This window comes from Diabrotica undecimpunctata, chromosome 7, assembly GCF_040954645.1.
Source record: "Diabrotica undecimpunctata isolate CICGRU chromosome 7, icDiaUnde3, whole genome shotgun sequence".
Classification (NCBI taxonomy): domain Eukaryota; kingdom Metazoa; phylum Arthropoda; class Insecta; order Coleoptera; family Chrysomelidae; genus Diabrotica; species Diabrotica undecimpunctata.
In genome coordinates this window covers 79,304,405-79,426,300 of record NC_092809.1, presented here as the reverse complement: position 1 = coordinate 79,426,300, position 121,896 = coordinate 79,304,405, and the positions used below count along the sequence as shown (strand labels likewise).

General features: G+C 32.7%; 1 protein-coding gene across 1 annotated transcript; it reads left to right on the top strand.

Moving 5' to 3' along the window:
• The first annotated feature begins 300 nt into the window (after positions 1-300).
• On the top strand, positions 301-111,974 carry LOC140445519 (ATP-binding cassette sub-family C member 4-like). The gene is made up of 18 exons (XM_072537600.1): positions 301-490; positions 16,889-17,134; positions 65,978-66,182; positions 68,826-69,051; positions 69,319-69,591; positions 70,611-70,939; positions 71,101-71,556; positions 75,130-75,318; positions 78,902-79,101; positions 79,890-80,361; positions 87,221-87,371; positions 87,468-87,574; positions 92,258-92,381; positions 92,466-92,642; positions 95,522-95,649; positions 97,818-98,063; positions 99,533-99,693; positions 109,835-111,974. Exons 1-18 carry the CDS (start codon positions 417-419, stop codon positions 110,091-110,093), a joined length of 4,023 nt encoding a protein of 1,340 aa, XP_072393701.1. The 5' UTR covers positions 301-416; the 3' UTR covers positions 110,094-111,974.
• The last annotated feature ends 9,922 nt before the right edge of the window (positions 111,975-121,896 follow it).

Sequence of the window (121,896 nt, the reverse complement as noted above, 5' to 3'; positions counted from 1 at the left end):
TCTCTCTATATATATATATATATATATATATATATATATATATATATATTTTTTTAATTTCTTATCTACAAAGCTCCTTTTTAGCAATTTTTAAAATTCAGACCTATTGCTTGTAATGCCCTATAGAAGTTTCATTTGTGCTATGTTAATTAAGTGTTTGACGATAAATTTCGACAAGTAAACAATCTAAACCTCCCAAACTGGCCTATTACAGAAATCCTCCTATTTATATTAATGTCTTTTGCCTTAATATCATTAGTTAAAATATTTTAATGTATATCTATCTGTTTGTTTAATTTTTTTATAATTAACATAATTATCATTGGTAAAGGAAGCTTTGTCATTGCTATTGGGAGCAGTTTAGTTTTCAGTTAGTGGTGAGGTTTAGTTATGATTGTGTAGATGTTAGTGACAATATGGATATAGGGTACAAGTTGAAGGCGGAAAATCCCAAACAAAATGCGAATATATTTTCAAAGCTATTTTTCGGGTATGTATTTTATTACTAAGTTATTATATCTAATATTTTTTAAGCGCAAAAATAAATGAAGGAAAGTTAAGTTAAAGCCAAAATTGTTATTAACCGTTTTAAATTATGTAATTTTGGCAGGATTTACACTTGATTTTTCGATTAAAACAAAAAGGAGACGGCAATATTTGCCACTTAGATAGATATTGTATACAGATGGACACAGATCTACACAGTATTGTATAAAGAAGATATTGAAATAAAGCTTTTTTAAGAATTAAATTATTACTATGACGATAGTCAACATTTGAAACGAATTTATATGATAAAAGAAAAGGTAGAATTAAAAGAGATTGATGAATCAATGATGGTTGACACAGCGCAAATTACGAAAGATGAAATAAACTACGCAATAATCTTGCCTGGGTTGGCAAACTTTTGCATACACGTGCGGATGTGAAAATTTTACTTCGAATAAGGACATACTGTTCCCGGATAGTTATCCATTTACATCAGCATTATGCCGTAAAATTTAATACTTTTAAGTATTTATTCTACAATTTAAACTCAAAAACTGTTTGATTTAGCGGTTAGTAGCGCAAGTACTCCAAAGTTTTACTAAAAATGAACTGATAGGTCTTAAAGCATTCTGTAATTTATTATAATTCATTTGGATTTGTCATTTAATATTTTAATGAAATATTATATCACTTACAATAGAAGTTTTTACTTCGATGTTCAACTTTTTTAAACATATTTTAAGCTAAAACTGGGGTTAATTCCCAATAAAAATGTTTAATTCTATATAGAGAGTTGTGATACAGTATTAAACCAAGTAAACATCTTTATACGGAAAAACACGATTTCTATGAAACTTTGCTTGCTAGTATAATAATACACAATGCATTTGATGCCATATTTGTTACTACTTTGCTTCCGGGTTCATCGGAAATACCTTTAACTTATTTATTTAAATTGAGCACCCTACATATATATGCATATTTTAAAAGAACTTGCTATTCCTAATATATACATACTAAGTTTGGTAGAAAAACTTTGTTAAAAACAAATAAATAAATAAACAGGGAAATAAATCACTTAACAATTAAAGAATAGGTACATGTTTTTAATAAGACTAATAAGAATAATAATTAAAAAAAAATGAATTCAAATGTTAAAAATACTGGCAATTCACATCCTGACAATGTATAAGCCTATTAAGAAACTCGTAAGTCACTCTTTCCAAAACTTAGTCCACACGTATTAGTTCACATTCATTAAATATAATCCTTAAGCCGGGATATTCTTCTTCGTCCTGGAGCCCTTTTTCTCTTAATTTATTCTTGCAAAATGCATTGAAGTAGCTCATATCTGCCTTGATTTCTTATCATATATGCTTACGGCCCTTCACAATGTTGACAAAATCGGCGGTTGTGTTCGTCCTCCGTAGTACTTCTTTATTGGTGACTTTGTCTGTTCATGGTATCTTCAGAATCCTTCTGAACCATAGCTCAAAAACCTGCAGTTTTGATAGTGTCCGGCTTCAATCTTCACGTTTTTACTCCGTACAGAAGCACTGAGTACACGTAACATTTAAGGAGCCTTATTTTTGCTTCTAGGATGAGGTCATGGCTCTTAAACACAGAGCTCATAGTCAAAAATGCACTTTTTGCCTTTTCGATGCGATATTTAATCTCTTGGGTATTGTCCCACGACTTATTGATTATATTTCCCAAGTTGTTGTACTGTGAGACACGTTCAATTCTCATTTGGTTCACATACAGATTTGCTCCAGCTATGTTTTCCTCGCTGATGATCATTAGCTTGGTTTTGCTGGTGTTTATATCCAGCCCATATAATCTGCTTGTTTCCGTTATTTTGTGCATTAAGTTTTGCAGCCCTTCTATGATATTGGAAAACACTATTGTATCATCTGCATACCGCAGGTTATTGAGCTTGACTCCATTTATTGAGATGCCTTCATTTATATCTTTTAGAGCCTTTTCAAAAATATGCTCCGAGTACAAATTGAATATCAGTAATGAAATTATGCACCCCTGTCTCACTCCCTTTAAGATTTTGACCTGATCTGTATATTCTCCATCTATTCGGAGCAGCGCTGATTGATTCCAATACAGGTTAGCTATTATTTTTACATATCTTCTGTCAATCCCTGTCCTCTTCAGGACTTACATCATTTGTTTATGCCTGACTCTATCCAAAGCCTTCTTGTGGTCAATCAAGCATGCAAAAACATCACAGCTGACATCTCTACATTTTTTAAGCAATACCTGCACGCTAAATAAAACTTCCTTCGTACCAACGGCATTAACAAATAGGAACTGATTGGGCGCAATTTGTTCCTCGCATTTCCGGTAAATTCTTTTGTGGATCGCTCTTCTTCTTTTTCTTTCTTGTATATAGGCTTTTAGGCCTGTTTCTTCTTCAATATTAGCCTCCTAAACTGTTTAAATTATCCCACCATCTTTTTCATGATCTGCCAATACTTCGTCTATTTGGTGACTTATCTCATGCTATTCGTACTATCCTATCCTCTGCCATTCTACTAATGTGTTCGTTCCACTCCGGTTTTTGTTTAATCATCATCCATTTATGTCTTCTATATTGCATGCTCTTCTTACGTTTTCGCTTCTCTCCCTATCCACCAGACTTTTCCCTGATATTTGTCGGAGTATTTTCATCTTCTTTGTTTCTAGTAGTCTTCTCGTTTTAGATGTGTCAGGTCTTGTCTCCACCGTGTATAGGTCTAATTGCTGCTTTATAGATTCTTGTTTTTGTGCCGTCTTTTGTTTGTGGATGACTTTTCTAAACAGCTTCAGCAGATGACTCATTAGGCTTATGGTACTATAGTCTTCACAAACTTTTGCTCCTGGTTTTTTGGGGCAATGGTACGAACGCAATGGATTTGAGCCACTCTACTGGTATTTTTCCTGCCTTATATATTTCATTAAATATTTCAGTTATTTTTAATCACAAGAGCCCACCATTGAAGAAAATTTAGGGTCCGAAATCATACCAGAAGAAATAACGGCAGGCGTCAGACAAATGAAGGATGCAAAGGACTTGATGAAATTCCTGCAGAACTGCTGAAGCTATTAGTTAACTGTTCAATTTCAACAAAAAGTGGTCGCTTCTGAAAACATTATATTAGCTGCAAAATGTTTGTCATCATTACAAATATTCATCAGTGCCTCGCAACTATATACGTCGGTCAAAATCATTATCCTACAATTCTTGAACCATTTGTATCGTATATGGATCACACTTTTCACTTTTCCATATTTTTCTTATAGAGCGTTGACTTATACCATGGTTTAGTGTCAAATTTGTTGGGAAAGTTTGAGGATATTCCTCTAAAATCAATTACAATGTTTTGTCTAATAACTTCGAGGCATTTTGCGGTCTTCTAGTTTTTGATAAATTTTTGACAATCCTAGATGCATTAAAACATTGCAATGATTTAGTAACCGTTGAACGTGAACGTAAACGTAAAACGTTACAAACTTCTTCATGAGTTCTAACAGGATTGCCATAATCTATCATCATTATTATTTAAATATGATATTATTTACTGAATGAACTATTTTTTACCTATTACTTTTTTCTGTGAATTGGTTTGGCAATGGTTACATCTACTAGATGGTATCGTTTATTTTTTAATAGTTTGGTTTGTTACAAAAAAGAAATATCTTAAGATATAAGTTTACGTTTTTATTATAACTAGACTAGTTATTATTTTCTTTGTCTGTTTTTTTTAGTAAAAAGTTTCTATGTGGGGTCATGTCAATAATTTTTCCCGTTACCGAAATGTCTTGCCTAAGCGTCTCCCCCAGGTCTTTTCTGGTCTACTCCTACAGAAATCTGCAAATCAGCAATTCTCTATATCTCATTTTGGCATCAAGGAAATGTAACCTTGCAGTTTCACTGTTATCTGATCCAAAACTAATGAACATAAATAGGGACTAAACATCGAGACTTGGTGCAATCCTACTTAATCATGAAATTTATCAGTCTCTCCGACGCCTGTCCTAACACCAGTTGTAACTCACTCATACATGTATCTCACAATCTTTACATATTCTCATACACTTCTTTCTTATTGAGTGTCCACCACATATTCTCTCGAGCAACTCTATCAGTTAAGGTTTCATTTCCTTACAGCGTAACCATTTGATTTCTGCCTCTTGGCCACAAAAAGAACTCATGATAAGCTCTAACGAAATAAAACCTTTTCCATCCATAAAAGTAGATATTTAAAATATTTACCGACAGACGCTTGAGCGACATCTACTAACAAGAATATGAATCGGAAATCGAATTAAGGATTTGCTCCAAATCTGTGTTTTCTAACCGTTGCAAAACAAACAGACGACGAATGCACCGAAAATACACTGGCATGGAGATTTAAAATTTTTGTCCATGTCATACCAATTTATCTAGGTATAAATCCCTTTGTGAAAACGATTTCCTAATACTCCATACTAGAGTAAAGTGTAAAATAAAATAGATAGTTTGGCCAAATCCTGAATTCGATTTCAGATTCATATTCTCATATATGATGCTCTAGCGTCTGCCGGTAAATATTTTAAATATTTATTTTTATGGACGAAAAAGGTTTTACTTCGTTAGAGCTTACCATGAGTTCACTCTGAGGAAGCCAAGAGGCAACCTTAATTGTTTATTTTATTATAGTATTTTATTATTTTGATCTCGGATATATCTAATCTGAATAAAATCTTTTGCATTCTTTGCGCTATGTTTAAGTATTTTATATATTATCGTTGTTTCTCCTTCCCTGGTATCAAGTTGATCGTATAGATTTGTATACGGTTCTGCTTTAGCTTTTGCTATTGCTACTTTCGCTTCCCTTTTGGCGACCATATAATTTTCTCACTAGACTGGTAAATAAAATAATAGTCTTATACATTGTTAAGATGTGGATTGCAAGCATTTTCAATATGTCAATTATTTTTTTTAATTATTATTCTGATTGGTATTAATAAATATATTCACCTATTCTTTAATTGTAAAGTGATTTATTTCTCTTTAAACAACTTTTTTCTTCTAACCTTAGTATCTGTTAATTAGGAATAACAACTTATTTTAACATCTGTTAAAATACACAGAATGAATACATTTTTAATAAACTATGATTTATTTATCCCGCGGTAAACACTAAAAACACGATATAATATTATACATAAAGATAAATTAGTTTAGTCAAATACTATTAATTTATTCTCTGAAGTAGGGGCCATTACTTTGTATACTAACCTGTAGAACGTTATTCCTGAAATTTTTTTATTAACATTGCTTCTGCTACTGCAACTACGTTGAGAATAAGAAACCATTATTATGCACTATCACAATATATTATTACAGTTTCTATAAAAGTATTATAAAACTAAAAATATTCGAAAAACAACAAACATAAATAAACAGATACGATCTATCAAAAGTGTCAAAACAATCTTAACAATATGGCCGAAGTGAGGTCGTTTTTAGTCACGTGATGCCCTCTCCATAGATTCTAACTCGATGCATACAAAGCATTTATTTGTTTTAAATTTAATTATTTGGCCTCTTATTTTATCACAACTATGCATTATTAATATTAATAATTAGTTATTTTTTTAAGAGGATGGTACTAAAACTGCGGTTAAGCTTTTATCATATAATAAATAATGATATTATAAATTTTGTTTTCCTGCCGCACCTTCCCGATTTTTATCGTGCCATATTCGATAAAAAGAAACCTTTTATTGTCAGTCCCAGAATAAATAGAATACCTTCCCTAATTTACCGTCTTAATGTGAAACCTTGACTAGAAAGTTTTATAAAGTTCACATTGCTCGATAACAGCAAAGTATTGATTATTATGCCAAACATTTTTTTTATTTCGTCAACTTTAGCATTATTAAACTACTATGGTTTTCCCAATATTTTTTTCTTAGACGATAACGCCCTAATACTGGACCTAACACAGCTAACCTGTTAATATATCTCATTTTTATTTTGTTTATACTAATGAAAACATCGATTTAGCAAACTACATGGTCCTTATTTTTGCTACTGAAAATGTTTGTAATATAATAATATCATAGGTATTTTTAAAGTTCTCCGTTTCAACAGACCAGATAAAAGCCATTCTTATTTCCTTATTATGTTGGCTTTTACGTTGAAAAACACATTTATATGCTTTCTTATCAGTTATGAGTTACTGAATTTTGTTCCAACATATGAAATGGTAGGAGTTTAATAAAGACTCAGTCTAATACTAGTCTGAGTTCAATAAAGACTTTGATACTATAAATCATGCTGTTTAAAAGACGTCCAGAACACATATTTGAGATGAACCCAGTAACAAAAGGTGAAAGAGAAAATGTAAGGTGGCCGAAAATAAAATATAACATATTACATGCCGCAAAAAAGGAGTTAGGAAAATTAATATGAATGCAATAAAAATATCAAACCTAGGGTTTGCCACCGATATAAGAGGTCTAACTTGTGATATAAGAAAAACATACCTACAATGCAAGAAATTACATTAATTCTATGGTAATAAATTATAAATATAAAATATTGGACATGTTTTACCTGAGACAAGTTTTAAGAATACTAAAAGGTAGGAAAAAACGCATTAGTAAATACAAAACCTTAAATAAAATAGAAATAGAAAAATAAACCAAGTATATTAAAGAACCCTACAAGGGAGATACTATTATACCTGAAAAAGTAGAAATAGAAAATAAAGATGAATCAAACATAAAAATGGAAATAGAAATCACAAAACAGGAATAACGTAGATTATGTAGATTAAAAAAACAGAAGAGACCCAGAACTCAATGGCATACCGAATGAACTCTTAAAGTAAGAAGAAGAAACGTATGTCGAAAACATAAAGGAGCTTTTTCAGGAAATAATACTCGGCTAGAGAGAAAAATAAATGATATAATATATGTAGATTAAAAAATAAAAAAGCTCCGGGCCTTGTGAAATACTGAATGAACTCTTAAAGTATGGAGGCGAAACGTTGGTCGAAAACATATGGAAGCTTTTTTAGGAAATAATATATAGCCAGTGTATATCAGACCAAGGACGAATATACCAATATTAATACACAAGAGAGGAAATAGGAAAGATCCCATCAATTAGCGTACCATTAACTTGCTGAGTACAACTCTCAAACTTTTAACAAGAATACTTGCCAATAAAATAAATAACGATTTTTAATTTATTAATGGACAAAATAATAGAAAAAACTAAAGGTACAGGACAAGGATATCAGATGAAATAAAAGTCATCTGCTATATAGACGACGCAATTTTCATCTCCGATAATGAGAATAACATACAGCGCTTAACACAGACATTGGCCAGAACTACATAATAAAGATATTAACAGCTAAGATCAAATCTGTAATAGTGGCAAGGGAAACCAGACTATGCAAAATAGTAATTTTATGTATGTCCGGCTTATACCGTCCTGCGTCTTTCGGTTCCCAGTCTCCATTTACGTCTATCGGTCTAGTCCCCTGGATCAAATCGTCTTTAATCTCTTAAAATTAAATAATGTATCAAAATTCAATAAAATCCTCTTTTGAGTCTGTTAATCCGGTAATCCCTGGGTAATAAAATGAATCTGGTCGAGGTGTCAATAAAGAATTTATCATTTCCAATATCTAACAACTGCTTCGAAAACATAATTGCACTTTGATCTTGTCGCAAAAACACTGGCATATTTATTGTCGATTGAAGCATCTTTACATGCCGCCACAAAAAGGATGATTTTAGGCATGCGTTTAGTTCGTCCGTAGTAGTTAATTATAGTTTATTTTTATGAACGAGAGAGTAATTAGCATAATTTTAACTGGTAGCTTCGACCACTCCATGGGCGTGCTCAAGATTAATTGAAAAATTACTTTGAATAATTGTAAAAAATAAATGAATTATTTCAGTGTTATAAAGTGTTATGTGTATGTAAACAAAAGTGACCTCTTTTATCACACACTATATTAGAACTGACTGGCCTACATTAAAAAGGGTTTTAAAAAATTCACATTTTTTTTTATTTTTAAAAATTACAAAAGAGAAAAAGAGTTTTTAAAACCGTCTAAGGTATGTTAAATAGATGAATAAAAATATTAATATAAAACTTACAGCTACTTGTTACAAATCCAAATCAGATTCAGAAGATGAACTTTCAGAACCAAGATTTATAATAACTGGCTCGATCATTTTATCAGTAATATTGTCCAGCTTCCACATTTTTTCCTCTTCTTTAATAGTGTGATTTACTGCCTTTTCCCAGTTTTCAGGTTTTACATTATTTACGGCCTCCAAAAACAACTGTTTAACATCATGAATTTTAAAAGTGGTATTTTTTCTTGAAACTTCACTCTTTATCTGTGCCCATACCAGTTCAATCGGGTTTAATTCACAATTATATGGTGGGGATCTAAGTACTGTCATTCCACGATTTTTGGCAATTTCATCAATTTCGTATTTTTTAAATTTTTCTTTATGAAGGGCACACAATGAATAAAGTTCCTTTCTTATAGATCCGGGATGGTACGTAATATTTTTTGAACTCAGCCAATTCTGCAAGTCTTTTTTTAACCACTTGGTTGTGGGCAGTCCTTCTATAAGTCTGGAGTGATAACTTGCATTATCCATTACTATTACACAGTTCTTAGGAAGAAGATCTATCATTTGTTCGAACCATTCTTGAAAGACATCAGCGTTCATGTCTTCATGGTAGTCACCGGTACGAGTTAATAAACCACCTTCAACAAAACCGTCTGAACTGCCAATGTATACTATTATCAGCCTGCGTTCCTTTCCTGATGGTGGGTTTAAACCAGTAGATAAGTTATTTACAAAAGCGTGCCTTTGACTTGTAACAGTTTCATCCTGCCAAAATTTATTTGGTGTATGACCCTCGTTGATCCATGTTTCATCAAGATAAAATATTTTTCTTTTTTGGTTTCTCATTTCCTTTATGGTTCTTAGAAAATGTCTTCTCCATATGACAATATCGCTTCTTTCTAATAAAATAGACTTTCTGGGATTCTTTTTCCAGCGGAAGCCTATTTCTTTTAAAAGTTTCCATAACGTACTTCGACTCATTTCTGGGTAATCCTTATCATCTCGAACTGAGACAAGAACTTTATCCAATGTTGGAATTTCTTGTCTAAAGAAGAATTCATACACTTTCCGTCGAAGTCCTTCTTTAAAATGATATTCTATTTGAAATTTTGGTTTTCCTGGAGCATTACGTGGCATTTGAAAACTACCACATTTCTCTTCTTTAATAACTCTGTAAATCGTAGATTTCCCAACACCAAGTGTATTGCTAACTAACTCAACGGTCTCATCAACACTTTCACATAAACGTTTGTCTGTAAATGATTTAAAACAATTAAATATTAATGTTTTTTCATTAACTGTTAGAGGACCAATTTTTCGGCGTTTACACGGCACTTCCAAATTTTCCATAACACTAGTATACACAATAAACTGCACCTTGCAACTGAAGTACCTACTTTTAGTGAACTGTTAAGAATTTTGAATACGCCACTTGGACCTTCCTATATACAAAATGGAAAAACCCACTATCACATTTTCTGTGGAATAAGTTTAGAAGGTAATTATCTAGTCAATTACTGTCGTAGATTCCTGGAATTAAAGAATTAAATGTTTGATTGTTGAAACCATTACTTCGTGGAATGCACTCATTTCAGATAAAATAAAACGTTTTATTTTATCTAAAGAATTAAACTTTATTTTGCAAATAGGCAAAGAATTAAACTTTATTTTGCAAATAGATAAAATAAAACGTTTTATTTTATCTAAAGAATTAAACTTTATTTTGCAAATAGGTAGGTACTTATTAAACTTTTATTGGTTATATATAACCAATAAAATAAACATCTTACATTTCTTGCAAATTCATTAGTACCTGTTAACCTCCATCACTGCGACACTGGCAACCTTATTTAGGGATTAGTAACCCTCACAACTATTGTATTCTATTCTGCTCCAACCTTTATAGCTGGTGGTCATACTCAATTTAAAATTGTTTTCCTATACAGATTGAACGAATTTAAAACGGAACATACGAAATCAATGTATTTCGGCTCAACTCCGCTCTAGGTGGTTGGCCAACAAAAGGTTGTCAAATAATTATATTATAAAAATCCACTACTTCAGCGGGCTACTGGATTCGGAACTCATTCAAGAACAAGTCAAAACTCCACCCAAATAGGTTGCCTAGCATCTCTGAAAAAACTAGACTTAAAAAGCAGTTATTATGCTGTCAATCCACTTATCGCTTCCTTATAGTCCAAGAGATAGGGCCGAATTTATAATGTTAACTATTAAATATTTTTGGTATAACAAATAGTAATTTTACTTATTTTTTATTACAATAAAAAGGTTTTTAAATTTACATTGCATAAATAATGATTGTTCAGATATAAGAAAAATTTGATTTATTATTACATTATTAATCAAATACAAAATATATTATTTCTATTTATCCATAGGTAAAATTCAATTTGTAGAATTCCTTTAACATTTTATAAATAATTATTAATAAAAATCAATTTAATAGTGGAATTATCAATTTTTTAAGTTGTGAAATTTACTTTGTAGGTATTTTCAATATTTTTTTGACGTGACAACGTCTTAAATTAGGTTGTGGCTCGGAGTCATTCATGAAAAAGTGTAACGCCCGCTCACGTCTGTTACAGTGAGTCACCGAACGAGAGAGAGGCCCGCCGGACCGGCGAATGCCTTGCGTCTCTCTCCCACTCAAACATGATCGGTCCGCTGCGCGCGCAGCACTAGAGAATTAGGCGCGTTGAATCGGTGCGTGCTTGTGTCTCTGTCTTTCTCGAGCGTTCTTGGCGTTCAAGACACATTACAGCAGAAACACTTCCTTTCATTTCATATTTCTCCTATCATCGTCCTATCCTCAACAAAATCACTCAAATAGAAATTAGTTAAGTTTAAGTTTACATGTACAATGTTTTAGTAAACAAAATATATTTCTATAGTTAAAATTTGTGCAATTCTTATTTTCATTCAATTCCTTGTTCCTATTGTGCAATTTAATAATATTCATATCAATAAATATTCTACCGAGAAAAAGACGTTGTCACGTAAAATCTTCGCTCGTAAAACCGACTTTACAGGCAACCGATTTTTTTTTAACTTTCAAATTGATTGAATTTTTTTTCATTAGTTAATTATAATTTTACAAATTCTGTTTGGACATTAATTTTGCATCATTATTATTTTAAAATATTAAAATAATAATGATGCGCGTTCATTTAGATCAGTAATTCTAGACGCATGCGCTAAATGTAATAAGTATCAAGATGCTTTTATTCAACTTCGATTTGACTGACTTCGATTGTAATGAAGTTTTTGAAACCTTAGTCACTTATATGGAACAGGACTGACGAGAACAATTCCAAAAAGAAAAGTAAACGGTGTCAGATTTTTACTATTTAACCGGCAGTATAAGTTGCATGATGTGAACGAGCCTTAAAAAAAAACTAAAAAATTTCGATGCTTCAAGCTTACCACCATGTCAAGATGAATTACACCAACATCTACTGCGAGCTCATTATATTTCAAATATTTGGACAAATGCTCATAAAAAAGTACTAACAGAATTGATTGTTGAAGAACATGGTTGGAAATTTGAAGATGAAACATATAAATTCAAATGGTTTAGTGGACCTCAGATGCCAGAATCAGTTCGAGAAGTAGTGATTGAAAATGAAGCAGATAATGAATGTGATATTATTGAAAGTGAAAGTGACGAAGATGATGAATGTGATAACATCAATGAGAGTGAGAAAAATGACGAAGTTTTTCTAAATTTTTTTTTCTTATCGGAAAAATCGTTTGAAAATTTTTGGAAAAAAATCATGGTATAACTTACAGAAAATTGAAAGGATTCTACAAATTAGATTTTACCTCAAAAAATTACGAAAATTTTCATTCACGGAAATTTTTTTGGAAAATTTTGAGGAAAACTCTACTTGACGCTTCTCAGAATAGTAACAGCAGTGAGCATACAAATTTTCAAATCAATCGGTATAAAAATATCATAATAAAATCAGTTTGAAAATTGTTACCGAGACCTAAAATGCGCAGGCAAGTGGTACATTTGACCCCGTTTTGTGGCTCTCTGTACCAACCCAGCTGTCCGCCCTTTTGGATTTAGAGTTTTTAGGGGCTAAATAATAAGCCATGAAAATGGCGGACATATTACTTATCGTTAATTTTTCCCCAAAAAATTGCAACTTCACCCCTGTCCGCCACCCCTTATGTATCCACTCTCGCGTCCGCCCTTTGGGATTTCGTCTATTTATACCAAGATCTTACTCTGGGCAAATTTTCAGCCATATTATCGATCGTTAATTTTTCCGAAAAAAATTTCAACTTCATCCCTGTATAGCCACCCCCTGTACCACGAGGGCCGTCCGCCTGTAAGGCAAAGTCTTAACCCAGTTACAATGAATATATTCCAATAGAGAAATGTCATATTACTGATCAGTTCAAAATTTCGGCTCTATCTCTCCGACTATTAGGCAAACTCCTCTTTCCTTTAAAGGAGACAGATAGTTGAACGATATTTTATACAATGTCTATCACCGGGTATGTATTTATTTTTGTCCAAGTTTTATATTGGTCCACTATTTCAAATGCAGTTCAAACAGACATATATTAAATTGTATGTTCCGTTTTAAATTGGTTCAATCTGTATACTTCTGTAAACTTGTTGACAAATATCTGTTTTTCATTGAGTCACCCGTATCAACAGTTTAGGGATTTGCATACATAATTTATTGTTTTATTACTCTCTCATACATAAAAATACACTATAGGGAATAATTATTAAAAAAAGTAACAGTGTAAAAATAGTATTATGGCTACACCAAAAATGTTTTTGTACATTCATCCCAAACGATTAATTTGCATACCTGTAACATCTTCGCCATTGCTCTATTTTTGGTTCAATAATTTGTATGTTTACTGGTAACTTCAAGGCAAAATTTGCAATTCATCCGCCTTCCAATAAAGTTGCAGATATTCCAGCTGAAGTCAAAGCTAAGGCTACTGCGATCTGATCCTTGCCAATAACAATAAAGCTAGTAATCTTTTTTCTGTCCATCCCTGAGCATCAAGGAAGTAAATTCCACCAGATCTAATATTCACAGCTTCTATTGAAGTATCGTACGCAATCCTTTGTTGTCGATTCAATTGTTGAGAATTTGTATAAACTATTTCGACAAATGTTTTGGTGTTTGTAACTGTTTTTCTCATTCATAATGTCACAAGGAAACGAATAACATTTATTTACTGTCAAATAAATAATGCGTCATAAAATAAAAAAATTAAATAGAAGACAGACCAATTAACAGACTAAACAATTGAATTAGCACTCTGCGGGTCTGTTAATATCTGTCTGTCAAATTTAAGATTTGATTTTATTATAATTTACTGTGTTCTATTTTATTCCATTTTATTTTATTTTATTTTATTCTATTCTATTTTATTCTATTTTATTCTATTTTATTCTATTTTATTCTATTTTATTCTATTTTATTCTATTTTATTCTATTTTATTCTATTATATTCTATTTTATTCTATTTTATTCTATTTTATTCTATTTTATTCTATTTTATTCTATTTTATTCTATTTTATTTTGATTTTATTATAGTTTATTCTTTTTTATTCTATTTGATTCCATGATTCCATTTTATCTAGATGTTCTATGTTATTTAATTTTAATAAATTTTATTTAATTTTATTGTATTTTATTGTTTTCTATTCTATTTCTATTATTACTTCTATTCGAAATACTTATGAATATTATGAGTATAACGAAAAACAATAATCATGAATATTTATTAATTATTGAGATTATGAATATTACTGAAAACAATATTCATTAAGTAAAACACAACATACAACAAATTTGATTAAACATCTATATAAATGTAAGGAAAGTCAGACGTCTTTTTTCTTTCTACACGTAATTTGACTGGTTACGTCAAAATAAGGGATCTTTAAACAAAAATTCTCTGATTTATACTTAATTTGAATACAGGAGGCGTTTATTTTATTAAAGATCACTACATAAAGGACGCACAACTGCGCATGCTTATATGTCAAAATAAAGGTGCTTTTGTTAACGCATGGTATAATAAAACACGTCTTCAATAACTCTCTAATTATTTTGTTAATCATAGCTTCCTCTGTTAGTCATTCTTCTTCTTTGAGTGCCTCTCCTATCGGAGATTGGATATAATTAGGGCGATTCTTATTTTATTTACTGCTGTTTTGAATAATTCGTTAGTGGTACAGCCAAAACACTCTCTTAAATTTCTCATCCAGGACATTGCATTATATTTTGTAAGAATGTGTACTTTTGTCCTCTCATCAGGTGGCCAAAGTATTCAAGTTTTTTCTTTTTTATATTCAGTATAACTTCTGGATCGTTATTTATTCTGCGTTTTACCTCTTCATTTGTATTTTTTTTTATTTGCGCAATAAATTTGTAATTTATTTTATTGCGCCATACTGTGACTGTTAGTCATAGTATGTCGCAATCTATTAGTTATATTGCGATTAAAAATGAGAGAAAAACTGTCCTCCGTACCAATTTTTGAAGATTATCTTTTATACAAACCTTCTCCTGATAATAATAGGCACAACAAAAAATAAATATCTAATTTGGTGCAGTCGTTCTGAAGTGATGCTCGTACAAAAATTTCGGCAATTTATTTTTAATAATACAGATAAATTATAAAAAATTTAGCTTCACATCTTTCTAGATTACGTATGATTTGTCGTCTTATTAAGAATTTCTATTATTTTTCTTTGACTATTTCACTAGACTATTTTTAATTGATAAAACGTCATAGCAACGCCACGTTTCCTATTGACAAAACTCTTTCTTGCCCGTGATTTCTCAGCGACAAAATTATGACAGATCTGTCACGAAGGTGTCTGGTAATTCTATTGTTATCAGTTTGACAAACGTCATTGAGGCGTAATCAATTTTGGACAGATATAATGAAGCCAGACGAAAAATCAAGATTTGGATGCCAGTCAGGTGAAGAAATCAAAAAATTGGTTTCGGAAAATGTCCGATTGAACACGTAGAGGTCCAGAAGCTCTATTTGGACCTAATGTCTAAAAAAACATAAAATCCATTCTCATCGATCTGCAGATGTGTCAGCCTTGTTTAAGCAAGGTGTTTCTAAACAGGAGTTAATTAAATTAACGGGTCACTCAAATGCAAATTCTCTTTAACCATATCTGCAGCTGGATCCCAGTCACCACCAGAAGTTGATCGAAAATCTCAGAACAACAAATGAAGCTGGACTTGTTCTTGTTTCCAAATGCTACAGGTCAATAATATACAAAATCATGCTTTGGTAAAAAAGAATGGGCAAACTACTATAGCTTATAAGAATTTAATATTGCTAAGAAATAAATAAAGATTATGTTTCGTTGATATGGTGCATTAATTGTCTTGTGAAATAGTCTAGTCGAATATCATTCAAGAGAAAATTATTTACTGGTAAAATTTTCTTCTGGTTTTATTCAAGTTTGTTGCCTTTTGGCAATTGTCGCTTATGAAATTTTGACAAAATCACTGGACTGACAAAATTTAACTCTCGAAAATTGCCAGGCAATAAACTTTCATACCAGTCGAAAATATTGCCGGCAAAATTTTCTCTCTTATGATATTATATATGAGTAAATCCATGCTTCATTAAAAAAACAAAATCCCTCGGATATAATACACTTTTTAGAAACCGTTTTTTATTTCTTAATTCGCAGATAAAATTTTGTAGAATAGCATAATTACCTAAAAAAAAAGAATAATATACTGTATTAAATATGTTAGGTTTAAACTACAAACAACATTTATTTTATTTTTTAATATCGAAGTCTTTTGAGTAGTCAACAAAACACAAGTAGATTTTAATTCTCGGGATTATTATATTATTTGACGAATATTAAGTATATTTTCTCTTATATATTCTTGCTAGAACAAATTTGCACTGTTTTTGTGAGATATGTGACATGATTATCGATTCTAGGCATTCTCTCATTAATAATGGCAATGGAAACTATGATACGTGCTGGCCTGCTTTTGGGTTTTTTTTGTACATATGAAATAAAAGTGAACTTTTTCATTGCCATTTTATAAAACAAAAAAAAAGTTTTCTTCCTCTGGTTTTCTCATCTTGAGCTTTTCTTCGCCCCTCAATTTGAGATTTCAAGGTTTTATTGTTTTTTTATACCATAACTATAACGACTTTTTGATATTAGGTACTATAATTTATCATTTTGTTTTACAGGTGGATGATACCACTAATAAGGAGAGGGAATAAACAGAATTTAGAAATAAATGACTTATACAAAACTTTAAAGAAAGATCAATCAAAAAAATTAACAGATGCTTTAGAAAAAAATTGGGAAAAACAGGTTGAGAAAGCAAAGAAAAAGGGTGGAAAACCAAGTATACTGATGGCTATATCGAGGACATTCGCTTTTGAATTTATGATGTACGGAATACTCTGGGCTATTCAAAATGTAGTTCTAATGTAAGTAGACTTTCAATTTTATAACATTTTTTAAAAAAAGTTGATTGTTGTGTCTGGGAGTGGACAACTGTAGCTAGTTTTTATATACTGCTTAAACTACTGGTATAATATATACAGGGTGAGTTTTATATATGGAACGCGATCGATATATTACGTCATTTATTCTCTTTTTTATTTCATACGGACCTTCCTATTGTTTTTACAGTTTAGGAGACAAGCCTCGACGATATGGATGGATTATGGATTATAAGATCACCTACTTCAAAGCTTTTATTCTTGCATCGAGAATCATATTGATCTTTCATTCTATCACTGGCTAACTGGATGTGTTGTCGGTCAAGTTTGTGAATGTTGTTCATTCTTAACTTCAGGTTGTAGACATATTCTTCGCTTGCAACATGTTCTTCGAAAGGTCTGCAGCTAAACTGTAGGTCGCAGGGTAAACGAACTTCACGACTTAACATCCGGAATAGGCTATTAGGAATAAATGAATGAGCTGGTACCAATTTCTTTGATGTTCTGATACAACTTTGGACAGGTGTTTACCCATCGTTCGATTCATCCTTTCGACCATTCCATCTGATTGAGGATGCAGTGGTGTCGTTCTGATCTTATTGACACCGATCAATTTACAAACGTTTTGAAAGAGGGTTGATTCAGAGTTTCGCCCTTTGTCGGAGTGGATCTCCAAGGGAACACCAAATCGACTGAAGAAGTCTTTAACAAGTATCTTTTCAACGGTAGCAACTTCTTGATTTGGTATCGCATAGGCCTCAGTCCATTTCGTAAAATAATCCATGGCTACGAGGATATATTTAATTCCATCATCCGTTTCTGGAAATGGACCTGCAATGCCGATTGCTACACTTTCCATAGGACTACCAACATTGTACTGTTTTATGGGTGCCCTCTTTTTACCAACAGGACTATTACTGTTGCACACAGTTCACATTTCCGGCACCATCTTCTTACATTATCTTTACAGTTCACCCAATAGAACCGTTCTCAAACTTTTGCAGAGTCTTCGTAATACCAAAGTGTCCACCTGATGCACCATCATACAGCTGACGCAATACTTCTGACACCTTACTTTTAGGTACAGTCAACTGAAGCTGAAATCCTGTATCATCATCGTTCTCAAAGATCATCGTTTAGTACTAGGCAATTCTATTGGCTCCAGTATGACTTGACTTATAGACTACATGCACTAATGTCTTGCCAAGTAGGTCTCTCACTTTGATGCATCCAATTAAATACTCAATGGCTTCGTGAAGTTTGACTAGCTGTTTCATGTTCCAATGCAATAGCGAGCGCTTCATCTAGAACTTTTGGTCTTGCTAGTCGAAAAGCTTTCTGTAATTCAATGTCTTTCAACCTATTGACGAATATATCTACAGCAATTTCTCCCAAAATGTTGTCTGGTGCTTCTGGATAAGCTAACCGCACTATAAGAGCAACATCTGCTTCAAACTCTTACAAATGTTTACTTGCTCGTTGAATTCTACTTCTTAGTTATGCTTTGTAGACTTGTTGTATTTGGGCATCTCCGTAACATTTATTTAGTAGAGTGAACAGGGTCTGGTAACATTTTTCTTGACCCTTAGGAATCCATCTTAGGATATCCGCAGCATCGCCTCGTAAAACAACAGTCACGGACATAGCCTTTTCTTGTTCTGTAAAATAATTGGCCGTCGCAATAGCTTCAAATTGTCTAAGTTATATGGACCAAGAAGACTTCCCATCAAATGGTGGCAATTTGAATCTCATATGATGTGTCGCTTTGTCTGTTGGTGATTCTTCTTTTACTACAGGATCTCATGATCATCATCATGCAACCTCTTCTGTCCACTGCTGGACATAGGTCTCTCCCATTTTTCGCCACTCTTCACGGTTCTGTGCTTCTTGTTGCCATTTCTTGCGTGTTGGTGGTCGTCCTCTGCTGCGTTTGTCTTCTCTTGGGCGCCAGTCAATTAGTTTTCTGGTCCATCTTGTGTCTTTCAGTCTCGTTATGTGACCTGCCCAATTCCATTTCAGCTTGGCTATACGTTCGACGACATCACTGATACCTGTTCTTTTCCTTAAGTCTTGATTCCTTATTTTGTCTTTTTTTGTCACGCCGAGAATTGATCTTTCCATGCGCCTTTGTGCCACTCGCATTTTTAGTGCTGTTGTTTTTGTGAGCGTGAGGGTTTCTGCTCTGTATGTCATAATAGGAAGAACGCATTGGTCAAATGTCTTCCGTTTCATAGCTATCGGGATGTTGCTCTTAAAGATGTCTCTTAGTGAACCATACGCATGCAGAACCCATACAGGATCTAAAACTACTATATTAACTGGTAGTAGCACCTTCGTATTGGTTATCATGCTCTCTAACTGTATAATCTTCGCTTCTATATATATATATATATATATATATATATATATATATATATATATATATATATATATATATATATATATATATATATTGTGACGATTGGGGTTTATAGAAAATAATTTATAAGTTATATACTACATAATATTAGATATAAAAAAGTATTTGATTATTTTAAATAAGTTATATACTAGAGAATTTTATAAAAATTATTTATGTGAGGGCAATTTTAAGAAATTAGCATATAATAATTGTAAAAAGTTGTATTTTAGTAATTATAATGTGGTAGATACATTTAAGTGAGCCATGTGACTAGGCAACCAACTATACAAACTCTGTCTCCAAGTTGACATTTTAGGAAATAATTGGGAATATAAAGTGGGGTTATAATAATATATTGTTTGAATTGTGTATTTTATTAAATTAGAGTGTTAGTTACTAATTTGAATGTTTATTCTGATCTGAAAAGCCTAAATGTCAACAAAATTATCAATGGAACATTAACGAATTCTCCAGAGTGCAGAGTGTGACCATTGTTTACAGTCGAACATTCTCGATATAATGATTATGGCGGTGGATCGAACAGATATTTTTTTCGAGAACATCTATATAGAAGTGATAGAACAAATTGGAACATGATCTCTTACCAGATGGTTCTGGAATATCCAAAAGGATATAAATACCCGTGATTTGGATTGAAGATGGAAGTTTTTAGTCAGAAGTCAAGCAGTTTATTATGAAAGTTAGTAGATTAGTTAGTGAAGTCAATTGTTCACAGTTTTAGTAAGTCAGTCAAGCAGTTTAATAAGAAATATGAAAGTTAGTTGGAGATAGTCCAATTGTTTAATATAGTGAGTTAAATGAAGATGAAAAATTATGGATATATTTAATGCACATTTATAATTATACACAAATAATTATTGAAGATTATAAAAGTATATTAGAAGAATATTGGATGGACATTGGAAGGAATTAAAATTATATTATGATTGGAGATTAGTATAAATCAACTTATAATAATTGGATATTGGTATATTGAAAAGAAGAATAAATATAAATGGTGTTTGCTGGTTTGCTTGGTGGTGTAGAAATGCTGGTGAAGAAAACTATATCTTAAAATTGGTAGAAGCTGATAATTGGAAAAAGTAATTTCACAAAAAACAAGGATAACTGAAGTACGAAGACATTCAGTGGTGATTAGAATCTATATAGTAGAAAACAGTTCATTTGGGCATTCAGTGAAAGAAAGGTACAAAATTTTGTTAATATAATTTAGTTAGTGTCATAACAATTTCAATTTTGAAGATAGTTTGTTTAAATTTAACATTGTCTATAGAATTTAATTAGTTTTATAAGAATATCAATTTAAAAATAGTTTATTTTAAATTTACATTGGATAGGTTAGATATATATGTGTGTTTCATAATAGTTATAATAAAGATAATTTAAAAAAGTACTTACAAACTAATTCTTTGAGAACCGCGATAAAAACCCTATATTATTAAAAATACTCATTGCTCATCATTCAAACAAAAAACACATCATAACAATTTGGCACCCAACGCGGTGGCTCTCTATTTAAAAGAATTAGTTTGGGAAGATAAGTGCTCTCATATAATTAAATTAATTATCAGTAGAAAGGAAAAATTATAGAATTTATTTTAATTATATTTGAACAAGTAAAGTCTCAAAATGTCTCAAGGAAAGAAAGGTACAAGAAGCAAAAAGAATGAAGAAGATGTGGAAGTAGAAACACAACCTATACAAGAGGAGAGTTTAGTTCAAGTTCCACAAGATACTGCAGAAATGAATCCAGAAAGAGAGGAAAATGTCAATATGGCAGCTTTGATGTCATTAATGATGCAGATGAACAAGACAATAGAAGAGAATTCAAAAGAAATCAAAGAAGACATGAAAAAAATGGAACAGAAATTGGAAGAGAATTATAGAAAATTAGAAAAGAAAATAGAAGATAATAATAATAAAATTGTAAAACAAATGGATAAAAAATTTGAAGCTGCAGAAAAAAAAGTTGCAAATGAAATAAAAAGTATACGGAATGACTACAAGAAAAGGATAGACAATGAGAGGACAGAAGTAAAGAGGATTATTCAAGATAATAAAATAGATATAGAACAGAAAATAGAGTTACAGAAATGTAACTTAGAAGTAAAAATTAACGAAGACAGGAGAAACACAGAAGAAAAATTAGACGATATACAACAAAATATCCAAATAAATTGTAATCAAATAAGAAATGTGGAACAGAGAATAGATGATATTTCACAAATGAGAGACATAGGGAGACCTTACTTAAATTTAACAAATGAGACTGGGATTAAATTCTCTGGTAATATAAAAAATTTGCATCCTAGAGTATACATAAATAGTTTAAAACATAAATTAAGATTTGTGAATAATATTAATGATATTAAAGATTATATTAGAATGACATTAAATGACAATGCAGCAACTTGGTTTGCTAGTATTGAAAATGATTTAGATAATTTTCAAACATTTGAAAATAAATTTTTAAGTTATTATTGGGGTGAATTAGAGCAAGCCAAGTTTAGAGAAATTCTATATTTTGGAAAGTATAATCAAAATTTAAAATCAAATATGGTAGATTATGCATTGAAATTGATAACAGTTGCAAAATATTTAGAACCACCACTTAGAGAGGATGAAACAGTCTTAAATGTATCTAGACATTTTGATGCTGATGTTGTGCAAACCGTAACTGTACAAAATATTCAAACAATAGATAGTTTTATTAATTTTATTCAAAGAATACAAAGAGGCAATATGACAAGTAATAATAACAACAGAAAAAACAATAATAACTTTCAATATAATAAAAATGATAATCAACAATATAGACAATCATATAATAGATATAGTAATAATTTACAAAATTTTAATAATAATAACAGTAATTATAATAGACAACATTTTAATAACAGTACTAATAATAATAGACAAGATTTTAACAATAGAAGAAATACAGAGCGACCTAACTATAACAGACAGGTAAATTGTGTTCGAAGGAATAGAAGCTGCGAAGACAGGGAACAAAATAGTACAAGGCAGGAAAATGTGAGTAGAAGTCATAGTAGGGAAAGACATAGGACATCAGATCCAAGTGGTCAGATACAATCTGACAATTCTAATAATCAAAATTTTGTGCAGTAAACTTTCTGAATTACAAGTTAGGCCATTGCTATTATGAAAAACCTTCTGAATTTATTTCTTTAGATGAAGATAAAATTATTGAATCTATTAATTTAATTTATATAAATGCTTTGGCCAAAAATAAAATGATTAAAATTATGATAGATACTGGTTCAGAAAGTACTTTAGTCTCGGAGAATTTTATTTTTAATACATTAAAACTATCAGATATAATAAAGATTCCAAAAATTAAAATTATTGGTGCAAATAATAAGAAGTTGGGTGAAATTGATAAACTAGCCAATTTTAAAATTAATATTCTTAATAAAGAAATTAATATGCAAGGATTTATTGTCAAGGATTTATGTGTTGATATATTAATGGGAAATGATGAATTGGAAAAGAAGAAAGTAAAGATAGATTTTGAAGAAAAAATGGTAACTTTGGAAGGGCAAATAATTAAATTTATGCAGAAAGATGAGGTGGAAGAAGGAATAAGAGTTGATAGGATATTATTAAAAGAAAATAGTGATGTTTATGAAGAAGAAATGTATTTTGATGATAGGGATATGTCCCAAAAGAATGTAAAGAATAATTATTGTAGTGAATATTTAAGGAATGGAAATTTTAAGCAGATGGATGCCTACGAGGCGGAGTGCGTAAAATTGGAAGCAAGGAATAATGAGTACATAATGAAGAATAATGTTATTTGTAAAGAAGAAGATATGATGAAAGTTTTAAATTGCCCTGAAGAATATAAATCAATAGTCATTTCCATATTGCAGCAACACAAGGGACTTGTCAATAAAGAAAATAGAATTGCACAAAATTATATCCATAGTATAAAAGTTAAAGAAGAAAAAGATTTTAAAACAAAATCATACCCAATACCATATAAATACAGAGAAGATGTAAACAAAACAATTAATAATATGTTAGAAGATGGGATCATTGAGAAGGCAGACACACGTTTTATTAACCCCATAGTAGTAGTACGAAAAAGATCAGGTGAAATCAGGTTATGTTTGGATGCAAGGAATATTAACAAGATTACTGAAAAGCAATTTGAAGCACCAATGAGTATAGATGGAATATTAGGAAGAATTACAGGAATGTCATTTTTCACTAAAATCGATTTACAGCATAGTTTCTGGTTAATACCTCTAGAAAGAAAAAGTAGACAGTATACAGGATTTCAGATAGATGGAGTAGTATATCAATTCAAAGTAGTACCATTTGGACTTCAATCATCTTGCAGTGTTCTATGTAGATGTCTTCATGATATTTTGGATCAATATGAACATTTTGTAATTCACTACATTGATGATATATTAATTTTTTCTAAAACGGCTGAAGATCATGAGAAACACCTAAAAATTATAATAAACAGATTAGATAAAGTTGGACTAAAAATAAATCAAGAAAAATGTACATTTTTTCAAAAGGAAGTAATATATTATAAACCTAACACTAATTATAAAAACACTAACAGCTTACTGATATATCCATTTTATTCAATAGACTTGATTTGTTAATTAGATGGTAGATTTCTTTGTTGTGAATAAATTTGACATCATACTTGTTGAATTTTGTACATAGGGAAATTGTTTGGTACCCTAAAAATCATAATTTGGGGTTAGATACAGAATTAATACTATAAATGTCTTTCTAAAAATAATATGGAAAGTGTAAAACTTACGATTCATATAGATGAAAGCCTTGTGAACGGAAATCTTGTCTATAAATAAACAGAATACAAAATAATTATAGAACCTTACATTAGTTGTTTTTATTTTTTGATATAGCCTCCATTATACATTGCTTCATTTGACATGACAGTTTGACCATAGAATAGCCGAACTGTGCTCCGTTGTTCTCTGCTTTGACATAGACAGCGAACAGGGATGTATTTAACACATTTTAAATAAAAAAAAAATTTTGATTTATTAAATTTAATAAGGTATGAGAAAATTAATATTTAAAAAAATAATAAGTAAATTATTTATTTTAAATATTATTTTGGGGTATTGTGACGATTGGGGTTTATAGAAAATAATTTATAAGTTATATACTACATAATATTAGATATAAAAAAGTATTTGATTATTTTAAATAAGTTATATACTAGAGAATTTTATAAAAATTATTTATGTGAGGGCAATTTTAAGAAATTAGCATATAATAATTGTAAAAAGTTGTATTTTAGTAATTATAATGTGGTAGATACATTTAAGTGAGCCATGTGACTAGGCAACCAACTATACAAACTCTGTCTCCAAGTTGACATTTTAGGAAATAATTGGGAATATAAAGTGGGGTTATAATAATATATTGTTTGAATTGTGTATTTTATTAAATTAGAGTGTTAGTTACTAATTTGAATGTTTATTCTGATCTGAAAAGCCTAAATGTCAACAAAATTATCAATGGAACATTAACGAATTCTCCAGAGTGCAGAGTGTGACCATTGTTTACAGTCGAACATTCTCGATATAATGATTATGGCGGTGGATCGAACAGATATTTTTTTCGAGAACATCTATATAGAAGTGATAGAACAAATTGGAACATGATCTCTTACCAGATGGTTCTGGAATATCCAAAAGGATATAAATACCCGTGATTTGGATTGAAGATGGAAGTTTTTAGTCAGAAGTCAAGCAGTTTATTATGAAAGTTAGTAGATTAGTTAGTGAAGTCAATTGTTCACAGTTTGAGTAAGTCAGTCAAGCAGTTTAATAAGAAATATGAAAGTTAGTTGGAGATAGTCCAATTGTTTAATATAGTGAGTTAAATGAAGATGAAAAATTATGCATATATTTAATGCACATTTATAATTATACACAAATAATTATTGAAGATTATAAAAGTATATTAGAAGAATATTGGATGGACATTCGAAGGAATTAAAATTATATTATGATTGGAGATTAGTATAAATCAACTTATAATAATTGGATATTGGTATATTGAAAAGAAGAATAAATATAAATGGTGTTTGCTGGTTTGCTTGGTGGTGTAAAAATGCTGGTGAAGAAAACTATATCTTAAAATTGGTAGAAGCTGATAATTGGAAAAAGTAATTTCACAAAAAACAAGGATAACTGAAGTACGAAGACATTCAGTGGTGATTAGAATCTATATAGTAGAAAACAGTTCATTTAGGCATTCAGTGAAAGAAAGGTACAAAATTTTGTTAATATAATTTAGTTAGTGTCATAACAATTTCAATTTTGAAGATAGTTTGTTTAAATTTAACATTGTCTATAGAATTTAATTAGTTTTATAAGAATATCAATTTAAAAATTGTTTATTTTAAATTTACATTGGATAGGTTAGATATATATGTGTGTTTCATAATAGTTATAATAAAGATAATTTAAAAAAGTACTTACAAACTAATTCTTTGAGAACCGCGATAAAAACCCTATATTATTAAAAATACTCATTGCTCATCATTCAAACAAAAAACACATCATAACAATATATATATATATATATATATATATATATATATATATATATATATATATATATATATATATATATATATAAATATATATATATATATATATATATATATGTATATATATATATATATATATATATATATATATATATATATATATATATATATATACCCGGTATTTAGGCTCCTCGCCCTTCCGGTAGGGATCTATGGAGGAGTATCACTGAGCCGCAAGCCCTTATCTCTTGCCGTACTGCTCCACCATAGGCCGATCAGACACCAGCATATTCTAGTCTAAGCCGCAGATTCATTTAGAATTTTAAACTGCTGCGTTAGCCTTTTTGTTTTCTGTACACCGAGCTGGGGATCGAACCACTGAACCACTCGCAGTGAAGCGAGTGAGAACCGGCCGCCCAGCCCGCTTGGCTATCTGACCGACAATCTACTTACCGACAATTCTACCTTATCGAATTTTCTAGAAACATCTTAAAATTTCTCATTGTTCTGACTACACACTTCTTTAATTATTTGAGAAGTCTCTTATAATCTCCTAGAAACATTTTTGAATTTCTCGTCATTTTTTCTAGAATTTTCCACAATCATTAGAGAAACATTTTCGAATTTTCCAATAATTATTTTCGTTAAAACTGCTTCTTCTGCTGATTGAAACTGGGATGTCTCTGGGTCAACTCCATTCTTGTTGAGAACATTCTTCAGTCGTTCTTGGAGGATATTCTTGGACCCGCTGCAGTCTTCAACGCGTTCTTCTAGTTGCTCATGCAACTGTTTAACTAAAAGTTTTACTATCAGCATCTTTAGTCAGGCACACACGTACTTTTTTAAATGTTGTTTCTTACCAAGATCACTACCGAACTGCGCGGATGTTCCCGACGAACAATACTTTTTAAAAGTTCAAAAGTCACTGCTGAATAATTTAATCAATTATCTCACACCGTGACACCAACGGTAGCGTTTTACCAATAAAATGAGCAATTCCAATTTATGTAAATATATTTATTTATAAGTTTACCGTACGATAATATCTTAACAACTAACTAACTCATATCAGCGCTGCTTATATATACAATATATAAAAATTTTATGTAATGAAAGTAATAAATCCAAAAGGACTTTTTTGGAAATGGTTTGTATTAGCAAAAGTGATAATAATTTAAACAAAAGATCAGAAATTCAAAATCTAAGCAAACTTTATAATTATATTATTTTTTTATAGTTTATATGTGAAACCTGTAAAATATCACATTTTGATTTAATTTTCCATATATCTCTTACATTTTTTCAGACATCTATCAATGGTGAATAAATTTTCTTCTTTTTTGTTACTAAACAAAAAAGAATTTTTAAACAAAATTTTATTTTTGGCAATATAATTGTCAAAAATAAAAATTTTAAGTTGGCATTTATGACATTGAGGCTTATTTGTAATTGGTCGCTATTTGAACTTATTTAAATGTTTTCAAAATTATATTAAAATTCCAGAGAAACATTTATTGGGACATTTTTGAAGTAATTCTTTTTGAAATGTATTAGCAGCAATTTTATTAACCAAACTAATTTTATTTGGTGAGTTCACAAAAAAAAAATTTTTCTTTCTAGTTCAACTTTGTAAGATATTTTGTCTCTTTTAACAGCTCTTGATAATAATTGTAGACACAATTTAAAGCTAGAGATAATAAATAGTTAACCAATAGGCCCTCTTATTGACTCCAACCCATCCAAAACATTTATATATATATATATATATATATATATATATATATATATATATATATATATATATATACAGTGATGAGTGCCTTAAGAACCAGCAAAATAACGCAAAAGATAGAAATATAATACGTTGTGAAATAAAAAGAGATGAAAGTAGTAGAGGTGGGAAGGTAAAAACCTATAATTAACATTATAAATCGATAGTCTCACACCTTTAGACGTTAGCTTCGAGCTAAATCACCTCGGTCATAATTATTATGTGTAACGTATGTGTGACGTATTTCCATTTTTTAATTTCACATAAAGTAAAAACTGATTGACCACAATAAAGCAAAAATGTGAATAAAATAATTTAATTAATAGTAATTATTTAATCTAAAGTTTTAAGTTATTAACCAAGAATAATTTCTATTATGATGTGAGGAGTTTCATACACTCTTGTCACGGAATAATCACTATCCTTCGTGGATTAGTGGTAAGAATTCGACAAAGACGTCGCAGACGATTAGAGTTCAAAACCCACATGTGGTTTTCTTTTTTTTTTAATAATTTGAAATTATGCAGAGATCGTTTGGCTTTGAATCGTTAAACGTTTATGTCAGTCGTTACTAGTATTAGAAGTGTTTAAAGTTAAACACAAATATCTTATTGAAAAAAAAATATCGCCGTACTTTCGAAAATAAAGTAAAAATTCTTCAAAATTAAAAGAACGTTTAAAGAATGTTTAAATAAGTAAAAATTCTACAAAAATAAAAAAAATATTGTAAGTAAACGTATTTACAATATGTTCAAATAAGCCGGCATTAGCAGCAGAACAATATCCCAAACTGTCACTGAAGAAATATAAAAGTTTGATGGATCAGAGTTCAAGTCACGATGTTCTCATGCAGGCGTTCAGGGTTCAAATCCCACATGAAGGTTTTACTTTTTTAAAAATTTGAAATTATGCAGACATTATATCGTTTTGCTCTAAATCACTAGACATTTATTTCAGTTTTTATTAGAAGTGTTTATAGTAAAACATGAAAATTGAAAAAACAATGTCGTACTTTCGAAAATAAAGTAATAATTCTTCAAACATAAAAGAACGTTCTAAATAAATGTACTTCCAAAAATATTTAAATAGGTAGAAATTCTATAAAAATAAAAAAAAATTATTCTAATGAAATGTATTTACAATAAATGTTTGAATAAGCCTCCATTAGCACCAGAACAATAACCCAATATATTATAAAAGTTTCGTCTAACATTAGTTAATGTTTCTGGACTAATACCTCTCATTGAATCAGAGATCTTTTCTCTTAATTCTTGAAGAGAATTAGGCCTATCGTCTTCAATTCCATATAGCTTGGACTTGATATATCCTCACATAGAAAAATCACATCACAAGGTGTAAGATCAGGTGATCTTGCAGGCCAAAAAATATCTCCGTGACCACTAATCAATCGATTAGGAAAAGTCGCACTGAGATATTCACTGACGATGCGAGAATTATGTGCGGGACAACCATCGTGTTGAAACCATATGGAATCGAAAGGTATTGGTAAATTACGAAGGGCTGGGACAATTTGATTTTGCAGAAGTTTCAAGTATTTCCGCCCAGTCAACATACCGTCTATAAAAAATGGACCAATGACATGATTCCCTATTATGCCTCCCCAAACATTTACTTTTCGAGGACGCTGGGTACGAGCGACATAAATCTGACGAGGATTTCCTTGAGACCAATACCGAGCATTCATTGAATTGTGATGTGACATTTCCATTGCAGTTTGACAAAATTCTAAACGTCTATATTGATCCCCAGGGAATTGTTCGTTGGATTTATGAAGTTTATAGGGATGGTATCCATGTCTTTTCAAAATTTTACCTACTCTAAATCTTGTAATTCCATATTGTTCTCCGAGACGAGATGTTGATTGGGTAGGATTTTGCTCAATACTTGCACAAATCAAAGTGTCCCTTAGTTCCAAATCTGGATTTACCTCCCTTCGTCTACGAACTCCTCTTGGAGTGAACATGGATCCATAAGTAAAAAAATTACGTATAATAGACTGAATTGTTGATCGTGCTGGAGCCGGCCTATTTGGAAACATATTTACAAATTGTTGTCTAATCATGTTGTCTGATAATCCATTCACATGCCAGACAACAATTTGCACTTTTTCCTCGACCGTTAAAACCATTTTCACGAATTGTTTTTTCAATAAAAAGTTTCTGTTTACCGTGCAAAAACACTTCTCGGTATGTTATTATTTTTGATGGCTTGATGATTTGGTTAGCTTTAAAACAGGCAGATGTTCGCGCGCATCCACTACAATGTTGTTAATTGTTTTGAAAATCATTACCTGTACAGAGGAATTATTATTAACACTGAGAATTTAGTGATGGATTTGGCATTAAACAGTCTTAACCGGATTATTTTGCAATCACAACTGAAGACTGTAAAACTGAAATTGAATTATTTTGTATTTCTATTTTTTAACATTGGAATAAGAATAAATTGTAAATAATGAGTTTTTCGAAAACTTTTTACCTAATATGTATCATATTTTCTATTATTTTTTGATTGACTAATACAAAAATTTTATCCTTGGTGTGAATTGAACCTCCAATCTTCTTGTCACTAGACCACGTCTCTAACTATTACGCCAATTCCACACACAATTGTTTTAGGGTAGAACATACCTACCTTTAGTTTAATCAAATATTTCAGTTAAGTTATTTTTATTATTAAATAAACTTAAAAATTATTAATTTAAAATCGCTAATAATTAATGTTTTTTACTATAATATATCTTAATTTATTCAATCATTTATTCTAACATCAGAAATTATTAAAATAAAATATTTTCGAGGTCATCCGTATAATTATGACTGAAGTGAAATAGCCACGTCAAGAACAAGCTTTATCTCATACTATCTCACAACTTAATCTGTCTTCTATCCTTTCCGCTATTTTGCCGGGTGGTACAACACTCATCACTGTATATATATATATATATATATATATATATATATATATATATATATATATATATATATATATATATATATATTTATATATATATTTATATATATATATATATATATATATATATATATATATATATATGTATTTATATATATATATATATATATATATATATATATATATATATATATATATATATATATATATTTATATATATATATATATATATATATATATATATATATATATATATATATATATATATATATATACATATATATAGATCTAGCGGTTAATGGGGGCTCCGTACTAAAACGGTATTATACTAACTCCAGGCGAATATACATCGTGTATATTATTATCTGGGTAGCGCTTTATGTGGACTCCGACCAACAAGTCGGATTAAGTGGACTCCGTAATAGGTTAAAACACTTTTGGGATCCGTTTACATTTCTTTGCGTACACAACCAAACTCCTCCGATGTTGCCAATAATTTGATTAGTCGTAGATTTTTAAATTTTACAGCAGGTACGTTTTGGAACTTCAAATTTATTTAAATATCAATCAATTTAGTCCTCGAGAAATTTCACAAATAGGTACTCGGTTAATGTAGTTAAATATTTTATGGTGGTTATTTATATTACTTGCTTTAATTATTTTCAAACTTAAAAAAGTATTTATTATAAGCTTGGAAATGGCTAGTTTTCGTTTTATTTATTATTATTTTTTGTTAAAATGAATATGCACTTAAACATTTAGTCTCTAAATGTACTAACATCGAGTAGAGTAGTCGTGTAACAGTTTAAGAAAGTAGAAGCCCTTCGGTAGGATTATAATAAACTACATAAAATTAAAAGAAACTCTGTAAACAGGAGATCTTTGTAATTTTTCAATTCCTGCAATTTATGACGTGCAATATTTGTTTCATAAAGTAGTTAAATTTAAACTATAATATTATTTTTTGTTAAAATGAATATGCACTTAAACATTTAGTCTCTAAATGTACTAACATCGAGTAGAGTAGTCGTGTAACAGTTTAAGAAAGTAGAAGCCCTTCGGTAGGATTGTAATAAACTACATAAAATTAAAAGAAACTCTGTAAACAGGAGATCTTTGTAATTTTTCAATTCCTGCAATTTATGACGTGCAATATTTGTTTTATAAAGTAGTTAAATTTAAACTATAATAATTTATGGGAAGCGTTTAAAGAAGTAATCGCTAACCTTAATTAGAATACGGCACAATAAGAAGATGAAACTTACTGTATTTTTACTTATTATATTCACAGAAAGAATATCCAAAGTAAAATTTAACACGTTTTAATGGAGTTGTAGTGAAATTTGACTTCTTATTACGAGACCGGATCCTGTAAAATTTTAAATACATTAAATCTCCCGTAAATTATTAAACTTATTCTTAGAATAAAATAATCAGTAATTAGGTACAATATACCGTTCACAATTATGTGATAATGTATAGGTGTCAAGATTGCACGGTCATGTGCCATAAGGTTTCATCTTTCATATAAACATCGATAGTTTTTAACTTTGGGTGTATTTGATTCCACCGTGCTGTAACCGATCCAACTTGAAAAGTGTTATTTTACATAAAATTAGCACGTTGGCCCTAATAATGACCTATAAATATACATTGCTAAAAATTGTATACATTTATCAATTTAAAACATTCTTTGTCGTCTTCTGATCTTCATCTCCATTCGTTCCTAATTAAGCACATGTTATCCACAGGATACCTCTCTCATTTTTAAATCATTACTCTTTTTGCCTTTTGCCATGGATTTCTTTATTTTGTTTATTCATATCGTTTTTACTCATAACAAATATTGGGTAGATTATTGTATCATTAAACTTTCTCCTTACATGTCCGTATCATATAAGTTGTCTAGTTATTTTAGCGTATATAATGTCGTATGTTAATTCCATTTTGTTTAACAATAAAACAGCAAAACTTCTACAAAATTATTTCTATCTTATCACTACAGCTGTTTCGGAGAGTGCCTTTCTCAAGTCTCAAGTTTCTCGAATCCATCAATCATCCATTGTATTTCTTATACTTTCATTTTAATCCTCTCCAATCAAAGATTTTGAAGCAGCTTTGCTCCATAGTCCATTTTTGTTGCTTTTTGTCACTGTTTCTCCTTTCTCTTTATTATTATCAATACGTAGCGCTACAACACTGGGTAGGTCTTCGCTGACTACAACTTATCTCCAAGTTGATCGATTTTCCACGAATCTGCAATCAAATGAAATGTTCATTTTTTAAAATATGATTGGATGTTTTCTCTCCATTGTATACTGACATGCCCAAGTGGCATTCTTCTGTGCTAACTTCCTTCCACACCAGTTCTACAAGTTTGACATCTTGGCGTCTATGCCCGTGTCCGATATACCTTAAGGGATTTATTTTCCTGAACAATATCGTTATGCGAGCTTTCTTTATTCAGTATGTTTTCTTATTCTATACGGATTTGTAGCGATATGATAATGAGTTCTGAAGCTATTTTCTTGTGGCATTTTAAAGTAATTACCATTTAAATGGGAATAAGCCACAATTAAAGCTTAAAGTTAGTTTATTGACGTTTCAATTTTCACTTCGGAAATCGTTCTCAAAATACAAACATTAGTGAGAATGATTTCCGAAGTTGAAATTGAAACGTCAATAAACTAACTTTAACCTCTAATTGTGGCTTATTCCCATTTAAATAGTAGTTATGATAATATGGTTAAATAAAAATTTCTGATTATTTTCCTTTCAAATATTTGGAGTGCTTCCTTATTTGTTTTAGTCATTCTCCATGACTCACATCCATGTATTAAAATGAATTATGCTCTGTATTTCTTTAGTGTCATTATTACTAACCGTGATTAGTGATCTAAGATATTTAAAGTGTTCTATACTTTCGAAATTGTAGTTGTTGACTTTAATGTTTTTTCTAAATTTATTGAATTGGTTGATTGGTTTTCTGTTGATTCGCTTGTATTTGGTTTTTATGTCGTTGATTTTAAGTCAAACATTTTTTGTGCTCTCTTCACTTTATTGAAGTTTGTGGACGAAAGAGTTTCTCATTAGAGTTATGAGTTCTATATCATTAGCATATGCTAGGAGTGCTTTGTCCCTTGGGCCGTTAATGGATTACATCTTAAATAGGCGTTATTTGTATTTTAGTAAGCTGTTCATTAATTTTTTGATTATTGGAATCGAGAATCTGTATTTTATTCGACTGTTTTATAACACAGAGTTTCTTGGAGCATATTTTTATCTTTGGTTTCCAGTATCATTATTACAAGGATTTTGCTGGATATGGACATAGTGAACCCGGTGGTATGTACATGATGTTTTCATAACCAACGTTCAAAAATTTTTCTTACTGTAAATTTATGATTATTCTACTAGGAAATATAGTGTTGTTTAATAATAATAAAGTTCAAGCAACAATTCCTATATGCATTAACTCGGTAATGATAATTCTTCTCCCCGATACCAGGTAGCAGTACCGAAAACATTAAAACTGCTACACTCATGCTTCTCATTATCCAACAATTAGCCAGTCCAGAACTATACGCCTTATTATGGTACTGATATTGCTGCTGCTCCTCATAAGTGAATAGAATATACAAGGAAGGTTTTGACAATTTAATAGGATTTTGTGTGTTAGAATATTATTTCTCCGAGAAAGTGAAGAATATCTATTTGCTATCCGGATTTAATCCATAAATTAAATAATAGAATGCTCTAAAATAATGCTATTAGCAGCAAAAAAAAGCGGTCTAATAGTCATCATCATCATCATCAATCAGTCATGAGTTATCCATTGTTGAACATAGGCCTCCTCTAGACTTTTCCATCTGCTTCTGTTCTGCACCTCTGGTATCCAATTGGTCACGATTCTTTTGAGGTCGTTGGTCCATCGCTTTGGGGGTCTTCCTCGGCTTCGCTTGTCAGCCCGTGGTCTCCACTCAAGCAATTTTTTGGTCCAACTGTTGTCTTTCATTCTTGCAACATGTCTTGCCCATCTCCATTTTTTTTGTAATATGTTCGATAATGTCTTCCACTCCGGTTCGTCTACGAACTTCCTCGTTTCTTACTCTATTGCTTAAGTTTATTCCAAGCATTGATCTCTTCATCTTTCGTTGTGTCCTTCTCAATTTTTCGGCTGATGTTTTTGTGAGAGTTAAGGTTTCTGCTCCGTATGTGAGGACTGGTAGAACGCACTGGTTAAAAGCTTTTCTTTTTAAATGGATTGGTATATTTGTTTTAAATTCGTCTCTCATTTTTCCGAATGCAGCCCAACCCAGACTTATTCTTTTGAGTAGCTCGCATGTTTGGTTATCTCGCGTTAACCTTATTTCGTGACCCAAATACACATATTTTTCTACAAGTTCTATGGGCGACTTTTTGATTTCTATTAGCTCATTGGGGACGAGATTGGTCATCATTTTTGTTTTTCCATAGTTTATTTTTAAACCGACTTTCTGGGTTACTTGCTGTAGTTGTTGTAGCATAACTCTGGCTTCTCCTAAGTTGTCTGTTATGAGAACAATATCATCGGCATATCTGAGATGATTGAATATCTTTCCATCGATTCTAATACCCTTTGATTCCCACTCTAGCCTTTTAAATGCGTACTCCATGACTGTTATAAATAGTTTTGGCGACAAGGTATCTCCCTGTCGCACACCTCTGCCAATTTTTATCTTCTCAGTGCAATGGAGGTTAACGGTTGTTGTCGCATTTTCGTATATATTTCGAATAATATTTGCATACCTTTGATATATTCTGCATTCTGATAGTGCTTTTAAGATAGCAACTGTTTCGATTGTGTCAAATGCTTTGTGGAAGTCGACAAAGATAAGAGCAAGGGGTCTGTTATATTCGATAGACTTTTGAACTAGAGTTTTAAGGCATTGCAAATGGTCGTTTGTTCCGTGTCCCGCTCGAAATCCTGCCTGTTCTTCTGATTGATAGAAATCGAGTTTTGCTTCTAATCTGTTTGTCAGTATTCGAGTAAAGAGCTTTTATAGGTAGTTAAGCAAACTAATTGGCCTATAGTTTTCGAGATCTGCTTTATCCCCTTTTTTGTGGAGGATGATTGTAACCGAATTTTTCCATTTACTTGGAATGTTTTCACTATGCAGACATAGATTAAAAAGTGTTTGGATTCGGGACATCAAAAGTGGACCTCCTAGTTTAATTGTCTCAATGACTACACTATCTTCCCCCGGACCTCTATTATTTTTCATATTTTTGAGGGCATGTTGAATTTCCTCTCGTGATATATCTGGTATATCCTCCGATCCTACATTATGTACCTTTTGTATTGGTTGTTCGATGAGCTCTGGAATAAGTTGACTTTTATATAATGTTTCCATATTTGTCTTTAAGTTGGAAGATTTCTTTTTTGTCATTTTCTATTTTTCTCCTCAACGCTTTCATGCTTTTGTTGTCTTCTATAGTTTTTATAATTTTCTCGTTGTTGTATTTTCTAATATCCCGTCTGATGGCTTTAGAGATTTCTTTATTTATGTTGTTTATATCTTGTGAGTCAACATTTCCTTGACTTCTCAGCATTCTACGATCTTCCATTTTTTGTTTCGTTTCTTTACTATTTTTTTGTTCTTTTCCATGTTTAGGGCCAAATTTTTCCTGATCTTGTGTTAATGTATCTACTATTTCTTCGTTTAGGTTATTTATGTCTTCTCTTGTTGTATTTCTGAGTAAGTTACTGGTGATATATTTTTCAAACTCAAGTTCATTCGTTGGGCGCATCCAAGGTTTGAATTTTTTACTTTTTATCATCTTCAGTCTTTCGTGCTTAATATTGACTTCTACAGTTGCTCGGACCATTCTATGATCGCTTGCAACCGAAAATTGATTTAAGACTGTAACATCTTTGACTATATGTTTTTTGTCAGTGATGATGAAGTCGATCTCATTTTTTGTCTTACCATAGGGGCTCTTCCAAGTCCATCTTGTATGGATCTTCTTATAGAAGAAGCTATTCATTAAATATAGACTGTTTTCTAATAGGAAATTTAAGAGTATTTCGCCCCTTTCGTTTCTACCTGGTGTGCCAAAATTTCCGAGGGCATTTTCAGCTGGGTCAGTGCTTATTCCTATTTTGTCATTAAAGTCGCCACATATTACCGTAAAATGTTCTTGGTCTTCTGAAACAGCTGTGTACAAGTCATCATAGAACTGTTTTATTTCTTCGTCAGCGTGACTCGATGTTGGTGCATAGACTTGAATGATCTTTATGGAGTAACGGGTGTTTAGTTGTAATTTTGCAAGTATAACTCTTGTGGAAACTGCTTTTACTGATATGATATTCTCAGCTAGTTTTTTATTAATAAAGAGCCCAATGCCTCCATTCCCATAGTTTTCTCCGACATGATAAAAAATGTTACCGGATTTTAAAGTGGTTAGGCTTTCTTTAGTAGATGTTCTAGTAGATGTTCTTTAACATACAAAAGAGAGGATCGAGGGTAGGGCATAACGGAACAATAAATCCATATAATTTTGAAAGATTGCAGCGTCTTAGATGCCGTAGGTAATGTTGTTACATAAAAAATAAAAGGGAATATTTAGGTAGTTAACTGATGTTTATGTATATATAACCCTCTTTTAAATCCAGAAGTCTAATTCGAGTCTCTAAAATCAGGATATATAAAATAGTGATCAAACCAGTGCTAATGTGTGGATACTTGACGAGAACGTATTAATTAGACCAGGATTGCTAGAAAAGCCATCAGAGGTATTTTCCGACTTACAGAGGTCCGAGTACTAACCAATACCGAACAGAGCTAATTCCAAGATCAAACACATATATAAAGATAGCAACGTCGTACAAGAAACTAAATCTCAGTGCTAAAGTTGCGCTGGCTTTATCCAAAGACTCTATAATAACTGCATTGCCAAGTTAAATTGGGAGGATGCCCCAAGAGAAAAAATGCCTTTAAGACTTCCACAAATGAAGGAGGAGGTAACATATGGTCAAATTTAGGAATAATGAGACTATCTACCGACCCATTATATTTATCAACACCTGCTATCCTACCTACAATCAATACTTCTCTGTTGTGGAATATCAAATCAATTACATGTAATCAAACGAACTGGGCTTAAAAAAATTATCCAAGGAAAGGCACTTCAGAAATATTGACATAAATTTTAAAAACGTCATTTACCTGGCTGTATTTTCAATAGGAAAGGGAAGACAAAAAGAAGAAAAGGCAATAGAATCTTGTTCCGTTCTGACTATACGATGACGATGATCTTTATAACGGGTGTTTTTTTTAGAGGTATAGAAATAGAAGTTGGCAACACGTTTTTAAGGGGCGGCCATTTTGACAGCTGTCAGGTGATTATTATTTACTTTAGTTTGACATTTCAATATGAATAGATTGACGCCTGAACAACGCTTTCAAATTGTGCAAATTTATTTTGAAAATCATAGTTCTGTTCGGAATACGTATCGCGCACTACGTCCATTTTATGGTATACATAATCGCCCATCAGAGCAATTAATTCGATCAACTGTGGAACGTTTTCGCACCACGTTCACTCTTAATGATAATACACATCCACAGAGACGTCGTACAGTGCGTACAGAAGATGTTGTTGTTGCTGTTGTGCGTAGTATAGAGGAAGACCCGAATCAGTCTATACGCCATCGTGCACAGCAGTTGGATATGTGTCCATCCACTTTATGGAAGATTTTTCGAAAAGATCTTGGTTTGCGTACTTACAAAATTCAATTCGTGCAGGAATTGAAGCCACACGATCACCTAGCAAGGCGTAGATTCGGTGAATGGGCCCAAAACGAAATTGCCGTTGATCCCGACTTTCATAAGCGAATTTTGTTTAGCGACGAAGCTCACTTTTGGTTAAATGGCTACGTCAACAAACAAAACTGCCGTATTTGGAGTGAAGATAATCCTCAAATGTATGTTGAGAAATCACTATATCCAGAAAAATTGACTGTTTGGTGTGCTTTGTGGGCTGGTGGAATCATTGGCCCGTACTTCTTCAAAAACAATGCTGGCCAGAACGTTACAGTCAATGGTGACCGCTATAGAGCCATGATTACTGACTTTTTTATTCCTGAATTGAACAACCATAATGTGCAGGAGCTGTGGTTTCAGCAAGACGGCGCAACATGTCACACAGCTCGTGCCACAATGGATTTATTGAGGGAAACGTTTGGTAACCGCATAATCTCGCGTTTAGGACCCGTGAATTGGCCTCCAAGGTCGTGCGATTTAACACCGTTAGACTATTTTCTGTGGGGTTATGTGAAGTCGCTAGTCTATGCCAATAAGCCTGAAACGATTGACGAACTGGAGGACAACATTCGCCGCGTTATTGCCGATATACGGCCACAAATAGTGGAAAAAGTCGTCGAAAATTGGACCTCCAGATTAGACTACGTCAGAGCCAGCCTTGGTGGTCATATGCCAGAAATCATATTTAAAATATAATGTCAAAAAATTATCTTTCAAATAAAGTTAATTTCCTGTTCATATAAAAAATAATCTTTGTTTTATTCCACTTTAAAGTTCTATACCTCTAAAAAAAACACCCGTTATAACATATAGGGAGAAAGAGAGAATAATGTTTATGTTTAATTTATAATTCGCTGGTTTTCTTTCTTTTGAATTGGGTATGTATATGTATTACCATAGAAAATAAAAGCAAGAGAACTATAATTATAAAACGAAAAGATTACGAAATGAAAAGATTATATAAATCCCTTATATTTACACAGACTGTTTTACAAAAGGTGACCGAATGAGCATAAATGGACAGCTGTTTTACAAACTTAATATTATTAGACGCATTTAGGATCAATTTCACTTAAAATATGATATGCTAAAATATGATACGACACGAAAAAGGCAATGACTTTTACAGCTGATTGCCACATAAATATCAATGTAAACCAAGTATAATGATTTTTGCCACAGCAAATTTAAAATGTTCCATACTTTCGAAATTTTAGTTGTTGACTTTAATATTTTTTCTAAATTTATTAAATTGGTCTCTTCTGTTGATTCGCTTGTATTTGGTTTTCATTTCGTTGATTTTAAGTGAAACATTTTTCGTGCACTTTGTTAAAGATGTTTGCGGACCGGAGAAAGTTTCTTATGAGATCCATATCATTAGCATATGCCAGGAGTGCTTTGTACCTTGGCCCGTTAATGGATTACATCTTAAATAGGCGTTATTTCTATTTTACTAAGCTGTTTATTGATTTTTTGACTATTTGAATCAAGAATCTGTAGTTTATTCGACTGTTGAATAAAACAGACTTTCTTGGTGCATATTTTTATCTCTGGATTTTTGTTTGCCGTCTCCTTATTACAACGATTTTGCTGGATATCGACATAGGGAACCTGGTGGTATGTACATGATGTTTCCATAATCAACGTTCGAAAATTTGTCTTACTGTAAAGTCATGATGATTTTACTAGAAAATATAGTGTTGTTTAATAATAATAAAGTTCAAGCAACAATTACTATATGCATTAACTTGGTACTGATATCTCTGCACTCCGCTAACAGATGGCAGTCCCGAAAACATTAAAACTCATGCTTCCCATTATCCAACGATTAGCCAGTCCAGTACTATACGCCTTATTATGGTACTGATATTGCTGCTGCCCCTCATAAGTGAATAGAATATGCAAGGAAGGTTTTGGCAATTTAATAGGATTTTGTGTGTTAGAATGCTAAATTTTTCCGAGAAAGTGAAGAATATCAATTTGCTATCCAGATTTAATCCATAAATTATTAGAATACTATAAAATAATGATATTAACATAAAAAAACGGTCTAATAGTCAGTAATAAAGCATATAAATGTTCTTTAACATACAAAAGAGATGACGTAGAGTAGGGCATAACGTAACAATAGACCCATATAATTTTAAAGGATTGCAACATTTTAGATATCGTAGATAACGTTGTAACATAAGAAATAAAAGGGAATATTCAGGTAGCTAACTGATGTATATATAACTCTTATAATACTTTTAAATACAGAGGTCTAATACGAGTTTCTTAAATCAGAATATATAAAACAGTGATTAAACCAGTGCTAATGTGTGGATATGTGGCCAGAACGCTAACAAAACAATGTACGTAAAACTCAGGTATTAATTAGATCAGGATTGCTAGAAAAGCCATCAGAAGTATTTTCCGACTTACAAAGGTCCGCGTACTAACCAATACCGAACGGAACTAATGCCAAGGCCAAACACATATATAAAGACAACAACGTCGTGTAAGAAGCTAAATCTCAATGCTAAAGTTGCGCTGGCTATATCCAAACGCTCTATAATAACTACATTGCCAAGTTAAATTGGGAGGATGCCCCAAGAGAAAAAATGCCTTTAGGACTTCCACAAATGAAAGGGGAAGGTAACATGAGGTCAAATTTAGGAATAATGAGACTATCTACCGACCCATCATATTTATTAACACATGCCTGTTCAACTACCTGCTATCCTACCTATAGTCAATACTCATCTGTTGGGGACTATCAAATCAATTACATGTAATCAAACAAACCAGGCTTAAAAAAAGTTATCTCAGGAAAGGCACTTTTAAAACGTTATTTACGTGACTTTTAAAATTTAAATTTTTAATGAAAAGTAAAATATTAGCCATTTGTTATGGGGTTCAGAGAAGAACCTTCACGATGTTAATTTTTTGAGATATGATTGGATGTTTTCACTTCATTGCATACTGAGACGCCCAAGTGGTATTCTTCTGTGCTAACTTCCTTCCATACCAGTTTTACAAGTTTGACATCTTGGCGTCTATGCATGTGTACGATCTACCTTAAGCAATTTATTTGCCTAAACAATATCGTTATATGAGCTTTCTTTATTAAGTATGTGTTCTTCTTCTATACGGATTTGTAGCGATATGATAATGAGGTTAAAACAATTTTCCTATTATTTTCCTTTCAAATATTCGTAGTTCTTCCTTATCCGTTTTAGTCATTGTCCATGATTAGCATCTATGTATTAAAATAGGTAAAAAGTTTAAATTATGATCTGTATTTCTTTAGTGGCATTATTATTAACCGTGATTATTTATCTAAGATATTTAAAGTGTTCCATATTTACGAAATTGTAGTTGTTAACTTTAATATTTTATCAAGATCTATTAAATTGGTCTCTTCTGTTGATTCGCTTGTATTTCTTCTTAGCTTGACGAATTCTTCTTTTTTCATTCTGTGAACTACTAGTGGGTTCTTTTTACGGAATTTTTTCATCACGTTTAGGTAATCATCAACGGTATATAAACGTTGTTGAAATTTTAGGGCATTTTCAAAATCTCCAAAATCACTACCATTGGGTAAAAGCTATGACTAGGAAAGAAATAGCGTAATGTAATTTTTTCAATGGTAGGATGAGTTTCCAAAATCATTTTCAGAATCAAAACTATTTTAATGCTGCGGTTTTGGCCGCCACAAGAGTCTGACCACAAAATTACATGTTTTGCAGAAGTACCATTTTCTTCAATGTGTTTCTTAAGACAAATGCCTACGTCCTGGGCTCCCCGACCAGCTTCACCTTCTATCCAAATATAACAATGACTTTTTTATCCTTGGCGCTATGGATACCAAGGTTGTAAATACATAATTGATGCTTATAATATACAATATTTATTAGAATTCTCGAAAGGGGAAGAGTTTTTCTTTAAATCAAAACAAAAGGTTTCCACTTCTGGTTGATCGTTGCTTATCTTCATGTCTAGCTTTCTTTCTTCTAAGTGCACATTTTTTCTTTTGTTAACGCTTAATTGTTCGTTATCTGCGCAATTTTTAATTTCTAATTCGAAACAATCACATCTACTACAAGTATCTTTTTTCAACTTTTTTCTTTGAAGATTAAATCGTGTTAAAAATTTTTTGTAAAACGAAAATTTAACAAGATCATTGTCTGCTTCTTCAATATACAATTCATACATTTTACTTAATGTTATGTCTTTTGTTAAGTATTCTCTTTCTGTGTTAGCCTGTAATGTGAGTATTATAGAAAAATTTAAGCAATAACTGCCACTACTTCTTAACCTAAACGCCTCAACAAGTTGCCAACGTCACCATTGTTAACCACGTTTATGTACATATGTTGCCAAATATTCGATTTACAATCATTAAAACGCTCGCAAGAGGCGCTTGGTCCAAAACTAATACACAAAAATTAGTCGCTTGCTCTAGTTATGCAAAATTCAAAATCCAAAATAAAAAGAAAGGTACTTAATCTTTTTAAATATATCTGGTTATCCGTTACTAACAGGTAAATGGGATTTATTACGTAGATAGTTTATGCCTTTTTCTATCTTCTTCTTTAAGTTCCATCTTCTATCGAAGGTTGGAAATCATCATGGCTATACGGACTCTGTTGACTGCCGCTCTATAAAGTTCTGCACTACTGCATTTAAACCATTCCCTTAAGTTTTTAAGCCAGAATATTCTTCGTCTTCCCACATTTCGCTTTACTCGGATTTTGCCTTGCATAATAAGTTGTAATAATGCATATTTTTGCCCTCTCATCACATGGACTTGTTTTAGTGTTCACGCTTCCAAGCCATAAAGAAAAGTAGAGAACACGTAACATCGAAGCATTCTCAGGCTCTAACTTTATATCCCGAAAACAAAGAAACTTTTAAAGTTTAAAAAATAATGCACGTGCTATTTCAGTGCGTGTCCTAATTTCTTTTGTTTGGTCTACATCTGATGTTATCCTGTTGTTCCTCTTTTCCACCAGAAAGCGCCATAATCCACAATTTAAGAAATTGGGGCTGGGTCTAGTGATGCATAACGCCGTTCATATAGCAATTTGTTGTCACATGTTTATAGATTTTTAAAAAATGAACTTCGATTTAAAGATTAAAACTTAAAACAAAATATAAAAACCTATTGAACCTTATTCAGAAAATTTCAGAAAAGAATAACTTTTGTGAAAGATTGTGGGACACAGTCATATTTTAAGATAAAAACTTCAATTCAGAGAGTGGACATTCTTAATAAATGTATAATCTAATATGGAAGCATGTTTATGTTTTACAGACTTAGAAAGCACTGAGCACACAAGTATTTATTTTTTTATGTACTAGGTCGTAAAATAGGTATACTCAAAACAAATAAATATTATCTACCAAGTATTCTACTCCACTTTAATATCAATGCATCAGATATATTATAAAGATTTCGTCGTAGTTGTAAATTAATAGGAGATAAAGCCAAATGTAGAGCATATAGTGAAATCTGAATATCTTAGAATAACTATATCGAGCGGGAACATTATTGATGAGCAAAAGGGAGACCCATCGCTGAGAAAGTGACAAAGCAATTAGCAAAAGCAAAGGGTACTTTGTACTAAAGTACCCATACTGTAAAGCATAAGCAGGTCTTTTCGTACTCTTTTAGTACCTAAGTGATAGATTCGACTGTTACTTGATGGAAATTCATTTTATCTAACAATTATACAGGTATGCGTTTACACGTCATATTTTGTAACTGAATAAGTTGAGGAGGGGATAACTGTTTGTCTCAAGTTGGTCATTCAGAATTATGTCTGTATTTTTTAATTTGCTAATTTCCATAGATTCTAATATTCATGGAATCTACAGATAGCTTAAGGCCTTTATTATAAATACACTTTTTTAGTAATAAAAATATATAAATAGAACCTAGAATACGCCTGTAAAAGTATGTAAGCTTTGATCTCTGGGATAAACCCATCTCCTGAACAATGGTGCCGATATATGTAGGTAAAATTTTCTACACCTATTTTAACCTGTTTATTTCCTCATTATCAATATATATGAGTTGTAACCGATACCACAAACTCATTTACTTATAGAGACTATATATTGACTATAGTTATTACTATACAAATCTGACTCGAAATATCGTCTTAAAATAACAGTAACAGAAAAGTGAAAGATTAGTCATTTTTTATGAAGTTTAAAGTAGAAACGTTCACGAAAATTGAAGTACTAATAAGACCACCGCAATCAGGCGTACCCTGGGTAATGAATAATTAAGTAATCGTTAATTCTTAAATCACCCGTTCAATATGTTTTTTGTCAAATTGGTCCTTTTTAGGACCAACTATTCTAATTATGTGTATAAATATTAAGAGTATATCTAGAGATAAAGACACTCCACTTTACATATGCGCTTAACAAAATGCAGGAAGCACGTAGATGGCCAATCCTATGGTATTTGGTATTAAGCTAATCGCTGAAAATTACATATTAAATGCAGGCAAAGAAGCAAAGAAAAACTTATAATGAGAGAAAACAAAACCAGTCAGCTGAGAGAACCTGTCAACGATGTTCAGCTTGGATCCGCTATCCACGTATATAATGAACAATATTACGGCTCCTGGCCAAGGATCTGAGCACAAAACTAACTATAAAATTGGAACTAAAAATACAACAATGGCTAATATTCAAAGTCTTTAGACAAGCAAAGCAAAGACAAAGTTGTTGCCTTGCTTAAACCTGGCAAAAACTCCAACGACCACAAAAGCTATCGGCCAATATATCTATTTATTTTGTCAGCTATACAGAATACTTCTGTACATGATCCTTAATATAAACCGATAATAGACGAAAAACTCAAATTAAAAGACAAAAGTGGCTATATATGACAGGTTAGATCATATATGTCACAAATACTAAATCTTGCCCAACACAGCGAAGAGAAGTACGAAAAATATCAGGTATGAGGAGTGGTATTTGTTAATCTAAATGCCGCTTATAAATAGTTATTTAAATAACTTAAAAAATATTTAGTTATAAATTAGTCAGCCAAATTCAGGGAATATTAAGACTCACATCCATACATAAGCTCTACAATATCGTAGCTATAAATTCACCTAATATCCGAAGATAAGTAGCTAGAGAGAAAAAATATAAAGTCCAGATTCGTGACATCCACTCCACGAATACCAGCCCATTTTATGACTAGAATCAAGGAAAAACTGGCTATATCAACACATCTGCAAGATATACAAACAAAAATAAGCTGCTCCTCTCCATCTGATCCCTCGAACGGAACTTCCTTATGGTAGTTATCTTCCTTAAATCTGCCAGGAGGACTCTTGCCTGCAAACACCGGTTAACTTGTGTGCATGTGGGGTGGTACAAGACTTATCGCACTTTCTTAGTTAACTTTACCGTTCAAATCGCTCTTTTTGAAGGGACAAGGTTTATTTATGTGAACTGAACATGTAAAGTACAGTCAGTAAGCTATTACTTATAAAGATCATTGCAAATTTGACACTAACTCCACTTATATTGATTACATATTACTCCTAAATACGAGATAAAACATTCAGAAATATGTAATATTGGTGAAGTGGTATAATTCATGTTAGAAAAATTAATCATTCTTCCCTTTTTTGTGCACTACTACCCATTTTAACAAAAAATATCTATTTTAGCACTTAAATATTTATTTTGAGATAACCTTCTATCCAGAATTAAAAAATAGAATAATAAGAAACAGAATCCAGAAAAAAATAAAATAATAAAATAGAAGAATTAAAATAATAAAAAAGCTGTATATAAGATATCATGAAACAATGGATGAAATAAAAGAAGTTCTTATTAACCGGATTCTTAAATAAAACGTATAAAGACATACGTTAACAAAATACATTAGGAAATTTTCGCATATGAAAAAACACATCCAACTTGGTAATGAAATCCTTTTGTATCTATAAATCTATTTTTAGAAAAGCACGTACCTACCAAAAACAGGTATTTGGTAGTACACATATCTGTTACATACTGTAATGCGTATGAATGATAACAAAAGTAAGGAGTCTATATGAACCGTTTAGAATATACGCTGGAAATAAACGGCTTAATCCCATGGTTGCCAAACTATCAGAGCTTACTTAAACCGATATACGTATGGTTCCAATATACACGGAACAAGATCTGAACGACCCCTATAATATATACACGTGAACTAAGCGATATACATTTATGATACAGGGGTACTTAGGGGCTCCACAAAATTTTTAAAAATTGTGAAACTATACATGTTGACGAATCGACAGAGCCAATATTATTGAATGGTCAAGTGAGCTCCGTATATCGGTGGCCACTTGACCACGGAGCTCACTTGAACCTGAATTTTAACATGGGCGGAGTCCACTTTATGCCGTAGATATATATATATATATATATATATATATATATATATATATATATATATATATATATATATATATATATATATATATATATATATATATATATATATATATATATATATATATACATCCTACTATCATTTTCGCATCGATACATTATGCTTTTACAATCAATTTAGCATCGTCTTGCAAAGTAGCATCTGTATATCGATGCTACTTTACAAGACCTTAATAACTGTTTTCCCGTACTTGTTACAAGAATTTTAACCATCTCATTGATTAGAGTTTTGATACCGTGTTGGTATTTTAAAATATCCGATTTCTCTTTTTATCCCTTACTGAGTTATATAAGTTTATTCCAGAAAATGTTTGAGTCTAAAATGATGGTACAGTGAAAATATTATATATATTTAGTTCAGGGTTTTACCGTTTACTCGCTGCCATTATATACATGAAAATGTATATCCCACTTTCATTATCAATCATTTTAGCATCAGAAATTTGGCATCGCTCTTGAATATAATATTACCCACAACGAAATAGTAAATTTAAGAATATATATGTATATATTTTTTTTCATTCACAAATCATTCTGGCATCATGTTTGGTTAAAAGTAACGGGTTATGATATATTGCAACTACCTATTGTATCTTCGCTCTAATTTGTCCAGTCGCGACGTACATTCCTTCAAATGATAGGATTTAACCAATAAAATACAATAAGACAGAAAAATCAAATATAGCAAAATGTCAAAAAGGCCTTAATTATATATCTTCGTTTCTATAAGTCCAATCGTGACGTACAGTATCTCAAACGACAGGATTTAACAATTGAAAACAATGAAATAAAAAAATTAAATACAGCAACATGTCCAATCGTGACGTATAGTACCTCTAATGATAGGATTTAACATAAATAATACAACGGGATAGAAAAGTCAAATGCAGAACAATGTCAAAAGGGCCTTAGTTGTGTATCTTTAGTTCTATTAGTCCAATCATGACGTGCTGTACCTCAAATGAAAGGATTTAACAAATAAAAAATACAATGAGGTATAAAAATTAAATGGAGTAGCATGTCAAAATGGCCTTAGTTATGTATCTTCGGCCCTATTAGTCCAATCGTGACGTACAATACCTCAAATGATAGCACTTAACCAATAGAATACAATGACATAGAAATCAAATACAGCATCACGTCAAAAGGGCCTTAGTTACGTATCTTCGTTTTTAGTAGCCCAATCGTGATGTACAGTACCTCAAATAATAGGATTTAACCAATCGAATACAATAAGATAGAAAAATAAAATACATCAGCTTGTCAAAAGGGCCTTAGTTATGTATATGCGGTCCTATTAGTCCAATCATGACGTTTCGTATCTCAAATGATAGAATTTAACTAATAGAATACAATGAGATATAAAAATTAAATAGAGTAGCCTGGCAAAAGGGCCTTAGTTATGTATCTTCGATCCTATTAGTCCAATCGTGACGTACAGTACCTCAAATGGTACCATTTAATTAATAAAATACTACGACGTAGAACTCAAATACATCAACACGCTTTAACGGAGATAATACGATGGTGTATTACTATATAGACATACGTCCACTTTTAGTTAACTACTTAGTATGTGTTCTGTACTTTGCTTTACGGTTGTTGAGGCATGGACTCTTAAACAGAAGAATGTTAAAAATCTTGAATGCTTTGAGATGTGGTGCTACCGCTGTATACTAAAAATAAGTTGGGTGGATAAAATTACAAATGAAGAGCTAATACGCAGAATAAATAACGATCCAGAAGTTATACTGAATATAAAAAAGAGAAAACTAATAGTTTGGTCTCCTGATGAGAGGACAAAAGTACACATTCCTACAAAATATAATGCAAGAAAAAATCCAAGGACGCACAAATCCAGGCCGTGGAAAAATGTCCTGGATGAGAAATTTAAGAGAGTGGTTTGGCTGTACCACTAACGAATTATTCAAAACAGCAGTAAATAAAATTAGAATCGCCCTAATGATATCCAATCTCCGATAGGAGAGGCACTCAAAGAAGAAGATATGATAAACTCGAAAAATCTCCAACGTTCACTGTTAGACATATGCCTCCCGTTCAGTGCACACATTGACTGCTCCTTAACGCTGTGACGAGAATGAGATAGGATTTAACAAATAGAATGACAGAAAACTAACAAGACAGTGTGTCAAATGTGGAATGCGTCGCAGAACGTGAAATATTAGCGTAAAATTATATGATGGCCATAGACGGTTCTTTAATACCCAGCAAAGGACTAGCTTTGTAAAGTTACATAGGAGGGATCTGTGCGAGAAAAAGTCGATCATTCGTTTTATAACCCAAAGGGGGCCATAAAATATTCAACGTTAAAATGTGATATAATGTAACGGTATGACAAATCTTTTTTCCCCCGCATGTGCATGCCTGTGTATCTATACAAGGGGAGTCGTGCATAACCTTTAAGTTGATCGTAATACATAACTGCAACAAGTATGTTGACGACTTGGGTTAGTATATACAGTGCATTCCGTACGTTTTTTAAACATGATTAGGAAATTGTTGACTGGAGGCTATTAAAGAAGTTCTTAAAATTTTTGCAGGTCAACGCCTTTTCTGTAAATGGAGTGAATATTGTTATCCATTTAATTTTTTTCCCCAGTTGAATAATTCCTGCTGGTATTTGGTCTAAGCTTACTTCTTTTCCCCATTCAATCTGTTTCATAGATAATTCTACTACTTTATAGTGCCCTGTTCACCTGTTTTGGTAATTTCGGACTATTTCATCTCGTTATAACATAAAACAGTTATTTCAGATATCTTTATCGCGTTTCCTTTTTTTATGGATGAATATGCTGCCGTTTTCATCTTCTACTATTTCATATGGAGCTACACGATTAACAATTCCAAATCAAGAAAACACAAATAACACTCCGAATTATATTATACAACTAATAGTCGAAAAATGAAGAGCAAGAGATAGATAATCAGACAATTAAGATCAGCGCTACATGATGCACGCAATGCCACATTTTAACACTACATTAGTACATTGTCTAAAGAAGATCATTCACTATGGATAGCAACAAAAACACTTAAAGAGACCTGAACAATACAACCCACCAATTAAGAAAGATGACGTTAGTTGAGGAAGATCAGACCAGGAAAAAATGTCAACATCATCAGAATAACAGATAATAATAATCAAGCAATAGAACACTGAAAACTTTTGTTTTTAACTGTACGCCCGTGAATGACTTATTATTTTTTAAATAACATTTAATATTGCACTTTTTTATTGTATTTTTTTTTTCATCTTTCAAGATAATTCTTATAGGAATATATTTATTTATAACATACGGTCTTATGGTCTTATTACGGCTTTAAGATTATACGACCTAAATCTATCTTGTACCGCACTGCTAATTGAGAATTATGTTTGTAATGCGATAAGAGGTCCGGATATACGAGACACCAGTGACTCATGCCGCACTGATAAAAATCCGACAGGAATCTGCATTTCTATAAAAAAATAGATTAATTTGTTTTGTGTATTAATTTAGTTTAGGTCTAACAAGAGTTGCAGTAAAAGATTTTTCTAAATATAGAATGTAAACCATATTTCCAATGCTTTGTGAAAGGAAACCAGTTTATAATATTCCGGACGACGTAATAAAACCTTATTTTAGAATATTGGTCGATGAATTAAAATCATTGTTCAAGAAACGAATTATTCATGTGCAGATGTTTTACTATAAAAACATGTAAAACCAAAATCTTGATTAAAAAAGTTGCAACCAGTTACTCACGATGAAACTTAACCCCGTTATTGATTTTACAAGTGATAAAATGGGCCGACAAAAGACCAGTTTTAACCCTTACAACATTTAAACATAAAAGTTGTATCTTGGTTTAATCAAATGAAAAGAAAAATTATACACAAGTACTAAAACCACAAACTAATCTCGATTATAACTTGGTGAAAAAGACAGTAGAATTGATATTTAATACCGCATTTAATACCGCAGTAGTCAATTCTTAGTTGCTAAATAATAGAAAACGTAAAAAAGCGACAACCTATCCTTGAGTTCAGACTGGAGTTCGCGAAGGCATATGCAAATAAAGAAATGTTGTAACCCTCACGACCAGTTACACCCAAAAATACCATCTCAGGCAAAGCGATGTAGATTATACAAAGAGAAGAAAGTGTACAAGATGTAACAAAATTTTAAGAAGAAGCATGACTAGTAGAAAGGACGATAAAAAAGTTAAAAAAGACATACTCTGAATAATGTGATGGCAAAACTGGAATATGTCTAGTGTGCTCCAATGAAGCACATTAAAAAACAATTTTACTTATACAGGAACTATTATTGAGTAAAAACGTATTGTACCTCAAGTGGCCTTATAGTATTGGAAGTCGTAAGTTGATAGTTTCTAGTAGAACGTTTTTATTGTTAATTACCTCCGTAAAAGTGAGTTATAGTATTTATAAAACGATGGATGTAAATAATATGCCTTCGACATCTAAAAAAGCTAGATGTGAACATAAACGTAGATTGACCACTGCTGAATTACAATCATTGTTAGAAGCATCTGACGAGGACGATGTAGATTAAATGAATGGTGGAAGTGACTCTGATTGACTCTGACAAAATATTTGCACAAAGTCGTTCAGAAAAATCGAGGATTGCGTTTTGGAAAGAGACAACACAAACAGAATTTAAGACTTTTCTCGGACTTATGTTCCATATGGGGACAATTAAGATGAACCGTCTGAATGACTACTGGAAAAGTATGGGTAACTTCTATAATAGTGTTGACTAGATAATTGCTCATAGCCCATATTAAGAAATAAGGGAATAGACAATCCTCACTTGTCAAAGAAACTAAAAAACGTGAAGTGGTCTAAAGACTAAAAAGTCCCATATCCAAACTGGTTTTTATTAAGAAATTTAATAATATGTTAAAGTTTTTTTAATATACCCTAAAACAGAAAGCGCAAAGAATCGATTGCAAGTTAGAAAATACTTAGAGAGAGTCATACTGTTTGGACAAGTACGGTTGTTTACATAATCGCTTTCTGTCATAAATAAATTGAATAAATTGTAAAATATTTTTTGATCTGCTTGATATTTAGCACACTTTAATAACTGATCAATTGCCATAATTTCAAGTAGCTATATTACCTGTCGTTAGGCAAAAAACAAAGTTATTAACAATTTTTAAATTACTACAAACATAATATCTTAGAGTTTACGGTTTTTTGAAATTATATCAATTATTTATGTATTTAAATTTGGTATTTCTCTACATAAAAATCTTTTTATGGTCTACAACTTTTATTTGAATTATTTTTCTTTAGAATGTATACAATACGTTTTATAAGCAAAAAATAATTTTTTTTTGCCTTTTAAGATTGTTTAAAAAAACAAAGCAAAATCAACTGTACGTCTTTACGAATTTTTCGTCAGCTACCCCTCATACTATTTAGAATTTAAATTTCTGTATAAGATTTTTTTAAACTATTTAGCGAGGTTCCGTGAACTACTTTCTTATGGCATGGTCAAAGTCAAATATTATTTTTTTATGTGATTAAGCCACAATTATTGGTCGTTATTGAGATGAAAATTACATTTTTAATTAACTAATATTTAACGATACGATTTCCACTATTATTTTACAATAACTTTGTTTATTGTACAAATTATGTAAACATGTGTATACACATTTTGTACAAAAAAACGTTTGTTGAGAACGATTTCCGGAATGGAAATCAAAATTTCAAATATTTACACGATCACAACCAATAATTAAGGCCTTAATCCCATAAAACCATAATATTTATCTCAAACTATTCATCGATAGCTTCGACTAAACAGGTTGTAAATTGAAATTTATGTAAAATATTCCCCTACACGATTCTCTGGGCAAAAATATCTAGGTTGAATAAATATAACATCTAAACGAAGAAAAAAACCCTTTGAGACTGCAACTCGTGAGCAGGTAGTTTCAATGTCGTTATTCGAACTTGACCCAAAGCGATCGATATTTAGGTATCTAAAATATTATTTTAAGGATTAATACCGGCAACATCTATTGGCTCTAAAATGATGCCAAATACAGTGATTTTACCACTCGATGTTAAAACGTAGGTATGACGTAAAAAATTAAATATATATAAAATAATCGGAATATTGAAAAACCGACAACAGTGCCAAGCCTACAAAGGTACACTAAACGAACATACACAATTTATAAAAAGAAAATGATAGCAATTCTTGGTGATGCTAAATTACTGCAACGTGAAAAGAGTTTAAAAGGATAGCGGGATGTATATATATATATATATATATAAATTTATATATATATATATATATATATTATATATATATATATATATATATATATATATATATATATATATATATATATATATATATATATATATATATATATAAGAAAAAAGAAGTACTTGTGACTCGTTTGGAACAAATATATAACTGTTTTGGATGGGTTGGAGTCAATAAATAGGCTATTGGTTAACTATTTTTTTATTCTCGAGCTTTCAATTGTGTTTACAATTATTATCAAGAGCTAAAAAAGACAAAATACTTACAAGGTTGAACTAAAAAGAAAAAACAATTTTTGTTAACTTACCAAATAAAAATTAGTTTAGTAAAAATTACTGCTAATACATTTTCAAAATATTTAATACAAAAATGTTTCAATCCAATAAATGTTTCTCCGAAATTTTTTATAATTTTGAAAACATTTTTTTAATACAAAAATAATTGAATTTATAAATACGTTCAAATAGCAACCAATTACAAATAGCCTCAATGTCATAAATGCCAACATAAAATTTTTATTTTTGACAATTATATTGCCAAAAGTAAAATTTCGTTTAAACATTCTTTTTTGTTTAGTAACAAAAAGAAGAAGATTTATTCACCGTTGACAGATGTCTGAAAAAATGTGACAGATATATGGAGAATTAAATATGACATTTTACAAGTTTTATATATAAATCATAAAGAAAGAATATAATTATAAATTTTGCTTAAATTTTGAATTTCTGATCTTTTGTTTAAACTATTATCACTTTTGCTAATACAAACCATTTCCAAAACCGATATCGTAAAACTAGAAACCAAGCGGGCCTAATAAATCTTAGAAAACTAAGAGCTAAATCTAAGCGAATTGTTAAAGAAAGCAAAAAGAACTCATGGAACAAATACATCAGTAGCATAACTTCCGACACACCTTCTAGTCAAATATGGACTAAAATAAAACAGATGAAAGGTAGATATACAACATACAAAATTCCAGCCATTATAGAAAATAACAATGTCATAACTGATGACCAGCAGATTGTAAACACACTTGCCAAATACTATTTAAATAAATCTAAACTTGATAACAACTGTACTGGACCAACAAACATAAAAAATAAAGGTGTTGTACGTAAGAATCCAAATTCCAATGATCATCCTGTCAATCTCCCACTAACAATCGACGAATTAGTCGAAGCTGTTAAGTCCCTAAAGATCAGTGCTGCAGGGCCGGATGGTATTCCATCGATATTCCTAAAAAATCTACATGAAGATACCCTAATAAAGTTACTAGAATTCTACAACAACATATGGCTAGGTAACCAATTTCCAACACTTTGGCGACAAGCTATAACAATTCCACTCAAGAAAAATGATACTTCTGCCAATACAACTATGTCATTTAGACCCATCTCATTAACGTGCACACTTTGCAAACTCCTGGAAAAAATTGTCAACAAACGCTTACTTTGGTATCTTGAAAAACATAATATTATCAATACCGCTCAATCAGGATTTCGTCCAAATCGTTGCACGATGGATAATCTTATCACTCTTCAATCCGATATCATAGAAGCATTCTCTAATAGAAACGACCTTATAACTGTTTCACTCGATATAGAAAGTGCTTTTGACACAGCATCAAGGCCGGCAATTCTAGAAAAACTTAAAGAGTCTAATTTGTCTGGAAACATATATCTATTTGTTGAGACTTTTTTAACTAACAGAAGTTTCAAAGTTTCTGCATATGGTAAAATGTCTCCCTCATATATCCTGGAGACAGGAGTACCTCAAGGATCAGTCCTCAGCACAACCTTATTTTTACTGCTTCTTAACGACCTTAGTTCCTTAGTACAACCCCCTGTCAAACATAATATCTATGCGGATGATCTAGTTATTTACTGCTCGGATAAAGTAACAAGCTCCACTAGCACTCTTTTGCAAAATACTATTGATAATATTTCTCACTGGTCTAACAACATTGGTTTTAGCTTCTCGCCTACAAAGTCTAAAGTGATTAACTTTAGCAAAAAATATAAACAAACTCTTCCACTCATAAAATTAAAAGAGCATCCACTACAAGTAGTTGAAAATCACAAATTTTTAGGGGTAATTTTCGACAAAAAATTAACATGGAAGAGACATATAGAAAAAACTAAAGCCAGTGACTCAAAAAATATAAATCTCTTAAAATCAGTAGCCAATCGACAATGGGGAGCCGAAGAAGAAGTCCTATTAAGTTTATACAGAGCCCTAATAAGATCTAAGTTAGACTATGGATCGATATTATATATGTCTGCCCCCAAAACTTATTTAAAATCACTAGATACAATTCAAAACACTTCATTAAGAATATGCCTTGGAGCCTTCAGATCTAGCCCTGCAGAAAGCTTATATGTCGAATCGTGTGAACCCCCTCTAAATATTAGAAGACAACGTCTACTAAACTCCTATTTTGCTAAGGTCTCTGCAAACCCAAATAATATATCATTCCAACTTATTAAAAATTTTCAATTAACAGGAGCACACAGTAGAGCTACTGCCAATTCATCACTACAGTTTCTATCCCCACTCTTAGAAAATTTTGACCTAAATCATACCACCCCCATTAATCAGCCCAATACTCCACCTTGGCTAAAAATATTACCTGACTTTAACGTAAATTTGTGCAGATATAAGAAAATGGAAACCTCCACGATACTCATGAAACAAACTTTTAATGACATAATTAATCGAGGCAAGTTTGATAACATAATATTCACAGATGCATCTAAAGACGAAGACAGTGTCGGATGTGCTGTGACTTCCACAAATAACAGACTAGCAATGTATAGACTACCCAAGATTACCAGTATATTCACAGCAGAACTCTACGCTATACTTAAAGCTCTAGAGGTTCCAACGCAGGGTACCAAAAACTTAGCAATCTGTACAGATTCATTATCATCCATAAATTCCATTAGAAAAATCTACACATCAAATCCGTTAGTTAATGAGATCCACGAAAGATGTACAGCACTTGCTAAATACAACACTTCGGTTTCGATGATATGGAATCCTTCACATGTTGGTATTAAAGGAAATGAGAATGCTGACCACGCAGCAAATGAAGCACGTCGCTCTGACCTTACAGATGAAAAATGCCAATTGTTTCAAGATATAATAATTGAAATTAAAAAGTTATCTACCTCAATGTGGCAAAATCAATGGAACAGGTGCACTACCCAACTAAAGTCCATCCAACCAAACATTTTAGGACCTAGAATTTTTTCTACGGAAAGAAAATCGAAGACCATCATTAGAAGGCTTAGAATTGGGCACACCCGGCTAACCCACGGATATCTGATGGTTCCAGAAGAACCTCCAAACTGCCAATATTGCAACTCCCGTCTAAGTGTACACCATATACTTGTGGAATGTAACCAGTACGCAGCAGCATGGATCAAACATGGTATCCACGGAGGTTTATGTGATATTTTAAATTCCAAAAACAATATGTCTAATGTGATAGAGTTCCTTAAAAACTGTAAATTATATCACCTGTTGTAATTGTATCACCTATCTATATTTTAATTTTGTATTCATCTGCTAGTTTTTTAGTTTCTCTTTTTTTTAGATATCAATGTAACTTAATTTATTGTTTTCTGTAATACAGTTCCTCGTGTCAATGGCCACAGCAGCCGAGACATGTAATTTGAAATAAAAAAAAACCATTTCCAAAAAAGTCCTTTTAAATTTATTACTTTCATTACATAAAATTTTAATGTTATCAAAATCCATAATATGGTGTTTATCGATTACATACTCTGCCAAAGCATAAGATGGTTTTTTAATTTTGATTGCAGAATTAAAACAAAAATTGTTTTTTCTTTTTAGTTCAACCTTGTAAGTATTTTGTCTTTTTTAGCTCTTGATAATAATTGTAAACACAATTGAAAGCTCGAGAATAAAAAAATAGTTAACCAATAGCCCTTTTATTGACTCCAACCCATCCAAAACAGTTATATATTTATATATATATATATATATATATATATATATATATATATTTATATATATATATATATATATATATATATATATATATATATATATATATATATATATATATATATATATATTTATATATATATATATATATATATATATATATATATATATATATATATATATATATATATATATATATATATATATATATATATATATATATATTGTTATGATATGTAAAATCGAGAAAAATATTGGTTTGTTTAAAAATATTTCAAAGTTCAAAAACATTAAAATAATTCAGATAAGTAGGATAATATCCAACAAACATTTCGAAGAAGGAAAGTTATTAAATTCTTGGATTACCTGTACTAAACAAAATGTAAGCTTTGCATAAATTATTTCTTTGTTATACTTTAGTGACCCGCATAATTTTAAGTGAAATCCAAAGACAATTAAACGGGGTTTTCCAAAATACATTAATGCAGTGATTAGAGACAAATAGAAGAGATTTTAGAAAGAGGTTTTTGTTAGTTTTTAAGAATTATAGAAAATATTATTTGTAAATAAGTTTTAGGAAATTTTATAATTATAGGTAAAAATTTGTTTGTTATCGAAATGAAAAAATGGGGGAATTGTGACGAGTTTTGATTGGCGGAGATTGAAAAAGGTGGGATAAGTATGTAGGAAAAAGTTTAGCGAGATTGAGGAGAGAGAAAAGATAAGCAGTTGGTTTTTCAAGTCTGTAAGACGAACAGTGATTGTTCTCTGGTGGTTCCCAAGAAGTAGCAAGCAGTAGTGTTGAATGTTAGTGAGTTTTTGTGGAGTTAGTGTATCTGACAGAAGCTGAAGCAGCAAAATATTGTAAGTCATATTTTCCTACTTATATTCCAAGAGTCACTGTTCAGGCCAACGAGAGATTCAGTTTATCGTAAAGAGAAGATATTCCAAGAGTCATATTTCACTCGGGCCAACGAGAGATTCAGTTTATCGAGAGGAGAAAGGCTATCATAATTTGAATGATTGTTGCTTTTGAAGGAGATCATTAAGGACGATATACTTGCAACAATCTGTTGTAAGATTGCTGATTACATAGGGAGCGGTTGAGAGGAGATAATACAGTCTACAAGGAACAAGGATTTGGACCACTCATCATCAGAGAGAGATATTTTTGTTTTCTGCAGTTTTTTTTCTTTTATTGATAACACAATTTTTACACGTAATTTAGAAAGGATATAAATATTTTGATTAGGAGAGTTAGAATAGTTTGGGATTTTGAGTTTTCAATTAATATTGTTTGTACCATTAATTTTGATTGTTCACGTACGGAGAACAAAATTTTGAGAATCCTTATATGAGATTTGTTTATTGAAAACTTTTGAGTGTGAATTATTTCATTATTTTTATTTCAATATATAGTGTTAGATCATATGTGTTTTTTATTATTCCGGTATTCTCTGGACCTTACCTTTCACATGTAATAGCATAGATATTGAAGCACGAATTTAACCCTGAGATAAAAGAATTAAAAATTGTGATAGAGTCATAATCATATCATTTAAATAATTTTAATTAATCAAAAAAATTAATTAGCTAATTATTGCTTGGCGCACCAAGACTTTAAATATCACAATAACTGGCTTCCAAAACGTGGGGCTTGAAAATATCGCAGCTTTACATTTGAAGGAAGGGAAAGAGATCTGGAATAAGTACAGGTGATCCAGAGATAAAAACATATAACATTGAGGGAATTTGAATTTGAAAGTATTTTGACAATTTTTCCAGGGAATATAAATTTGATTTATTGATTGATCGTAGTTAGTGGATATTTACTGCTATTGAATTATTTGATTTTATTTTCTTTACCAATCGTACATTTGATATTTATTTTGAATTATTTGAATTTTACTGATTGCATATTTGATATTTGTCGTGAAAATTTAATACATTTGGGGAGAAATATTGTCGTGTTCTGAAACATATAGAGTGTTGTAAAATTTCACATTTGGCGGGGACAAAAACAGTAACGAAAAGAAACAACATGTCGACCACAAGGAGTCAAAGCAAAATGCAAGAAAGGAAGGAGGATAACAGAGAAGAGGAAACAATTACTGATGAAGGATCGGATAATGAAGGAAATGCTACAATAATGGAGGAAAGAAAAGAAACAGGGATGCTGGAAAAATTATTAGCAATGATGCAAATACAGACACAAACAATAGAGAAAAACCAACGGGAAACAAGGCTAGCAATAGAACAAAAATTAGAAGAAAATGATAGAAAAATGGAAAAGCGTTTTGACAAATATGAAAATGAGGTAAAAGTCTGTTTAGAAAAAGTCAGAGAAGAAACAGAGAGGAAACTAGAGATGCAGAGAGAAGAAATAGAAACTAAAATGAAAGATATTAAGACTGCACAGAAAAAAGAATTAGAACAGTTAGAAGAAAAATTTGAAATGGCGCTACAAGAAGACAGGAAGGAAATAGAAAGAAGATTAAAGCAAAATGAAAAACAAATGGCAGAAATTGAACTAAGAGGGGTAGAGAGAAAAGAAGTTATCATCCATGGAACAAGCGAGTCGAAAATACAATTTGGCGGGGATATTCGGAAAACACACCCAGTACCGTTTGTTAAAAATTTGAAAACCAAATTACAACATATTAGATATTTTGACGATTGCAAAGAAACAATTAGAAACCATTTGAAAGAAGGAGCAGCGTTATGGTATGAAAGCAAGGAAGATGAGTTTGAAAATTGGACAGATTTTGAAAATAAATTTCTCAACTATTTCTGGGGGAAAAATAAACAGAGAGAAATCAACCAAGAGCTACAGAATGGAAAATATCACGAAAAAATGGGAATATCTGAAGAAAGATATGCTTTGCAGATATATAACAATTCAAAATATCTAGAATACAAATATTCTACCGAACAGCTGGTAGAAATGATCAGCAGACATTTTGAGGAAACGTTGGAAGATCACGTGATTTTGAGAAACTATCAAGATATTGATAGTTTGTGCCAATTCCTTCAATTAAAAGAAGCGAAAAGAAAAGAAATGAGAAATAGAAGACAACATGACCAATATAATGGAGCGGAAAGAAGGTATTCATCAAATTATGACCAGAGAAACCGACATCCCAGATCAACAAACGAATATAGGCCGAGAAATTACAATAATTACCATAGACAACAAAATTACGATAACCGGAATGATACACAAAATAGAACAAATGAAAATCACAACAGGAATAGAGATGCACAAAATCCTCCGAATAGGAATACGAACGAACAAAGGGACGATAGAAATAATCAGAGATTCCAACGACAAAACAGAAGAGAGATGAATCATGTGGCAATAGAAAAGGAGGAAGAAGAAGTATTCAATGAATCCAGACAGGATTTTCAATAAGGCATCCACTAAACAAAAGTAAAAAACTCTCCGGTATATTTTGTCACCCGAGAGAGTTTATACAGTTGGCGGGAAACGAAAAACAAAATTCTAATTCCAGTCTAATTTTTTTAGATGCATTTATAAAACATAAAGCGATTAAAATTCTGATTGATTCTGGATCGGAAATTTCGTTAATCAATAAAAAACTAGTAAAAGAATTAAATATGGACAGATTTGTGTATAAGATTCCGAGGGTTGCTTTAGTGGGTGCAAATAAAAAAAAAATTGACGACAGTAAACGAAGGTTTAGGAGTACGGATCAGAGTGGGAGACCAATTCTATATTATGCAATGTGTGGAGATCGAAGATCTAAATCATGATATGATAGCGGGAATTGATGAATTGAGTGAAAAACATATCACCATCAATTTTTCGGAAAATCAACTGGAAATCAGAGCAGAACCAGACAACATAGAAGAAGAAAAGGAAACAGATAGGAGAAAATTTTCTGAAAGGATAAATGGACAAGAAAAACATAAAGAAATCAATATGACGGTAGAGGATAAATCGAAAGCTCAAGAAAAAAATCAATCCGAAGAGGAAAAGAGAATAAAAAAAAAGAAGAAGAGTTCGAAAAGAAAGCAGGAAAAAAAGGAAGTTATAAGCAGAAAAATGGAAGAAGCCGAAACATGGTGCTCGGAATACCAGATAGAAATTAAAGATAAAGAAAAAATAGAAGAAGAAATAACGGAAGAGGACAGAGAAGAAATGGCAATTATGGACGAGAATCCAGAATTTTGTGAAGAAGTAATACGGACAGTGAACACATGTGAACAAACTGAGGATGAAAGAAAAATAATATGTGGAGAAAACATGGAGAAGGAAATAGAGAAGATTTTAGAAAATTATGGAGATCTCATTAATGAAGAAAGCCGAGTGGCTAAAAATTATGAACATTCTTTTAAAGTTAAAAACTTAGAAAATTTTAAATCGAAAACATATCCAATCCCGTATAAATACAGGCAAAGCGTCGGACAGGAAATTGAAAATATGATCAAAGACAAGGTGATCGAAAGATGTGACTCTCCATATATCAACCCGATAGTATGCGTAAAATAATCAAATGGTGATTTGCGATTATGTTTAGATGCAAGAAACATTAATTCGCACACAATCGCGCAATACGAAGCGCCTTTGAACATAGAAGCCATTTTTGGACGAATCCCAGGATCACACATTTTCTCCAAAATCGATTTGAAACACAGTTTTTGGTTAATACCTTTGGCAGAAAAGTGTCGAAATTATACCGCTTTTTCTATCGACGGAGTGGTGTACCGATTTAGGGTAGTACCATTTGGACTACAAAGTGCATGCGCTGCTTTGGTTCGCGCATTACACACAATTTTAAATAGGCATGGAGAATTTGTTGTACATTACATAGATGATTTATTAATTTTCTCACCGGATATAACAAGCCATCTACGACATATTCATACTGTTCTCGAAGAACTTGATCAAGCCGGATTAAAATTAAATATTCAAAAGTGTCAGTTTTTCCAAAAAGAGGTATTGTATTTAGGATTCAAATTAGACACAAAAGGGATTAGTCTTGCAGAAGATAGAATTGAAGTCATAAACAACTACCCTAGGCCAACCAATTTAAAAACTTTGCGGGGATTTTTAGGAATGGTAAACTATTTCAAAAAGCTGATACCAGACCTCAGTACAAAAGAAATACCGCTAATAGCATTACTTAAGAAAAATGTCAGATGGAAATGGGGAACGGAACAAGAAATCGCTTTCAAAAATTTAAAAGGAGCGTTTTCCACATCTGTAAGAGTGCACCACCCAAGATATGAGCAACCTTTCATTCTCAGGACCGGTGCTTCCATAAAAAAATTTGCAGGGGTGTTATCACAGATACAAGACGATATAGAGGTGCCAATATGTTTTGTTTCCCGTGTAACCAAAACGTATGAGAGAAAATACAGCGTTACTGAATTAGAGTTTGCCAGTGTGTTATTTTGTGTAAACAAATTACGTTTTTACCTACTTGGGGCAAGATTCACCATTGAAACGGACCACGCAGCGTTGATACACATAATGAAAAATAGGTTGGTAAATAATAGAATTCATAGGGGCATTCTTTTACTCCAAGAATATGATTTTGAATTTAAATATATCAAAGGAACGGACAATATTTTGGCTGATGCGTTGACGAGAGATGAAAAATTCCGCAAAGAGGATCACAAAACTCTCCACGTAGGCATGAACATAATGAGAGAAGAAGCAGGCTTATTTTCGTTGGCCAAAATCAGGGAAAATCAGGAAGAATTGAATGAAAGAGAAAAGCAAAGGGCTGAACAAGAAAATAACCTATATTTTAAGAGGGTCGATGGTAAAGAACTCTATGTAATCACGGAGCAAATGGCAAAAGAAGTTTTTTTAAAGTTACACTGTGACAACGGACATATTGGAAGTAGAAAGGTGTGGCTTATGTTCAGGGAGAACTACATTTGTCGACAGGACTATACAATAGCCAAAGAGGTGACTCGAAATTGTGTGACATGCCAAAAGTGTAAAAGTAGGAACTTTAAAAATGAAAACGTCACAAAAAACGTCGTAGCTCGGAAGAAACTGGATATTGTTGCTATTGATATGTTGAGCGATTTGATACCAACAACTCAAAGGAATAAACACATATTAGTTATGGTGGATCTTTTCTCAAAATATGTTAAATTGTACGCATGCAGAACCACAAAAGGAATTGAAATACTTAGGAAGATAGACAATTTTATAGAAACGGTGGGAAGACCAGACAATATTTTATTGGACAATGCGACATATTTTAGGAACGAACGTTTTAAAAGGGAATTAAGAGAGAGGGGCATCGATACAAAATTTATAAGCATCCGTCATCCACAGAGCAACCCATCGGAGCGTTTTATACAAGAAGTCACAAAATTTCTACGAATTGCCGCGGAAGAAAATCATCGGCATTGGGACAGAAAAGTGTTTGAGATCGAGACCTATTTGAATTGTGCTCCAAATACGGTTACCAAAGAGACGCCTTTATATATAATGAAAGGAACAATGCCTACAAGACCGTGGGAAGACACCGCCCCCAGACAATACGAAGAAGTGATCGAGTTGGTTCAAAGAAGATTGAGACGAAGTGGAGAGAAATATCTCCAAAGACAAGAGAGAACCCGAAGAAGAAGGCCTATCAAATTCCAGAAAGGAGATAAAGTCTTAGTGAAGGCACTGAGGGTGTCGAATTTACAAAATGGTATTTGTGCTAAATTGATGCCGATATTTGAAGGTCCATATAGGGTCAATACGGAAAATGGGGTAAATAGTTATGAATTAGCGCACATAGAGACAGGAAATATACGGGGTATTTTTAACATTCACGACATCTATCAATATCATGAATAGATTTTAATAACATAGTGAAATAATTTGATCCTAGAAAACTTTTCTCATTTTTAAAATTTAACAAAGAGTTTTCGGCAGATCAAATGGCGGGGATTTGTTATGATATGTAAAATCGAGAAAAATATTGGTTTGTTTAAAAATATTTCAAAGTTCAAAAACATTAAAATAATTCAGATAAGTAGGATAATATCCAACAAACATTTCGAAGAAGGAAAGTTATTAAATTCTTGGATTACCTGTACTAAACAAAATGTAAGCTTTGCATAAATTATTTCTTTGTTATACTTGAGTGACCCGCATAATTTTAAGTGAAATCCAAAGACAATTAAACGGGGTTTTCCAAAATACATTAATGCAGTGATTAGAGACAAATAGAAGAGATTTTAGAAAGAGGTTTTTGTTAGTTTTTAAGAATTATAGAAAATATTATTTGTAAATAAGTTTTAGGAAATTTTATAATTAAAGGTAAAAATTTGTTTGTTATCGAAATGAAAAAATGGGGGAATTGTGACGAGTTTTGATTGGCGGAGATTGAAAAAGGTGGGATAAGTATGTAGGAAAAAGTTTAGCGAGATTGAGGAGAGAGAAAATATAAGCAGTTGGTTTTCCAAGTCTGTAAGACAAACAGTGATTGTTCTCTGGTGGTTTCCAAGAAGTAGCAAGCAGTAGTGTTGAATGTTATTGAGTTTTTGTGGAGTTAGTGTATCTGACAGAAGCTGAAGCAGCAAAATATTGTAAGTCATATTTTCCTACTTATATTCCAAGAGTCACTGTTCAGGCCAACGAGAGATTCAGTTTATCGTAAAGAGAAGATATTCCAAGAGTCATATTTCACTCGGGCCAACGAGAGATTCAGTTTATCGAGAGGAGAAAGGCTATCATAATTTGAATGATTGTTGCTTTTGAAGAAGATCATTAAGGACGATATACTTGCAACAATCTGTTGTAAGATTGCTGATTACATAGGGAGCGGTTGAGAGGAGATAATACAGTCTACAAGGAACAAGGATTTGGACCACTCATCATCAGAGAGAGATATTTTTGTTTTCTGCAGTTTTTTTTCTTTTATTGATAACACAATTTTTACACGTAATTTAGAAAGGATATAAATATTTTGATTAGGAGAGTTAGAATAGTTTGGGATTTTGAGTTTTCAATTAATATTGTTTGTACCATTAATTTTGATTGTTCACGTACGGAGAACAAAATTTTGAGAATCCTTATATGAGATTTGTTTATTGAAAACTTTTGAGTGTGAATTATTTCATTATTTTTATTTCAATATATAGTGTTAGATCATATGTGTTTTTTATTATTCCGGTATTCTCTGGACCTTACCTTTCACATGTAATAGCATAGATATTGAAGCACGAATTTAACCCTGAGATAAAAGAATTAAAAACATCAGGAACACTTGTGGAAGTTCAACTGAAATGAAATGCAGTCTAGTATTTGGTCATTATAACCAAAATAACAGCCAGGTACGCTAGCAGCGACATTCATACGAAATAACAAGAAGTCCAGAGACCTCTCTCTGATAGCAAATTAGGTGAACCGCAAACTCTTACTAGATGCTTTTGTTTTCATATATATATAGGTATATATATATATATATATATATATATATATATATATATATATATATATATATATATATATATATATATGTATATATATATATATATATGTATATACAAGTAATTAAATGTTTAAATTGTTACTAGATTAATACCATCTTTTATAGGTCTCTAAAACCAGTACTGATTGCACAGTTGATAGAGTTATTCACTGACGACACTTCTACCAGATTTAGAGAAATGTATTTCTTCAGTACATCATTAATTTTAGTGTCACTTTTAATTGTATTCTTCTTCCATCACACGAATTTTGGTCTACAAGCAATTGGAATGAGGATACGAGTTTCGACTTCATCATTAATCTACAGAAAGGTAATTTGTATTGTAGATTACGATTATTAGTTCATTATTACTTAAGTTCTTTCAATATGTTTAGGATATAGGAGTAACACCTCTATAAAAAAGTCAGGGTTTAGTTCACCCAGCTAATAAAACCTGGTATGGGTACAGGTGAAGCAAATGCCATTTGTCTAAAATAGAGATGAGGAGATTAAAATTACAATGATCTGAAGAGCAAATAAGCAGTTTGCAAACCCTGGGGTAAACTTAATAATCCTAGATTACTGGTTACAAACATGATTTCGATGTATTTAAAGAGCAATGTTAAAAAGTCTTGACTACATGGAAAAGAAAATGCGAAGGCATGGGAGTACCGGTGCGGAAAGAATACCTATATACGTTAAGCTTTGCAGACGATCAAGTAGTGATTGCACAAGACCAAGACGACCTCAACTACATGATGAAGAAACTACAAGAAGAATATACCAAGGCTGGTCTAGATATTACCCTCGCAAAAACAGAGTACCTACCTACAAGAGTAAGAGAAGAAGACATAGAAGATCTACAAATTGATGAAAACATAACAATCAAAGAAAAGGATAAATTCAAATACTTGGAATTTATAATCACGACAAAGGCAACAACAGAGGAAGAAATTACACAAAGATTAGGACAAATAAGAACAGCAATCCGACAACTTAACTCAGTATGGTGGGATAGACACCTAAATATTAAAACAAAAGCACAGATTTATAAAACATTAGTGCGAAGTATTATGACATTACGAAGTAATAAGAAAAGATAGGAGAAGTAATGACGAAATAAAGACAAGAACATCAATATAAATAGACATACTAACGTATATAGAACATGCCATGAGTAAGAGAGGTCTAAACGATGGAGAATTGGACAACAGAGTGAGATGGAAACGATTGGGCGAGGGAAGGCAGTGAATACTGTAGAATCCCTGAATATATATGTTAAAAATGAAGTGTAGAAACCGAAAGGCATAAGACACTATGAAAACCAGACAAAAAAGTTTTTTATCCAGTAATTTTTTTAGTAACCTTTTAAATTTTAAAGTGGAGGCTACGGAAAAGTGGATTGCCGAAATATTGACTGCAAATAAAAATATTATTAAATACCAAGACTGCTGTTACAAAACTTGTAGTCGAAACGTGGCGAATAGGCTATGAGTTATGTGCTAAAAATAAAGATCAAATAACTGGATATCGTTACGATGAGAGATCGGGCAATAATACATAAAGTGTATTGTGTAATAAATCTACCCCATTTCTCTACCACAAAGTAAATTTTCATAAAAAAATGATCAAACTCACTTTGGCTACGTTGATCATATGACAGGAAGTGCAGAAGGACCAAAACAAAAAAAAAGGTTATTGCTAACTTGTACTTGGCACAAAACACTTCCTTTAGATTTAATATTTTTAGATGTCAATGTTTATTAATTGGGTCTTTGTAACATCCAACTTGTCCGTTGATTTACTTGGCCTCGATCTCTATAGGCAAAGGGTCATGTTTTAAGTTAAAATTCTGAGGGTGATTAATGTTTTATCCTCTGAATTGATATCAAATTCTAATTTGTGTGTGCTTATGTAGTTAATAATTGTAGGTAATGTGTCTCTGACCTTCTGCTAATGCATTAATGTTAACATATTCTTATTACTGATATCTTCTATTGGTAGTGGTAACCAAAGGTTGCTAAATTCTGTTGATGGCTTTTTGAAACATATTTTTCTTCATTAGTAAGATGAGGTCTGTTTATTTTTGCTGCATGTTTCTTTTATGATTATTGATGCATCTTTTAATTTTTGTACTCTGTAATAATTGTCCCAGGCATGTTTACATATCTGGGATCTGCGAAAGGCTCTGTTCTTGAAGTATGATTAATGCTCATGTATCTTAACACTTAGTGATCTTGAGGTTCCTTCCACATAAAATGTTGCATTCACAAGATATTTTATAGATGAAATTCTTTGATCTCTTCTATGCGTTGTTTTGTTTTGTATTAGACAGAATAGATTTCAGTATGCCGTTTAATTTAAATGTTGTTGTGATGTATATATTTCCTATCCTTTTAAATTTTTTTAAGCATTTTGTATATAGTATTATTTTTATTTCCAAATCGTTTATTTTGATCGTTTCTGGGTTGCTTTTGATATAACGTTGTTTTATTTCTTCAATCATGTGAAATTCTATTGTTTATAAATAATAATAGATTATTATTTTTTCTTAAAATCTTTGTAAGCAGGTTTGTTTCTGGAATGAATTTTTTTTGAAGCAGGTGTTTTAGATGCTTTCATATAATGATTTGATCTTTTTTTTTGATATTTTTGTTGTAGTTTTAGTGATAATTTAAATATTTGTTGGTATGGGTTAGTTTTCTGTAGACTTCGGTTACATATTCTTTATCCTCCTTTGTGATTAATTCATCGACGAAAGGTAGTGAGTTTTTGTTTTCCATGGTAAATTTGATTGATTCTTCTTTAAAGTTGATGTTAATTAAAAAATTATTTAAGATTGAAAATTTATACAAGAAGTGTACTAATGTAAAAGTATACTGATTTTATTGAATACAAATTGTCAATTTCATAACTTAAAATATTATATAAAATTCTAATTTCTAATCATTTATTTTACTTAATTTTTTTGTAGATTACTCGGTTAAATCAAAAATCTTTGGGTGAAACTGCTACAGGACAAATTGTCAATCTACTATCAAATGACGTCCAACGATTTGATATGGTGGTACAACCGTTACATGCGTTGTGGGTGATGCCCCTTCAGGTGGCCATACTTATGTTTATAATCTGGAATCAAGTTGGAATTTCGTCTTTATCAGGTGTTATTTCGATGGCAATTATTGCTTTACCCGTACAAGGTATGTTTTTAGTAATTAATTTTTGCTCAAGTATAAATATATATATATATATATATATATATATATATATATATATATATATATATATATATATATATATATTTATATATATATATATATATATATATATATATATATATATATATATATATATATATATATATATATATATAATATATTGTAAAGATACTTTTGTTTAAAATGATTAAATATTTCATTTCGAATATTTCAAATTTTACCATTACCAAATAATTAATTTTTTTATAGGTTATATGGCAAAGCTTATGGGCCTCCTTCGACAAAAAGTTTCCGGAAAAACTGACACCAGAGTCAAGCTAATGAATGAAGTAATATCTGGTATACAGGTGATAAAGATGTATGCGTGGGAGAAACCGTTTGAAAAAGTCATAAAAAAAGCAAGGTCAACTGAGATTGGTGATATAACAAAAGCGTCCTATTTGAGAGGTGTATTTTCTAGCTTCATCGTATTTTTGGATAGAGCAGCTTTATTTTTCACTGTTCTGACCTACGTTTTACTCGGTAAGTAAACAAACAGATAATAATAATAAATATTAAAAAAACAGAAAGGAAATGACAATGTTAACACTACAATATTATCAAAGTGTGTCAAATATTATCTTTTGAAAAATGAAAAATTAAAATGAATCTTTTTTATAGATTAAATACAAAAATATGAAACACCTATAAAAAAACAAGAAATCATGTAAAGCATATGGTTGGCCGGATGCTGAAAATCGTGCCCCCCCCCCAATATACTTTTTAATTCCCAAAACAATGATATTTTCGTAGATGAAGAACAGTTTACAATGTTCTTACCTAGTATCTTTACATTACAACGCCTGTAATGTAAAGATACATCCGATATGACAGAAAACAAGAAAAACAGTAAGCAAAACGTGTTTCACAGTAAAAACTTCGTCAAAAAAATATTATTTATTATTGTTAAAAATTAATATTAGTTCATCATCATCATCATTTAGCCTCAAGAGTCCACTGCTGAACATAGGCCTCTTCCTCATGTTTCCAACCCCGTCTATCTTGCGCCGCTCTCATCCAGTTTTTATTGAGTCTTCCTTAATCGTCAGTCCATCTTGTAGGTGGTCGACCGACGCTTCTCTTGTCTTCCCTTGGCATCCATTCCAATAACCTCTTTGTCCATCGCCCATCTGTCATTCTGGCTATGTGTCCGGCCCATCTCCATTTTAGTCTGGCTATCTTCTCGGTGATGTCAGTCACTCCGGTTCTTCTCCTGATGTCTTCGTTGGTTATTCTGTCTCGCAGAGTTATTCCTAACATGGACCGCTCCATTCTTCTCTGCGTGACTCTCAGTTTGGTAGCTGCTGCTTTTGTTAAGGTAAGTGTTTCTGCTCCGTACGTCAAGACTGGGAGGACGCAATGATCAAATACATTTTTCTTTAGGCATGTGGGCAGCTCACTTTTTTTATTATTAGTTAGTTATAGTAAAAACTTATAGTTAAAAAAAATCATTTTAAAATGTACAATAAAGTAAGCAAAATTAATAGCAATTATATTTTCAGGTAACGTTATTACCGCTGATATAGTTTTCTCCTTGGCCCAAACCTTCAATATACTACAAACAGCTATGGCCATTTGGTACCCAGTAGCAATTAGTGTCGGCGCGGAGGCTCTAGTTTCAGCTAAGAGAATTCAAAACTTTTTAATTATGGAGGAAAGAGAAGATGCTTCTATCGAAAAAATAGATAAGAACGGTATAATACTATCTAACGTGTTTGCTTCTTGGACACCGAAGGGACATACTTTAACAGATATTACATTTCAAGTTCCACCAGGTACCTTGTGCGCTGTAGTAGGACCAGTGGGAGCTGGAAAGAGCTCTTTGTTACAGGTAAATTTTTGAATAAATATCTTCATAAGTTAATGCAAATTTTATAGTTAACATAATCAATTTTTAAAGTTCTAATTATAATAGATTTTATACTGATTTATTATTACTATATATCTATTATTATCTCTAATAATACAATAATTGTAATAATTATATTTTAGCTACTTTTGGGAGAGCTGCCAGTAAAACATGGAAGAGTTCAAATGGGGGGAGAAGTTTCCTACAGTTCGCAAGAGCCTTGGCTTTTCCAATCAACTGTACGGAATAACATTCTCTTCGGAAGTCCTTACGAAAAACGCTGGTACGAAAAAGTGGTTAAAGTATGTGCCTTGGAACGCGATATGGAACAGTTTCCACAAGGAGATAGAACAATTGTTGGCGAAAAGGGAGTTTCACTTAGTGGAGGACAAAGAGCTAGAATTAATTTAGCAAGAGCAATTTACAGACAAGCTGATGTTTATTTAATGGACGACCCGTTGTCTGCTGTTGACACACACGTTGGACGACATTTGTTTGATCAGTGTATTCTTCACCATTTAAGAGGTAAAACTAGAATCCTAGTAACGCATCAGCTACAATATCTGAAGAAGGCTGGTTTAATCGTTGTGCTTAATGACGTAAGAATTTTAATAATATTCTAGTTTTTTAGTCTTTTCTCCTTTAACTCTGTTATCATCTCCGTTAATTTAACGATTGATAATTTCTCTCCCATCTTTTCTTGTAAGTATTTTACCTTCTAAAAATGAAATTAATTTCATAATCACAAACAGAAAAAGTATTGTCCAAAATGTTACAGTAAATAATAAAATCACTGTTGGGACTGATTATCGGTTGGTTAGAGCAAAACTATTGATCAACATTAAAAGAAAAAGGAAATCAATGATAACAGAGAGGCATTTTAATAAACGGAAATCGATAGAAGATAAAGTAGCGTATCAGAATCTCATAACTTTTTCTCATAACTCAGAATTTTAAGAAGTAGAATATCTAAATAAAAATGAAATAGACATAAAGGTGATAAATATGTAAATAAATACTGCGATTGAAAACGCTCAAAGAGAATATAAAAAAAAAGGAAAAAATAATGATAATAAACTCACTTAAGCTACTAAATAGCTTATAAACAAAAGAAGAGAATTAAAAGACAAATACACAGATAATTTTGACCCTTAGACAGCTAAACAAAGATATCTAAAAATCTATTTAAACATATGTTAGAAATTTTTTGTTTATTCATCTGTACATCCTATATACTTGCCCGGTCCATCCTCGTTTTAATTTTCTCATTATTTGTGCAAATCTCTCATTATTCTCTTTATATGCAGTCTTCCATTTTAGTTTGTCTTCGAATTCTTCTGAGGAAGAATAACTATACGGGAGACGGAATAAAAAAGTTATAGCTAAAGACAGAGAAATCCGATAAATAGATAGATAGATCGATTTAAAGAGGTGGCCTTTTGGCATATTCCACTGCGATTTTTCAGATCTATCGCGCTCCTCTTCTTCTTCTTCCTATATGCCGTCCCCATTAACGGAGGTTGGCAACCACATTTTTAAAAGCTCCTCTAGTCCTAGATAACATTCTCTGGCCTGACCCTTTTCAAAAGTCTAATAGCTTGAGACTGTACCTTCCATGTAGCTATTTGGCGGTGGATTTCGTTCTAATAATGCAAAGAACCGCACATTTGCCAGATTGTTACACTGACATAGAATGTGCTCTGCTGTTTCTTCTTCGAGGTGACCGAATCTGCACAAGTCATCATCTGATAATCCCATCAGCTTCAAGAGCCTATTTAGCTTACAGGGCCCTGTTAGAAGACCTACTATAACTTTGACTAATTTCCTGTATTTACTTATTAGGTCTGTCGTAAATTTTGGCGAATGTTCTGTAATGAACTGTTTGTCCGTCCGTATAAAGCCGTCTTTGTCCTCCTGAATTCCTCCACCATTCCAGAGATTTGTAATCTACCCACTTTCTTGTAGCCGTTCTTGTTACCGTCTTTGTGCCGCAGAAGGGTTCCGGTCCAATGAATGGCATTGATGAGCCTTGTTTGGGTCAGATATGATCTGCTTTGTCATTGCCCTTATAACCCTCGTTCCCTGGTACACAAGATACCGTAACCTTGCTACGATCTCCTAGTTTATTTAGGGCACATGCACAATCTCATTCTAGCTTAGAATTGACCTCTACAGAATTGAGTGCCTTAAGCGCTTCCTGACTATCGTGAAGCTGGCACTGAATAGAACCTTCTTTTATGTCTCTTTATTTCTTCCACACAATGATGAATTGCTGTTATTTCCGCCTAGAAAACTGTCACATGTGTATGGGTACATCTTCATTTCAGTGTTCCCTGCCTGGTATCTTAATTGTGAACTTATTGTTAAAGCTATATCTTGTAGCTGTTGCATCGATAAGTTGCCCCATCACAATATCGGCTTTTAGCGCCTTGGTTAGCTTTCTGTTGTCAGCACCATGCATCTGGCTTATGTCGCTGACTATGGAACAATCTGTGCATCACTGATCTGCATCGCCCTGTATAAAGATATAAAGTGATGGTAGATTCAGAGACATGCTAGCCTTTGTGTATTACCTAGCAGCCTTAATTAGGCTGAGCCATAGGTTATCATTGGTGTAATAACCCTTGTGTTTAACCATAGAGTCATTTTGGGGTTAAGTTCCCAATTCTTACCTTACATTCTTCTACGTCTGCCCAGGAACATAGTAGCTTTCTGTGTGGTTTTGAGAATGTGAGTATTCCATGTAAGCCTATGATCAAAATACACTTCAAGGTATTTTGTTTCTTTGGCAAATGAAATCTTTGTTCCTTCCAGCACCGATAGTTTTAGGCATTAGATTTCTGTTTTTTTTTGGCGAAGTTGACGATTTGTATTTTCTGAGCATTGACTATCAGTCTCTCTTGTTTACACCAGTCGTCAACTATATTTAGAGCTGCTTGCATTCTCTAAGACACCACCTGGGCAAACATGCCCCTGACAATGATTGCTATATCGTCAGCATATCCTAGACAGGCCTTCTGTGGATAGATTTCTGAGTGGATCATATACCAATTTTGCCCAAAGTAGAGCGGACAGACCTCCTCCTTGTGGACAGCCTCCACCTACTTTTGCTTTAATGGTTGCTTTACCCAGAGTGAATAATACTATCCTATTCTCCAGGGATGCCCTTATCCATCTGCATATTACCACAGGTGCGCCTCGTCTACTCATAGCCCCTATCAAAGAGCTGGTAGTAACATTATTAAATATCACTTCTATTTTTAAAAAAACGGTCATTGCTATCTCTTTGTCTTTCATTGACTTTGAGATAAGCCTATTTAGATCATCCAACGCAGAGTCAGTAGATTTACCAGGTTGGTATGCACATTGACGATTGCTTAGAATCTTTAAGCACTTCGTCTCTGATGTACCTATCAAAAAGCCTTTTCAGCGTTTTAAATAGAAAAGAAGATTATCGGTCTATATGACTTTGGTATTAGGTCTGATACTTTATCTACCTTAGGCAAGTATATGACTTTAACCTTTTGCCATAATTTCGGTACGACCCCCTATGCTAAACTGGCTTTGAGCAGCTTGCATAGATATAGTATCAATACTTCTAATCCCATATGCAACAGTATTGAATACATGCCATATGTCTCTGGAGATTTATATGGCCGAAACTTATTTATAGCTCATATAATTCTGTTTGGTCTTGTGATTGCTGTGACTATTCCCCCATCTGTAGATATTGGCCTAGTCAGCTTTTGGTCTATGTTGGTTTGCCTATCTGCATCATCTAGAATTGTTGAACCCCGGAGGTACGTGTGTATCAGTTCTCTAAAAACTTTTCTCTTTGGTGTCCGTAGATTTGCCATTAGCTTTGCTTAGGAAACCTACTTCTTTAGTTGTAGCATCATCCTTTGCCAGGAATTTATGGATTCGAGAACACGCCAGGATACCTGTAATCTCCTCGCGAAACTCTCTCCATGAATTCCTTTTAGCTTTTAGAAAACTGAAGGAAAATATGTAAATATAAAGAGGTAAATTCTGAGTTTTCTTTAATTATTTTTTGTATATTAAGATATATGTGTATTAGTATATTTAATTTTTCTTTAGCACATACCATTTATGTTTATAGGAATAATCTTTATAATGTAATAATGTATAGTTGACATTTTATGTTCTTGTAGGGTAAAATTGAGGCTCAAGGTACCTTTGAAGAACTAATGGATAGTAAAATGGACTTTACAAAACTCTTAGTTGCTGCCGACGAAACTGGTGACAAACATGATAAACAAGACGATGTTGATCAAGAACCTGTAGAATTTACAAGAAAGTTTTCCAGTACTAGAAGATTTTCGGTATTGTCCGACGCTAGTGTGAGTTTTTAATTTGTATATAAAATGTAATCGTATTTACACCTTTAAAACTACTCTTTTAATGGGGATATGACTTGTATTTTCGTCTAGTTGTATTATCATATATATATATATATATATATATATATATATATATATATATATATATATATATATATATATATATATATATATATATATATACATTATATATATATATATATATATATATATATATATATATATACATTATATATATATATATATATATATATATACATTATATATATATATATATATATATATATATATATATATATATATATATATATATATATATATATATATATATATATATAGCAGCCAGCCCAGATGAACGAACAAGAAATCAAATAGACCAAATAAGATCTAGATGGAAGTCATCGGCCATCAATTGTAAAACATATCATGGTGCAGACTGTGGAAGCGATCATCAACTGGTATTGAACGTTCGACTTGGTTTTAAAGTCCAAAAATAGAAGACCCCTACGAATAGTCATATCTTTAAATCCATCAAAAATCAATGACTTCCAACAAAACCTAAAACAAGCTCTTTATTAAGACCCAGTAGATAGTGAGGGGATCTATTTCAAAGATAAGATAACCAAGACTATAAAAACTATGAAACAGCGCTTTCCACGGGCCGTAAGTCGTTGATATCCACTAATACTGTGATTCGGCCCAGAAAAAAACATAAAACTAGATACGGAACAAACGATGAATACAGAGCGTTATCGAAATAAATCAGAAAACAGTGCCGCAAAGACAAAGCTGATTACATCTCTCAAATATGCAGGGAGATAAAGGAACAGTTCTGCATAAATGAACCGAGGGATTTATTTCAGAAGATCAAAGTCCTTACTAGATAATTTAAATCTCAAACGTGGTCAGTAATAGATAAGGAAGGTAATCTAAAGACCAATTAAATCGCTAAACAGATATAAATCCCTAGAATTTGATTCAATACCAGGTGAAATACTACATTTACTAGGTAACAAAGGATTACATATCATACATTCTATCTATGTCGCTATTTGGAATTCAAGAAAATAACCATCTGATTAGTGTACCTCAATTTACATCCCGCTCTACAAAAAAGGAACTATCACCCGATGTGAAAACTACCGCACACTGTCACTAATAACACATGATAGTAAAATCTTGTTGCATATCATCAAAAACAGATTAAAAACCTATCTACATTACCAAATATCTTAGGAAAAAGCGGGTTTTATAAAGGGTAAAGCTACACGGAAACAAATCTTGAACCTGAGACAACTCATTGGAAAGTCTAGAGAATTTCAAGTATCTATGATTATATGCTTCGTAGGCTACCAAAAGGCATTTGATTGTGTAAGCTGGATAATTCTGTGGTCACCTGACTTATTCAACATTTATGGTGAACATGTCATAAGGATGGCTTTAGATAAATAGGCCGGTGGAATAACAGTGGCTGGTAGAAAAATCTCCCATTTAAGATTTGCTGATAACACTACACTTATAGTACCAAATGAGCAAGGCATGTTTATTCTCCTGCGAAGAGTTGAGTACGAAAGCAATAAAGTTGGTCTGAAAGTTGATAAGTTAAAAATTATGGTGGTCGATAGATTCCATTGAATATGGAAAACCACCATACATGTGCTTTGTAGATTTAAAAAGTGCTTTTGACAAGGTGAAGCGAAATGACATCTTAAATTTATTACAAGCTGAACAAATAGACCATCAGCTAATAAGGACAATTAATGAAATTAACAAGAACGACAAGACCAGAGTTATAATGCCAACAGGGAAAACAGAATGCATAGAACTAAAAGGAGGAATCCGCCAAGGAGACTCGCTCAGCCCATTGTTATTCAATATGGTGATGAATCAAATAATTCACGAAGTAAGAAAACGACACGGGTACCACATGGAAGCGCATAAAATCACGATACTATGCTATGCCGATGATGCAGTACTAATTGCTGATAAGAAGATAACCTACAAAGACAGCTCCACACCTTATCACAGCAAACAAACTCAATATGAGAATATCAGTAGAAAAAACTAAATGTATAGTGATCAGTAAAGAGCTGCGTAGATGCAAACTAGAAATAGACGGCAAAATTGTGGAACAAGTAATGAAATTCAATTACTTAGGAGTAGAGATCTCTAGTGACAGGGATATAAGAACAGAGACCACAAGGCAAGCATCAAAAGCGGCAAGAGTAAGTGGTTGCCTCCGAGAAACCATATGGAGAAACAAATATCTGACAATGGAAAGCAAAATGAAAGTATACAAGACAACAGTAAGACCAATCCTAACATATGCAGCGGAGACAAGGGCCGATACAAGAAAGACGAAACAAAAAATCAACAATATCGAAATAAAAGTATTAAGATCAATCGCGAACATATCATTAAGAGACAGACAAACCAACAGAAGTATAGGCGAACGTATATATAGATTAACGAACATCTGTAAAAACAACAAGCCGTATAGCAGAAAACCCGTTGGAAGGCCGCCAAAAAGGTGGAAAGATAATGTACAGTCAACAACGACTGAAACAGAATAAGAGGAAGACAAACAGGAGTAATTCTAGTCGCGCGAAGAAGAAGAAGAAGAAAAAGATAGATTTCACACTATTCAACTGACTAACATGTTACAGGAATACCAGATAGTCGACAGTTCTGTCTATCTCGGGTCATTCTCGGGTCCAGTATAACTAACGATGATAACTGTGAGGCAGAAGTTCGGAGACGTATTGGTACGGCAAAAAATGCAATTAGTCGCCAAACTAAAGTTTGGAAAGACAGATATATCTGTCAAAATATCAAAATGAGACTGGTGAATGCCCTTGTAATTCTCAATATTTCTATACGGGGCAGAGACTTGGACTCTTTGCGGACGCGAGCGCCAAAAAATTGATGCCTTTGAGATGTGGTACTGGAGAAGAATGCTGCGTATACCTTGGACTTCTAGTTGGTTCTAAACCGACTCGAGATTGAGAAAAGGCTGTTTACAATATGTCTGCAACGTATTCTGCAATTTTTCGTTCACGTGGTTCGCTGAGGTGACGATAGTTTGGAGAGATAAATTGTTTCTGGAAACGTTCCGGGGAGAAGATCAAGAGGACGATCACCAACTAGATGATCCGACCAAATTAAGAATTCAGATTTAAACTTATTCTGCGAAGATCTCAGAGCAGTTGAAGATAGAGACCAATCACGGTCCTCAGTAATGCGGAAATACCAAGATTACTGTTGCTCATTTTTTATGTCTCTCTCCCTCTTTCTACCCCCTTCTCTTTAGATCTATCTCTCACTCTTTTTCTCTGTTTCTCTGTAGGCGAACTGTAAAGCATCAAAGATCACATCGAAGTTCACACAACTCTTTTAGATTAATGACCTAAGCGTTTTTTTAGATTATCAAGAGAATTCCTCCCTAATAAACATATCTCGAAATTTATCCAGTGATAAAGGGCTTTTATTTAATACAAGAGTTTGAATTTTAAATAAGTTTAATATGTTTTTAACTGTGCACAATCTACAAAAACACGAAAATAAGTTTTTTAATTTATTTTAGAGTGAAATATCGTTGAGTATGCGTTCGGTAGATATGACTTCTGATAAACATGGTGAAGAAGAAGAGAGTGTCGGTGACGGAAAACCATTTAAAAACTATTTGTTTGCCACTAAGAACCTTTGCTTCGTTGCTTTTGTACTGACTTTGATGGTCCTGGCTCAAGCTTTTAACGTAGGAGTAGATTTATGGTTAACATTCTGGTAAGTTCAAAATTTTGTAAGTCCTCTGCCACACAATCCTTTCACCTTCTTCCCGATTTTCCTCTACTTCTCTTTTCCTCAACTTTTAACAGTTGTATTTTTTGTCCCCTATAGCTCTTATTGCTACGCCAAACCATTGAAATCTTTATTCTTAAAGCTTTTTTAAGACTGTAGTCACACTGATTCTTCCCCTAATCACATCATTTCTGATCTTATTTCTTGTAGTCTTACCCAATATTCACTATTACATTTTCATTTCAGCTACCTTCATTCTCTTTTCCTGAACTTTTTTTACAGGCCACACTTTACCGCCATACACTAACGCAGATCTCAAAATACTCTTATATCTTTCTTGTTAGCCCTTTTAAATATCTGTGGGAAATTTCTTGACCTTGTGTTCCATTTTTCGGTATGAATAAACCCAGGTATTTAATTTCTCTTTCACATCATAGTTTTTTCGTAAACAAGTCGATGTCTCCAACCATTTCTCCTCCTTTTAACCACATATACTCCATTTTAGACCTGCTAACGTTAAGTCCTCCCTCTTTAATAGCCCTTCAACCCTACAACTTTTCCTGCGGCATGTATTTGCTCTCGCTTACTAAGACGATATTATCCGCAACATGCATTGACTTTCTTTATCTTCTCTGTCAGTACATTCATAACCAGATCCATAACAAGATTAAAAATTAGATCAATTAGACCAATAGTATATAATAATGTGAAATAACCGAGTTATATGATGTATATATACTGTTTTTTTACAATATATATCTTCTGTTTTTCAGGACTTCTCAAGAAGCAATACGTCACGAAAATGGAACAATTGTTGAATCAACATCTCCAACTATAGAGATACTTCCATTACATGATAAAGGCAACTTCAGTTATTCTTATAATAATTACAGTTACATACCAGAGAATACCAGAAAATCGGAATCATTTAATATCAATGATATATTTGATAATGTTAATGTAGACGGCCAGATAAAAAAAATAATCAAAACGAATTGGGCATTGTATTTCTATAGTGCTCTCATAGGACTGGCTATTGTGTTGACGCTATCTAGGTCGCTGCTGTTCTTTAAGGCTTGCATGATGGCTTCAGTTAACTTACACACCAGTATGTTCCATATGTTACTTAAGGCCCCAATGAGATTTTTTGATACAAATCCAAGCGGAAGGATTCTCAATAGATTTTCCAAAGACATGGGTGCTATAGATGAACTTTTACCTATGGGTTTTTTAGATGCCATGCAGGTATTTATAACTTTAATTAACCTTATTAGAATTTAACTTAATTTAGAATATCAGTGTTTTAATTAAACTAAAGTTTCTTTGGACAAAACTGTAAAATGTAGAAATCAATTTACTCTGGTTGACTGTCTAATGTACTAATATTTTACGCCCTAGTTCAATTCTATTCTGTTCTATTTCCCGATGTAATGTCATCGCGGGCTCGCAGTCGTGGACTAATGCTCCCTGATGTGCATTGCATCGCCACGAAACTTCTTGATTGGCCAATTTACCTGGAAATATTAATTTCAACACTCATAGCCGTGTATAAATATGGTCGATTATTAAGTCCAAGGAGGTAGTCTTCTTCGGGCTCCCTTGGAGTTGTCTTCACTCTAAAAGAAAACAACGAAAAGAAATGACAGAATTGAAGGAATACAATATCATACCAGCAAACGAATGGGAAATATACCTGACTAAACTGTTTAAAGGAAAGAAAAATAGCAATCAACACAATAACGTATCTTAATTAAGACATGAAATAGAAATCAGTTTTCAGGAAGTAGTGATAGTCGTCAATGCACTTAAAAATAGAAAGTTACCAGGACTAGATGGAATAACCAGTGAGCTTATAAAACACGGAGGGGAAAGTAAAACATTAGAGATAACAAAACTTATACAAAAACTAATATTGCACCGCAAGATACTAGAAGCATAATGATACCAACGTTCAAGAAAGGAGATGAAGAAGACCCTAACAATTATAGAGGTATAAATCTACTGAACACCGCACTTAAGCTTCTTCTTCTTAGCCTTTTGTCGTCCATGTTTGGACATAAGCCTCTCCCAACTCCTTCCATCGGTCTCTATCCTGAGCAACATATTTCCAATTTGTTCCGGCTATTCTTTTAATATCATCCACCCATCTCATCTGTGGTTTTCCTCTTGGTCGTTTACTTTCGTAAGGTCTCCAATGTTGTATTGTAGTGTTCCAACGTTGGTCTTTTTGTCTAGCAGTGTGAAGCGCGAAGCTCCATTTAAGTTTGGCAATTTTTGTTGCTATGTCCTCGACTTTTGTTTTGGATCTTACTTAGTCATTTCTCTTTTTATCTGACAGTCTTATACCTAACATTGCTCTTTTCATTGTTCTTTCTGTTGTGGCTAGTTTATTTATGTTTGCCTTTGTTTAGGGTCCAGGTTTGACATCCATATGTCATGATAGGAACGATGCATTGGTTGAACACTTTGCTTCTCTAGTATTGGGGTATTTTGAGGTTCTTAAGTATCCAACTAAGTTTTCCAAATCCTGCCCATGCTAGTCTTGCTCTTCTAGTAATTTCCGCACTTTGGTTCTCTTTGTCAAGTCTCAGGATTTGGCCTAGGTAGATATATTCCTGGATTTGTTCTATCTCACTGCCATTTATAGTTATACGTCTGGGGACATCTGGGTTTGTCATTATTCTTGTTTTTTTCATATTCATTTTTAGGCCGACCGATTGGGAGCTGGCTGCTAGTTCCCCCATCATATTTTGCAGTTTCTCGAATGTGTTCGCTATAATCACTATGTCGTCATCGAATCTGAGGTGGTTTAACTTGTTGCCATTAACGTTAATTCCATAGGTTGACCAATTTGTAGTTTTGAAGACGTCTTCTAGGGCTAGGTTGAAAAGCTTTGGCGATATTACGTCTCCTTGTCTCACTCCTCTCTTAATGGGGATGGGATTATTTGTATTCTCGTCTAGTTGTACTAGTATAGTTGCATTTTCATATATATTATATATTAGTTGCCTACATCTCAAATCTATTCTACAATTATTAATAGCTTGTTCTATGGCCCACATCTCGATACTATCAAACGCCTTTTCATAGTCGACGAAGGCAAGAAATACGGGTAGTTGGTATTCATTTCCTTCTCTATCAATGTTCTCATTGTAAGCAGATGGTCTGATGTACTATATCCTTTGCGGAAGCCAGCCTGTTCAACCGGTTGGTAATTGTCCATTTTGTAGGTTAACCAGTTGTTAATAATTCTCATAAATAGTTTGTATACTTGACTGAGCAACGATATAGGTCTATAATTCCTTAGATCACATTTGTCCCCTTTTTTGTGTAAGAGTATTACTAGACTCTCGTTCCAGTCTTTAGGGATCTTGCTATTATGGAGACATCTATTATGCACTAAGCACTTAAGCTTACCATAAAAGTAATAACCAACAAAATCAATAAAGTAACAACTTTATCAGATGAACAACAAGGATTTAGATTAGGAAGATCCTGCGTAGACGCTGTATTTGTACTAAGACAAATCACTGAAAAGGCATCGAGTACAATAAACCAGCATATCTATGTTTTATAGACCTGACAAAGGCTTTTAAGCGCATCTAAGTCAAAGACGTCTTACACATACTGTATAAAAGAAATATACCAATCAATATTATAAAACCATCGGAAGCATCTACTTCCATAATTAAATACAGGCAAAGATAAATTGGAAACTAACACAGTGTATACCTGTACATTACAAAGCAAAATCAGACAGGTTGACTCGTTAAGCAAACTTCTCTTTAATATAATAGTGGATGAAATAATACAAGAAGTACGTAAAGGTCATGGTTACAGAATGGGAAACAAAGAAATTCAAATAGTATGTTATGGAGACGACACCGCATTAATCTCCGAGAGAGAAGACGAGCTCCAAAGATTAACACACATCTTAAATACAACAGCTAAGAAATACAATATAATAATATCAGCAGAAAAAACCAAATGTATGACAACATCTAAATACCCGTCATGATGTAATATCGAAATTAATGGGAAAATAATAAAGCAGGAAGCAAAGTTTATATATCTGGGAATAGATATAACTAGTTACGGAGGTGTTGAAGAAGAAGTACGACAACAAAGCTTAAAAGCAAATGAAGCGGCGGGATCTCTTAATGACACAATCTGGAAGAACAAACACCTAAGACAACACACAAAAACAAGAATCTATAAAGCAGCAATTAGACCTATATTATAACATACACGGCGGAGACAAGACCTGACACATCTAAAACGGGACGACTACTAGAAACAACAGAGATGAAAATACTTCGACGAATATCAGGAAAAAGTGTGTTGGAGAGACAGGGAAGCGAAAACATAAGTAGAGCATGCAATATAAAAGACTTAAATGAATGGATGACAAAACGGAAACAGGAGGAAAACGAACACATTAGTAGAATGACAGAGAATAGGATAGTACGAATAGAACGAAATAAGTTACCAAATGGACGAACAAGTATTGGCTAATATTAAAGAAAAAACAGGCGTTAAAGCCTACATACAATAAGGAAGTAGAAGAAGAAATTATTTTTTTATTTCTTAATGTAAGGAAAGATAATTAACTCTAGACATCCATCCGAAGATGCATTCAACGATCATTTACCTCAGATAGTTGAAACTCTCTACAGAGCGACCAAAGAAAAACAGGATGTCGGTGTATTCCTGGACCCGTCGCACGGACGCCTATTTAACCTTCGCGGCTAAACTCAGACTTGTTGTAATCTAGAGAAGACACAAGCAGTTAAAAAAAGGGATAGTTCAGAAGAACAACTGTGCAAAACAGACCCAAATTGAATGGAAAAATAAAGCTAAATACCTAGGAGTCATAATGGACCATCGTCTAACGTTTATATCACATGTAAACGTGACAGTATAAATAACAGAAATGGCCAGAGCCAACATCAGAGGATCCATAGAAAGAAGCAATTAATTGTTAATCAAAACCAAATTAACACCCATCAATAATAGTATTACAATACCTACAGTATGATGCAAATGTATGGAATCAATTCATTATTTCAGAAAAAGGCGACTTTAAAAAAAAATCTTAAAACACGTCAATTTTAATTTTTGAATGGTCATTTACTGCTATATATGTGTTGGAGATTACGTCGTCAGTGTCGGCGTAATGACGTAATCGACTTTTTTTTAAATACAAACCGAGGTCACGCGACAGCTCATTTGAAAAGTTTGCTTATCGTCTTTGCAACGATGTAATCACTTGAATATTTATTTCTACAGGGTTCCCCAAAATTATGAACTTTGTTAAGTAACATGGACTTACAATAAGTATTCATTTACTGAACTAAAATACACTAAGGAACGCCACTGGGATAAAACAAAATAGTGTTTTTTGCTGGGTCCTAAAAAAAAATACGTTGATAACATACAATGCTACATTATAATCTGAAATTAATTATTGGAGTAAGTATCCCAAGTTATTTTTCATAAATATTTAAATCAATATTGTTATTGACTCGTCTTTATTTGTCAATGATCTGTGAATCTGTCAAATAATAGACGTCAAATTTTTACTCTTCGAGTTTTTTGCCGACATTAATAACAGCATTTACAAAAATTAAACTAACAGAATCAAAACAAATCGAGATTTTAATCATGATTGGTTATGGAGATATAGTGAGGACTCAAGCAGAAGTTCGTAATTTATTTAATGCTAAATACCCCAATCGCGAACCAATTACTCAATCGACAGTAAGTAAAACTAAAAAAAAAAAAAATTAGAAAAACTGGCCATGTTAAAGATCTTCCCAGAAGTGGTAGAAAATCAATATCCGAAGCCAAGAAACTGGATGTTGTACTGGCGTGTCAAGAAAATCCCCATACCAGTTCTAGGCAGGTCGCACTAGATAATAATGTTCACCAATCAACTGTTGTAAGAGTGCTAAAAAAGGAGAAGTAGCATCCATATAAAGTACATCTGGTCCAGGGGCTATTAGAAGATTACTTTGATAGAAGAATCGAATTCTACGAAATCGTTATGGAAAAATGTAACAGAGATCAGGGTTTTATACAAAAGGTACTTTTCTCTGATGAAGCGTCTTTTATGCTGAACGGTAACGTAAATCGCCAGACATATCGATATTGGGCAAGTGAAAATCCACATTGGATGGGAGAGTATATGACACAATATCCCGAGAAGGTGAATGTTTGGTCCGGCATTATAAACAATCAAATTGTAGGGCCATATTTTTTTGACGAAAACTTAATGGCTTCTCGTTATCTAAAATTTCTCAGGATTATCTTTTGTCATTGAATTAGCTATTTCCAAATAGAAATGATTTGTGGTACCAACATGATGGAGCTCTCCCACACTACGGCGTGAAGGTACGAAATTACCTTAATAACGTTTTCCCAGGTAGGTGGATAGGCAGAAGGGGGTCCATCTAATGGCCACCAAGGCCTACATATTTGACTCCGTTAGATTTTTTTGTGGGGATATTTAAAGAGCAGAGTGTATCAAAACCGACCAAATAATGTAGAAGAGTTGAAGGAGCGCATCAGAACGGAAATTGCACAAATAACTCCTAAAGTCATCGAAAACGTTAGGAAAGAATTTATTGCCCATCTTTCATATTGTATTATTGCTGAAGGTCGTCAATTTGAACATTTGTTGTAATTAAATTGTATTTAAGTAAACATTTATTGTAAGTTAATTGTATTAATATACCAACAATTTTGGTTAACCCTGTAGAAATATAGATTCAAATGATTATTTCGTTGCAAAGGCTATAAGAAGACCTTTCAAATGAGCTGTCGCGTGACCTCGGTTTATATTTAAAAAAATCGTCGATTACATCATTACGCCGACACTGATGACGTAATGTCCAATACATTGTAGCAGTTGATGGCTATTTAAAAATTAAAATTGTAGTGTTTTAAGATTTTTTTTAGAAGTCGTCTGTTTCTGAAATAATGAATTTATTTCATACATTTGCATCATACTGTATAACACCTACCATATGTAACTCTCGCGTGGGGATATACATGCAAAAGAAAAGAATATTGCATCGGTACACGACCTTCCTATACAGAAACTTTGTTGCTTATCTGCTGGGTTTATGAGCACTAATCTGATAACATGAGTATTCTCTTTTTTCATATAGAGAAATCCCTATTCACGACGGATTCAAACCCACGGAATAGCTAGCAAGTCATAGGTAAGTTATTACTCTAGCCATTGCAACGCAGGCAGTTTTAAATCGAGGTATTCAAAGAATGCATAAAATCCTAAATAAAAGAAACAGAACAGACCAGGTCTTAATTTGTGGATATTTAAATTCCCAAAATTCCAAAATTTTGACATTAGCCGTCTACGAGAATGTATTACACTATAGTAGATTTCTCTTGAGATAGTGGCGCCATGAGGCGGCGAGCATAAGTACTTATCGGACCGCCCACGTAATATGTTTGCAAGCCTTCTGTATTGTATTTTGTCAAAGGCTTTATTAAAGTCAACTAGACATACGAATACGTCGCAGTTGGCATCTCGACACCGTTCTATGAGTGAGAATTCTGTGAAATGATTATAGTAAATAGTGCCTCTTTACTACCCTATTCTTTTCTCTCTAGTATAACATATAGTTTTTTATAACATATTTATGTATTGTCGCAAAAAAAACTTTTAAAACACCAAACTGATCATTATAAATTCTTCATATTTCTTTCCGTAGGGATTTGGGTCACTACAATGAACAAATTAGCCACTCTTTAGGAATTTAACCAGTATCGTAGATTTTATTGAATAATTCTACTACTATATCAAATGGGTCTTTGGTAATAGTCGTAAGATTTCTGTAGGTATTTCATCAGGTCCCATGGCATTATTTTTTTATATGTTTTAGTGGTTTTTCAATTTTTTCTTATTATTTTATGCAATTTTTTCAATATAAAGTAACTTAATGTTAATTATTACGTTACAAATTTTATATAATATATTTCTATTTGTAATTTGCAATATATTTACAATCATGCAAAAAGTTGGAGACTCCTGCTTTAGATACTCAAAGAATAGTACATTAATTTTTTTTTATTTCAGGTCATGTTAGTATTGTGCGGAATCCTGGTAAATATTACTATTTCTAACGCCTACATAGTGATAGCCATTCTAATTCTTGGAGCAGTTTTTCTTAAATTCCGATCTTGGTATATATCCTCAGCTAGAGTGCTTAAGCATCTAGAGGGAATAAGTAAGTAATTTTAATCCTTTCGTAGAATGTTAATTAATATTAAAGTTCAGAATCAGTTTTCTCGAGAATAAAACTAAATTTATCTACCAATTTTAGCTAAATCTCCTGTTTTCTCTCATATTAATGCCACACTAAACGGAATCATCACAATACGAGCTTCGAATGCTCAAGATATCCTAATAGAAGAATTTGACGACAATCAGGTGAGGGGTATTTTCTTCTTTAGATATAGCTACTATAAGGAACGTCACCAATTTTTTTTATTACCATTTATTGCGTCAAATACTTGTCTGCTTATTTTTTTCCCAAATGTTAACAATGTGTTTTCGGCTGTGAATAAAAAAAGTCCTCCTAGAACAAAATAAAAGACAAACGACAGAATATAAAGAAGTAAATAAAATATTAAGAAAAATATTAGGGAAACAAAAAATCGGAAACGAGAAGAAAAATCTAGCAATCAATAGAACAAAATAAGAACATTAAATACTAATAACTATAATTTGAAATCACACAGGTAAACAGGATAAACGCCAACAATGGGGTAGAAGTACATAACATGAAAGATATTATACAAATAACACAAGAAATATAAGAAATTCTAAATTAGAATGAGCTTTGCGTTAAATATGTAAAGAATAAAAATATTCACTGAACTGCAACTCCCATTAGCGCCTACAGTCACCATATGGACCCGGCTGTAAAAGTATCGTTTAACACAAAAAAATTTATAAAAATTAAAAGAATATTAAAAATATTTTGGAAAGCCACATCTCCTATGGTACAGATGATCAAAAAATTGAGTGACAAAGGATCTCTGAGATACAAGTTTTTCATTGATAATTTATTTTCCAGTACAAACTTGTTAGCTACTCTAAAAGCTAAGGGTACGGGTTACAGTTACGGGTACTGTGAGGGATAATAGAATGACTAGAAATTGTCCACACTTGTTTCCAAAAAGATGATGAACACAAATATTGTTCGATATTGAATAAGAAAACTTGTATTTAATACGTTTCTTGAAGAGACAACAAAGTTGTAATAGTCACAAGCACATGTTTTGGTGTTCATTCGGTCAAAAATGTAGAAAGATATACTAAAAAAAATAGCAAGACTATACAAGTACCTAGGCCATATCTTCTTTCGCAGTATGGGAGGAAGTGATCTCATGAACAGTAAGATATCTTCTTAAGAAATAAGGAGCAATATTTCTATAAACAAAAAAATATGGGTAATACTGTTTCAGTTTTCAAAATTCTTGGATTTGGACAAAATAAAACGTTGGGCTTTGTATTTCATGTTTTGAACTATTTCATACAAATGAGACAAATTCATAATTTTTTTCCATATTTGATATTGCCAAACGCGTAGTGGTCTCGTATGAAACCACCTTTTTATTCAAAAAGAGAATTTTTTTATTTCGACTTAAATTAAAGAAATATAAGTTGTTTTCACATAGTTTTAAATATAACTATTGCATTTAAAAGAATTTCCTGTTCTTGGCGCTAATGGGCTTTGCGTTAAATCGGTAAAGAATAAAAATATTCACAGAACTGAAATTTTAAAATATTAAATACGTTTTGATTGTGACATGTTACATGACCAAATAGACATCGGTACAGATATATATTTACACCTATAACTAAAAATCTCACCTAGAATAGATAGTTTTACCAATTTAACAAAAAACTATTGAAAAAACAAACGAAAATAAGTAGGGCGTCTAATAATTTTCTAATAAAATATTGCACTAATTACTTTTAATTCAAGTATAGATAGGATTATTAAAAACAGTAGAAAAAGCAAGCGAAAGCTCACGATTGTAAAAAACGCTCAGTGGTATTTATTTGTACCACATCGTGGCGTTATTTTAGTTTTGTCATTAAAACATTGTGATAGTCGTACTACGAGCTTCAATTTCAAGCAGAGTTGCAGCTGTTGCTATGTCTAAAGGAATTTTTCTTATGAAAAAGACAGAAAAGATTTGATTTCACGTTCAAAGCGTCTATGTATCTGTTGATACGTATTTCGACTTAATAAGTCTCATCAGAACAGTTATTCATAACCGTTCTTAACGTGAAAAATAATCTTCTCTGTCTTATTAGGAAGCAACAATAAAATGGCTTCGTTATGGATGCAATAGCGACATCTGATAGAAAAATCGGTAAGATAGTTTCGAAACAAATTCAGATTTCTGCTTTAATCTGGAGCCTTCTAAAAATTGCAAGGCATAGCCAGACGTTGATAAAGATGTTAATAGAGACATGGGGAATCTAAAATTTGCATTCCATGACATGCCTCGTCAACTAAGCAGAAATCGTTAACGAATTTGTTTCTTGTACTCATACAGAGTAGATCCAAATAAAATGAAAAAGACAGAAAAGATTTGATTTCACGTTCAAAGCGTCTATGTATCTGTTGATACGTATTTCGACTTAATAAGTCTTATCAGAACAGTTATTCATAGCCGTTCTTAACGTGAAAAATAATCTTCTCTGTCTTATTAGGAAGCAACAATAAAATGGCTTCGTTATGGACGCAATAGCGACATCTGATAGAAAAATCGGTAAAATAGTTTCGAAACAAATTCAGATTTCTGCTTTAATCTGGAGCCTTCTAAAAATTGCAAGGCATAGCCAGACGTTGATAAAGATGTTAATAGAGACATGAGGAATCTAAAATTTGCATTCCACGACATGTCTCGTCAACTAAGCAGAAATCCTTAACGAATTTGTTTTTTGTACTCATACAGAGTAGATCCGAATAAAATGAAAAAGACAGAAAAGATTTGATTTCACGTTCAAAGCGTCTATGTATCTGTTGATACGTATTTCGACTTAATAAGTCTCATCAGAACAGTTATTCATAACCGTTCTTAACGTGAAAAATAATCTTCTCTGTCTTATTAGGAAGCAACAATAAAATGGCTTCGTTATGGACGCAATAGCGACATCTGATAGAAAAATCGGTAAAATAGTTTCGAAACAAATTCAGATTTCTGCTTTAATCTGGAGCCTTCTAAAAATTGCAAGGCATAGCCAGACGTTGATAAATATGTTAATAGAGACATGGGGAATCTAAAATTTGCATTCCATGACATGTCTCGTCAACTAAGCAGAAATCGTTAACGAATTTGTTTCTTGTACTCATACAGAGTAGATCCAAATAAAATGAAAAAGACAGAAAAGATTTGATTTCACGTTCAAAGCGTCTATGTATCTGTTGATACGTATTTCGACTTAATAAGTCTCATCAGAACAGTTATTCATAGCCGTTCTTAACGTGAAAAATAATCTTCTCTGTCTTATTAGGAAGCAACAATAAAATGGCTTCGTTATGGACGAATTTTTCTTATTTTAACAACCTACGAGTATTCAGTTATACGGAAAATAGCCAGTGGTAAAAATATATACCACTATCCTATAAAGGGTTAAATAAAGAAATACCAAGTAAACATACACAACAAAAGTAAGTCAACGTAATCAAGTAATCAAGTGAATCTAATCGAACCCTACTACATAATACCATTAGCACATTTTATGACTTTACTTTACATTTTCAAGTAAACAGATTACCAGAAATATATAGTTTTGTTCATTATTACAGATTATCCAGATTTAACTATACGGCTCACACTCCCTCCAAGGGGAAAATTTACTCATTCCAGATACCCACGGTATCCAAAGTATTGAGCTCTAGTGAGGCTCTTCTCGTGTTATGGAGTTCTAATTGACTTGGTATGCTGGAGTATCTCTCAAAAATGTTTGCATACATCTGGTCGTCGAGAGTAGTACAGGTTCTTCGGAATGACTCCAGTAGTAGAAAGAATAATAGGTATCGTCTGGTTACTTTTCATTCTCCCTTGTCTCCTTATTTGTATTTCCAGATCTCTCTACTTAGCGATCTTTTCGTTGTATTCAACACGCAGATTATTGATGTTATTTATTGCCACGTCGATTAGTGTTGTTTGTCCCGTTAGTTTATTAACAAGTACGAGATCTGGTATTTTGTATGCTACTGTTTGGTCTGTGAGAACAGTACGGTCCCAATATAGCTTGTAGTTGTCATTTTCAAGCATAGTCTCTGAGACGTATTGATAATAAGGTAGATGAATTGCTTGTAGAAGTCTCAGTTTGATAGCTTCTTCTTGATGAAGGATCGTCCCTACTAAATCATGCTAATCCTTGTATTCAGTTACAGCAAATACCTGGCAACCCCTAGTAAGATATTGGATGGTTTCTTGGGTTTGACATCCATATCGCATTTGTCGTTTTGGACTTGAGGGTCTTTGATAATATATTTAAGGTAATTTTTTGTTGATATAACCTGATCCTGAATGGCAAGTAATGAACCTTCTGTTTCTGGGAACATCTTTCCTGATGTCGGCCAATAGTTCGACGCTATACTGTCGACATAGTCTTGACTGACTTCATTGGGATATCGCCCGTGCAGAGCGATCTAGATGCACCCATCTAGGTGCGCATTTCTTCGTTCATAGTAGGATGGTTTATATGCATTTCTGGTTCCCTCAGTGTGATCGGTGTTGTATCATCTACTACACAAATCACGCGATATACAGTAGATGTCTCAACCTGTACCTGAAAATAAGTTCTTAAATTAGTAATCTGTTTTTCTAATTGCTCACTTATATCCATAAGTCCTCGTCCTCCTAAATACCGCGGTAATGTCGTTCTTTCTACTGCACTTCGAGGATGGTGTTTTTGCGCCTTTGTGAGGTGTAGTAAATGAGTAGCTAAGCGCGGAACATGCGAAGGCGTTTAGTGTCTCAAACAAATTTTTACCCTTAAGGTGTGACCGAAGCAGTTGTTTTACCCTTTGTATAAACTCAGTAGTTACATATTATTATAATTAACTTTTTATTATTATAGGACGTAAATACGTCGGCATGGTACTTGACAATTGCCTGTATGAATTCCTTTGGATTATGGTTGGACTTCCTTGCTATCATATTCTTAGCAGTTGTTACATTCTGTTTCGTAATTTTAAGAAAATGTAAGTAAATATTTTTGTAAAATATCATGAATATAAAAAAAAATATTGTCAATAAAATTAACTGGTAAATAATTTTTTTTTTAGTCACCGATGTCAATGGCAGTTTAGTAGGACTAGCTGTTTCCCAATGTTCAGTTCTCACTGGCATGTTACAGTTTGGAATGAGGCAAACTGCAGAAGTTATTAACCAGTTAACTAGTGTCGAAAGGGTTATGCAGTATACTAAACTTGATATAGAAGGTCCATTTGATACACCAGAGGGTAAGGTTTCCTATTAGATATTATCGTTGGGTTGAACATTCAATTAATTGTTGTTTTTTTATTAATATTTAATCATCATCAATTAGCCTATATTTGTCCACTGCTGAACGTAGGCCTCCCGTAAATTTTTCCACCTATTCCTATCTTGTGCTTCTTGCATCCAGTTTGTGGTGATGCGCTTGATATCATCCGTCCATCTAGTTGGTGGTCGTCCTCTGCTTCGATATGCCTCTTGCCTTGGTCGCCATTCCGGAATCTTTCTGGTCCATCTGTCATCCGTTAATCTGGCAACACGTCCGGCCCAAGCCCATTTAGCCATTGCTATTTTTTCCACTGCATCTGTGACTCCTGTTCTTCTTCTTATTTCTAGGTTTGGTACTTTATCTCTGATGGTAATACCTAATATTGATATTTCCATAGCGCGTTGTATTTAATACAAAAGTTTAAATATGGTGAATATTTAAACCATATTATTAACAGAGAAAAGACATGTCAATTATTTTAGAAATTAATATACCAAACAGGATAAGGAATGTTCAACTGACATATACGTAACAAAAATTTAAAATTTAACCTGTTCAGGCCTGATGGCCCCTGTAGTGTTCATTAAATTGTATAAAATGTAAGTTCAACTTTATGATTCATTGAGTAATGAAAATAAATTCATTGTTTATATATTTAATTATTTGTTTTAAAGAAACAAACATAAGTCTTGGTAAAAATAGAAAAAAATAGTTTAAATAGAAGTTACAACAGTGTAATAACACTATGCTGTACAGCAGGTAGTTTGTTAAACAAACCAAAAGTATCTACCGAGAGAGAAACATTATAATTTTTTAAGTGAATATCCTTGAAACATTTTCTGTCTTTTGTTAGACATAAATGAATATTGCACTTTGTACATTTATAATGAAAACGTTCAATTTTGCAATTTTTTTTGCTGTTGCATCTAGTAACTTCTGCTTTGGATCACATTCTGGAAAGTGATGGATGCTATGAAATTGAATTGCTGATGGTGGTCTACTCTCTTGTATTATTTTTGATGGAAAAGGCGAATTTTCTACATCCTCAGAAATTATTAGGAAACGCTTGCGCAATAAGTTAGTCTGACTAATCTGGCTTTGTCACATCTTCAAACTGTTTTGTCATTTTACAGTATCTTTTGAGTCTGTCTGTTTCTCCTATGCTAACAAATTTTGAAGATATCACTATGATGATGACATCTCCGTCAGCGCTGAATATTTTTTCCAAGTGATCTCTATAATTTTTGTTCTGACATCGCCTTATTTGCTTATCTAAAGTGAGATGATGACTAGAACTAGTTATCCTTTCAGAAAATTTTATTATAACAGAAGAACATAAATCAATTTTTTTGTAATAAAATACCATTATTCAGAAGTCATCTCCTGATTTCCGATTTATGACATTTCCTAAACTTCAGTCTTGTGAATAACAGCCATCGCCATAAGCTGATTGAATAATATACTAATACATTGCGTGGGTTATCCAGCAGGTAAATAACGATTGCGCATCAAGTGCGGCGCCGATCCCCCATTGCCGTGATCGAATGCTCGCCAGTTATCTATGTCTGTCAAATTAGTGTGAGCCAAGTCTCGTTACTGTGGTCACGCTACTTTGTGTTATACGATTTTAAATATTATGAAAATATTATTATAGAATTTATTATTATAGAAGATATTATATAGAAGAAATTCATGTAGAATTTATGCCCATGGATAAAACAATATATCCAGATGCCTATAACGAAACCCTTCAAAATCTAAAACGGGTAATACAGAATAAACTACGTGGCATGTTGTCAACATGGTGGTGATAAGGTGTTTCTGATTCACTACAATGCTCGGTCCCATGCATCGGCAAGAACTTAGACGTCTACAATTTTCAAGCACCCTCCCTTCGGCCCATACCTCAAATCTTTCGATGATCGCTTTTTGTCGAAAGAGTTTAAAAACGACAAAGGTCTCAAAAATGACTTGATATTCTGGCTCAGGCGTTTGGCCGTAGAGGACTACAACACCGACATCGAAAAACTGATTCAACGATACAACAAATGCCTTGATAACGAAGTCAGTTACATTGAAAAATAGATAAGATACTATGACTTGGTAAATAAAATTTTGTGCTGGTTTTTAAATTTAATATGCCAAAACGTTCTTTACTTTTTGGAAGACGAATGTACATTCTTTATCTCCCGTTTTATTTTATCTACACACTTTTTTGTTTTAACAATACTTACTTTCATTTAATACATTAGTTTGTTGTTTACTTCTTTACCCATTTACACTTTGTATTTTACTATACTCATACACTCTATGCGTATGTTATTTCGTTCATCCATATAAGGCAGTGCTTGTGCACCTCACTTATATTTCTATGGCTAATCTGGTTTTGCTTCGTCCAATTTGCTTTTTCTTATTTTAAGGCAATAAGATTGGTCTTATTCTTCTGATCATTTATCCTGAGTTTCTCTGACAAAAAAATCGTTCTCAAGATATTTTTGGCCGGTAGACGAGAGAATGTTCGAATCGTGCTCGGGCAGATAATGAGCTCATAGCTTCTTGGTGATGATTTTCATAAAGAAGCTGCCTTTTTATAGATATTTCATGATTAGAAGTATGTGCAATTTTAACATTGGAGTTTTCATTTTAATACTTATTTTTATTGGTATTAATATGGCTTTCATCAATTTATATTCTTTTTAGTATTTTCATTAATTAATTTCATTTAATAAATAAATGTTCACATATTCTGCTGTACCGTTGTAGTAACAATATCGTAAGGCTATACTTGAGCAAAAAAAGTTTGAGTTTAAATTTTTGGGTTTTTTTTTATGTATTTATCATTTATAAATATTTCAGAAAATCGACCAAGAGGGGTGTGGCCAAAACGAGGTCAAATTGAATTTAGGAATTTATCTTTAAAATATGTTGAGAACGATCCACCAGTACTAAGAAATCTTAACTTTATGATAATGCCAGGACAAAAAGTAAGTTTAAATTATTTTAATAATTGGAGCTACTAAGCAAACAATTAAAATTAATATGTAATATTTTTATAATCTACCAGCTGACTCGACGAAATACGTTGCCATGCTAGCATACACACACGCACACACACACGCACATATATATATATATATATATATATATATATATATATATATATATATATTATATATATATATATATATATAATATACTATATATATATATTATATATATATATATATATATATATATATATATATATATATATATATATATATATATATATATATATATATATATATATATATATATATATGTAGATATATATATATATATATAATATATAGTATATATATATATATATATATATATATATATATATATATATATATATATATATATATATGTCATTATCACTATTCTCAGCGTATTCTACCTATTATGATGCAGCCTCCCTTAGATAGTCGTTCTTCATTTCTGCCCATGATATCCTAGTATATAAACCTAAATAGTCTAATATTCGCCTTTTTGTACCATGTTGTACGGACTTGTTTCCTTATGTCATAGCCTCATCTTGTTCCGAGGCATAATCCTGTTTCTATGAGCTGTATGGTTTTAAAGTCTATCAGTAGGGTGCTAACCTGACTGTAGACCCCTCCTCCTTTATCCGGGCTTAGGACCGACAACAGTTCTGTCGAGCTACTGCAGGCGAAGTTTTATTGGTTGGATCTTACAGAACTTATAGAAATAGGCAGCGGAATAAGACGAAGGGGATTCATCGAGCCCCATGCTCTTGATCATGGATGAAGTCATCAAAATCGTTAACAAAGAAAGAGGACACAGAATGGAAACAAAGAAATCAAAATACTCTGTTATGTAGACGACGCAATATTGATAGCCCAAGATGAAGATAGTCTGCAAAGACTGGTCCACAGATTTAACATAAGAGCAAAAGAATTAAATATGACAATCTCATCTCAGAAAACTAAAACAATAGTAGTCGGCAAAGAACCAACAAGATGTAAAATAGAAATTGATAGCATTAGTATTGAACAAGTAATGAAAATAAAATATCTGGGAATTACACTGTCTAGCTATGGAGATCTAGACAAAGAAGTGAGAGATCAAGTACAAAAAGCAAATAGATTGGCAGGATGCCTTAATAACACTATATGGCGAAATAGACACATTAACACTACGATGAAGTCAAGAATTTATAAAGCCAGTGTAATGACATACGCCTTAGAAATAAGACCCGACATAGCCACAACGCAAAGGCTGCTGGAAACGGCAGAGATTACTAAGAAGAATTACAGGAAATATGCTGAGAGATCGAAAGAGAAGTGAAGACATTAGAAGAAAATGTAACATACAGTGTATAAATGAATGAACACAAAAAAGAAAAAAAGAATGGAATAACCACATAAGCAGAATGGAGAAGACCTGTGTCGTCAAAGTAGCAAGAGACAAGTCACCAATCGACAGAAGAAGTATCGGACGACCGCGCAAAAGATGGAGTGACAATCTTTCATAGAGGTATTAATCCGCCAATGAACAAGCAGAATTACTTATAAAAAGGAAGAAGAAGAAGAAGACGAAGATAGCCTCATCTTAAATTTGGACGTCTTCTTGGTCTCTTGACGCCTTTTGGATACCACACTGTAATTCAAGTGGAACATATATTGTCAATTCTTCTCGGTAAATGTCTGGCCTACTGCCATTTTCAAGATTTATTTCTGTGACCTTGGTTTTCTGTCTGATCCATTCTATTCTTAGTTATATATAGTTATACCTAACATGCACCGCTCCATTGACCTTTGAGTGACTTTGAGTTTTGCTATTATCTCTATCTTTAGTGTCCAAGTTTCGCAGTCATATGTCATCATTAGTAGTATACACTGATCGGGCCAGGCCAGATCAAATGCAAAAGCTGTCCAAGCCAGTTTCATCTTCTGTTGATTTCTGGAAGTAAGAACTTCAAGATTTATGTATTAATTCATTATTTATTGGTTGACTTACTTATTTAACGTCCATACTTCCTTTATTTCCATTAATGACTGTTTAATTTTATACCATTATTGGAAATACTCATTTTATTCAAGACTCAAATACTAGACAAGAAAATTTGAACGAACCTTTAAGAATAAACATTGATTTGTTTGTTTAGATCGGTATAGTTGGCCGAACAGGGGCAGGAAAATCCTCCCTTATCTCAGCTCTCTTCCGTCTGGCTCCACTTGAAGGCGCCATTTATATAGATGGAGTAAATACCAAAAATCTAGGGTTAACCGATTTGAGAAGAAAAATTTCCATTATACCACAGGAACCAGTACTGTTTTCTGCTTCATTAAGATACAACTTGGATCCCTTTAACGAGTTTGATGATGACAAAATTTGGCAGGCTTTAGAACAAGTAAGTATATAAATATTTTTTATGCTTAGTGTACTGTACAACATAGATATGTATCATATTTTTATCGATTTTAAATCGGCATATGACAGTGTCTTAAGAATAACTCTTTACAACGCTATGAATGAGTTAGGAATTCCAAAAAAACTCATATGTTTGATAAAAGTGACAATGGCGAAGATTCTATCAGCAGTAAAAATTTAAAACGACTCATCAACCCCATTTGAAATACATAGGGGATTAAGGCAGGGAGATGCGCTGGCGTGTCAGCTTTTTAATGTCACCTTAGAAAAAGATGTACGAGACGCTAATTTAGATAGCAGGGGAACAATATTTAATAGATCAGTCCAAATTCTAGCATATGCAGACGACGTGGACATTATAACAAGAACCAGGGCGAAAACTGCGGAAATCCTAACCGAGCTAGTAGCAGCAACAGAAGAATGGGGTTACATATAAATCAAAATAAAACCAATTTCATAGCGACTAACACAAACACAAGAGCTGGAAATGTTGACGCAGATTTAATCATCAATGATCAAAACTTCGAAGCAGTTAAAGAGTTCATATTATATCTAGGGACATCGGTTAACCCCAATAATAATATATCTGAGGAAATAAAAAGGTGAATAGTAATTGCAAACAGATGTTATCATGGCCTATCAAAGTACTTAGCTAACAAACGTCTGTCTCAAAAAACTCGTATAAGGCTGAATAGAACACTGATAGTCTCCGTTCTCACATATGGATCAGAGGCTAACTAAAACAGATGAATCCGCTCTATCGATTTTTGGAAGAAAGGTGCTACGCAATATATTCGAAACGGTCTGTGAGAACGGAATATGGAGGCGTAGATATAACTTTGAACTGCAAAATATCTGCAAGCATACGTTTGGTGGTAAAGATATTACCACTATAATTAAGCGAAACCGCCTGCAGTGGGCAGGACATGTAGCCCGGGCCCCTGAATCGAACATGATAAAAAAGATTTTAACAGCGCTACCCATGGGAATGAGAAGACGGGGTAGACCAAATCTGAGGTGGATAGACGGGCACAAGATGCCGAGAAAATCTGAGTCGGCAACTGAAAAATGCAAGGAAGAGACAGAACAGAATGGCGTAGAAAGCTTGAGAAGGTCGAGATCCTCTAAAGGCTGTAGCACCAAGAGGATGATGAAGTATACTGTATTAAGTGTTTTTTAAATACATTTTTCTAATAGCGTGTTACGTTTTAAGTAATCTATACATCTATTATATACAATCTATAAGTAATGCATTGGTTAGTGATCAGGGCAGTAGTGTCTACTCGTGTCTACTAGTAGAGGGCTCGGGAGAATGAGATATAACTAGAAGTTTGGCGGCAAAAATTTGATCATACCATAAATTTGATCTCCTTGTTATTTATTATGACGAATAATACATAAACGAAAATGCACTTTAAGTAGAAGTTAGTAATTATTATTTGCTTTCAGGTGGAACTCAGGGACAGCGTAGACTCCTTGGACTTCCATGTAGCGGAAGGGGGTGGAAACTTCAGTTTAGGTCAAAGACAATTAGTATGTTTAGCGAGAGCTGTCTTAAAGAACAATAAAGTTTTAGTGTTAGATGAAGCTACAGCAAATGTTGATCCTAGGTAAGACATGAGATGATAATCAATTACTACTATTTTGTGTTAAACTTAATGTGGTCGCTGATTAATATTTAATTTAAAATAACGAAAAATGCAATATGTGTAAATGGATATGTAGTGTAGATGATTTCAAATCAAATTCAAATAACAATTGGCAGCTTTAATAAGTTATTGCCCATTCTATACGAGATTCACTTACCTTTATGAATGCGACGTCTGTGGCTGGTGCACCACTCGGAATCTAAGAGTGATCTTGACGCACACTTTATGCTGGTTTTGATGCTTTCATGACGACTGGTTGTTAAACGTGATTATGTGGAAATGTTAGCGTTTATTAGAGACGTCGGCGCAAAACTAGACGGAGAGGTTTAAACCGTCTCTAACTTAGGGTTTTGGCTCTCATTAGAAGTTGGTGTTTGAGGAGGTGGTCGACTGAATGAATAAGATTCGCTGGAACTTCGGTGAAAATGAAGAACAGTGTGATGCCGTAATTTGCAAACCCTACATGTTTGCGAAGATCTACAGTTCACGACGGGATGATATGTACTCAAACATTTTACGCATAATGTATGGCGTTTAACCAACGAGAAACATTCTTGCGGCGTTTTAGCACGAAAGAACAAACGTCTTCTTCTTCTTCTTCTCGTAGCACTACAAACCGGGGTGGGTTTTGGCTGACTGCACAACTTGCTTCCATCTTGAACGGTCGTCAATAATAGTTGGGTCAGTGGGCAGCCCCATTGTTCTTAGATCTGACCATATATTGTCTCTCCATCGCATACGTGGACGTCCTATGGGTCTTCTTCCTGTGGGGGCATCCTCCCATATTAATTTGGCAAGGCGGTTATTAGGGAGTCTATGGACATGGCCAGCCCATCTAAGACGTTGGGATTTAATCTCTTGGACGATATCGCTCGCTCTATACATCTGCTTGACCTCAGCATTTGTTCATATTCAGTATTGGTTGCTATTAATGTCGTGATAGGGCCCAAAGATTCTTCTGAGGATTTTCCTCTCAAAACATCTAGTTTTCTTTCAGTTTCTTTGATCAGGGTCCACGTCTCGCACCCATACATGAGCACCGGTCTAATCACCGTGTTATATGTTCTAATATTTGATGTTCGTGTTAGGCTTTTAGATTTAATAGTATTGTGGAGGCTGTACATACATCTGTTTGCTGCCTGAATTCTTCCTTTAATCTCTTCCGCGATATCGTTATCTGCAGTGATTGTTGCTCCGAGATATTTAAAACTCTCCACTCTTTCTTAGTTATATGGGTCTATTCTCACATTTTGCCCTATTCTATATTGTCCCTTTTGTCTGTTGATGCACATGTATTTGGTTCTCTCTTCGTTTACCCTTAAACCAGTTTTCTTTGCCTCTACCTCCAATTTATTAAAAGTCTCCTTCACATTGGTGACAGTGTTTCCCACAATGTGGACACGCATCTAGGTCTGAAGCCTTTCTTTTCGTTTGACACTGATTTGTAAAATGCTCGACTATTTGACTGTTGCCTATTCCTTTCCATTTCTTCATATTTATGTTGTTCGTACTTTATTTTTTTCTCTTTTTTCTCTCTAATTAATTTTCTTGTTTCTCGGCGTGAGGTTGCATAGTTTTCTTTACTTTCTGCTGTTCCTTGTTGAAGCATAATGTTCCGCTGTATCCGATTACATAATTAAAGAAACTAGAGCAGAAACATTGAAATTATATACCGGACATAGAAATATAGAAGCAGTGTGGATCCCAGAGTGTGCATACGCAGACGATCTACTGATATTTGGGATAAATGAAGAAGCACTCAATTGAAATTTACAAGTATGGAACGCTGCACTAATTAAACGAAATTTGAGGATCAATAATGAGAAGACAAAAGTAATGGTATGTGGAAGAAATAGAAAACAAACGAAGATAACACTTAACGGAAACACAAAATATTTAAAGATATTAACTAAAAGTGTAATGTTCATAATAACAAAACTATTGTAATATATTGTATTCTTTTTTATCTAAAATTAAATGTATGCTTAGATCATTCATTGTTAGACACCATTTATAAAAACGTCAAAAATTTATTATACTCCCATAATTCGCCGTATATCGCCCGGGGATTATGCGACTTACGTCTTCGTGGATGTAGGAGGTAGGATTCGTTGGCAGATCTGGCTGACTTTTTAGATCAGCTTTGACCTATTCGGCACTATCAGTTTGGCACTTACCGAAGATTTTAATGGTTTACTCTTATCAGTAAAAGAACAACCTCTCCGATATACCTACCAAGCATCACTACATTGACCTTTGAGTTTCGATATCTCTTCCTTTAGTGTCCAAGTTTCGCAGCCGTATGTCATGATTAAAAGATGATAAACATTTTAAAAAAAGCAGACCTGGATGACAAAGACCTCAGAATAATTTCAGAACTCTACTGGAATCAGACCGCATACATGAAAATTAACGGAGAAGAAACAGATCACATAAAAATACTACGCGGAGTTAGACAGGGATGTATTCTATCGCCGTTGATATTTAATATGTACTCAGAAAAAATTTTTAACGAGGCTCTTTACGGAAAACGGAGAAGAAACAGATCACATAAAAATACTACGCGGAGTTAGACAGGGATGTATTCTATCGCCGTTGATATTTAATATGTACTCAGAAAAAATTTTTAACGAGGCTCTTTACGGAATAGACGAAGGCATCCTTCTAAATGGTGAAAGAGTAAACAATGTTAGATATGCCGACGACACCATGGTGATAGCAGATAGTTTAGAGGGACTTCAGAGGCTAATGGACAGAATAAACGAGTACAGTCAACAGTACGGACTAAACATTAATACCCACAAAACCAAACAAATGATTGCAAGGAGAATATAAATGGGGCTCATCTATACATTAATGGGACGCAGATAGAGCGAGTAAAACAGTATTGCTACCTGGGAACTATTATAAACGAACAGTGGAGCAATGTACAGGAAATAAAGTGCCGCATAGGAAAGGCAAGAACGGTCTTTAACAAAATGAGCGCCATCTTCAAAAGTCACAACATATCCCTGGATACAAAAATGAGACATTTGAGATGCTATGTTTTCTCTGTGTTGTTGTACGGGGCGGAGGCATGGACGCTTACAGACACCACTATTAAAAAACTTGAAGCATTTGAGATGTGGCTTTATAGAAGAATGCTGAGAATATCATGGACAGCAAGGATCACGAACAAGGAAATTCTAGAAAAAATGAAGAAGGAACCAGAGATTGTGTTTACGATCAAACGCATAAAATTGCAATATCTGGGACACGTTATGAGAAATTAGCACCGTTACTCCCTGCTGCAGTCTATATTGCAAGGTAAAGTCAAAGGTAAGCGAGGACCCGGTAGAAGGAGAATATCATGGCTGCGGAATTTAAGAACATGGTTTAAGAAAACCTCAACGGAGCTGTTTCGAGCCGCAGCGAGCAAGGTCATGATTGCCAATATGATTTCCAACATCCGAAACGGATAGGAACCAGAAGAAGAAGGAGAAGATGTCATGATTGTCTTAGACAATCATAACATACGGCTGCGAAAGATTGTTAGTTTGGTTAGACTTACCAAATCAGTTGGTAAGTCTAACCAAACTAACCCTTGAAAAAGTTGCAGAGTACGAATCCAGGGGGAACTATCTAACCTTTTAAAACAAATAACGGGCTACGTCAGGGAAACCCACTCTCCTGTATACTATTCAATCTAGCTCTGGAAAAAGTAATACGTACGTTACAAATCACAACTACCGGTTCAATATATAACAAATCTGTGCAAATCCTAGCATATGCTGATGATATCAATATTGTTGGGAGAACGGAAAAAGCAGCACGAGAGGCGTACGCCGTAGGCGTACGTAGCGTAGGCTAAAGGAAGCGGCTACAAAAATGGGTTTAATAATAAACACCAACAAAACGAAATACATGAAAATAGGTACACAGCCACAAATACTACGGCCACTTGTTATAGAAAATGACGTCATCGAAGCAGATAACGAATTTGTATACCTGGGAATGCTCGTCAATACTGAAAATGACACTACCGCAGAGATAAACCGCAGAATTTGCACGGCTAATAGATGCTATTTTGGGCTTAATCTCCTTTTTAAATTCACAGTTATATCAAGAAATACAAAAGTAAAACTCTACAAAACAATAATACGACCAGTCCTAACATATGGTTCAGAAACCTGGACTTTAACAAGAAGCAATGAAAACATGTTTCGAAAGAAAGAAAAATACTAAGGCGAATCTATGGAGCGGTAAATAAAAATGGTGTCTGGAGAAGACGATACAACTTCGAACTCTATAGAATATACCAGGAATCAAATATCGTAAAACACATTAAGATAGGACGTCTGAGGTGGGTAGGCTATGTAATGCGGATGGAGCCAACCGACCCAGCTAGAAAAACGCTCCTTGATATTGGCCAAAGAAGAAGAGGAAGACCCAAAACAAGATTCCTAGATAACATAGATCAAGATATGAGAAATATGGAAATACGTGTTTGGCGGAGGAAGGCGATGGATAGGGACGACTGGAAAAAAATTCTTGGGGAGGCTAGGACCCACACAGGGTTGTAGAGCCAAAATGATGATGATGATGTCATGATTGTTAGTATACACTGATTGAATGCTTTTTTCTTTAGGTCGATTAGCATCTTCGATTTGAATATAACTGCATTTCTACCAAAAGATCTCCAAGCTAATTTCATGCTTCTGTTGATTTCTGAAAGTAAGGAGCCAGATTTATGTATTAATTGTCCTAGGTATACATACTCGTCTACAGTCTCAAGTGCAGTGTTGTTTATTATTACATCTTGGACATCTACTAGCTCGTTGTACATGGTTTTTGTTTTTGCCATTGTTTTGTTGATTGCTAGCTGCATTTAGGTCGCTTATAAGTTCTTGTAGTTCTGCATTATTATTAGCAATCGGAACTATGTCGTCTGCAAATCTTAGATGGCTGAAGCATTCCCCATCCATGGATATTCCTTTGTTATGCTAGTTAATTTTGCTGAATATATTTTCTAGAGTTGCAGTGAAGAGCTTTGGTGATATTGCTTCTCCTTGTCGGACGCCTCTCATCATCATCACGTAGAGCTACAAACCTGGGTCTTGGCTGATTGTACAACTTTTTTCCAATTTGTTCGGTCTTCCATCAACCTAGGGTCCAATGGAATGTTCATTTTTCCGGAGATCTGCTTGGATGTTATCTCTCCATCGCATTCTGGGACGTCCGAGTGGTCTTTTGCCTGTGGGAATCTCCTCCCATACCAGTTTTAAAAGTCTCTCGTTATGCAGTCTGTGCACGTTGCCTGCCCGTCTTAGTCGCTGTGATTTAATTTCTTCTACATTATCGGCGTTATTGTAGAGTGCTTTTACTGGTTTGTGGTGATGTCATGGTGAGGTCCGAAAATTTTTCAAAGTATTTTTCGTTCAAAGCGTCTGAGCTTTTCTTCGTTTGCTTTGGTCATGGTCCACGTTTCGCATCCGTATGTTATTGCAGGTCTGACGATGGATTTATAGATTTTGATCTATGAACTTCTTGTAAGATTTTTTGATTTTATGAGCTTATCCAGTGCGAATAGACAGAATAGACGGTTTGCAGATTGGATTCTGCCTTTTGTTTCTTCAGTAACATCGTTGTCAGCTGTGATTACGGCCCCCAAATACTTAAAACGTTGTACTCTTTCGAAATTGAAGAAGTTAACCGTCACATTTTCTCCTATTCTGTCTCTTCGTGTCGTTCTATTTATACACATATATTTCGTCTTCTCTTCATTAATCTTTAGCCCTACTTCACTTGTTGCTCCTTCCACCTTGTTGAAGATGTCTTTCGTGGATAGGATGGAGTCTCCAACGAGATCTTTGTCATCTGCATATGCGAGGAATAGCTTGGGACCTTAAACCGGTAGCAATTCTGTTTTTATTTTGGCCGGCCTCATGGCTTTCTCTAATACGAGGTTAAAAAGAAGTGATGATAATGCATCACCCTGTTTGAGTCCACTGTTAAGTTCAAAGCTGCCAATGAAAAGATTGTGTATGGGTCTGTTATACTCCCATCTCTTTTCTAGAAGTTGTCTCAGCGTGAATAGTTGATCTATTGTTGATCTGTTTGCCCTAAAACCAGCTTGATATTCGCCTAGGAAACTTTCAGCATAAGGGATTAGTCTACTAAGAATGATGTTTGAGAGGGTTTTATATGCCGTGTTTAGGAGTGAAATTCCTCTATAATTGGCGCATTTTGTTTTGTTCCCTTTTTTGTGGATGGGCACTATTATGTTTTCCTTCCATCGTGCTGGTATCCTTTTTTCTAACCACATGTGCGTTATTAGCTGGTGGATTTGGCGATGTAGTGCGTCTCCCCCATATTTCAGAAGTTCTGCTGGTATCTCGTCCGTACCCGGCGGTTTGTGATTTTTCAGCTTATTTAAGGCCTTTTGGGTTTCTTCAAAGGAGGGATTTTAGTCGGACGCCTCTGGTGGTGGGAAATTCTGGAGTGTTTCATAAATTTTTACATTAGCTTGTGCTTGTGTGTATATATTTGCTAAAGTTTCTATGTACGGTTTGTCATTGCCTTGGTTGGTCAAAGCTTCTATTACTGCTTTGGGATATATAGAATCGAAAGCCTTCTCTAAATCTATTAAGGTTAATGCTAGCGGTATTTCATATTTTTAGCTCTACTTATTAGTTCTCGGAGTGTATGAATATGATGTATGATACTGAATCCACTTCTAACGCCAGCTTGTCCTCTCGGCTGTGCAGCATCTAATGCGTTTGTTAATCTGTTGTTGATGATCTTTGTGAATATCTTGTATACAATTATTGGTAGTAGACTTACAGGTCTGTAGTTTTTGATATCCTCTTTGCTACCTTTTTTATGAATGAGAATTATATTTGCTGTATTCCAGTGATCTGGTATGCATCTCGATCTTAGACAATTCGTACATATGCCCGCTAAGATTTTCCAAATTTTATTGCCAGCGTATTTAAGCAGTTCCACTGTTATACCATTTATTACAGCTACTTTATCGCTTTTCATTTTTGCAATTGTCGATTCTACTTCTTCCGCCTGTTCTGGTACATCTTCTTGGTTACTGATTACTTCTTCAAGTGTGTCAGGGTCTTTGTATAGTTCGCTGTAGAATTTAGTTACGGGTTGTATTATTTCATTTCTGTCTGTAATTTTGGTGTTTTCGTTTGTTAGAGCAACGATTTGCTTCTTCCTAATGACTAATGCTTTTCTTGTTTTCTTATAGTTTTCCCTATTTTCGATTGCATTTTCTACCAGTCTTTCATTGTATTTTCTTATCTCTTTCTTAATACTTTTCCTTATCGTCTTACAAAGATCTGTCTATTGTATTTTCTGTATGTTGCTGCTTACTTTCATTTCCCCCTTTTTTTTGTTGTAGCATTATTTTAGTTTTATTAGACAGTTTACTATGTTGATTTTGTCGTTGCGGGCCTCCAATTTCTTTGGCATTATCAAGGACGATTTCCATTAATTGAGAGCTGTCGATTTGGTCATGTATTCCTTCATCAATTATCCTTTGGTAGTGATCTGAGTTTTCTTTTAGATTGTTAATATTTATACCCGTTATTTATTATTATTATATTATTTATATTATATATTAATATTAGATAAACAATAATATATATATATATATATATATATATATATATATATATATATATATATATATATATATATATATATATATATATTAATGTGATATTAAAGTCAAAGGTGCGCCAAGAAATCAATTAGCTAATTAATTAATGATTTTATCACACTATTTAATTCTCTTATCTCAGGGTTATATTCGTGCTTCAATATCTATGCTTTACATATGATAGGTAAGGTCTAAGGAATATCGGAATAATAGTCATATATGATACAAAATTATATATTGAAATAAAATTCACACTCAAATATCTTAAACAAAAATATCTCATATAATGATTATCAAAATTTTGTTCTACGTACGTGAACCTTCAAAATTTAATGTTATACACTATATAAATTAAAATTTCAAATCAAAATTGTTGTTCTATATCTCCTGATAAATATTTCTATCTTTTCTGAAGCAATTAAAAGAAAAAACTTTGTTGATAAAGAAAACCTGACGAATAAAAAAAACTATCTCTCCGAAGATGAGTTGTCCAAATCCTTGTTCCTTGTAGCCTACACTATCGATTCTTAGCAGTTCCCTAGGAAATCCGCAATCTTACAATAAATTATTGCGAGCCTCTCGTCTTCAATAATCTCCTTCAGATGCACGTATCGTTCAAAAGATGCTAGCCTCTCCTCCTCTCGATAAACTGAATCTCTCGTTCCGGCCTGAACAGTGACTCTTGGAATATATAAGTAGAAAAGTATGACTTACAATATTTTACTGAATCAGCTTCCGTCAGGATACACATAGTTCACGAAAACTCACAAACATTCACTTCTAATGCTTACTATCACTTGGGAACCGCCAAAGAAACACGACTCTTCGCCTTGCACCCTTGCAAAACAACTGATGATCTTTTTTTTACTCTAAAATCTAGCTAAACTCTCATTCATCTATCTCTCCCACTTTTTTTCACTCTTTGCCAATCAAAGTTCGTCATATTTATCCCCATTTAGATAACAAACAACAACCTTAACTACAATTATAACTTTCCTAAAAACTATTAACATGTTAATCGTTTCTACAAATTCTTAAAAACTAACGGAGAAATATAATTTCTAAATTCTACCCTATTGTCTTTATTCACTGTACAAGTCCATTTGGAAAACCCGGTCGTATTGTTCAATTCACTACGTTCACTCAAATATATTTTACAAAGAAAATAATTTATGCATATCTTAAATTTTGTTTACTACAGGTAATCCAAAGATAATGGACTTTCATTTCTTTGAAATATCTTTCATAGTTTATCAGTTGAAATATTTTGAATTATTATGTTTTATAATTTGAAATATATTAAGAGCAAACCAATATTATTTTTAATTTTACATAGCATAACAACATATATATATATATATATATATATATATATATATATATATATATATATATATAATATTGTTATATTGTTTATTTAAAACAGATCGTACATTTATCTCTTCTTTTTCTTCTTCATGTGCCTTGTCCGTTCCGAACGTTGGCAATCAATATGGCTATTCTGACTTTGTTTACGGCAGATCTGAATAGTTCAGCAGATGACAATCCGAACAATTGCCGCAAGTTTTGGAGCCACGACTGTCTTCTCCTCCCTGAACCCCTTCTGCTGTCTATTTTCCCTTGAACGATCAGCTGTAGTACTCTATATTTATTATGTCTCATAACGTGACCCAAGTATTCCAACTTTCTGTTCTTTATACTTATTCCTACCTCTCTCTCTTTACCTATCCGGCGTAGTACCTCTTCATTGGTCATGTGCTCAGTCCAGAATATACGTAATATACGTCGGTAAGCGCACATTTCGAAGGCCTCTACTTTTTTCATCAATGTTGCGGTCATTTTCCACGCCTCCATTCCATATAACAAAACCGGGAATACATAACATTTCAGAAGTCGAATTTTGAGAGGTAGGGTGAGGCTTTTAGAGGTGAAAATTTGCTTCATGCTAGTGAACGATGCTCTTGCCTTTTATACTCTTATACGTATTTCCTTCGCTTGATCCCAATTTGAGTAAACTGTTGTTCCCAAGTAGATGTACGAATCCACGTGTTCAATTCTTTCATTGTTTAATATCAGTTGCTGTGGTGGTTATTGGGTTTTGCTTACTAACATCCATTTGGTTTTTGTTCTCCGTATTGTGCACATTTATCTCAGATTCGTCTTTTCTAGAACTGTCATATCAATGATATAAATTCCTAGTAATTTCTCTCATTATTTGAACATGAAAGCGAATTTATGTCTAAACTCTACATTTATTACGGAGATAAGTCTCAGATGTAAACGAACCATAATATTACATTTTTTTTTTATTCCATTTAAAAGTTGGGTCAAGATCGTATTATCTATGGTAACATATTTAATGATAAAGAATAATTCAAATCTAGTTATTTATTTATTATTTCCATATATTTGTTTTGATTACAGCATTGTCTCTTTTTTATATTTTAGGACTGACGCACTAATCCAAGCAACAATTCGAAAACGATTCAAAGACTGCACGGTTCTTACGATTGCCCATAGGCTGAACACCATCATGGACTCCGATAAAGTGTTGGTAATGAGTTTCGGAAATATGATCGAATTCGACCATCCTCATAAACTTCTTCAAATTGCGGACGGACACTTTCACAAAATGTTACTAGAAACTGGACCAGTGATGTCGGCGCAACTCAAAGATGTGGCCATGAGGGCATACCAACAAGAGTGAATACATGGGATAGGATAGGAATCCTTATTTATTACTTTCAAATGCCTTTATTTTCTAACAACATGTCACACTACGAAAAAGTTTTTTGTCGGATAAAAGTTAAATATAAAAAAGCATCTCAAAAGGGATTTTAATTAATATGAAGATAACGTTGAGAGCGCAGTAAATTTTATTTTATAATTATGTTTTACAAATACGATTTGCTACCTATTTTACGTTTTATTATATTTTCTATACCTTCAGTAAATTAAGCTCTAATAACTGTAACTGTGTCATCCAAGTACCCGAAGCTATTTTACGTAGACTTCGTTTTATAAAGACAAAAAGAAATAATTCTCACTAGAGAGACAATAGAAAAATATCCTTTAGTCAGTTCAGCTTTTAAACTTTTAAATATATTATACATCCACCCTTAAGGTTTTATTAATATCGTATTTTTAATATATTCGAAACGGTAATATAATTAGCATAATAAATATACTATCTAACCAAATTATTACATTGACATAAAATGATTCTATCTAAAAATGAGTAACAGTTTTTTCACATAATATACTGATAACATTCACATTCATATAATATATTTAATCAAAATTATCTAGCAGAGATATAAGTTGTTGCGTTAATACCTATTAAATTTAAGAAGAATGTAGTTGCAAATATATAAATATGTTTTTTAAGTGTTTTTTGTTTTATTATTTCAATCAACAGTTTCTACAGATAAGATTACAAAAGGACTTTACCTTTTATTTCAACACTTTATTAAAAATATAAATAATATATTTTGATATATACAATATATGCTTTAGCAATATTTTTTAAAATTAATTCTACAGCACAATTTTTTGTCTTAAAAATATTTTTTAGTGATAAGATCGTTAGACTTCTTTCAGACAGACGATATTTGGTCGTTGTCGGGCTTGAAGTGGTCGTGTGAAAAAAGTTTGGTTGCATTCACACATCATTCATACAGTACTGTACGACTCCGATTTAAATGGTGTAGTTTGAAAGCTTACATTTATTCAATAAGTTAACTGCTATACACGATATCGTTGCTGTAGACGACTACGCCAAAATAACGTCCGTCTGAAAGAAGCCTTACGACCACGAGACTTATTTCTCACGCGCTTTCTAGTTTTTAGCTTTCTAAGTCATTATGATGGTTTCGTGATTGGTTTTGCAATTAGATAATGTAGTTATACAATCTATACAACTAAGATTTATACACTCAAGCTTTCTGTTACAGGATACATGCCCAGTTCATCTTCATTTATTATCTTTATTATGTGTATCAACGTCTTATATAACTCACGAAAAACAAATCTATTACCAAAACGTTTAAACAAAATATTGTAATACTATTTGCTGGTTTTAGAGATACTTTGTTCATTTTTTTGTCATTATATTAGTCGTTTATTTTTTTCAACCAACAGACTTCCAAAATAGATTTTTTTATATTGAAAAGTTATACTAAGCGCTAATGTTAGCGTATTATTTCCCACTTTTATAGTATAACGACTGCCAAAGGTTTGGTGAAAATACTTTCCAACCTTATGTTCCCTTCTTGTTTTTATAATTCCATATTTATTCATATTTGCAGTGTTTTGTGCCATATGTTGTTTTATCTGTTCTATGCTGATCAGAGAGATACTTATTTGTATTTTCTAGCACATCAAAAAAACTGTGATATTTTATTTCTCTATAAGTAGTGTGACGCTTTTTAGAAGAAGGCATATTCGCGTTGTGTAAAAATATTAATTTTTCCTAACATCAAACTAATTTTTTTATTGTAAGCATATTTAAATGTAGATAATAGGCTTTTATAGTAGTTTTATATCAGTGCATTTTAATCAAGTTTTAAAAATAAATAGTCGTTTTATATATTTGACTTTTAATAGATAACCATCAATAGCACCCACACCATCAAACACGCACACACACACACACACCACATATTTATATATATATAACGGGTGTTTTTTTAGAGGTATAGAACTTTAAAGTGTAATAAAACAAAGATTATTTTTTATATGAACAAGGAATTAACTTTATTTGAAAGATAATTTTTTGACATTATATCTTAAATATGATTTCTGGCATATGACCACCAAGGCTGGCTCTGACGTAGTCTAATCTGGAGGTCCAATTTTCGACGACTTTTTCCACTATTTGTGGCCGTATATCGGCAATAACGCGGCGAATATTGTCCTCCAGTTCGTCAATCGTTTCAGGCTTATTGGCATAGACTAGCGACTTCACATAACCCCACAGAAAATAGTCTAACGGTGTTAAATCGCACGACCTTGGAGAACAATTCACGGGTCCTAAGCGCGAGATTATGCGGTTACCAAACGTTTCCCTCAATAAATCCATTGTGCACAAGCTGTGTGATATGTTGCGCCGTCTTGCTGAAACCACAGCTCCTGCACATTATGGTTGTTCAATTCAGGAATAAAAAAGTCAGTAATCATGGCTCTATAGCGGTCACCATTGACTGTAACGTTCTGGCCAGCATTGTTTTTGAAGAAGTACGGACCAATGATTCCACCAGCCCACAAAGCACACCAAACAGTCAATTTTTCTGGATATAGTGGTTTCTCAACATACACTTGAGGATTATTTTCACTCCAAATACGGCAGTTTTGTTTGTTGACGTAGCCATTTAACCAAAAGTGAGCTTCGCTAAACAAAATTCGCTTGTGAAACTCGGGATCAACGGCAATTTTGTTTTGGGCCCATTCACCGAATCTACGCTTTGCTAGGTGATCGTGTGGCTTCAATTCTTGCACGAGTTGAATTTTGTAAGCACGCAAACCAAGATCTTTTCGCAAAATCTTCCATAAAGTAGATGGACAGATATCCAACTGCTGTGCACGATGGCGTATAGACTGATTCGGGTCTTCCTCTATACTACGCTCAACAGCAGCAACATCTTCTGTACGCACTGTACGACGTCTCTGTGGATGCGTATTATCATTAAGAGTGAACGTGGTGCGAAAACGTTCCACAGTTGATCGAATTAATTGCTCTGATGGGCGATTATGTATACCATAAAATGGACGTAGTGCGCGATACGTATTCCGAACAGAACTATGATTTTCAAAATAAATTTGCACAGTTTGAAAGCGTTGTTCAGGCGTCAGTCTATTCATATTGAAATGTCAAACTAAAGTAAATAATAATCACCTGACAGCTGTCAAAATGGCCGCCCCTTAAAAACGTGTTGCCAACTTGCTATTTCTATACCTCTAAAAAAAACACCCGTTATATATATATATATATATATATATATATATATATATATATATATATATATATATATATATATATATATATTTATATATATATATATTATATATATATATATATATATATATATATATATATATATATATATATTGAAATGATATTTATTTAACTGTTGTCTTTATTTAATTTATAATGTCTTTGTTAAAAGGTTCTTATTTTAATTTATTAAAAAGCACGATAATTTATATAAGTTTATTAATCACTAAGAATACATAAGTAATTTATTTTAGGTGAACGTAACAATTAAAATCGCGGCAGCGGGTCTTCAGATAACTGTCCCTTCCAAATAAAATGTCCTGTTAATATATGCCAGTGCCGTTAAGCTAGAACCATCGACAGCCTTCTCGACTAGCGGCGAAATTATAACGGTAAATGCAAACGGGTATTTTCACATCGGTTCGACCGTTCTCTGGAAGGTCCGTTCAGGTAAATAGAAGCCTCTCGTAAAATCTAAAACATAAACATGTGAATAAAAACATGTTTACAGGTTAAAACTATGACTCATATTTTTACGTAACATTGCCCCCCTCTCAAAAGATGGTTCCTCCTGGAACCTTGTCGGGACTAGAACTGGAACGGTATGCTGGTATCGGCAACTGGACCCTCTTTTACAACTTCCAGTTGTATAAAAATGACAAGGGACGGTTTTCTCTCCGCACCAGTAACTATGCGGATTGCAACAGACTAACACCTGGACTTCGGTATCTTTAAAGATCTCCTCCACCATATTTCGGATAACCCTCCAATCTAATTGGCGGCACTCCAACTTTGGCATGGCTAACTTTTGCACGTCGGACTCTAGTACGTGCTCTCTTAATTGAAGTAAGGCTTCCCATACATCTCGGTAGGTAGGTGGATCACGGGCAGTGTCTTTTGTTACCAGGTAAAAAAGTTAACGTGATGCATCTTGGAGTTTCAAGGTTTTACCGGGAGCTGGCACCTGGCATTGAAGTTCTGCAACTCGACCAAACTTCCTTCGAAAGACGGATGCCAACCCTGGTGCGTCTTTGATACTGGCCGGGATGGTAAGGGCCAGCGAGTAGTCATCGGGAAGCGCGACTAGATCTTGCTTTTCTTCAGTGGTAACACCATGTCTCGCTTTACCGGTACCTCCATAGGCACCCATGAATTCCTCAAACGTGAGGTCAGACACATCGTGGACTTGGTTTACTTCCACTTCTTCATCTACGTCGTGGTCACCTTCGAAAGACGCCAACCGGTTATGGTGTACTATCATCGGCTTTCCCCTCGAAATCTTGCTCATTCGGTAGATGACATCGTTGATCTTCTCCATAATTATGGAGATTGGATCTGGCTCTAGGGATTATAGAGCCAGACCTTGTCTTTCTTCTTAAAGAAACCCTTTTCGGCTTGTGTATCGTACCGTTTCTTCATTCGGTCGCTAGCGATCTGAAGGTGGGAACGGACCAACTCATGTAAATCGTCCATTCTTCTTAATTCGTAATTCGATCACATAATCTTCACCTGCTACATCTTCTCCAGGTCGACACCCAAATTCTAGATCACAAAGTAGTCGCATTTCGCGTCCGAACAGGACTCTGGCTGGTGTCTGGCCTGTTGATTCGTTGACAGCAGATCTGTAGGCCATTGTGAAGAACGGAAGGTATTGGTCCCAGTCTCGCTGATGATCGGACACCATCTTTGTCAAATACTTGCCGACTGTCCTATTCATCCGCTCTACCATACCATCAGATTGCGGATGATAAGCTGTAGTTCTTGTTTTCTTCATGCCTAGTCTATCACATATTCCTTGGAATAGATCGCTTTCGAAGTTCCTACCTTGGTCACTATGTATCTCCAAAGGCACTCCAAATCGGCTGATATATTCTTGGATCAACTTATCTGCAACGGTGGCGGCCTTCTGGTCTGGAAGTGCGTAAATCTCGACCCACTTAGTAAAGTAATCCATTACTACCAACATGAACTTGCCTCCATTTTCACTTTCTGGAAATGGCCCAGCGATATCCAAAGCTATTCTTTCAAACGGACTTCCAACATTATATTGTCTCATAGGAGCTCTCCTTTTTTGGTAAGGCCCGTTACTCGTGGCACAAATAGTACATTTCTTACACCAGTCTTTTACGTCGTCGGAACTGTTTATCCAATAAAACCGTTCCCGAATTCGCTGAAGGGTTTTCTTTACACCAAAATGCCCTCCTGATGGACTGTCGTGTAACTGACGAAGTACTTCGGCTATTCTGCTCTTTGGGATCACCAACTGTCTTCTCTTCTCTGAACCGTCATCATTTTCCAGGACTCGTTTAAGCAAGCCATCTTCCATGATAAATGAGTCCCACTGGGCCCAATACGTCTTAACTACTGAGCATAGGTTTGATATTTCTTGCCAAGGTGGTCGACAGTTTTCCTCTTTCCATTTTCGAATTTTCTGTATAACTGGATCTCTTTCTTGTTCTTCTCTGATCTTAGTAGGCGTCCAGTCGTCGTTGACCATCGTTGTTCTTAGCACTGCTGCTTCCTTGGATTCCGTTTTGTTGCAGTGGGAACACTCTGCTGGGCATGGCCTTCTAGAAAGAGAATCAGCGTTTCTGTGGCTAACTCCGGCCCGGTGCTCAATCTTGAAATCGTATTCTTGGAGTCGTTCAATCCAACTGGCTATCTGACCCTCTGGATTCTTAAACTGCATCAACCACTTAAGGGCGGCATGGTCGGTTCGGATTAAAAACTTCCTTCCATAGAGGTATTGATAGAAGTGCTCTACTGATTTCACTACTGCCAGAAGTTCTCTTCTCGTGACGCAATAATTCGTTCCTGTCTTCCTTGAATCTGAGTCAGCACTCCTCCAATTCCCACATTACTTGCATTCGTATCTAAGATGAACTCTCCTTCTGGCAGTGGATACCCTAAAATTGGTGCTGTTATTAAATGCTTTTTCAACGTCTCAAAGGCATTTTGGCATATGTTTACGTAACAATATATATAAATTTGTATATATATATATATATATATATATATATATATATATATATATATATCCACAAGGAAACTAAATTCCTGTATTAATATACCTTCCTCTATATATACCTTTTGTTGCTTTCTGCAGATACGTTGACCTTTATATAACATATAAAGCCATCAGAAAGGGAGGAGAATATATTATGTTAAATACCATAGAAAAATATTAAGCTAGTAGACTATAAAAAACAAGACAAAGACATTTAGATACATTTAGACATACATAGACATACATACATTTAAATATAAGGAGCTACAAATTTAAACATTGTGTGATACGAAACCGATACGACAACCAATAATTTATTTATAATTGACATGAGTTTACAAAAGATAATATTGAAATCAATTTCGGTAAAAACACAGCTGTTCTGAAAAATAAACATTACGAGACGAATTGTGGATATCTATATTACACAAACCAAACCGCCCGCCTACAAAAGAAATTTTGAGTAGGTATGCTAAAATATGATACGACAAGAAAAAACAATGCTTTTAACAGCTGATTGCTACTTAAATACAGTACAAAGAAATATAATGATTTTATCAAATACGAACGTTAAATTATTATAATAATGATGTTAAACAAAAATGTTATCGAAAACGAAATAATTAAATTATACTATATGGAATTTAAATGTAATATTTATAAACACATGGTAATAATAATTAGCAAAAAGACATAATATACTGTATAAGTTTGTAATATTAAAAAGAAAGTAAATTGTTTAAAATAAAGTTCAATTAAAAGGTTCAAATCGCGACACAGTCACGATTAAATAGGTCAGCACAATTATACGACTTCACAATAAATGTAACTAGCCAATATTCAAATAAACCGTGTCTATCATGGAACAGCAAAAAGTGCAATTGATGTATAATAAAATATGTACTTTACCACCGAAATGCTACCATGTAGCGAAGACCCTGTCTTCTTGGCAGGTCAGGAACAAAAGTATCTCGACGTAGGAAGCACTACCCCAGAACTCCAACACACCTCTCTGTTAACTGAGCAGCTCCACTCCTACTGGCTGGATCGACTGTCTCTAACTCACTAAGCAACCTCCACCACTACTGGATGGAATGATTGTCTGTAATTGACTGATCAGCATTTACCTCTTACTAGCTGGAACAACTGATAGTGACTGAGTGATACGGCCGTTGGGGCAAGAGTTGTTTTGTGCATAGCTGACGCTAGGTGTGGTCGATAATTACCCAGCGATCTGCACTTTTAACGAAAGCCATTTATTTTTCTATCGTTCTGTGTTAACATACGATATATAAATGAACAATGTCTTTTGTCTCCAACACTGTATTACAGCCGGTTACTGTTCTATAGCGTCTGTGTTTTTGTACGCGGAATCTTGGCTAAATATACGGGGAGAATTAAAACTAAATATTTTATAAATATTTATATACAGTTGCAAAACACCTTTTATAAAGGAAATTTTATATATATATATATATATATATATATATATATATATATATATATATATATATATATATATATATATATATATATATATATATATATATATATATATAAACTACACAGTTTATTAGGATTGCAGTCAGAAAATTGGCCGGAATGTTAATGAAACACTCTTCTGACTTTTTGTCTAGCTTTCGGAATGGTTATATTCCTTTTTCAAGACACTGTAATAAGAAAAATATGTAAATATTTATAAAATATCACAATTCTTCAGTGCAACTTACTAGTCGTTGAGATTATTTTTGAAAGCATTGACACTCAACATTAATAACACACATATAAAATATAAAATAATAGACAAAATACATTCTAAAATTTTTAAAATTTAGGTAAAGATAATAAAACTTTGTTTATGGCATCTTATGCTGGTGTGTTTTAACTCTAACGCATAGAGAACACAAAGAAAAAACCCTATGATTAAAAAGTAATTAGGTGTACTGAATATTATGTTTCTTTTTAAGATATACTAGAGGCCCATCTTAGGTGATTTTAATTTTTAAACCTGTCTTAATTTATTCTACTTTGGATGTTTTTCCAGTAAGTAACAATAAATGTTGCTCAGTTTATCTATGTCAGACTTTTTATTGATGCAAGATGAACTAGATTTTATGGAACACATTTACAAGAAAACACGTTTTGATGGTTCTTTTCCTTTGCCAAAATACAGGAATCCTCGAAACTAAATTCATGTTTCTTTACACGAAAGATGTTAGAGTCAAATATAAATGTTAAAATTCTTATGAAATCATCTAATAAACTGTATTGTTTGTTTATATCGACAGTCACTAATATCCAGTAGGATTTCTTGTTACGTATTTAACTTTAAAAAAAAACTTTATTTGTTGCACAATAAATAGTACAAAATTAAATTAATTTAAAATGACTACAATAACTGGACTGGTCGAAGTTGCAGCTAAGAGTGGTTCCGGCATCTAAAAATGGTAATTTATAGGTTTGGTATGAAGTGCTGAATCGCTGTTCCCATGAATATTGGCCAACGGTTCGTACAAAGTTCTACCACAGTATAAATATCAACCAGTATTCTCACTCTACCGCGGTACCTTTGATATTTTTAGTCAAAATTCGGTGACCTTGACGCCATATTGTTTGGATGAAAACCGTGGACTGGCACTGCAGATATGGACGCGACAGAGCCGACTTTGATTTATTTTGAAAATTTATTTAACGAAATTGATTTTAATTTCAACCAATTTCAAAACTCTTTTCTTGTTACTCTTCCATTCTTCGAGAAATTAAAAAAAAAAACTAAAATTGTTTCTTTCACTGCGTTGTATTTATGATTTTGTTTTCTAACGTTCTTTAACAACTATTTGTTACAAAACTGTCTTATACACTATCAAAAAAATCAAATAGAGAGTTATGCAACAGTTTCTAATAAATATGCTAGTTTTAAAGCTGTATGGTTATAAAGTAGAATAAAATGTAAAGTTTCATTTCAAAATTCAAATACAGAGTTTGGAATCAGTTAATATATTTTAATTATATCTCACTAAAAACACAAGAGGATGTGAACAAAACTCCTAAATAGGTATATTGATTAGTGATTGATCTTACCTGGTCATTGTAATAGACTATTTTGTCTTGTTATTTCGATATAAACGATTAAATAATGTGTTATTGATGTTTCCAAATAATCATTTTATTATTTTTTCTTTTAGTTTTGTTTTCATATTTTTGAGTATTGAAATTTCTGTTATTGAATTTTAATAAATAGTACAAACGTACACGGCTAAATAACGTTGTACAATATTTGAGTGGACTTTGTTTAAAAGGTGACTAAAAGTTATGGTACTAAGTCGAGAAACATGTTTTAATAATATTCGGCTTTACAACTAATATGTCAAAATTCTTTTGAAAGAGAATGTCAAGTATACCTACTTATAAAGTCAACAGAATCACCAGTAGGGATTTTTAGATTACCAAATGTGTCACCGGTTCTATTTTTATATACATTAACATATTGATATACAGTTTTAGCCGACAAATTAGTTACATTTTTGAGTAGCTGTCTGGTATATTATTTTTAAATAATATATTAGGGCTGGGTAAACAAAATTTGCTACACAAAACATTTTTGTAAAAATTTTGGCCCCTTGAAGTACATTAAGAGACATCCTGTTTAAACTGATTACTGAATCTTATACCTCTTGCCTTTTTTCTAGACTGTAAAATTTGAACATTTATGAAATTAGCTAAATTTAACGAAGGACAAAATTTAGATGTAAGTGCCATGTAGTCTTCAATTGTCACATTATCGACACATTTCTTTTCTGTAGAATGTACAGAATGTTTTCTGAATTTTTTATTTAAATAATGGTTTTCCTTCCATAATTTTATAACTGTACTTCATAGCACAATTTTTCTTTGAGTTTTTTCTTACAATCCTTGTTGATGTACATTAGATGTCTAACGGAATCGTACAAAGTGCTAAAAGTAGCGTCATCCTGTTAATGTTAAGAATGTATTTGTGGAAATACAAAATAAATTTTTAAATGAACTTCATTTATTATTACATGTTGCATTAGATATTACATTTATTTATTTATTTAATAATAACAAAGGTGATAGACCCACTGTCAAAATTAGACAAAAATACATTGTAGATAAATACAATTACAGATAAAAATCAAATATACATGTATAAAACAAGTACACATTAAGTTTACAAAGTATCATTTTGTAGTTTAAAATTTCAGAAGTTAAACAAATTATATCTCATGAGCACTGATTTGCATGTATGAGAAGTCAGATCATACCTATATTTGAACCATAATTAGTCCTGCGAACGGGAAGGAATATGAAAAGAAATTAGCTAAAGCAATTTAGGAGTATGGATTATTCTATAATTAATAGCTTTTGTTCAAATGTGATTTTGAATGATATTTTACATTGTTGTTTACTTGATCTTGATTAGTGTCAATATAATTAATTATTAATTAATTAGAAGAAACGCTCTAATACATTTTTATGGAATATGATAAGATATTTTAGTTACATCTCATTAAAAACACAAGAGGATGTGAAGAAAACCCCTAAATGGGTATATTAATTATTGATTGATATTATCTGTTCATTGTAATAAAAAAGAGTGTTTTGACTTATTATATTGTTATAAACAAGTAAATAATGTTTTATTGATGTTTCCAAATAATCAATTTATTATTTTTTCTTTTGGTTATATTTTCATGTTTTTCAGTCTTGAAATATCTCTTCATGAATTTTAATGAATAGTACAAACATACACAGCTAAATAAAGTTATACAATATTTTATTTTAATAATATTCGGCTTTGCAATTAATATGCCAAAGGAATATGAAAAGAAATTAGCTAAAGCAATTTAGGAGTATGGATTATTCTATAAACAATTGCTTTTGTTCAAATGTGATTTTGAATGATATTTTACATTGTTGTTTACTTGATCTTGATTAATGTCAATATAATTAATTATTAATTAATTAGAAGTAATACTCTAATACATTTTTATGGAATATGATCAGATATTTTAGTTACATCTCACTAAAAACATAAGATAATGTGAAGAAAACCCCTAAATAGGTATATTAATTATTAATCGATATTATCTGATCACTGTAATAAAAAAAGAGTATTTTGACTTTTTATATTGTTATAAACAAGTAAATAATGCTTTATTGATGTTTCCAAATAATCAATTTATTATTTTTTCTTTTGGTTATATTTTCATGTTTTTCAGTCTTGAAATTTCTCTTCATGAATTTTAATGAATAGTACAAACGTACACAGCTAAATAAAGTTCTACAATATTTTAGTGGAAATTGTTCACAAGGGTGGCTAAAATTTATGGTACTAAATAGAGAAACATATGTTTTAATAATATTCGGCTGTACAGCTAATATGTCAAAATTCTTGTGAAAGAGACAGTCAAGTATACTAATAAAGTTAACAAAATCACCAGTAGGCATTTTTAGATTACCATATGTCTCACTAGTTCTATTTTCATATCC

Excerpts from the sequence above, each read along its gene's own strand:
- LOC140445519 (XM_072537600.1), top strand. The coding sequence starts at position 417 with ATGGATATAGGGTACAAGTTGAAGGCGGAAAATCCCAAACAAAATGCG. Across the intron at positions 71,557-75,129 it reads TAATCGTTGTGCTTAATGAC|GGTAAAATTGAGGCTCAAGG; the intron begins GTAAGAATTTTA and ends ATGTTCTTGTAG. Across the intron at positions 92,382-92,465 it reads TTTCGTAATTTTAAGAAAAT|TCACCGATGTCAATGGCAGT; the intron begins GTAAGTAAATAT and ends TTTTTTTTTTAG.